The 144,179-nt window shown below is 37.5% G+C and overlaps 3 protein-coding genes across 7 annotated transcripts; 2 read left to right on the top strand and 1 right to left on the bottom strand.

The window, feature by feature from the left end:
• Nucleotides 1–29,303: 29,303 nt before the first annotated feature.
• On the top strand, nucleotides 29,304–51,135 carry RIOK2 (RIO kinase 2). The gene is given in 11 exon segments (XM_006194493.2): nucleotides 29,304–29,478; nucleotides 32,437–32,575; nucleotides 33,292–33,408; nucleotides 35,173–35,348; nucleotides 39,416–39,504; nucleotides 41,454–41,645; nucleotides 43,822–43,914; nucleotides 44,676–45,173; nucleotides 46,604–46,637; nucleotides 46,639–46,701; nucleotides 50,846–51,135. Coding segments are annotated over 11 exon segments (1,740 nt in total). The 5' UTR covers nucleotide 29,304; the 3' UTR covers nucleotides 51,011–51,135.
• Nucleotides 51,136–52,579: 1,444 nt separating this feature from the next.
• On the top strand, nucleotides 52,580–107,056 carry LIX1 (limb and CNS expressed 1). Of its 5 annotated transcripts, none has more exons than XM_032476404.1 (7): nucleotides 58,149–59,015; nucleotides 63,991–64,080; nucleotides 76,360–76,523; nucleotides 92,379–92,519; nucleotides 94,633–94,728; nucleotides 102,195–102,272; nucleotides 104,025–107,056. In XM_032476404.1, the coding sequence occupies exons 3-7, from the start codon at nucleotides 76,374–76,376 to the stop codon at nucleotides 104,310–104,312; spliced, it is 753 nt and encodes a 250-aa protein (XP_032332295.1). In that variant the 5' UTR covers nucleotides 58,149–59,015; nucleotides 63,991–64,080; nucleotides 76,360–76,373; the 3' UTR covers nucleotides 104,313–107,056. The 5 variants fall into 5 exon arrangements, with proteins under 5 accessions (XP_032332298.1, XP_032332295.1, XP_006194556.1 ...); XM_032476406.1 differs by lacking the exon at nucleotides 58,149–59,015 and adding an exon at nucleotides 61,890–63,307; XM_032476407.1 differs by lacking the exons at nucleotides 58,149–59,015; nucleotides 63,991–64,080 and adding an exon at nucleotides 52,580–55,690.
• A 5,013-nt stretch (nucleotides 107,057–112,069) lies between these two features.
• On the bottom strand, nucleotides 112,070–139,001 carry LOC116660005 (2'-5'-oligoadenylate synthase 1A-like). The gene is made up of 9 exons (XM_032468486.1): nucleotides 138,828–139,001; nucleotides 132,823–133,011; nucleotides 131,887–132,073; nucleotides 129,249–129,439; nucleotides 126,382–126,542; nucleotides 121,413–121,537; nucleotides 116,273–116,462; nucleotides 112,948–113,157; nucleotides 112,070–112,446 (listed from the first exon to the last, which is right to left on the bottom strand). The coding sequence occupies exons 1-9, from the start codon at nucleotides 138,999–139,001 to the stop codon at nucleotides 112,290–112,292; spliced, it is 1,584 nt and encodes a 527-aa protein (XP_032324377.1). The 3' UTR covers nucleotides 112,070–112,289.
• Nucleotides 139,002–144,179: the final 5,178 nt, after the last annotated feature.

Raw genomic sequence — 144,179 nt, 5'->3', positions numbered from 1 at the left:
TGTCTTACTCCAATGTGCCATGGTGTATTTACATATTATAAAAGCCTTAAATATTTACAGATCTAGAAATGTGTCACAAAATAGCATAGATTGAGAGGTTTAATAAACTATTAAGGGAAATTGCCAGCAGAAGTTTCTGGTTTGCCTCTGTTGATTTTCCATAAGCAAAAGATTAAACTACTCTTTAGGATAAGATCTGGAAACCAGTCTTTTTGCATCTTGAGATTCAATCATATGGTAAAATTCTCAATCACCTGTTTTCAATGCAAAGATCTCTGACCAGGACATGAGGAATTTTAGGACACAAACACTTAAACTCATGGAATCATGGAATCCAAATTGGAAAGGCTTACCACACAATCCTGGCTTGTTTCCATCTCCTCTCCATCAGACAGTTACCACATATGGTAACTCTTCTTGAATAAATCTTAGAACATTCCTTCCATTTTCTCCTGACATTTTCAGAGGTTGCTTTACTGCTCTCAACTTGTAATCAGCAAATATTTCAGAAGGCCTTCTATTTCCTTGTTCATCTTAGATCAGCCAAATTTCATCATGGATCTACCTCCAGCTTCTCCTATCTTCTCCTCCAAACCCACTTGGTAACTCCTAAATCCCACCTTCCCCTCAATTCAGTCACCTCATCTTTGTGTACTGCCAAATAATTTGTCTTCACATAATAGGGTTTAAAAATAACTCTCACTTAAGAAAATGTCTGCTATAACTAAGCAGAAATACAATTAGAATAGACATAGAATTAGAGAAAAATAAGATTTTACACAAGAAATTTCTGCAAAAAAAGACTTTGGAGCAGAGATGTCTAAAATCAGTCAATGATTAGTGTCACAACCCAGCTCTTAATCCAAATCCTATCTATGATTTTCTTTCATACAAGCTTGGAAGATGTAGTAATGTTAGATTAACTATCTTCAATAAATTATTTTCAAAATGTAATTATGCCTTGCAAAGCCCCTCCTCTAAATATGATCAAATCCTTTATGTTTGTCTGACTGCACAACAGGTTAAACAATGTACACAATGAACATCAACGTTCCAAAAATACCCAAAGCATCCTGAAAATAAAGAAGGCCTGGTACTATCCCCTACTGAGAACCAAAGGTCCCCAAATTATCTATTATTCTTGTACCATTATAGTAATAACTCACATTTATTGTGTACTTATTGTGTGTCACATACTATGAAAGCATTTTTTTTATATATTAACCCACCTTAAGAGTATGATTATTACTGGCATCTTACAGACGAAAAAGAGAAGTATAGACAGGTTAATGATCTGCCTAAATTCACCAGTGGTAGAGCCAGGATTTAAACCCAGGCAGTCTGGCTGCAAGCTCCAACTACCCTGAAAAGCTTCCAGAAACTCGTGAGAAAATGTATGCTCAGATCCTAAGAATACTGCAGAGATTCCATCCTCCTAGCAAGCTGTGCTAAAAATTGTATACCACCAAGATAATGTTCTTTAGAATGACGATACTTTATTTAAAGAAATTAAAAGAGATGTAGGTGAAATGCAATGGTTAGAAGTTCTTCGACTAACAATATAAGGGAAGAACATTTGCAAGTCATACGTTAATTGTCTATGAATATTCTTAATATAAATTTCAAAATAAAGAAAGGATTCTTATATTTTGAACTTGAAGAACTGTCTTTTCACCATGAATCTAATTCCTCTGAATTTTGTGGAAATCTTTTATGCTCCTAAAGTAAGTTTTTCCATTCCTTAAAATTTCTTAAAAATTCAAACAACTAAAAAAGTAAAATAGGGAGCAAAAGAAGGTGAAGAAGTTTAACTTGGAATAAAAACAGAAAATATAACCCTTAATTATCAAAACAAAAATCTTAGTTTTGGAAAAACAAACAATATATCCATACTAGGAAAATAATGTACAAATCTGAAGCTGTAATATGAAATAATTAATTATGTTTACTTTTCTTAAAAAAGTATATGTTTCAAGGTGATTGCAAAGAGTCTGATTTTAAAATGGCACATCTGTCACTACACTGGACAACTAAAATCAACATAAACTATTTAAAAATAGTTCATTCTTTATAAGAATGTGACTTTAGAAATTACATTATTTAAAAATCTATCAATAGCAAAGAGCTTTCTTTAGTCTGAGGGCTTTAGGAGGCCTGAAATTTTATAATATGGGGGCTCCTCTTTAATGAAAAAAGTAACAAATACAGAATTTTTTTAAAGTGAAAATTTGTTTAAAATTAGAAATCACAAGTTATAGATTTTAAAAAGCTGAAATATATAATAAAAACTTCACAAAAATTGAGACAAATATATTTTTATTATCTGTATATTACCATCATACATTTTTCATCTATGTTTTGGCTGTATATGCTTTAACCATTTCTTAAAATATCAATTATTTAAAATATAATTTCCTATGAAGACAGGAAAGCTAATTTAGTCTTTTTTTGAGCATGTCAGCCTTTAAAAATGCTCACTCAAGTAAGAGTCCCTAAAGCTTAAGCTTCATTATTTTAACCATAAGCTCACCTCTGCTTTGGTCATATATTGTCAAATGACTTTGAAATACATTTTATTTGAATATACATTTTATTGAAATATAATAGAAACTGTGCATAGCTTCTTACTATGATTTTGATTTTTAATTGAGATATCCCTTTAATTCTTTTCCAAACAAATTTCTTCTTGCCTTAAAAACTCAATTCCAGATTCATATTTTTCATACTAAATCAATGGAAAATTTTTAAAACATCGTATATTCTGATCATTGACCTCATACTAGGTTAAATTTTCCAATTCTCATCTTGAAAGGAAAAGCAAGGGTGGCACTTTTTACTTCACCCTTTCCTAAAAATATTGCAGATGTTTGAAAAAAAAAGGCCTACTGAACCACAGCTTTTATAATTACTGCAGGAAAAGTACACACCATATACTGTATTACATTCCAATAATAGTTACCAGCAAAAAATAGATAAGGAAATGTGTCTGATTTTAATTTTTCTGCAAGCACCAATTTCTTGATATGTCTTTTAGTTACATGATAAACCTAAAGGAAAGTTCTTCAACTGTGGCTCCTACACAGAGATAAAATATTACATGTAAATTTGTTTACAGGTCTTGAAAATGTTATCATCAACTTAATTTTAGATATATGTTATATCTATATTATATAACTTTACATTATTTTATTTATATTCAGTAACTATAGATATCAATCTTTCCTCCAAATAATTCACCTCTCCATTTTTAATTTTATGTGAAAAAATATACATAAATTTATTTAAGGCAGAAAATATGAAATTTAATTATCATTCAAAATACCACCTGAAATTCTAATTTTTTCAGTTTCAATGGAAGACTAAAAGAACCTATCTATGTCCAGATGTCTATGAAAAGCACATTTCTCATTCCTTTCAATGTGCATCCACCAAAAAGATGTAAAAAACATTTAAAAAAAGAAAAAAGGAAAACAACTCTAAGTGCCACTTGATTGAAGCTCAGGTAATATATTATTTCTGTGTAAAAGTTAAAATTGTGATTTAGCTATTTACCTTCAAATTTGTTATAATATCTAGAATAGTTTTGTGTCAGAAAGAAAATATCTGAAGTCACTGACAGCCAATTAAAAAGCATCTCTCAGTATTTAAAAATGTCTTTATTAACAAAGACAACTAAGCACAAGTTTTGACTTAGAATTAAAGGAATATTAAATAAAAATTAAAGAATAAATCAAAATTATTTTTGAAACCAAAACATTTTATACAATTACATAAGAAATAAAATTAGGATTATTCCATTTAATTTCAAGAAAAATGTAATAGATACAAGAATGTTGTGTTTTTGTGCTTATTCCTCATCACTTTTCCATTTCTAGACATTTATTGCACACTTAATACTTAACTTTTTAGTTGTACTAAGCAAAGTAAATGACTGTGGTATTCATTTATTTACTGTGTGGTTAATGTAATGAATAAAATGTGCTCTGTGTGCACAAAACCAGATTCAAATATTTAATCAGCACTTGCCAAAACTTTCTAAAGTTATTTTTCTCAAAAAATGTACAAGTTGGGGAGAGGACTGTTTTTTTAAAATGGAAATTTTGTGTTCATTAGTTTTCATTACTAATGTAATTTTAAACTGGAAGGCTGAAAAGCATCTGGCAACTGAAGCCAAGTTTCACAACTCACATTTATCAGTGCACAAATATTGACATTGTGGTGTCTATCTGATTTGACTTGTGAAATTCTGCTATTCCTGACTTCCAAGGTACCATGACAGGCATGTAAAAGCTTTCCTAACACTTTTGCGCTTATCATGTAAAATATCAAATGAGAGTCACACTGCTGCCAGATCAACAAAATTACTTAGGATTCTTGGTAAAGATTATGGATACTTTTCCCAGAAAAACTCTAAATACAAAATACACCATTCATATTATCCATAACAGCATCTACTTTTTTATAATTTACTATAAATCAATATACACAAGGTCTACTCTGTAAATGTGATCCTAATGCTGTTTTCTAGTCTCAACATATCCTCATAAAATTCTGTGCTCCTGCAGTTTTTCTGTAACATTAAGTTCTCAATTTCTTATAATACATGAATTTATTATTTCCATTTTTTGTAAATACTCTTTGCAACTTTGCAAAGTACTGCGAATGAATGGGCTCTAGAGAGCACAAATCATAAAACAGAAAATCAGCAATGTAAATATCCTCTTACAAAATGCGGCATAAGAATAAAGTATTTGCTGAGAAAGCACTTTAATATCGCTACTCCCTTCTTCCTTATTTCTCCCTTCTTCGCAGAATGTAACACAGGCAACAAAACAATGACAACCAATATTTCTATCCCACTATATTATCCTTACTCACTCTTAACAGGGTCTGCAGTATAGAGACTATCATTTTACTTTGTAGTGGCTCATAAGGATCTCAAGAAAGAGACCAAAGCGTCAAACTTGTCCTCATATGTTCCTCAATAATATCACATGCCAGAACAGCCCTGCAGTGCCCATAGTTCCTTCAAGTAGAACTGCTATCTTAAAATAGCCCCTGTGCTATACTTTTAGGGGAGAAAATCAACAAATGAATGCTATTAGGATAAAATAAGTTAAAAAAATTTTAGAACCCAGTGAGTTCCAATGGTAACTGGTGATACTTAATGTTTGAAATATTATGAATATACCTAATACTTCATGACATATCATATTTATGTTTATCATTTGCTCTCATTTGTTTATCATGACCAGTCTATGAGACTGGGAGGTCAAAGTTTACCATAGTTTACAAGTAAGAAAACTAAAGATAACAGAATTTAAGCAACTTGCTAAAGGTCACAAGGCTAGTAAGCAACTGAAGAGAGGTTAGAAGACAAACTTGTTAATGATGGTTTCAGGACTATTTCTACCACCAGCAAATCCATACCTTTAGATTTAATTTCACAACATATTTATCACTAAAAAAAGCTCTCAATAAAAGCACCCATTATATGGTTATTCAATGCTGAAGATCATGATCAAATCTTCTTACTGTTTCCTTAAAATAAAGCACCATCTGATTGATTTTCCTAAATTTTTGAAATTCCACTTTTATTACTTCTAACATACCTATTTCTTTTTAACTTTGTTTTATTTTGTATTGAGGAAAGTAATAAATGAATGCTTTGGTCTTCTCTGGCTGTTGTCAAGCTCTATTTTACTGCTAACAGTGAAGACTAATGCTAATATAAAATTCTAACAGTGTGTTATATGGAAAGGAATTGAGGCTACTATTTTGGACCAGAACTAGGAAACTGTACACACAGTAACACCAAATCAGTATCAATAAGAAATTTATTTAGGATTTTCCTCTATAGTTTGAAACTAAAGCTAAAAATATCTATTCTTCCAATCCCTAAAAATAAACTCAATTAAATAAAAGTTGGCAGTTACCAACCAACCTCCTAAAGTAAAGGTATTTTATCCTCTGAATAATATCAGAATTTTAAAAAGTGTATGTTTTTAAAATAGAGTATACATCATAAGGTTGTTAGTCTATTTGTTAAAAGGAATGGAGAAAAATATAAGGAGAAAGAGAATCAGAGAGAAAAGCTGAAGTAGAAGCAGAAGCGGCAAAAGCGGGAGGAGGAGAAGGGAAAGGAAGAGGAAGAGACTGAGAAGTAAAAGAAGAAGCAGGTACTCTCTTCCCCTCTCCATTGCCTCACTTACTTCTCAACCCTTTATAATCTGGCTTCTGCTCACAAGACTATAGAATATTCTCTAGATCAAATAAACCACCTTACTCAGTCAGTAGCTTGTTTCCCATCCTTATCCCACTTGAACTATCAGCAGCATGTGACCTGTTTACTTTCTCTATTTCTCAAAACTATCTTCTTGGCTTTAAGGCAATTCTATTGCCACATATTTATTCCCTGATGTTTCCTTCATTTTCATTTATCACCTTAAATGTTCATGTCACCCAGAAAAGATGAAGCTATTTATAAGACACTTAAAACTGAGTCTCAGAACAAAGCTTAAGACTATTTTAGGTACAGAAATATATAGCTCCCAACAAACTAAAAATCACAAAGTCTGACAGATAATGAAAAATACCAGACAGGTAAAGAAGCAGAAATGTACAAATCATAAAGTAGAGAAAAACTAATCACAAAAAACAACCCCCAAATGACACAAATGATAGGTTTAAGAGACAAGTTACCATCACTATATATTCCATATATAAAGAAACTAGAGGAAAATTAAGTATGTTATGGTTGGATATAAAAGGCATATGAAACCCAAATCAAGCTTCTAGATGTGAAAATTACAAATGTCTGAAATGAAAAATACACTGGATAGGACTAATAGCAGATTAACAAATGCAGAAAACAGCAAAGTAAAAACCTGAAGATATAGCAATAGAAACTATCCAAAATGAAACACAAAATGAAAAAGGAATGAAAAAAAATTAATAGAGTATCAGTAAGCTCTGAGCCAACTTCAAAGAACCCAGTATACGTGTATTAAAGTCGCTAGAGAAGAGAGAAGGCAGAAAAAATATTTGGAGAAATAAATGCTGAAATTTTTCCAAATTTGATGAAAACCATAAACTCATAGCCCTAAGAAGCTCAACAAACCCCAAGCAGAAGAAACATGAAGAAACTACACACAAGCATATTATAATCAAGTTACTTTAAATGGATGACAAAGAGAAAATTGTTAAACCAGCAAGAAGTATAAATTTAAAAAAATAATAATAAAATATCTTTGCTTCTGGCCATGTTTCCCTTAAAACAAAACTAGATTCCTCTTTTTGTAGCATTTCCAATTAGGATCAATATTTTATTTTTAAGCTAGAAGTTTATATATATATATATATATATATATATATATAATGTAATTATAAATTATAAAATTTATAAATTATATATACATATATATATAAATAATTCAGAAGCAGTGCTGGGGGTATGGTGAGACAAGAGATGTTCCTATGGCGTAAAATTTAAGGAGGTACTTTACTGACCCTGAGAAGGATTGCCTCCTTAAACTTTCACCCTAGGAGCCTCTCTTGCCTCTCCCTAGGTCTGGCTTGTTCTGCAACAACCATTAGTGAACCCCTCTTAATGAGTTTTACTGACAAACATTAGAGCCTCATAAGGAACTAACAATTAATAACAATAATTAAAAAAAAAAACCCTAAACCATAAAATCCATACAAAACAGAGTTTTGGTTGTTTTTTGTTCATTCAGGTTATACTTCAAGATTTTTCAAAATTCTTAGTTTGAATGATGATAATAAAACAATACAAATGTCAGTTAGCAGAGACCTAACTTCTAAAATTCCAGATAATAAGATTCTTCTAACGCACTGAAGAACTGTGTACCAGGCATCTGCATGACAAGCATATGAAAGAGACAAAAACTCCTTAAAGAGTTTACATTTGGTGGGGGTTGGGGAAAAGGGGCCAGGATCCAGACAATTAATAATAAACATTATAAATATGCACCATATGGTCTGCCAGCAAGTGATAAGTGCTATTAACACGTTGAAAACCCACTGTGGATCAGGTGCCCCTGAGGAAACACAGCTGTCACCCAGATTTGGGTGATATGGTGATTAACATTTTAAAAGAGAGAGATCAGACTATGGGAAGACTGGAAGTATAGGGTGGGTGAGGATGAGATTATAATTCCAAAGTGGGTGGTGAGAGTAAGTCTCATTGGGAAGGGAATGTTTGGGGAAAGATTTGAAGGAAGGGAGAAACATGGCTATATAAATACCATTCTACAAACAGATGAATAATCAGTAATTTTCCTAATTTATAAATTACTAATTCTCTATTCTAATTAATTTTCTAATTAGTAACCCTCTTTTTAATCATATCATTTTTCTCTTACTCTTTCTTACCTGAAAAGTCTCTTTCAGGTAATTTGTGAGAAATAGCAATCAAAAAGAAAGATCAAAAAGAATACTGCCATTTAGTGAGCACTCAATAAACTTTTAATAAATATCTTTTAAGAAGGAAATTAAATTAGCATGTTTAAACTTCAGAGATGACCCTTTACCTTATTTAAATATTTTTAAATAACATTTAATATCATCTCTCTAAAATCTTAAATAAGTGACCAATATTTTTCAGTGTAACATACAAATATGACTGTCATTCTAAGTAGACCAGCAGATATGTGTTTCTTAAGAAACAAGATAACCATAAACTATACAATTTTCTATATAGGAAAGAATAAAAAGAGATGATAAATAAGATTCTTGGGAATAATAACACAGATTTTTTCAGTCCTCAAATCCCTGTGTGCACTCCCAAAAAGAAGAAATTACACAACCAGACTAACTAAATAAAATCATTTCAAGAAAAATAGAGAACTGATAAAAGCCATACAAGATTAGAAATGTTTAACTGAGAAAAATGAGTCATATAATAGAGCTATGAACTCTTTAACAGTTCTGAAAAATGTTCAACCTGAATTATAAAATAAACATTTGAATATATATTTTAATATCCTCCCTAGCACATTTCAGTATTTCCCTGAACCAATTTTATGTACATGTAATTTATGTTTCTATGTCAAACACCTGCATGTTATAAATATATTAGCACAAAAACCTATTTTGAGGATTTTATTAAATCAGAAGTATGTACTAGTACGCTTCCATTCAGCTGAAGAAGTTAATACAAGAGTTGTTGGCTAGTTATGGTACAAAACTGAGCCAGGAAAAACATTCATTTATTTATATACCGTAGCACCTGAAAATGTTTCATTTACACTGTGCCCAGAACCACAAAATTTATCAAATAAATCTCCAGACTCTCCCATCCAAATAAAGGCTACATTTCCAAAGACACTGTAAAATTCAGATTAATTTTAAAAATAAAAATCAGTATTAAATAATTGTATCTGAAAACCAGAAAAAAAGAAAAACATTCTGTAAATGATGAAAACGATGCATAAAAGATTTTTGTAAAGTATCTTATGCAGAAATTGGGGAAAGAATGATCCTAAGAATATTTTATGCAAAAAATCAAGACTCCTCCACATGATTAAGATGAAAAACAAGGGGAACCTGGGATTAAAACAAGTTTATATTATTATAGAGAGACAAACATGTAGAGAGAGCTGACATTTTCTATTTTCAAATTATTATTTACTTATAGTACTTAAAATTAGCCTTTTAATATACCATGGAAAACTTATGGCATTTAAATACCCAAATCAAGTCAGCCAGCACCCACAAGGATATAGTCTAACTAAAACTTCACATCCCTATATTTCAGTGGTTCACAACCAGGGGTGATTTTGCCTTCCAGGGACATCTGGCAATGTTTGGAGTCACTTTTTGGGTATCACAATTGGGAGGGAGAAAAGGTGATGCTATCAGCATCTAGTGGGTAGTCAGCAATGCTGCTAAACATCCTCAATGTACAGGACAGCACTCCACATAAAATACTATTCAGTCCAAAATGTCTGTAGTGCGAAGGTTGAGACATCCTGCTATACAGATAGATGCCTTTGTTTAAGACTTCCTCCCTGGGTCAGCTATTATAGAATATCAGGGTCCAGTGGAAGAAAGGATAGTGATCTCCATAAAGAATCCCTCAGAAAATGACCATGTATTAGAATACAACCTGGTTGGCCAGTCTAATGTCAAGAAAACAGAGAGTACCTTCTTTTAGCCATCACATAATTGCTCCTCACACTTCTGACCCACCTGTCCAGGACCTCTATTTGGCTGAAAGGCAGTACGTTCGAATCCTCCATGTGTCTTTCTTTTTCACTTTTTATTGGGGAAATTACACACACACACAAAATAGAATAGTATAACGTAGCCATCACCTAGCATTAACAAGTATCAATATTCTTTCAATTTTGGTCTTGTCATTTTCATTTTTGGTTCTACCACTCTTTTGTTTGGTGGTTTTGCTAGGGTATTTAAAAGCAAATCTCAGAAAACATATTATTTCACCAATTAATATTTCAGTTTTTCCTATGTATTTACCCCTAAAAAATTTATTCAGGATGAACTGGATATGATCAACCTGAGAATTGGGCAACAACAGAATAAGATTAGTTACATAAAGTAAGGGAGTAATGTGAAGGACCAGAACATACATCCAAGATCTAGATATGATAAGGCGAGCACCCCATGGCAAGAAGAAGTAGGCCAAGGGCTGCACACCAAAAGATGGTAAAAAACAAAGTCATTTATGGTAGATGTAGTCAGATATACATCTAACAGTTAAAACTTGTATGTAATCTAAGACAGCAGTGAGATGATACCACATAGTTGCCAGTAATAAACCAAGTGTCTGTCTCAGGAATGTTAATAAGTCCTAATGCTCTTGCCAACTCTAGTAATTTGAAAGCTACCTGGAATGCTCTTATAAGGAGTCTGGCACTCCAAGGAGAGAAAAAAATCCAAGATCTGTGGAGAATAGGGAAATAGTAGCACCTATGCCACAGAGTTGCCATTTCTTTTCTGGGAGCTAGAGAAATAAAACCCGGAAAGGAAACTTAGCTTCCATGTAAAAGGAAGGCATTATGTGAGAATCCAGGAGGCCAGAAGAAAGTCAAAAGTAATGTGCATCATACTGCAGAACCACATGAAAGGCTGGTCTGCTCCTTGGCATTCTGCCTGTTCTCTACCAAATGTGGGTGGCCCTACACAGACAAACTTTTTCATAAAATACCAACAACATAGGAACTGCATGATTTGTAAGTGCACTATGACTATGTCAAAATAAAAGAAGCTAAGATTCCTGCCATATACTCATGGGAAGGATTTAAAACCATGGGTTTAAATCAAAGATATTCAACTCACAGACATGTCCAAAGGAAAGAACACGTACCCTAACTCCTCTAGTTTCTAGTCTCCATACAGTGGCCAGTATGTTCTTTTCAAAATGCAAATCTGGTTATGTCACACCCTGCTTAAAACCCTTCAGTGATTCCCACTTTACCCTAGAACAAAGTTCAAAATCCTAACACAGCATGACCTGGCTCTTGCCTACTTTTTCTCCTCAATGACACAGCATTCTGCCTCTCACCATTCACAAATGAAAGAGACCTTTCAGTTTCTCTTCCTGTCTCTGATAAAAATCACTGTGCACTTGTTATGCCTCAGTTAAGTACTTTATATATACATTTCATTTAATCTCCTCAAAAGCTTTTAGGATGATATCTCCACAAAAGAAGTAAGTGCTTTGCCATAGAAGAGCCAAGTGCCTTATAAAAGGCTTCACCACATGCACCTCAACTAAAGCCTTCTATAATAAAGATTTATCAAAAATATAAGAAATTTGTTTTTAGATCGCAAGCAAGAACTAGCCTCAGGGTTTTTGGTCATTTTTTTAAAAATTAGGTTAGCTATAAAAATACAGTAATACTCCCAATAACTCAGGTCAGACCTCTAACAATCTCTAGTCTTGTGCTAGAAGTTGCTTTTAAGAAAAAACAAAAACAAAAAAAGGCTGAAAGACCTATCATGAAATCCATGAACTTTATATTATGACAAGCAGAGTTACATGCAGACACCAACAATTAAGTAAGCTACACCATGATAAATTATATGTGGACACAATAGTCAGTGAGAAGTAAAAGCTAGTAGACAATTGAGAAAGAGTAGACTAATCTTGTCTTCTTTTTGGTTCTTCTATACACTCTTAAGGCCTTCAATTTTAATGAATGATAACATACTCAACAATGTGTCAATGCATCACCATTTAGTTCAATATTTGAGATCCAAATAGGATTTGTTTAAGTCAGTGAATTCAAGCATTGTACAAATATTTTCATTCTAAATAACTAAAACAAAAGAGCCAATATTTACAGATTTAAGCTTCAGTAACTTTCAGAATTCCAAATTATCCATATGATACTGGCTAAATGGAATGTTACTGTACAGTATAATGGTCAGCCAGCCATTAAAAATTTAAAGTACAACTTCTTTAAGAATTGAGGATTCACTGAACTAAATATAGGGCATGAGTCTATTGTGCAAATGGAGACACATATGAGATTTGTATCTGTTTGAACGTGTATGTATAGGTTCCATGGTGTAGGTTCCATTCTGGACTCTGAATGTGCATGTATAAACTAAAACATTAAGCATGAACTGGATGTTTTATAAGCCTCAGGAAGTGAACAAATCTTGTAAATTTTAGATTCATTTATTCAGAAAAAAAAATATTGATTTTTTTTTCCTCTGTGCTATTCCAATTTTTATCCTATTATTTGTATGCATGTATGCTTTTAACATTTATCATGTTTTTCTGATTGCAAAAGTAACGACATACATTGTACTTTTGAAAATGTGGAAAAGAGAAAAGAAAATTTTTAAATACTACAATTCAAGGATATTACTCCTATTAAACTTTTGGTATTTGTTCTCCCAGATTTTTCAAAGCTATGAAAATATTATAAATTGATTTCTGGTCAAGATGGCAGAGTAGCAGGACCTCAAGCTCGCCTCTCCTCTTGACTACAACAAAACCAACAAAAACAAAACTGACTGCTAAACAACCATCAGAAAAAAAAAAAAAAAACACAAAAAAACTGGAACCTAGCAAAAGAGATCTTCTTCAAGTGGAAACATAAAGAAGGAACCACAGAGGGACAGTAGAAGGGGTGTGCTCATGATATAATCAGGCCCCATACCCCTGCCCTGGAGTGGGAGACCCATAAGCTAAAGCATAATTAAGCCACAGAGGCCCTCCCACAGGAGTTAAGAGTTCTGAGCCCCATGTCAGGCTCCCTAGCTCAGGGTTCCAACATTGGAGGAAGAGACCCCAGAACATGTGGTTTTGAAGGCCAGAGGGACCTAATTCCAGGAGCCCTACAGTACTGGGGGAAACAGAGAATTCACTCTCTTGGGAAGCACACACAGAATTGCACAAGCATGGGGTACAAGGGCAGAAGCAGTGATTTCATAGAAATCTGAGATAGACCTGCCTGCTGGTTTTGGAAGGTCTCCTGGAGAGGTAGGGGGTGGCTGTGGCTCACGCTAGGGACATAAAAGCTAGTGGCAGGCATTCGGGGAGTGTTATCTACATGAGCTTTCCTGGAAGCTGACATCTTGCTTGGATCATTAGCACCAAGACCTAGCCCCACCTAACAGTCTGTAGGGAAGCCTCAGGCCAAACAACATACTAGGTGGGTACATAGCCCCACCCATCAGCAAACTTCCTGAGCCACAACCAGCCTCTAGACACACCCCTAGGCACAGCCCTACCCACCAGAGGACCAGGACCAAGCTACACCCAGCAGTGGGCAGGCACCAATTCGTCCTGCCAGGAAACCTGCATAAGCCTCTAGTGCAGCCTCATCCACCACGGGGCAGATACCAGAAACAAGAAAACAACAATCCCAAAGCCTGTGGAAGGAATCCACAAATGCAGGCCAGACTCTACCCTGGGACCAGCTGGACCCTGGCCCTTGGGTGACAAGAGACGAGTGTACTGCTAGGATGTATAGGATGTCTCTCACAGAGGGCCATTTCTCCAAGGTTGAGAAATGTAAATAACCTACCTATAAATACAAATAGAAAGATAGACAATATGGGGTGGCAGAGGAATATCTTCCAGGACAAGGCACAAGATGAAATTCCAGAAGAAGAAATAAGTGATAAGGAGATAGGCAATCTACCTGAGAAGAGTTTAGAATAATGATGGTGAAGATGTTCAGAGAACTTAGAAGGAGGATGGATGCACAGGAGGATGTGTTTAGTAAAGAGTTAGAAAATACAAAGAATAGCCAAACAGAGTTGAAGAATAAAATTACTTAAATGAATAATACACTGTAAGGAACCAAGAACAGACTAAAGGAGACAGAAAAATGGATTAATGAGCTAGACAGCAGATTAGTAGAAATCACTACCGTAGAACAGAAAAAAATTAAAAAAGAGATGAGGATAGTTTAAGAGAACTCTGGGACAACATGAAGCACACTTTATAGGGGTCCCAGAAAGAGAAGAGAGAGAGAAAGGACCTCAGAAAACATTTGAAGAGGTAATAACTGAAAACTTCCCTATCTTGGGAAAGGAAACAGCCATCTAAGTCAAGGAAGCACAGAGAGTTCCACACAGGATCAACCCAAAGAGGAACACACCAAGGCACACAGTAATTAAATTGACAAAAATTAAGGATATAGACTGGTTGAATGGATACAAAAGCAAGATCCACATATATGCTGTCTACAAAAGACCCACTTCAGAGCCAGAGATGCATGCAGGCTGAAAGTGAGGGGATGGAAGGAGAAATTCCATGCAAATAGAAACCAAAAGAAGACTGGAATAGCAATACTTATATCAAATAAAATAGATTTTAAAATAAAGACTGCTACAACAGACAAAGAATGACACTACATAGTGCTCAAGGGATCAATCCAAGAAGATGTAACAATTGTAAATATATATGCACCCAACATAGGAGCACCTCAATATGTAACGCAACTGTTAACAGACATAAAAGGAGAAATCAACAATAATGCAATAATAGTCAAGGACCTTCACATCCCACTTACATCAATGGACAGATCATCAGACAGAAAATCAATAAGGAAATTCAGGCCCTAAATGACATATTAGACCAGATGGACTTAATTGATATCTATAAAGCATTCTATCCGAAAGCAACAGAATACACATTCTTTTCAAGTGCACATGGACCATTCTCCAGAATCGACCACATGCTGGCCCACAAAGCAAGCCTCAGTAAATGTAAGAAAATTGAAATAGTACCAAGCATCTTTTCCAACCACAACACTATGAGATTAGAAATCAACTACAAGAATTGCCCCAGTTTAAGTTTAGAAATTATCAGTTTCAATAATAACTGAACCTGTTCAAAATGTTAGTAAAGGTTTTGTTGCATGGTGGAAAAAAAAGAAAGAAAGAAAAGAAATCAACTACAAGATAAAAACTGCAAAAACTGCAAACACATGGAGGCTAGACAATATGCTACTAAACAACAAATGGATCACTGAAGAAATCAAAGAGGAAATCAAAAAAATACTTTGAGAGAAATGAAAACAAAAACATATGATTTAAAACCTTTGGGACACAGCAAAAGCAGCTCTAAGAGGGAAGGTTATAGCAATATAAGCCTACCTCAGGAAACAAGAAAAATCTCAAATAAACAACCTACCCTTCCACCTAAAGCTGCTAGAGAAAGAACAAAAATCTCCAAAATTAGTAGAAGAAAATACTGTAGAAATTCTATGTAACATTTTTTAGATGTAAAAATTACCTTTCCATGTCCTTAAATATTTTTCTAAAACATGGCTTTTAAATAATTATGTGTACTTTTTTACTATAAACTAACTTAAGAATTTTTTGGAAATTGGTAGAATATAAAATATAAATAAATATTAACCCACATAATATAATATTAGTTTAATCTGATTTTTATCATTATTGAAAGGCAAAATAATCCACATATTATAAATTATGATAAATTGAAATATAACACTTAAATTTAAATATATGTTTAAATTATTTGATGGTTCAAGAATTCTATAACATTCAGATTTTTCAACCAAATAATATAATATTCTGGAATCATGGAAACAAAATTATATTTTTACAGGTTTTAAAATATAATAATTAGATTGATGAAGACTACAAAGGCTTTCTTTTAAATAAGAATAATAAATAGCCCATAGAATTCAGGGCCAATCATGTATTATTTTAAGTGGATTCTTTGTGAGTGAGGAAGATCATAAATTACCCAGCAGGAAAAAAATGGGAAATAACAGATCATGCAAATTATAGTCATATTTTAAATTTTACTTTGAAATAATTTTAGGTTCACAGAAGTGTCATAAAGAAGATACAGCTTCCTTTAATCTCCCAATTTTAACATCTTACATAAACATGGTACACTTATCAAAACTAAGAAATTAAAATTGGTACAACACAATTAACTAAAATTCAGATTTCACCAGTTTTTCTAGTAATTCCCTTTTCTTATCCCATGGTCCAAACCAGTATACCATGTTACACTTAGTCTTGATGTCTACTTAGTCTCCTCCAATATTTGTGAGTTCCTTAATCCTTCCTTGTTTTTCATGATGAAACTTTTGAAGAGTACTTGTGGAACTTTGTAGTATTCCTCAGTTTGGGCTTACTTGATGTATTCTCATGATTATACTAGGGTTAAGAATTTTTCAGAATACTGTAGAGGTAAAGAGCCCTTACCATCACATCATATCACAAGATACATGATATCAACATGACTTACCTAGTGATAGTAACTTAATCATTTGATTAAAATAATGTCAGCCAGATTTCTTACTATAAAATGACTATTTTTCCCTTTCTGTACTTTATTTATTAAAAGTGAGTAACTAAAATCCAGACCACCCTCAAAGGGGAGAATTAAACTCAACCTATTGGAGGAAAGAGTATCAAAGCATTTGTGAACATATGTTAAATCATTATAGAAATTAATAAATATTTGGGGGGAGATACTTACAGGCTATGCAAATATCCTGTTTCTCCTTAAAGTGTTGCCCACTAATTTTAGCATTCATCCGTAGATTTGCTTGCAGCAACTATTACTGAGTTATGCTAATTGTGATTTTCTATTTCCCATATTCCTTTTGCATTTATTATTTGAAATTCTTTTGTAAGGAAGATTTGTCCCTTCTCCTCCATTTATTTATTCGTTCAATCATCTAATTATGTCAGTATGGACTCACAGATACTTATTTTATTCTTTGGGTTATAATCCATTGCTATTTATTTTGTTGCTCAAATTATTCCAACTTTGGCTTCTAGTTCTTTCAGGTTGGCTCCTTCATCCTCAAAGCAGAGTAATTTTTTTTAAACATACAAATCAGGGTCTTTCGGTATAGTCTCAAAGTTGTGCAACATCACCACTATCTAATTCCAGAACACTTCATCATCTCAAAAAGAAATATGTGTGGTTCTTTCTGATACTTCTTCTGACACCAACTACATAGAGTTTTTTTCACACACCAACAACCAATTCTCTGACACCAACTGGGTATTTGACAATTCAATTCAATTCTGATACCAACTCCTGGAGTTACTGCAGATCCCACAGATTATGAGCTCATTCCCACAAGATTGCCCCTACTTCAGATGCTAGCTGCAAATGGGGTGACCAGACTATGAACACTTCTGCCCAGCCAAATACAAATTCAGAGGATCCCACAACCCACATAATGCTCGATAATTCACTAAAATCGCTCACAGGAAGACACTTTACATACGTTTCCTGGATTGTATAAAGAATACAACTCAGAAGCAGCCAAGTGGAAGAGATATATAGAATAAAGTATAGGAGAGAAGGGCTGACATCTCTCTGGGCATGCCACCCTCCCAGCACATCAGTGTGTTTACCAACCCAGAAGCTCTACAAACCTTATCCATTTAGGGGTTTCTATGGAGATTTAATATTGTAGACATCATTGACTGAATTATTGACCATCTTTGAATCCAATCTCTAGCTTCTTCTCCTCCCTAGAAATCAGTGGGTATGACTAAAAGTTCTAATCCCCTGGTAACCAGCTCCCATCCTGAAGCCATCTAGAATTCTCCCATGAGTCTTTTCATTACCACACAAAAGACAGTGTTAAAAATAAAATGGAGACCAGCCTTAAAGATGCCTCAAGCAGATAAAAACCAGTTAAACTATGTAAGCAAAACTTAATCTTTATATTATGAATGTAGGCAAAACTTAATTTAGGTTACTTCTTGAAAATGCCTCTGATAATCATAAAAGAAACTTAAATCATCTTTCTAAAATAATATAAGATAATCACTTTTAACCAATCCTCTGCCATCTGAAAATCTCCATTGTAATAGCCTGTCATTGTAAAGGTTAAACAACGCTTCATTACCACTTCATAATCCATTCTGTAATATCATGCCTCCCATCTTCATACCACTTTTGAATTTGAGTCTCCCTTTTGGCAAATTGTTTCTTGTTCAATATAATATTCATATCAAGCTAAGCTCAATGAATTTTCTTTTAACAACAGTAAATTCCAAGATGTTTAGGAGCTCTATGCTAGATACTAGGGACAAACACCAAGTTATTTATTTTTAATTATACCACAAAATACCATACCACTTACAAGTCATTTCACCTTCCTCCTCCCTTATCCTCTGACAATCACTAATCTACATTTTGCTTCTATTAAGTTACATATTTTGGGCATTTCTCACAAATGGAATTATGCAACATGTGGCCTTTTATGTCTGCTTCTTTCATTTAGTATAATGTTTTCAAGGTTTATCCATCTTATAGCATGTATCAGTACTTCATTTTTATGGCAAAATATTACCATAATATATACCACATTTGTTTATCTAATCATCAATTGATGAATATTTGGAATGTTTCTACCTTTTGGCTATGATGAGAAATGCTACTATGAAGATTAGTGTAAACGTTTTTATGAAAAGTTTTTATGAAATCCAATTTAGGATTAGGTAGTATCTTCACCTTACCCTAAGCCTAGAAAGAGGGACTTGGGGGAGTGGGGGAAACCTGTGAAATTTCTTATGTATTCACTGAAGTTGCATAACAAGGTCATCTATCAAATTACTTGCTCCTGAGAAAACTAAAGCAGATCATGGCAGCAGAATAGACAGGGCTGCACCTGAGAATGACATCAAAATGTATGAATCCTCAAGACAAAATATGGAATTTATGGTAGGTATGTTGCTCTGGGAACATTCAACCAAAGTCCTATCAAAAGGAATACCTGGCTTCCTGTGTCATTCTGTCAATAGGATCACTTAAAGGAAACTAGAGGAAAGGAAGAGGAGAAAAGAACTGGTCCCTTCCCATATGCCTCCTATTTCTGTCAGCATCACTCAGCAATGACACTTAACCCCCAGCAGAAGCAGTTAATCCTAAACCACCAGTGGGTTCAGTGTCACTCCCAAAACCACCTTCCTTGTATCCCTCAGATATACCAGTACCAGGTAGCCAGTGCCCTTTCCCAGCGTTCTCAGCCTGGCACCTATATTCCTAAAGTATGAGTAGTAATGAGGCAATGACTCCTCCTCAGAGGTCTGAATCCCAGCTCAAGATCTCTTCTCCAAACCTCTAAGACTTTAAAATACCAACCTCTTCCCTTTTGTACCCCCAGACTTAAAGGGGTTATCTGTTCTCTAATACCTGGTTAATAATTCTTTATATGAAATTCTTCTTTAAAATAATTAGTATGATTCCTGTTTCCTGAGTAGATGGACTGATTCACCTTATAAGTTTCACTGTCCTCAGTAAAAACCTAATGTATAGCCCATGAATATGACATTGTAGAATTTATCCTAAAGCTCATGCTCAACAGGTAGAACAACAAAGAGACCCACCTGGCATGGTACAAGTGTCCATAAAGGCTTTACACTCAGTGACTTGTTGTAAATGGGCAAAGTTATTTATTTAATCCCTTTGATGGTTGCCCAACCAAACTCTGGAAGCACAGGACAACTTCAACAAAACCTTCTCCTTTTGTTTTTTATGTATACCCCTCCAGCCCAACTTTTGACTTAAGACTATTTGGAATGAGACAGTTGCCAGGCTCCATATCCTCTAAATTTCCAGTGCTAAATGTAAGTTCTCTAAATGGGTCTCTTCAAGGCCCTATCATTAGACTTGAGGTAGAGGTCAGCACCACTCTCCTCTCTGTGGGAAAGGTGGACAAGGAAACATCATAAAATACTGATATCTCTCTCCTAAGAAATACTCAGGACAGGTCTCCATCTTTCAGTCTTCAATATGCCTCAGCCTTTTTTTCTTTAATGTAGCAAGGTGACAGGTTACAAGAGCAGAAATCAGTTTTGAAGCCCCCTTTTCCAACTATGCATAGATGACCTGGTGCTTACATTTAGGATGTAGATACTTAGCATTTATGAGCCTTGATCTCTAGAGCCTCCTTTGAAACTCCAAATCACCAGGAAAATTTTCACTTAAAACCCTATGTGTATTAGTTAGGTTATGAACTAATCGTTTGTAACAAAAGACCCTAAAATACAGCAGCTCAAATAAGGTAGAATTTATTGCTGCCTTACCTGAGAGAGCAATAAAATTCTACCTTATGGAAGAATAAACTTTTACCTCATGGGAAGGCAACCTGCTCCATAGGGTCATCTTGTTTTTCAGACATCACCTCAGAGTATCCCCATCACCTGCACAGCTGAAGCTGGCTCACTACTGTAATAGTCAAGGTCAATCCCACAGGAAAATGGAATGAAGTAGAGGGATCTACCTACTCAATATTTCAAAGGCAAGACTCAAAAAGTACGTTTATAATTTCTACTCACATGCCATAGATAAAAACATGTAACCACATCCAGCTGAATAAGGCTGGGAAATGCAGTGTCTAGCTCATGTGCCCAGCTGGAGATCAGCAGCTTTTATTGTTAAGTGGGAAAAAGAAAGAATGGGTATTGGGAATAATTAGCAGATTCTGCTAATAATCACTTATAAATAAGTTCAAAATTGAAAATTAATATTGAAAGAAATTACTGAAAAATTTTAACATTAATGCTATGTTCAGAATATACTTTTAAAAATATAAAATTTTCTTTTAAAATTCAGTCCTAAAATACCTTAAACATGCATAAATTATTACTTATCTTGATATTTAAGAAACTAATGTTGAGATCACTGAGATTTACTTTCAGTGATCTAAAGAAATAGTGAAAACAACAAAAAAGATCCTTAGGCGAACCAGGACCCTCAGTGTAATTAATGCCTTCACACTCTTCAGAAACACTGCATCAGCTCCAATAAAATTTAAAAAATAATAAAAAATAGCCTAGTTTTCATTTCACCTCACTTTTTTAATCCACTTACCCTGAGTTAAACCAGTAGTAAAATGCCTAGAGCAGGAGCCATAAGGAAAAACACAGGAGAGGGGTTCAGTTTATTCACAAATTAAATAATCAATTCCTCCAGTAACTGTAACTGTAAAGAGGCCACCTATTAAGTACTAGAAGATACCACCTCTAATATTTATAGAAATAGTGAAAGTTCTGAAAATTACCAGCCAACAGGTTATTTTTGGCTAAACTACACTGTTTGAGCTTTATTCCATACAGGCTTAACATATGTTAAGATATGTTCAGAAAACAAATCAGTTCAACATGAACTAATATTCAGGCAGTAACCACAGATCAATTAAAGCCAATTTCTGACTTCCTAGACAAGAACTCCCTAGTTGGTTAATAAATGAGTTTGGAATATCAGAGTATTAGTGACTATGGTAACCCCAGGCATTTTCTAAAAAGCTAATACCAGCATATCCAGGTATCTCCTGACTATAGATGGTGGTTTAACAAAATGGAGAAATTTTAAGATAACTAAACAATCTTGTCCTTGGGCACCTGTAGTAATAAAAGTAGAACCATTTGAACATGTCTCAAGAACCATGGTTTCCCAAAACTAGGATAAAAGAACCCAGTATAAGAACTGCCTGTTCGGGTTGGACTTTGAAAAAGCATGTTGAGGTATTTATAAATTTACCAATGGAAAAGAATTTGCTGCATTTGGGGACCTGGCACAGTTGCTGCCTTTCATTAAGCTTAACTAAAACCTATTTTCACAATTGGTATCTTAAGAATCTGTATTTTTGGACCATCACATTTTATACAGAAAAGAAAAATTTTTTCAAAGATTATTCTTTACAATAAAGTTTTAACTGATAAAAACAAGTGACTAAATAACTACATTTTCATATTTTTAATGTTAGACATTTTTAAGTATTCCTTAGCTAATTAAACCACCACTCCACTTTTAAACGCCTCATTTTTAATATTCTCTATTTGGCCATTTCCTACTGAAAGGTTAATATCACATTTTATATAAAGTCTACTTTCATGAGAACTCCTTGTGAGCAAATAATGTTCTCATGTTAAAGAGTAGCATATTAAGCCATGTTAAAAGGGGAATGGTAAGAATGTTTAACCAAGGCTGAAAGTTGGGCAGTAGCTTAGACTAAAAAAAGGTGTTCTAATAGAGGACCAATTAAATACCCCATAGTCTGAAAAATATTTTTAAAATCCAGATTCATTATTCAAAGAAAAAATAATAAAACTATGTAAAATTTAATATGTGGAAACACTTAAAATTCCAGCACTTGAAAGAGTAACTTGGAATAATATGTCAAGTGTTTTAGTTTGTAACCAAGACAATTATACTTTTTTTAGGTAAACCAAAAGCCCTTATTTAGTAAAAATCTCTATTAGAATAATGGGATTATTTTTAACTCTTGTAAACAAAAGAATACAACAACAACAAAAAAGAACAGGACAAGCGAAATACATTCATTAATTCAAGTAAGAATGAAGCAGAAGATCAAACATTTAAAACAAGTTATTTACTCTCTGACTCAATGTACATAAAAGGAACATATCTCAAAAAAAAGCAAACCATAAAGATTCTTACTTGAGTATTATCCTATGCAGGTCTAAGAGGCAGATAAATAGAATCTTAAATCTCAAAAATATCTCAGAGATTGTGCCAGATATTAACCTAACGTCTCTTAGCTCCAGACCCAGACTTAACACATTCCACTTTTTGATGGGATCTTGTAAAGAATGTTTCTATTTTGCCAGCTAGCTCCATACTGGATTCTGCTCGAAAAGAATCCTAAAAGGAGAAAGCATCAATTTGTTCCTTCTATCTACTTCCTCTTTGCTTCCTCTAGGCTTCTCAGGTATGCCATTCGTTAGCATTGTCCCAACACTTCAGCCCAGCAGCAACACTCTTCCAAAGCAACATACGAATCTGGTTTACAGTTTCACCAATAATTGCTAAACAAATGTGATCATGTCCTCCTGTTCCAGAGCTATTGGCCCCAACATGGCAGTATTCCCTCCTCTGAGGTCTTGATCTCGGGTTTACAGAGCCTCTTTTCTAAGCTTCTAAGTTTATTCATTTCAATCTCTTCTTTTAGTTGCTCCAGCCTTAGTAGTGGTAGTTGTAGTGTCTCAGTATTCTCCTGTCCTCTTTTAAGTTTTCTATTTAGCTTTATATCAAATCCATAATTTTAATATTAAATTCTTTTTAAATAACTAGTATGGTTTCTGTCCTTTGACTGAATCTGGTCTGACTGACCTGTCCACTAGTTCCTAAGGTGAATGGTGCTATCAAAGTCACTAAGGGCTTGGGAAGGTACAGTTTAAAAAGGCATATCTAATATCATATTATATAATATTCTATTTGTAAAATGAAAAAATACTATTTTCATAAGACAAATCTTAACCAAATATCCCTGGTTCCTAAGCACACATAGAACGGAGTGATTCTTAACCAGAACAGAATGGAGATTATGGGGCTGAGATGGGGACTTAAATTAACAAAAAGCTTAGAAACACCAATTCAAACCCCTTTCATAGTATAAAGAATTTAAGATCCATTAGACCTATAAGTTCCCTGATGAAAGGAATTGAGTTTTATTTACCAAAATGTGTTGTATAATAAACATTCAAGATTAAAAATGTGTATGAATGAGAAACAAATTTACCCAAGATCAAAAAACTAGTTAGTCGCAGAATTAAGCCAACCACCTATCTCAGTTGGAGGTCTTATCCTGGCTATCCCATTTTTCTGGCAGGGTCCCATTAACACTAAATTCAGGGCCAAGAAGAACACTGGTGAAGGTTCAGACAGCAGATCCTGTACTGTGTTGGGAAGATAGGGAGCACCCTTACAATCAACCCCTGGAGGAGAGCAGAGAAAGAAACAGGATTAAGCAAAGGAAGGGGTTGAATTGTGATGCAGCACTACAGGAAGCCTCAGTTGACTCTGCAAGGAGTTCTGAAGATAGAATGATCCTTCAGAGTTATGCTGAGCTGGGGCAAAGAGGTTGAGCCTTTAGACACCTATGTCAGTCAGTCACTAGATCCAGACAAACCCAGTGACTTTGGGTGAGGTAGCTCCATTCAGCCTATGCAATCTAAAAAGAGGTTGACAGTTCAGAACTTTCTGCTGGCAGTGCTTCGGTAGCTGTGGGGAGTACGTCCTTCATTCCTGAAGGAGTCTAGCTGGGTGGTATATCACAGTGTCTACCATAGTCCGACCTTTGTGTTGCTTGGATCCACTTTTGTTTAAGTTCTGAAAGATAAGCTTCTTCAGGATTCCAGTTAGCTTTTCTTCCTGGGGGAATCTTAGAAGAGGAAGGTAAATGGGGAAAACTAGAGCCCCCATCATTGCAGCTAGTCTTGAGCTGTAAGTGATAATGATCACTACCTTCACTTACTATCCATTCTAGATTCCTCTCACCATCAACTGGCATACCTGCTAATATCCATGATTTGTCTGGTGGCAAAATCCAGATCCTCATCCCAAGGTCCCTATGCCCTCTCCTGCCATATCTCCTTGAATCAGTAGTCTGAAGAGCAGTAGCAGCCATAATTAATTGATCAATTGAACTTTAGCTGTTTCCCTTGGTAGAAATTTTCCCCTTTGAAAATCAAAACTTTTTAAGCCTCAGAGCCCAGAGTTGCTGAGATGTAAATTCCACAAGTGGATTATTGATAATGACAGGAGACAGAGACAGTATTATTTCCACCCCTTGATTTCTAGATCCATGTATTCTACCTATTGGGAACCATATAAAAGTTGTCGATCTTATAGAGGATGACAACCCAAACTCATAGGGTATTACCTCTGAACTGACACGTTAGCAGCACTTTCAACAAACTGTTCCTTCAATAGACTTTCCAATGATTCTATCATGCCAGTAGCTTCTGAATAGTGTGGTATGTAATATGAACAGGGACCCCATGGTCATATGCATATTGCTGGATCTCCTTTAAAGTGCAGCCCCATGCTGTCACAGCAAACATTCTGTAAGACTCATGATACTGGTGATGGCTGAGGCACACAGGCAGAAGAAGCAACTCCATGCCCATAATCTATATCTATTACTGTCAATAGGAATCTCTGGCTCTGGCCCTTTTATGGTAGAAGGGTCCAATACAATCACTTTGACACCAAGTGACTGACTAGTCTCTTCAAGGGATGGCATCTCAGCATTAGTGTCTGCTGAAAGTGGATTGGATGTTCAGGAGCAGCACTAGCTGTTTTAGCCTTTGTCATTTGGAGCCCATGTTGCCAGACCCATGCAGAGCCTCCTCCATCCCTAGTACCACCACTAATTTACAGTTTTTCTTTCCAGACCTTCAACACACCAGCAAGCTATTTACTCCTGCCTCTGAACACATGTATATTCTAACTTTCAGCCATTTCTGTTGCTACACAAAGTAGAGGACCAGATGCATCTCTCAAGGCTCAGCCCACAAAGAGAATATTCCCTGATTACTTCTCTTTCAAGGCCACCCAAGTGCATTACAGCTCAACCACAATATGAAACTGACTCATCCATGAACCTATAGTAGGCTTATTTTTCCTTCACAAGCTGATCATAAAGGATTGCCCATAGAGGTGTGAACTGAGGGCGAGGTACCTGGCTAACAGTAGTGGATGACATGGGAGTCCATGCTATTGGTTCACGTAGTTTTTTATGCCCTCTGGTCCTGCTTTTGTTCAATCCTCAATGTACCACTTTTTCCTTCTGATGGATTGTTGCTGAGCTTGCCAACCTCATAACATGGCTTACCCAACAAAAATCAGGAAGGACAGTTGTGACCACAATGTCACTTGGTATATCAATGCAGGCACTTCATCTCTCTCAGAGCTCTGTAGCAAACCAGGAGCTGTTTTTCAAAAGGTATATAGTTCTCTGCTGCATATTCTGCCACACTGCAGAATCCTATAAAACTGCACCGTGAGTTTCTCATTGAAACTTCCAATAAATTCCACACATCCATATATTCCATTCTTTGTCTTTTCCTAATATTGATACCTCTAATGCCCAAATGTATAGTGCTATATAGCCTATATGCAGTGAAGTGTATCACAATTTTTCACATTTTTTAGCTAGTATAATAGCTTTAGTAAAAATATATCATTTTTCTTTTCTTTGACTCTAAAGTTTTTATTCATTTTCCTTGTTCAAATTTTTTTATAGTTAATCTAATTTATGGGCTAGCAGTGGAGGTTAAAAGGTAGCCAGAATCATTAAAAATAAAGGACCAGAGAAGAGTAGAGAAGGGAGAGGAAGGGAGAGTTTACTTTTCTTTGGGATTATGATATATTGAATAACGCCCCCCCCCAAGATATCCATGATCTAATCCCTGGAACCTATGAATTTATCCTCTGTGGAAACAAAAGATTGCAGATGTGATTAAGAATCTGAGCGGGTCCTAAATGCAATCACGTGTAAGATACAGACAGAGGGAGACACGTACAGAAGTGAAGAAGTCAATGTGACAACAGAGGAAGAGACTGAAGTGATGCAACCACTAGGTAAGAAATGCCAGCAGTCACAAATGCTGGCAGAAGCTGGAAGAGGCAAGAAAAAGATTCTCCCTTAGAGACTCTGAAAGGAGCATGGTCCAGAATCATAAAAGAATAAATTTCTATTGCTTTAAGCCACCAAGATTGTGGGAATTTGTTAAGGAGCCCTAGGAAACTAATACAGGGATAATAAAAGCTTTATGGGGTGTAGAGCATTTTAATAATAGTAGGTAGGATGCACATATAGAGTGAATGGAAGGAGAAAGAAAAGAAAGAAAAAGGGAAGGGAAGCTGAGCATTACAAATGAAGGAAAAGGCAGTGAGACAGAAAATCAAGAGAGATGTAGAAGGGAAAAACAAAGTAGTTCAATTAGTAGGCAAGAGTATATGCTACTTGAAAGTAAGTAATGATACAGATTATTGAGAATCTTGAATGCCAGCCTAAGAAGTTTGAACTTCAATCTCTAGACAGTGAAGATACTCTGCAGCTTGTAAGAACAAGCTGTGGGAGTGTGTGTGTGTGATACGAGTGGGGATCTGGGAAAAAGTAATAATTACGTGATAAATCCTCTGCATACTGTTCTCTAACTTTTTATTCATCTCCTTCCACCAAAACATTTAAAGGTTGGGAATGAGTTTTCCCAGGACTCAGAAAAAATTCTGGCATATATGTTTGATAAATGGTAAATGAGTGAATGAAGAATAATGTGCATTTTTTGTTTTAGTAATTATTAAGCATGGTATAGAGTAGAACAGAATACTAAATATTACTTGAATCACTTTTACTCTTCAAGGTACTGATTAAGATATATTTATAAAAATATATACATTAATATTGAAGGTACATGAGATTTTGTCTCAGTGTGACTAAGCCCAGGGAATACTCCAGAACCAGGACAGCAATTCTAGCCAAACCCAGTCAATTAGAGGTGGTTGTCTGGGATAGCCTTGAGAAGTTAAGGTTGGTGCCATAATTGATTACTAATGTCTTACAGTGTTGGATTAGGAGTAGACACCCAAATGAGTCGTGTTTCCGATTTTATGCTTGCTCCAGAAGTTAGTCATTTGGTTTCCTTAAATTTTCATTTTTATGTTTTCTTATGTGGATTATAGAAAGAAAATTTTCATTTCAATGAAGGTTTCCATTAGTTGAGCATGGTTGATACAAGTTTACTGCATTAAATAAAAAAGAAGACAGAGGTTCAGAGGTTTAGAGTCAAGAGGATAAAGTGTTGTTCTGCTTTCTGTGTTCTATGATTTCATAATATTAACTATTCTGGCTGGAAAGATAGATTCAACTGCCTGCCTTACAACTCCAGTCCGCGCTTTATGAGAGGGCTAGCTGTGTGTGTGCATCGAACAACATACCCGGTAGGGCCTTGGAGGTGACAAAATCAGCACATGGGTCCGTGAAACCGGGGGGGGGGGGGGGGGGGGGGGCGGTGTTATAATTCTGTAAATACTAAATTCCAGAATTTTCGTCGCAAGTCTCAAGACCAGACCCCGAGAGCAGATAAACAGTAGTGGTTGGAAAGTGTCCCACAATCCTCCGCGACCATATGTAGCACCCGCACCTCACGTGAGGGGCGAACCAAAATAATTGCCTTTAAAAAGTTTAAAATATAGTTCAGGAAACGAGATATAAATGCAGACATTACCATACAAGTTTTGTTATCCTTGCTGTTGTAGGTAAGGTATAGTAGAGTACGCACCCTTTTTGTCAGGGTGCAAGCTGTTTACCATACCGCTCCGGTTACATTTTTGTTGACGTGAGGATGAGCCCCAAAGGCCGTGTGGGTAGCTCTCTTAAAGCCATTAAGTCGGGTCTCCCATATCCAACCCGCATAGGTCCGCTCCGAACCATCAAAATTTCCACTTTTCCTGGAAATGCGCGGGAGAAGCGAAGACTACAGGGCCGTCTTCACACGTCACCCCTAGCCCCACCCCGACTATGCGCATGCGCACTCCAGAGCCTCGCGGACCAACCGAAACTGAGTACTGAGCAGGCGCAGGAGAGTTCCCTTTAACCACGCTTGTCCCTGTCCGGAGAAGGCGCAGATAGAAGAGGGACTACTTGTGTGGTTACGTTATCTTTAAGCGTCTTGTTGGTCTGCAGTCCGGTCAGGTTCATTTTCCCCTCTCTCGATGGAATCACTTAGCCTAAAGCAGGAGTTACTGTTTAGAAAAAAAACTCGCTCCTCCCATTAAATTACCACCCTTCTGTGAGAGCCGGGTCGCGTCCTTTGGGCAGCAGGTCCTGACGGATGAAAAATAAATGGCATAAAGTAGAGACCATTTACTGTCCGCCGGCTCATTCACATGACAGAATAACTTTATTTAAAAAGTGCTATGCTTTGTTCAATACTTTTTCTTACCTAGAAAATACCTAGAAAACGTTTTATTGCCTCATGTCGGTGAATATGGTCCTTTTCAATAGCAAGGACCTGTAGTATAAGCCGCGCATGCGCGAGCCGCCCGGCAGTTGTGAGGCGCGTGAGACGCGGAGCGCCGCTTTCCCTGTGCTGTTCTCGTCTAGTATAGCAGCCTTCAGGCCTGGGTCTGCGTCCGCCATGGGGAAGGTGAATGTGGCCAAGTTGCGTTACATGAGCCGGGATGACTTCAGGGTCCTCACCGCGGTAAGAGGTTCACCATTTCCCCTTGTCCTCTGTCCTTTTCCACCGCGCGTCCTCTTCCTGTTCCTCCGTTTGCTGGGAGCTGAGCGCGCTCCAGGCTTTGGTACGCAGCCGAGGTTGGGAATAAGGGAAAGAGGACCGGAGAGGCGGATTTTTCAAAAGCCTTTGTTCGGAAGCTTTTATCTCCCCACAAATAGAGCAAAAATCTCTAATCATTTCCTTTTTTTCTGCTCCCCTTCTCCGGAGTCACGCTCGAATCTGTGGCCTGGGAAGCTTCTCTGACCCTGGGGTTCGAATCAGCTGAGAAGGGTTTAAGACTCCTGAAGAGAATTGACAGCAGTGAGTTCCCTACTCACTGAGTCAGTCACATAACATTCTTACAGTTTTATTCAGTCAATACATGTATGTCGAGTTTTTAGTAACAGTTTTAAAGAATTTAACGGATACAGGAAAGACGACATCTTGGCAGGCAAATTATCATGAAGTAAACGATAAATAAGAGGGATAATATCAGATAATGTGTTATGAAAATGATAAAGAGAATAACGAAATAGAAACTATGCATCGTTGGGGCAGGTGGTATGAATACCATTTTACAATTGTGTAGTTAGAAAAGACTGAGTGCAAGAATCTTGTCTGTTGATTTTTGTAACCAAAGTTTTAAAGCCTTTTTAAAAAGTTGCTGGCACTTGGTAGGTATTGAATAAATACTTGTTAAGTAAAAGAAAGTATGGAGAGCTGGGTTAATAACTGAATGGGGATTGCCAGCCCAGTTAAATCCTTGGAAAGAATTGGAGGCAGAGGAAAGTGCAGTGGTAAGTGCAAAGGCCCTGAGATAGGAACAGTTTTTGAAGAATGAAAAAGCCATTGGGGCTGGAGCTTAGTGAGCAACAGGCTGAATAGTTGGAGTTGTTACTGGAAAAGGTGAGAACCAGATCATGTGCCATAGATAATAGAACCATGCAGGCTTGGTAAAGAATTTGTAATATATTCTAAGTATACAGGAACCACTGAATGTTCCTAAGCAGGAAAGTGACAAAAACTGTTTTTATGATCTTAGTCTTTTTAAAGCACAAAGATCAACACATAGATTATGCATTTGCAGAATAAAACAAATTTATTTAGGAGTTATTATCTCTTGCTTAAATAGGCTATACTTAAGGACTAAACCATCAGAAGCAAATTCAGTGTAAAATTTGGAAGACACTTTTTTTCCCCATCCTCCTATAGATTCTTAAATTCAGCTGAACTTTCTCTAAATACCAACTGTCACTTCTGAAAGATACATTCCTTCTCTGCTTCCTCAGCACATTCACTCATTCCTTAATGCTCTAACAAATAGGGGAGTCAAGAGAATGTTAGAGACTGGGAGAAACAGAACAAAGCATGGAAGATAAATTAAGTTTAAAGTGTGAGGTTTGGGTTGCAAGATTAAAACGATGCCAGATTTGTCTTCCAAAATTTTATTTCTGCAATACTTAAGTTATTTTTGAAGTTCACCGAGGAATGACCTACTTATTAAATATTTCAGTCTCAGTTGAGTCTCACCAGCTTTGATATCAGTGGCCACCTTTCCTTGACCCTCTTCCCTTTACTTCTCTGGTGCCTACACGTCAGTAATCATAATTTGGCTGCTCTTACCTTTCAGTGTGAACTCCCCTCAAATTCTGTCCCTCATCCCTCCTTTTTCATCCGTTATCTCTCACTTGCTGATCACATCCATTTCACGGCTTTATCTCTTATCTCTATCAAATAATTGACAGTTTTTTCCCTGTAGCTATGGCTGCATTCCTAAGTTATAGATTAGCCTTGCCAGTTTTCCTTAAACATCTTCATTTGATGTACCTTCCATGAAGGACCTTCCAACAACTCACACACAGTGTGCTCAAGTCAAATTTATCAACTTTGTCTACCCACTCACTCCTTTCTCAAACTCCATTAAAATAATGATAATAAATACTATTATTATTTTAAAATATTGTTATTATATCTTCTTGTTATTATTATATCTTATTGTTATCTTAAAACCTATTCTTTCTTTTTACTTGAACTTTGATTCTTCATTCTCTTTACCCTCCTACATCCAACGCCAGTCCCTTCCATACTAATTTCTAAAGATGCTTAATTCTTTCCTTCCATTACCATTACTTCTTCCCTGTTCTGGCCTGGACAGTTGTCTTAGTTCTTCAATACACTACCTCCAGTTTTTGCCTTCTCTAAACCACTTTGCATATTCCTGCTGGATTAATGTCCTTAAAACAGCTCAGTTTATGTATCTCCCTTGCCTAAACATCTTCGTGAGTTTTCCACTCTCCTCAGTATAAAAATCTAAAACTCCTTGGTCTATGTTTCAGGTCCTTCCATCTCTTACTCAGTAGCATTTTCCAAAATTTTTGTCTTTCTCTGGTAGATCTTGTCTGCTTTTTCTATATTCCTGCATTTCTCAAAGTCAATCTGAAGTGCTGCTTCTTCCTTGAAACTGATTCCCTCAGCTAGCAGTGTGGGTTTTCTGCCCCAAGCCACCTCTTTTTAAACACTTAACCATTTCTTACCTTGTAACAGAGTTAGATGTGTATACTTACTCCCACAATTAGATAATACATTCTCCAGAGTATTTTCATTTTTTTTCAATCCTTCACAGTGCCTCCATATGGTACTTTCTCATTAAATACCTTCTTAATAAATATCTGGAATACCTGTAGCTTTTAAGCACTCACAATTCATACTCTTGAAGTGCATATAATATAGTAGTAGAGAGAGAGAGAGAATATGAATATCAGTGATTGTATACCAAATTGTGATTAAAAATATGTCCAGAGAAGGTAATAATTGTGTCTCATAATTGGTTGGGTAACTGCATGGTCACAGAAGTTTGGAGGAGATGTTTAAGTTTTCAACAAGGTTTTGGTAGACAGTGGCTCTGTGTTGATTATGATTATGTGTTGATTTCTTCAATTTCAGGTTGAAATGGGCATGAAGAACCATGAAATCGTTCCCTGCAGTTTGGTTGCTTCTATAGCCAGCCTTAAACATGGTGGTTGTAACAAAGTTTTAAGAGAATTAGTGAAACACAAACTCATAGCTTGGGAGCGAACCAAAAGTAAGTATTTGAGGCACCATTTGTGATTTTCCATGTAACTGGCTTCCCCAGAACAGGTATTCTGAAAGGCAAATAGAAACTGCCAGACTAGGAAAGCACTAGACCTAGAACTGAGAACACTTCTACTATGAGCAGTTACAGGACCCACCCAGATCACAGAGACTAGAAAATAGTTTCTACCTCCTGATAGGGGATTAACAAGAGCAAGTAGATGGAGCCATTGTTACTACTATATTTGGAAAATACAGTCTGCCAAAGGACTCTGGCACATTACCTATCAAACTGTCTGTGGTGAGGGATGAATTTCCCATTTTTCACTTACAACAGATACATACGTTCATAAAATAACAATAAAAATAATTACTAAGAAAGTGACAAAATACAGGCACAAATTCCTCCTTATCAGGATTGAAGGCATAAAATAACTTAGATTGTTATATAAATTTTTGAACTTAACCACTTCATTTCAGTTCATGTATCTTGTCACAGACTAGTAACAAACATTTATAGACTGGTGTTAGTCTATGAGTTACACTTGAAGTAACACTGCTCTAGGAAAGAAATAAAAATAGCAAGAAATGCCAAACTCATAAGACTGGGTAGCCAGTGTCTTTCCAGCTAAGACTGCCCATGTTTAAATTCTTATGACTTGACTTGATATGACTTGATGGTACAGTGTAACTAAAATACGATCTTTCTCATTTGATTTTGTCTAGCTGTCCAGGGCTATCGATTGACAAATGCAGGCTATGATTACCTAGCTTTGAAAACACTTTCTTCTAGACAGGTGGTTGAGTCTGTTGGAAACCAGATGGGTGTTGGCAAAGAATCTGGTAAGTGCTCATAGTACTATTGAATGCATTTTCTTTGCTTTAGTTTATATTTACCCTTGAGAAAGGATTCATCTTTTAATTTTTCTATTTTTCTAACTAAACAGTAAATTGGAAAGTTGGTTGGAAGCAGCACAGGTTATTAAATTACCCTTTATTTAGTAGATTGTTGTTTTTTCATAAGTCTGTCACTAGAAGTTAAGTTATACCAAGAATTAGTTTTTCTCTAGTAAATGAAATCTTTGGCAAATATTTAATTTCTCTTATTTTAATATCTGATAAATCAGACATTTATAATAATTAAAGTAAGTAACACAAGGAAGTACTACAAACCACATTTTTCTATCACAGCAGTATGATCAAAAAGACAAAGCTAGGTATGTGTAGAATACAGGAAAAAAAATTCTAAAATAGCATTAACTTTTGTTTTTGTTTTCTATGTGTGGTAAAAATAAAGGACAGGGAATGATTTTCTTTATGCCATGCCCTCTTACACACTTTTTTATCCTATGTAGTTTATCCTGTATAGTTACATTATTTAAACTGAGAAAGCAAAGTTAAAATTAGAAGTAAAATAAACTATTGGGAAACCTATCCCAAAGGAGGTTGTTGTGGTATTGCACATGGTTTGTATGTCTACTGTATTAACATCCAGATTATGGTATGTATTTGATAAGTAACATTAGAGGCCTAAATACAGGAGTGTGTGTGTATAAAATGTGCAAAAAGGTAATAAAACACCTCTTTTGAGATACACTTCCTCTTAATTTTTTTGTCCAGTTTTTTTTAATTTTAAAAAGTTCCTTTTTTAATTTTTAAGAAGTTCATTACATGCAAAATGATAAAGTAGAAAAGAGGATACAATAAGAAGTGATTCTTAACTCCTAACCCAGGTCTCAGTCTCCTCTTATTATTTTCCAAAGCCATTACTATTTATTCATTTCTTACATATTTTAGAAATAGTCTATGTAATGTACTGAAGGTGTATGTATATACATTCTCATGTCATTTTAATCATAGGTGAAAGCAGACGGTACTTAAAATTCTATACCTTGACTTTTTTCGACTTGATGCATCCCTGACCTTTCATATCAGCAGAGTTGTCTTTCTCATAGTTGCAGAGTGTTACATTCCCAGAAATTAAATTACTAGAGCTAAAGTTATAGACATTTAAAATTTTGATATTACCACATTTCCCTCCAAAAAGTTTGTGCCAAAGCGTAATCCCACCAGTGTGAGAGAGAGGCTGTTTCTCGATAGGAATGTTATTATTGAAATTTCTCTTAAATAATTAGGTCATATTCTAAATGTCACTATTACAAATAACTTGCTTTGATAGTTAGAATATTTATGAGAAAGTCTGCTCTATTCTTATTATAGGATTATATTCTAACACCGAGTATTTTTTCATTGAAGCAGTTTAAGAACTGAACTTCACCTTGTCGAAAAGGAAGACATTAATCACTTCTCAAACATGTAGGACACTAAGCAACAATTAGATGTTTTCCCACTAACTTGAATTGAGTATTGAGAATCTTTGAATGCAATAACCTTAGACACATTGCATCCCTGTTTTCTCTTGTAGTAGACATTAATTTACGTCATCATTTTGGATTGTAATTAAAATAATTATACTGAATTGTAAGTATTCTGATTATTAGGAAAGATAAAATTTGATACAAATAAAATCAAAGTTAGAAAATTAGAATTGTTTCAACTTATTGGAATAAATGTATAATAATGTTCCTTTTAAAATTTTGGCTCTAGATATTTACATTGTTGCAAATGAAGAAGGGCAGCAATTTGCTTTAAAGCTTCACAGACTGGGAAGAACCTCCTTTCGAAATCTGAAAAACAAGCGTGATTACCATAAACACAGGCATAGCATGTCTTGGCTCTATTTATCTCGTCTGTCTGCCATGAAAGAATTTGCTTATATGAAGGTATTTTTTAAATAATTTTACATTCTTTAACCAAATAGTATGTACAGTGAAAAGGCTGTAGTGACCAGCATCAGTCTGTTGCCTCTACATCTCCCTTCCCCCTGTCCCAATCCTTACACAGTCACTTTTAACTGTTGACTATTTCTCTTACTTGTTTTTCTGGTGATTTCCTTCCACTAGAAGGTATTTTTAACACAAATGCATAAAGGACACTTGTATTCTACAATATTAACAAGGTAGAGTAGCCTGAAATAGTTAATGGTATAATTGCCTCACAAGTGTGTATGTGTGAATGTGTACCTATTCAGTGTATATAACTATACATATATCTATCTCTAATTGAAAACAACAGATAATTGCCCTCTGTAGAATCCTTAGTGTCTCAGATAAGTTGACTAGTATTTTTTTTTTCACATAATGGAAGAAATGTCAATTTATGAATTTGTATGTGTGTTAGAAATGGTAAAAATCTTTAACCTCTTACCTTCCAAATTATATTCAGCATAGATACATTAAATAGCTTTAATAGTAACAAATGAAATATCTTCGCTAATAATTTAAACAGAAAATAACATTGCATTTTTATTATTCTCTTCATTAGGATTTGTTATAACTTACCTTTCTAAAAGTTTGAATGATTAAAATCGCTCCATTGCATGACTAGTTGTTTCTTGGGAGTTTCAGTTTGGTGTTCTACCAGTAGGTTATTTTAATTCATATGCTTAGATTTTTAGTAATCATTAGGGAAGACTCCTCAAGGTAGTGGAAATCAGTGTGATATCGATATCATACATGCTATGTGTTTTTTGTCTTATGCCAATGATTTGTTTCCTACAATAGTCAATCAGTAAATAGGCAGTTTGGTAGGGCTTGTTCCACATTTTCCCCAAACTATAATTAGGTGTTTTCTTGGTGTATTTCTATGAAGGTACAGGAATAGAGCCTATTTGTGCATAAATATGCCTGTTAGATTTATTCTCTCTTTTCCTAAGAGAAACTAAGATTGAGCTATATAACTAAGGATTAAGCTACGGCACAAGGGCTAGACCACTATGACAATAGTTAAGGTTGTTATATGCTATTGAGCTGCCACGGTTTTGCCACGTTCAAAACCATGTGGATTTAGGGGCTCTGATTGGTGCGCACAGGCCTGGAACAGAAGCCAGGGGTTCGCAGCCCAGGGCTCCTGTGGCTAGTTGTCCCAGCCTCCTGGGACTTTGGCTTGCCCAGCTCCTGGCAAGGGTTGTCCAGGGATGCCGCTTGGCTGCCTTCTCTTTTTGGGGTGGGGGAGATAATTAGGTTTATTTATTTATTTTAAGAAGAGCTACTGGGGATTGAACCCAGAACCTCCCCAGGGACTTGAGCTATACTCTCCACCCTCAGCTGCTTTCCATGGGGAACTTACCCTGCTGAGCCTGCTGCCTGAATAGAATGGAACAGGACCCCCAGAGTTCTGTGAGAGGCCTGTTGGAGGCAGGGAGGGAAGGCAGGATGGAGCAGGTTGGGGGCACGGTGGGTAGGCAGCCCCAGGCACTAGGGACCTTGGTGCTGTAGCCCTTGAGGAGGCACGTTCCCTGGGGTGCACGGGAAATAGGGTGGTTGGGACATCTGTAAGTTATAGCTCCAGTCGAGCCCGTGTGGACTGAATGTTCCACAAACCGAGACCCTCTCGAATCAGGGCTGGGTAGGCACTGAGCCCAGAATGCTGAGTTGTCTGGATCCCCACAGTCCTTGGAGTGACATTGGGCTGGCTTTCTGTTTCCACTCCTTGGCCACTTGGAGGGGGAAGTAGCCAGGCTGACTCCTCCTTGCTTGGTAATTGAGGCTTTAGGTGCTCTGTCACCAAGTGGAATTAGCTTTTCTCTTTTGCAGTTCTGTCTGATTGTATTCTTGGACTGCATAGAAGTGTCAGAAATGAGTTCTGATGTGTGTAGCTGGAAAATTAAAGCTAACATTTAGCTGTATAAAAGAATTAATCTTTGCCTTCATTTACTGTGCAAGGTATCTGCAGTCAGTCTAGCAATTAGACTTTTATCTACATTATCTGATTTTCTTCAGACATTCCTTGAGTTTTTAAGACATGTTCAGCTAGTCTTCCATAGTCAGGAAAATTGCAATAGTAGGGAATGGATATGATCAGACTAAATAGATGTAGCAGTATAGGTGTTTTGAAACAAGATTACTGTGGGTTGGATGACTGAGAAGGGAGGAAATTGTGGCAACAAACTTACTTCAGTAAGTTTGATGAAGGGAGCATTTAGGTGAGAGTGTATGGTTAATATCTCATAGGTGATGTGCATTATATTTTATATGTATGAAAGAATGTGTATATATGAGGGGAAAAAATGTGCTTCAGTAGAAAACTTCACAGTCTAGATTCCACCTTGACAATACCTCTTGGATTATCTGATTCTAAGGAATGTACACAGCTGTGTAAACTGTAGATGACTAACGTCAATACTGAATAATTTTGTCTATGAACATGAAAACTCTGTCCTCTTAGAGGTTCAGTGGAAATTTTGCCTCATGTCCATTCATTTCAACATTCCTGATCTATTAATGTGTCTGATCTAGGGACTTTACCGTCTGCCTGGTTCCTTTGTGAGTTAAATAAAATCTTAAACCATGAAAAAGTAAATGTGGATTTAAAAATAAAAAATTTACAGCCAAACAAACAAAAATATTTAGGGAGTGGGAAGTAGTTCACCTCCTGTCCAAAGAAGGTAGGAAGTTGAGTAGACAGCCTCCCAAAATTAACCCTGTTAATAAGCATATATTGAGTATCAGCTGTGTGCTTACAACTGTATTTAGTAGGTTAGGGTGAAGGGTGGATACCAAAGGAGTAACAAATGCATTCTGTCCTAAAGTTGGGAAGATAACACGAACAGATAAACAACAGTTTAGAAGTCAAATTATATGTTGAGTTTAGAGAAACTTCTGTAGAGCAGAGTAATTGATGAAGGAGATTTCATAACTGAGTGGGAGTTGATTAGTCATGGAGTTGCATATGATTTGTCTATTAGGAAAAGACAGGAAGACAGTGTAATTAGAAGAGGAGCCAGTATGACAGACATGAATGTCAGTGTGAGCTCTTTGTGTATAGGTGACAGTCATTGTGGTGACTATCTTGATCACACTCCACTGAATGTTTATTATACGGAGTATTGGGTGAACTAGAACTGGGTAAGTGTATTAAAGAGAGTTTTAAAAACTAGGAAAAGTTCAGACTAAAATCAGTATTTACAGCCATTGTAGTTTTTTTTTTTTTTTTAATGGAGCGTTGACTTAAGCATCTTTGTTAGTACTGGTACACAGAATAAAGGTTTGTTGTGGTGGCATGAGCTGGAACCACTGTTGGTATGATCAGATATAAATGACAAAGGCCTGCTTAGAAATGGTGGCTTTCCAAATGGCAGAGGGCATAAATCTAAGATATTTTGAAGGCAGTAATAACAACGGGACTTTGTAAGTAATAGGATAGAAAAAGTTAAGTATAGGGGGAAAAATGGATTTATTGTTGGTAGGTAGTAACATTTGACTCAGACTACTACAGTGTTCCTATTTCTCACATATTTGTGGTCTGGAGAAAAAGATTAGTGTTCTGTAAGCTAAAATGCCTAATCTATCGGAGTACTTCATTTCCTCATACATCAAAAGACAGAATAGTTCCTCAATCATAATTTTGTTTCAATTTGAATTTTTTAAGCAATAAATGGCAGAAACTTACAAAATAGAAGAAGATATACATATCCTGAGATCCTATACTTCTTGAAGGCAGAGACATTTTCACACTCATTTTTGTAACCCTAGTAAATAACCCTAGTTATTTCTTAAGTGCCCAATAAATGAATGTTCTGTGAAGAAATGAGTTAAGTAAACTGATTTACAATTTTATGTATAGCCCATTCTGTGTTGTAAATAAGCCATACATAAATAATCACGTGTTAGCTGTTATTTTGTAAAGGCTTATACATTTTTCTTCTTGTTGTGGACAGATACATTTACTTCTATTGTTACCTAAAAATTAATGACCTCCTCATTTGTTTTTACCTGTTTTCCTGTTTTAGGCATTGTATGAAAGGAAATTTCCAGTTCCAAAGCCAGTTGATTATAATCGCCATGCAGTGGTCATGGAACTCATAAATGGCTATCCTCTGTAAGTAGGTGTTATTCTTGAAACCTCGAGTCCTAAAAAATAATTGTAAGTTTTAGTTTTTTAAAAAGTTTTTTTTCAGTAAGTGGAATATTACTTCTGGGAGGTTGGAAATTAACATGAAGCAGCAAACTTAAAGGCAAATTGAAAATTCAGTTTCATTCTGACAGTATGTTTTTTGTAATCTTTGTGATTAACGGTCTAGTAGTATGTGCCAAGCACTGTTCTAAGCTCCACAGTAAACAAAACGAAGTCCCTGCCCTCATAGAGCTAGCTTTCTGATGGAAGGAGAAGTGCATTAAATAGCTAAACAAGGAAATTTATGATACATCAGATGGTAGTAGATGCTGTGGATGAAAATAAAGCATGGAGCAAGGGTCGCAGGAAGTACTGAGGTAGGTGTAGGAGGCTACTGTTTTACATGGGGTGATCAGGGAAAGTCTCATTGATAAGGGGATTTTTGAGCAGAGTCCTAAGAGAAGTGAGAGAGGGAATCATGCAGATATCTAAGAACATTCCAGACAGGGGCAAGAGCAAGTACGTAAGTCCTGGAATGGGAGCATGCCTTCATGTTCAGGTACAGTGAGGAGGCCATTGTGGCTGGAGCTGAGTGAGTAGGGGAGAAATTGTAAGTAATGACATCAGTGAGGCAGCAGGCAACCAGATCGTGTAGGGTTTGTAGGCCATTGCAAAGGTGTTTTATTTATTTATCTGTTTGTTTGTTTACTTATTTTGTGGAGGGGATATATTTGACAGATAACTGTAAATTTAATGTTACACATTTATGTATGTGTAATGTGATTGCCATTGTAGCAATAGCACAAGGACGTTTATTTTGATTGAGACAGGAAGCCATTGGAAGATTTCAGATTAAAAAGACACATGATTTGACTAATGTTTAATGTTACTCTGGCTGTGGCTGCTGTATTGCAAATAGACTGAAAGACTAGGATAGGATTAAGAAGAAAAATTAGGAGATTGTTATAATAATCCAGACAAGAGGTGATTTTAGATTAGATCAGAATGGTAGGTGTGAAGTTGATGAAAAGTCAGATTCTGGATATGTTTTACAGTTGGGGCGTACATGATTTGTTTGGGATTGGATATTATTATGAAGGAAGGAGCAGAGGAGGATAATACCAAGGTTTGCGGCTTGAATAATGAATTAATTGGAGGGATAAAGTTGCCATTTACAGAAATGGGAAAGACTGCAGGAGGACAGTTTAGAGTTGGAGGGGGAGGCAGAATCAGAGGTTCTATTTGGGACATGGTAAGTTTGAGATGCCTAGAAGTTCAGAGAAGTCTAGATTGAAGTTGGTGTATGAGCCTGGATGAGATCACCAAGGATGGTTAATACAATAGGTTTTAAGATTAACCTTTGAGGAGCCCCAAATTTACAGTTCAGGAAAAAAATTGAAGAACTAGCCAAAAAGACTAGGAAGGAATGATCAGTGCAGAAAGAAGACAGCTTGAAGAGTTGGTGCACCAAGAATCAAGTGAAGAGAGTGTTTCAAGCAGAGGGTGGAGGTTAACTGACAGACCAGATATGATGGAGATTGAGAACTGATCATTGGATTTAGTAACATGGAAGTCATTGGTAGTCTTGACAAGTTATTTCATTGGAACAAGGAGGATGAAAGCCTGTTTGAAATGGGTTCACAAGGGTGAGAGGGAAAAAATGGGAGAAGGAACATGTAGAGGAATTTAAAGAAGATTGAAGAAAGGATATGGTAGTGGAAAGAAGATACAGAATAGAGATGGGCTGTGGCGTTTTGTTTTGTTTTGTTTTGTTTTTTAAGAGCTGTTATATCATATCTGTATGCTGATAGGAATGAAGAGAAAGCTGCTAGGGAGACATGGAATGGAAATAATATTTATATATAAATACACACATACTTGCTTTCATTAAAATGATAAATGAGTGCCCGTTTTCATACTTGAAATACTTTCAGATGTCAGATACATCATATTGAAGATCCTGCATCCGTATATGATGAAGCTATGGAACTAATTGTTAAACTTGCAAATCATGGACTAATTCATGGAGATTTCAATGAATTCAATCTCATTTTGGATAAAGATGACCACATCACCATGATTGATTTTCCACAAATGGTTTCAACATCTCATCCCAATGCTGAGTGGTATATTCGGGATGTGGGTGTGTTTATGTGTGGTGCAGTCATTTTTTTAGTCATAATTTTTCAGCTTTGTAATACTGCCATTTGGGTCAATAACAGGTTTAAAGTGACTGATAAAAATCTAAAAATTGGGGGGTTTATTAAAAGATATCAAACTACTAGGATTTTCTCCCTAAGAAATTTTCTTATTCCTCAGTATTTTAAAGTGGGGAAAAAATGTCCTTTGATCCTGTTTTTAAAACCTATTCACTAAATTTATGCTGTATATTAGGAATCTGAAGAAACTGCCTACTTTTATAAATCATCTAAAGATTTTGAATTACTCTTGTAATCTGACAGACTTTTGAAAGTCAAACTTTCTTAGCAGTGGAGCTCTATTCAAACTAACTTTTAGGTGGAAGCCCAGTTTTTAAAACAAATAAAAGCTTGCTCAGAAGAAGTAGGGACATGAAGGGGGGAGCCCTAGAACCCCATCCTCTCTGCCCTTTTCTCTCTGCTCCCTGGTTGTCTCCAAGAGAGTTCATGAAGCATAATTTAATAATTTCTTATGGCTTTAGTAAAAGTTGTGGTTTTGTACAGACTCAGTTGCCAGAACAATAATATCTCTCATGTCATTTTTAGCTTTTGTTTTAAGAGAAAGGAATTCACATAAAACTTCATCCCTGAGACAGGACTGGATCACTTTATATACTGTGGTAGTCTTATTTCTCACATTTCTTAACCATTTAAACCATCCAGGTTGTGAGATATGATTGGATTATTTTCCTTTATGTGTTTGTATTCTATGATGCAATTGAGCTAAATAATTAAATTAAGGTTGAGAATTGTTTTCTCCTGTTCCAAGTTGATAATATGAAAAAATTTCTCTTTTTCCTCAAAGATAATAACCATTATCACTGATATAATAGATTATATTCATTCTTGCAAAGTTTGAGCTTTCTTGGTGATTTTAATTAGAAGATGTTTATACTTATTCTAGGGGAAAAATGTCTTTTAAAAATGAATTTAAGGAATATTTCCAAACAAACAATACTAGTAAGTTAATGCCTGGCACTTGGGTGGTTAATATATCTTTGGATGATGACTAATTACCTCTTTTATTAATGTGGAGTAATATAGTCATAAAATAAAGGAATATCTAGGAACCACCAGAATTAGAGAAGGAAACAATGGCACAATATGACATTCTAAGTTTAAGCTGCATTATCCTATAGGGAGACATTGTGATTTACCTTGAAATTTTATGGACAAGTACTTGGGTAAAGGAGTTGTACTAAACACTAGAGATTAAAATACAAATAATACCTATCTCTGCTTTTGAAGAAGTTACTATCTAATAGGTGAGACATAAAGATATGTAAAAAGATAATTTTAAAATAATTTGAGGTTTTTCCCAGGGTACCCTAAGAGGAAAGAATAGTGGCATTGTCTTCCTACTTCCAAACTTTATCTTTCTCTAAAATAGTTTCGTTAAAATTCAAGGAGAGAGTCAATTCCATGTCATCCGGTCTGTTAATTCTCCCTCTCTGAAAACCTAGAGAATTCAATCTATTCTTGCTACCTTATCGTAGCTTAAAAAGAAACCTCATATTCAGAGATTCTTCCTCTCCTGGTCCAGATTAACATGTCTTCAGATCACTATAAACCACAGTATTATTTTTCTCTTTTAGATATTTATTGCATATCAGCTGATGGGTATTAAACATAGATAAACATAACATTCATTAGTCCCCATACTTTTTCTAAAGAGTCATTAGTCTATTTTTATCTTAAGCTTTCCCAGTTGACTACAGGTTCTAGTGGACATAGCTGATGAAAAGTATAACCAGATACACTGGAAACTAAACAGGAAAACTGGAAATGTGCCTGCAAACTACAGGCCCTTAGGTCTTTTTTGGGGATTTGTGCTTTTCATTTCTTCCTATGTCTGTCATAGTATGAGAAAATTTGAGTTTTCTAACCATAGGAACTGTATGCTATTGACAGTTTATATTCCTTGTTAGTTCCTCTGCTTTTATTTAGTTTTGGAAACACACTGGCAACTTATTTGTTTTTTTGGAGTTACATTTACTTCTCTTTTGTGTAGGAGTAGGATTGTCATAATAAGGTGTTGTCATTGGCTAATAAAGAAAAAGTTGAGTAACAAAAGCTATATAAAAAATGTTTCTTGCTTTTGCAGGTATTTTGATAGAGATGTTAAATGCATTAGAGATTTCTTCATGAAACGTTTCAGCTATGACAGTGAGCTTTTTCCAACCTTAAGTGATATCAGGTTTGTATACTATATTGCTTAAAATAATAGAGTTCTGTTTAAATGCCAGATTTATTTCATTCTAGAAGTTAACACTTTCATCTAAAAAAATTTCAAGTAGTGACCTTTGACACATAACCATTGTTGAGTATCATTGCTGTATGGTATATAAGTGAACTTAAACACTAGATAATGCCTGCCCATGGTCCATTAACATTACTGAATTTGGTAGAGAAACATGCCTAGTTTCTAATAAATTCAGAAACATTTATTCAATATAGGATGCTGTGTAAATAACCCATTTTTAAGAATCAAATGTTGATCAGAATTAGTGTTTTTTCTTTACTCACTATAGGAGCTGTCTTTAATTGATTCATGGAGCATAATTACACATACATCCTCAAAGCCAAATTTTCTCATTTTATATTCTTAGTTAAGATACTGTTTTCTGATTTGGGACGATTGACTTAACCTAAAGAAAAAAAATGTTTAGCCCTCTTAAAATAAAAGTTAATTTATATCAACTGAAGTTTCTAAAACTGTTTTTACTAATATCTTTTGCTTTTCACAGCTATTTCATTCTTAAGTGACAGCAAGCATATGTGTTTTTCATTTGTATTCTTAAATGATTTAAGTATTACATTTTAGGCAGAGAAAATCCTTTAAAATATATAAACTGTTAAACTCACTTGAGAACCATAATTTATCAGAATAATAACTATTTATCCATGTCAGATGGATTTTTTTTCCTCTCTAAATGCTTGATGTTCTTTTTTTCATAGGAGGGAGGACTCTCTTGATGTAGAGGTTTCTGCCAGTGGCTACACAAAGGAAATGCAGGCAGATGATGAACTGCTTCATCCAGTAGGTCCAGATGATAAAAATATTGAAACTGAGGAGGAATCTGAATTCTCATTTTCTGATGAAGAGGTGTCAGAAAAAGCGAAGGATTGTAGGTCAGAGAATGAAAGTGGACTGAACACTATAGATGATTGCTATTGCGGATCATCTGGAGACCTTGAGCAAATAAAGGAAGACAGTTTGTCAGAGGAGAGTGCTAATCCACACAGTTTTGAAATGACTGAATTCAGTCAAGCTTTAGAAGAAGTAAAAAGGCAGATTGTTGAAAACAATTCTATAACTGAGTTTTCTGGGGAGGCTAAAAATGACACCAGGCAAGATGGTCAAGGAGGAATCCCCATGGGCTCTGAGGAGGATGAAGATGAGTGCCCGCATCTGATTGCCTTGTCATCATTAAACAAAGAATTCCGACCTTTCAGGTAGATTTCTGTTGATTAGTTTTCTACTTTAATTTAAAGACCTATGCTTTTGATTCTGGTAAATGTTGTTTTCATATGGGGTGACAGCTGTATTCTGTACCATTGTATGCAAAACAAAAGCAAATAACTTTTGTTTTTAAAATTTAAGTTACCCTCAGCATTTGACGTGATCCCATATAGCCTACTGATTTAATTTTATGCAGTTCTGCTTTAAAATACAAACTGGTTACTTTCAAATATTTAATACGTATCTCTTGATAAGTTAATCAGATTTTAAATGGGTACATTTTTTGTATATTTTTACAATTATTCATCTTATGTATGTTTGATTAATGTTTAGTTCAATAAACATGTAGTAAATGTTCTCTTAATATATCTGCTTGCAGTGAATTTTCTCTGGTACTTTGTTCCTTATTTGTTTATGTACAGTTAAAATTAATGTATCACTTTTCTTTTAAGAATTTTTTTCAAATATTAATGAATCAGGCTTAGCTTAGACTTGCAAAAGATCTAAAATTCCATTTTTGGATTTAGAATAACTTATCCAGAATCAAACAACTGTAGTTTAATGAAAGATGGTTTGATTTCTTTCAAAGTAGTAATAGGACAAAAATATTCAACAATACTTTTATTAGTCATTTGTCAATGCATATTTTTATATCCTAAGGCAGCCTTTATCTTTATAGCTTTATTGTGAAGCCAAACATGAGAATTTTGTTCCTTTTCCATATAACTGTATCTTGAGACTCAGGGCTATTACCACTTGAATACTAAACATGTAAAATTAAAATTAAGGATGGCAGTGGCTTGTGATGTTGAGTAAGTAATAGAAGAAACTACATAGCTTAAATAATTTTCTCAGCACAAACTAATTCTCAGTCTTGAACGCATGTTGGGCAAAATTTTTTGTTATTCAAAGTGGAAGCAACAGATGGTGCTGAAAAATACTGCCTATAAGGAGTTAATATTGTCTGAATTTCCTATACATTGTATACATTAAAACTTTGAATAATGTGTAGAACAAGTTAGTTTCCATCGTTGCAGTTTTTCTACCCATAGAATACTGTCTCTGTTCTCATTACATCTACTGAAAAGTCAGGGATGTGTTCCAAGGATTTAGATTGTGAGAGGTAGCTTTGTTTCTAGTTCACTGAAAGAAGAGGAGAACATAAGTGGAAAGGAGACAAATGAATTGTGGGAAAGTGATAATAAATTTTGATGGCTGAAGCATTCTACCCTTTTGAAATCTTGATAGTGACTATCAGAAAGCTAAAAATGAAAACTGTTAATATATTGGGCTGAATTGTGGGTAACTTTACTTCTACCCTCATAAATTTTAAACCATCATGTAAGGAATGATGTAGATTAATCGAGCATATTTAACTATTAAAAATTAACTAGGTAAATTTTGATTTCTGTTTTAATTTTAGAGACGAAGAAAATATGGAAGATACTAAACAATACTAGAGCAAGAACTCTGAGTGTTACTTCCGCGAGCAGTATTTTAAGCTGTTCAACAATTCCTCCGGTAACTATTTATTCAATGTTTTCCAAATGTTTATTAGGTCACTACCATAACAGGTTACTGAACTCAGGCACTGTGAGAATTACATGATGTACAAGACCACCTTGGCCATTTAGACTGCACATGTTAACAGTGTGAAATTGTAAGACATACAAATTTAGTAAAAAAGAGGGTTTGTTTTTAGCTGAAATGATCAGAGATTTCAGGGAAAGTGCTGCATGTAAATTAGCTTGAACTTGAAGGATTAAAAAAAATCATAGAAATTTAGGTCCCGGGGGACATTAAAAATTCTCATGTGGTCTCATCCCTACATTTTATCAGTTAGAACATTGAGACCCAGACAAGTTATATGACTTTGCTGAAGGTGCCTCAGCTAGTGACAGCACTGAAACTGGTAAGTGAAGATGCTCATGCTTCACTGGCTAGCTTGTTCTTAAATTTTGAAAGAGAAAAATAGGTAATGTAAAACTTCTGGGATCTCAAGCTTTTGTTGGACATTTAGCAGCAATGTCCAAAAGAAATTGCATAAGGGACATTTTCTGGACAGGATAATGAACACGTAGTCCATTTCCTACTGAGAAGCTTTTCTGCCTACCAGCCTTCTCTAGGGGCTACCCAGGAGGAAGAATCAGTTTGTTTCCTTTGTAGATTTTAAGCAGAGACATAAAATTACATAACTGGTGTATTGTGTGTTTTTCCTTCTGGCTAAAAGTACTAAGTTGAATAATACCATTGAAACTAGTTTTTAGTGATAACTTTACTTAAAATGAGCAAGAGAAGGAAAACAGTTTAGAAGGTAGAAGGGAGGAAATAAAATTATTGGAAAGTGAATTCAAAAGAAAAGAACTTTTTTTCCCTGAACTTCTCATTTTTAAAGTTCATATATATTGTTAATAAGTTAAAAATGTATGCTCTGTGGTGGGTAATAGGGGACATTTGCAAAGTTAAATCAGAACTATCAAATAAGCTAAAAATAACAGTACTGTGTTTTGTAATATAGTGCATTCTTAGTAATTCTGGGGTTTTTACTCAATAATAGAAAGATTAGAACTTGTCAGACAAAGAATAAAATTCTATAAATGCACTGATTTTATATACTCTTTTCTCATGGCCTCATAACTTACCTGATTTTGTGGACATAAAATTTAAATCTGTGAAATCTTTGAAACATCTGTTAATTATGATAAGTGAGATCTCCAATGAAGTATTATCACCCATCTTTATTAAGAATTTCTCACATTTTATGATTGCCTGTCCACTCTTGGCTTTGGTATTTTCTGTACTTACTGAGATTTATTTACCCTCCTTTCTTTGATTTCTCAGATTCAAAACATAAGTGCTTTTATATCTAATTACAGTGGTACAAAATTGGCAGTTACATCTAAAGAAAAGTTGGATTGCTAACTCCTGCTATTTCCTCAAATTCTAGGTGATGCTCTCTATTGTATATAAGGATGGTGACTGTAACATTGTCTTTTGGTTTTGATTTATCCTTTTTAATTTACAGCTAACAGCAGAAACTTTTTAAAATGGAATCAAGCCTATAATGACTTGCATTATAAAATACAAATCTACCTTTAGTCTAAGGGGAAAAAAGATCTTTTTAGCCTAGCTTGATCAAAAAGATTTCCCTCTTATCATTGGAAAGAAATTGACCATATTAACTTCACATTCTTTTGGAAATTTGGTCACATTGTTATTCTTGAGATCATATTCCATTTTGTTAAAAGGTTAGGAGAAAACAAACTGTTTATTACCTTTATTAATTTGATGATTGTTGCTTTTGTGTCTGCAAAAGTGTTCTTTAAAATCAAAATTGTTTTCCTCTTTAAAATACTTCTGTAGATCCCTATTTGTTGGCAAAGTTGCCATTTACAAGCCATATTTTTTTCTAGTATGTAACAATTAAATTATAATTAACCTTTAAGGTATGTTGTTTTTAAATAAATATATACACGGCCACCATCAACAACAACAAAACATCAATAAAGTACATGATTTTTATATGTACTCCCTGAAATAATACACAAGTACAGTTGACCCTTGAACAACCCAGGTTTGAACTATGTGGATTCACTTATATGCAGATTTTTTTCAATAGTAAATGCTACAGTACTACACGATCTGCAGTTGCTTGAGTCCGCAGCTGCAGAGGAACCTCTGATGTGATATATATGGCTGACTGTAAATTATACTCAGATTTTTTATTGCGCAGCCTATTGGTGCCCATAACACCCTCATTGTTCAAGGGTCAGCTGCATTTCCCACTTTATCATTTTTTTAAAAATAGACTAATGTGGATTTTCCCTCCTTTTTCTAACATGAAAATTACGTAGGACTTGTAAATTGTTATGGATTAGGAGGAAGTACATGCATAGTAATCTATTATTTCCTAACTTTCTTTAGATTCTTGATAAGATTATTTTGTGGTCTTATTGAAGTAAAGAACCAAGGGGAAATTCATGTAAAATATTTAGAAAAGAGATTGATTTTTATTTTCTTGGAACTATTCTGGAGGCCTCTGTCGAACTCCTCTAGTTAAATGTGGTGCATGCTCTACTGTTGCCCTAGTCTCCTTTCCTTGTTCCATCTCTTTTTTTTCTTACCTTGTTTACTTCTTTATCTGGTAGTATGGATTTTAATAATTACTTGGGTGAATTTGGTAGGGGACTTTTTATTACAAAAAAGCTCTTTTTATCCTGTCCTCACACTTGATTGTGAATTTAAATATTAGAGTTGTGATTTGGAAATAATTTTCCTTCAGAATTCTGAAGGTATTGCACTGTTGTCTTTGTGGTAGTTAAGGTGATACTGTTATGATTAAAGATTCTGGTCTCTTGCTGGAGTCAGGAGGCTGTAATAGTTGCATGGCTTCCTGAGCTAGAGAAGGTTCCTAGAGGCCAGTCACTCCTATGTTAAACTTTCAATCCTAATGCTTTCAGTTCTGAAACTTCTGGAATACCATCCAGGTCCTTCTAATACTCTGGCCTTCCTGGAACTGGATCTTGTGAGGGTATCAGCCTCTGCAGGAACTTGAATTCTGATTCTTCTGTTTCCCTTTCTTTTCTCTTATATTTCCTCCCATCAAGAATAATTAGACTAAAGTTAAGAGGGATAACTTGTTAAAGCCTGTCCTGTCTTCCTAACTATGTAAAATAATCCAAAGCCTGCATTTAACTCATCTCATCCAGAGTTTTATTTTATACATATACGGTCCAAGAAACTAGTTTTTATAGACCCTTTTTACCTTTCAAATCCATTAATTTTTAATTATTTTTAACTTGACAGATTGTTAATAAATGATTCTTTGTGCCTCGCATAAGGTGGAGCATATTAAGAGACATTCTTGCTTCAGCCTTTTCAGTGTTTTCAGTTTAGTGTTTAACTTCTCTTTTTTCAGGAGACAAGTTGGATGATGCAGGTTATATACAATTGAATAATAGCTGAAGTACTTCAGAGGGAAAAAAAAGTTATTGTGAATGGAATGTGCAGATTTTTTTCCTTACAAGTCATGTGACATTGACAGCCTTAAGTGATAAGAATTTATGATTATTCACCATGTGAAAACAAGCTGTTTCTCCCATGAAGTGTATGAGGACTTTTCCATGGCTAACTGCTGCCATCAGGTCATTTCTACACCTAAAGTTATGAAGGCACTCTTGAATATATTTTGACCAGTAGAAAATGCTTTCAAACATAATTTTCCATTACAAATCCATGCCTACTTTTACCTAGAAAGCAAAGAAATAAGCAGGAGTTTGTTTGTTTGTTTTAAATCTTGCTGGGTTTTGCTTTTGGGGTTTTTTCGCGTTTTGGTTGGTTGGTTGGTTGACTAGTTTTTCCCAGTTTTCCTGATAGACACTAGGTGGTGCTATGATGATTTGTTATTCAGAGAATTGTGGCAGTGTACTCCTTTTGCTATAATCTCTATTTCTATTAGGAATTTAATTCCACATTTTCTATAACAGTTTAGTGTTTTATTTTATTGCTTGTACATTTAGTACTGTCAGTGTTTGGAATCTTTAAAACTCATGCTTTTAACAGAAATTTGAGGAATATTATCACTGTAGATCTTTCTTTCATTGAATATTTACTCCTTATCAGAATGGTTAGTTATCTGTGATACTAATTCATGAAATCTTTCCAGGAATTGGTGAAACAGAAGGTGAAACGTCAATTGACAAAACAGCAAAAATCAGCTGTGAGACGTCGATTGCAGAAAGGAGAAGCAAATATATTTACCAAGCAACGGAGAGAAAACATGCAAAATATTAAATCAAGTTTGGAAGCAGCTAGCTTTTGGGGAGAATAATCTATATAAGATCTTGAAAGTTTTCCAAAAAGTTACTATGTCCATTTTTTAGCCACCTTTAGTATTTTTTTGGACCAAGGCAGATATACATAAATAGATAAAATAAACCCTCTTTCATTGATAAATTTGACTCATTCAATACATGTCTTCTAAAGAATAACTATGGTAATTCTGCTAAAGCAATCCAATTTTCCAAGTAATTTCTATTAGGAATATATGAGGTTTTGTTTTGTTTTTTTTAATCTAAATATCACTGTTTTTGTTGTTTTTGTTCTCTACCAAAAGCAGTTAGATTTATTTGGTTTCATAGTAACAGCTTTTCCACTACTAGTGGAAACAACCTTAGGCAAATCATAGTTTTTCCCTCTATCTCTCCTTCTCTCTGTTAAAATTAGATTTATAACTACTTTGTAGCATTGTTTTGAGCATTACATGAGATAGTGCTCAGAAAGCACTTAGAACAATGCCTAGCACTTTAAGGTATAGCTATTGGAATGATAATTATAATGAAGTTTATCTTTCTGAAAGTCTGCTAACAGCTTGGTTGCATTTTATGTAGCCACTGGAAGAATTTACTGCCATCTGTTTTTTTAGTCTCTATTTTTAAGGATAAGCCAATAATGCCCTAATTTTGTTTTCTGCTACTTTAGTTGGTAATGTGGTCATGGGAACAGAAACTTAAGATAGTCCCACCATGGTTTTTACAGTTCCCAGTTTTTATGCAGCCTGAGCAGAAGTAGAAGAGTTAGGGGTGGAGGGAGGTAGAAGAGATGAGGAGGGAAAAGTTGTTTCCGATTGTTTTAGCTGGGGGAGTCTAGATATTTTTTGCGTCAACATTAGCAAATGTATTTGACCTTTAAACAATATGGGTTTGAACTGAAAGGGTCCACTTATACACAGGTTTTTTTTCAATAAATGCATACTGCAGTACTGCGTGATCTGAGATTGGCTGTATCTGCAGATAAGGGAGGGCTGGCTGTAAAGTTATAGGTAGGTTTTCAACTGGGTGGGGGTCAGCACCTCTAAATCCCACGTTCAAGGATCAACTGTACTCACTGAGTGTAGGAAAGAAAGAAAATACATAAGATATGGCTTCTGCCTCAAAACTGTATAATCCAGTGAGAGGTGAAAGTGTTTGAGTATGTGTCCCTGATGGTAGTGTAGTCTATTGAGTATCAGCATCGCCCAGTAGGCCAGAAGAGAGACATCCCCTGCATTGAAAAATGGCCACTAGATGGCAGTGTCACCCCACAGTCACCAGACAGGAGATCCTTAAATTACTTCCGTTGGTGGTTATGATTGGCCAGGAGAAATCACAGATTGTTTTCCGAGGTTGATAAAAACAGCAGATTCCCTTTCACCTTTGCAAAATTAATTCTACTGGCCATTTGAAATAAATGAATCAAAAAAAAAAAAAAAGAGCTTACTGTAATCTGCTGTTGGTAGAAGAGATCTGGCCTACATTAGGAAGGAAAACGCATGTTCACATCAGTTTTCCAAGTGCTTGGTGTTGTGTAAGGTGATAGCAGGGGAAGAAGTACACAGATTTTTAACAAAACTCTTGTTGACGGAAGGTCTTTTGGAGAGACATGAATAAATACAGCAGTTACATGACAATACAAAGTAGACTATACTAAAGAGCTTGATACCATTGCTCTAGTACTCAGGAAATTCCAAGGACAGGCAGTAGGTAAGTAAAAGGCCAGAGTGATTTGGTAAGTTGTTTAGGGAAGGGGGATTTGGTTGAATAGGTAGACTGAAAAAGAGTTTGCAAGAAGAAATCATGCAGAAAATCCAGAAGACATAAATCAATGTTGCATATTTGTTATGCTGTACTTAGGGAAGGATGTTGTGTGGCAAAGGACCAAATTAAAGATGATTTTGAAATTTTTTTTTAAGTTTAATGTATTAGGAAAAAAAGTGACTAGATTTTAGGCAGTGCGATGATTTGACTTTAAAGGGAGGAGGGGGTAGAACTAAGGGGACTTTGTCCATGTTGGTGGATAGACTGGAGGGAAACTAAAATCTAAAATGTTGTCCAGTCAGCCTAGGTATTCAGGTTAAGAAGTCTCAGATAGAATCCTATTCTGTCATGCTAGAGTTACAGTCTTTATTACCTCATTTTTATTTTAGAGATGAGAAAACATCTTTAAATGTAAAGTTACTTGCCCAAAGTCACATAGATTGAATAGGTTGGGATTGAGAGGAAAAGATGGAATTCATGGTGCCAGAATGGTAGGAAAACCAGTGAACTCGGGTGGTTTAAAGTTTTGTATCCAGCCTAAAGGACTAAATTCTGCAAGTCATTAAGGTCTACAAGCTGTGACTTGTCTTCCTGGTACTGTGGAGATACGAGAAGAGACAGTGCTCACAATCAGGTCCAGGTTTCGAGTCCTATCTTCCACAACAAGTTTCTTCCCTTTTTAGAAAGTTGTGAGTTTGGGGGGTTTTGGGGTTTTTTGTTTTTCATAATAGGCTTATTCATCATCTCACAGGCCCAAGAAAAGCCATCTCAGTAGACCGAAGCCCTTAGTGGAATATTTTTGGGGACATGGAAGGGAAGTAGGGTGGTGCTGTTGGAGTAGTTCTTTTTCCTTGTGCTAAGGCTACTGAGGTACCTTAAGAGGATGAGAAGAATATATTATTCTCTAACTTGGTCTTTCTCCAGTTTTCAATTTGTGGAAAAATAGGCCCCCTTTCTATGCAGTTTCCTATTCCTCCTTCTTTAAACAAATTTTGAAAAGAAATAATGTTTCTTCTGTGTCAGCAGGATGCATGCTAAGTGCAGTGCTCTGGTGGTGACTGCATAGGAAGTGAAATGGAAATTATAGTTTACAGTGTGAAATGGATGGGCACAAGGCTTTTATCGTAATGTAAGCATATCTGTAAGTGTGGCCTGAACTGAATTAAGAGTATACTAATGATGCAGTCTTTACAGGAAACTTCATCTAAAATATACGGAGCTATGAAATTACTGGCTTGCTTGAACCTAACATCACCATCAACTAATCTCAGGTTTGTCATTTATTTACAACCAATAAACATTTTCCCTAGGTTTGTTTTAATCTAATACTAATTCTTTTCATAGTCTAGATTTTCATTTTAATTTGCTCACTGTTGCAAAGATTTAAACACTCCATACAACTCATAGCCCCAGAAACATGATTTTATCTAAAGAAGAAAGAGAGTAGGCTCCAGTTAGCCCATGTAAACTGGGAGTGTGTCTCACCCCGCAGCATGCCCCTTAAAATAAATTTCTGTCCTGGACAGTGGGAAGCAGGGGTGGTAGTCCTGTGAGAAAATGCAAAGAAAGGAAGAGGAACCAATAGTCAGACACACTTTTATGAAAGATAAAATGTTGTAAAAAGCCACTGGCAAAATCCACTCTGAAAAATTTACTATTCTTTTCAAAATATATATTATGCTGGAAATCAGCCAGCCACAGTTAAGGTAATCAGTTCAGTTTTCACAGAACACATATCTAATGGCCCAAGGGCTTAGCATCATTATCTCCAGTCTTGTAAACTTGAACATACAGATTTTTCCACCTTTGAATAACAGTTTACCCTGAAAGTGTTAACCCATGTACTAGCAAAGCCTCTCCCAATGCTATCTTTGGCCTCTAAAGTGTTTCTTGAAGAATCAATTTTACTTCTCTTTGGAGACCAAATACCAAAAGAGGGCTGGATAATTGGTTACACAAAACAATCAAGATGACATGGGCTCATTGATTCAGGATCCCCAAATGTGTGTGTATGTATGTATGTATATGTATGTGTTCATATATATATGAAACAAGGTTCAGGTAAATGAGGGATTTACTTTCATTGTGCTTTTTGGTTAAGAGTGTTGACTCTGACTTTCCTGGCAAAGATAAAGGGTAATTCACTAATGGTTTTACTCGGTGGGGAGGGAAATTATTTCAGGAAAGCATTTTTCCTAATTTTCTATAAAAATGAGAGAATGTACATTCCTTTAATCTGCAGATGGGATACTGATCAATTTTCTAATTATTCATGTAGTTCAACAAATTAATACTGATGATTTCCTGAAAGTAGTGAAATATCAATGAACGTATGTCTGAGATGAAGTTCTTTTATGTTGCCTGTGTTTTGTCTGGTAATCCAAAGTTGCCTTTCCAATTGACTCTCTCATAAGTACCTTGATTCAAACATTTCATTGGTCTCTTCTCAGTTGAGAGTAAACAAAGTTGATGCTAACCAGCCATTCATTCCTCCTACTGGCCTTTTCCTAGTTGAGGCTAAACAAAGCTGACACTGAACAGTCATTAGTCATTACCTCTGCAAAGTTAGTTTCTTCCTGGCCTTGCCCTTCTTCACCATCCCACACACTCCCAGCAACATTCTTGTGCACAGCTCTGACCTTCTTTGGCCAATCCAGCATTTCGGACTTTCCTCTTCCCTCCACACACCTCCCATTGGCATCTGGAAGGAACTGCCATCAGTCATTCCCCCATTTTTTTTGTAAGATATTTGCTCTCTGTGTTAATTTATTTAACTATATTAACTCCACTTCTTTTTCATTTTATTTATTTTATCTTAAATTGTAAATTTGTAAGCATCAAGGCATTAGCATGTGAGTAAAGAAATTATTTCAGGGAAGATAATCTTCCTAAATCTCAATCAGCATCATCTCCCTCCCTCAGTCAACTTCCTAGAGGTAAGTAGTTATAAACTGACTCCAGCTCAGTAACTGCAGGCCTACTCTTTGGAGTTTGCATGCCTTGTACTGAAATCTTTCAGGACCTGAACCCTTACCAGCTTCACTGCAGCCTCTTCTACAGGCCATCTTTTCTGCTTCACCTACCCGAGCTCCCTCCTCCAGGGCCCAGCAGAGTATTAAGTGGGGCAGCAAGGAGGATGGTGGAGATTCTTCCTGTTTTTAACTAAAGATGATGCTTTGCTGCATTTATTGTGTTTTCTAACATTGTGAATGTTATTTCAATTTGTGGCCTATGCCTCCATATCATTTTTATACCTTTAATGAGCTATTTAACAACAAAAATATTACTGATCTGTATTATCTCTGGGAGCTTGGTAAGTGTGCTATTACACTGCCGTTGACTTTCACCATTGGGTGCTAAGTTTTGAACACCAGATATGTCAGTTGGATGCCATTTCTCATACTTCTGAATAGTACTGTAACAGGATTTCTAAAAACATCATTTCGGTTTCCACTGTAGTCACCTACCCTAATTTCAGTACTTTGATTTTGCTTTTGGCTTATGCCTACAGATGGTTGAGGTTGACAGTGAAATGTAACGTGAGCTGTTAAGGATCAAGGCATTAGCAAGTGAGTAAAGAAATTATTTCAGAGAAGATTTTGCACTAAAATGGACACACTGCACAGGGGTTTCTCAGGCTCTTCCATCCTCATCAGGCGTTTTCTACATCAAACACAGAGAGCAGTGGAAAACCACTGAGTTGTTTTTCTAGACTGTCTCACAACAGCACTTTAACATGAGAAGTCTTTAAGGGCAGACAAGGAAGAAATGCATATGCGAAGACTTCATAAAACGTCTGCTGAAGGATTGGGCCTAATAAGAAGGAAGAAACTATACTTTCCAACTGGAATGTTGTATATCCACCTGTCCAGAATTCTTTTTTTATTTATTAAAATATAATACATTAAAGGTCATGATATTTTTATGAAATTATCTTTGCAAAGCTGCTTCAGGGTTCTCCAAGCTGATAATCATAGTTTGCCTTTTTTAGAAAGCTCTTATGGAGGTTGAATATAAGTCTTATTAACAAATTATCACCTTTCCTTTAGTAAGCATTAGCAGTGAGTGTCTTCGAGTTCAGCCTGTTAGTGTGTCCCTCATTATTGACGAATGGATATGAAGTTGGTTATGGGAATAGAAGTGACTTGTTTGAAGGCAAGGCCAGCATTTAGGGAACAAATATATGACTTTCCAGAAGGCTAGAAAATACATGATAATATTTGTGCTCACGTGTCATACAGCTGTAGAATCATAGATGTCAGATCTGAAAGAGAGCATCTGGCTCAAATCCCTAATTTTCTGGATGAGGACTCTTCCGTCCAGAGATGAGTGGCTTCTTCAAAGTTACACAGATAACAAAAATCAAATCCTAGATCTTACTAATGCCAAATTCAGTGTTCCTTCCACCACACTATACAACCAAAATACTTTCATGTACTATTGGAATTAAATTTAATCTCATAAAAAGTCCATTTATTGATCAAAATCCCAGCATCAATTTTTTCTCATTTTTCTACTTTTATATTATCAGTTTCACTGTTTTGAGAATTCCATGTTATGTTTTTCTGTTTCTCTAACAGGAACCTAAAATATCTTAGTTTCCAATTCAATACCACACTGAAAATATCTGCATTTATTTATACTTTTTGTCCAATCAGTGTATACTAATTTCTGTCTACAGACTATCTAATTTCTCTTTAAATTATAAACTGGATGGCAAGGATGTTGATGAGTTCCCATTTGATACAGCACATATAAAATATCCTTTGGGACCCTAAACAAGTGTCTTAACGTGTAGTGCAACTTCTTTCAAGTTCTTTTTTTATAAAAATATCTTTTCACTGTGGGGCAACCCCATGTCTCTGTTGTGTGTGGTATATATGTACTCCCTGTGGGAATTTGCTTAGTGATAGTCATTATAATAGGAAATATTATTACAGCCCCATTCCTTCTGTTGCTTTTATTAAGCCCACTGCTATACCAACTAGCTGAAGAAACTGATCACATGGAAAACATTTTATTTTTACATAGACTTTGAAGGACTGGTTTCAGTTAATCATATAGTGCAACATAATTATTGAATCTGAAAATTGGAAAGAACATTGAAAAGCGGTCTCTTGTGCCCACCCTGAAGAAATATTTTAAATAAAAGTGAAGAAGTAACCAACAAGTCTTCAACAATGAACATGGGTTACAGCCATTAAAATCAATTCTTGTATCTGGTATAAATTCTTATTATGGCAATGTAATTCTGTGACACATATCTCTTATGAAAAGACTTCAACATTATTGTGAGTGGTATAGGACATAGTAAAAGAATTTTTCTTCAAACGTAGAAAAAATTTTTTTCTCAGATCTCTTTATAGCTACCTATATCCTTTTGAAAAATATTTTTTGCTTCTGAAATTTTTAATATGAAAAGTTATCATGAAAGGAAGTGAATAATATCAGAATTCATTAAAGTCAATCTTGGGAATGATTTGCCTTGAAGGATAAAGAGAGAAATGTTCTCAGGGAAGTCAAAAGGCAGTTTAAGAGTCAAAAAGTGACTATAATTTGAGTGGAGTGAAAAAAATTAAAAACTTGGCTTCGAAAAAGTTGCTCCTAAATTTAAATAGTAGGCATAATCTGGTGCCTGGCTACATTCACCATATTTACAGCACTTTTTTACCAAAAAAGAATTTAGATTATAAAGATTTTGAGCTGGAAGTCCTGAGCTGAAAACTCCTTTGCTACTAAGGAAACTATTGAGAAATGACCGTCTTGATTCTATATACCTGGTAACAGCATATTTAAAGATGGGGAACCAAAAGAAATACCAAAGTCAGAAAACTGCACACCATTCAGGCAAAATCTGGTTGGAGAGGAAAACTGTTCCCATGATTAGTGAGCTTCCCCAGCCAGCCTGTAGGTGGGTGTGTTTAACAGAAGGAAGCAATGGGAACCCGCCTGTCAGCCAGCCTTTAGAGCTAATTAGCTCAGCATACAACAAAGATAAGTGAGCCTGGGAGGAGGGCCCCCTGAGGGGTCTTTAGATTCTGGGAAATGTCTGATTGGCAGATGTTAAAAGAGATTCTTTGGTAATCCTGTGCATCAATGAGCTGCACAAATTCAGACCAGGACTGCAAGAATTCAGGCATGAGGACACTGTGCAGCAGGCTTGCACAGGCAGACCCAAGATGGACAGAACCTTGGAATCCCTGAGACACATCATTGCCCAAGTCTTGCCTCACAGAGACCCGGCTCTAGTCTTCAAAGACTGTAAGTACTGAAGGGGAAAGTTTTTTGACTTTTTGAATATAGTCCTAAACGTCTAGTCATATCCTATTTAAGTACGTTTTCTCCTTAATCTCTGTAGTCGTTTGCTGTGGTCTAAGTGATACTTAACTTGTTCCTGACTTTAGTCAGGAGAATGATTTCATTTCACCTACGGGTATCAGTCGCTGGGTTATTTTGTCAGTGATACCTCTTGCTAACCGTTTAGAAGTCTCTCCTAAAATCTACGGCTTGCCTATGTTTTAAAATAAATAAATGCTGATTGGTACTAGGATTAAAACTAAAAATAACTTGAATATGATAAAATATATCTATATTTGTAAACCTGTTTAATCCTCCATACCGTATATTAGTTTAAATTAAGCATTGTGTTTGAAAATTTTTGTTGCAAACAAAAGTTAACAATAAATCACCACTGAGCTCTTAAATTTTGATAACAAATTATAACACTAATTAAAAGGCCAATAAAATTAAATGTCTTTCCATCTCTGCAACAATACCCAGCCCCCCAAAATCTAAATGACTATAGAAAAGTTATTTCAAAATCTTTTTTAATGATTATGAAAATAATTCAATCAAGCTTTCCAATTCTAGCAATACTATTAAACCATTTGTCATATAACTTTGTTTCTGGAACCAATTTGATTTCCTGCTGCTGCAAAACAGACTATCTTTGCCTTGTATCTTATCTACAGTGAGTTTCATATTACAAAGGGCTTCTGAAATAGAACTTTGCTATGGAACTGCCCAAAAGGTAAAATGCATATGGAACTCTATTTTTTTTTTTTTAACTTCAGTAAGTTACAGCTTTCTTCTTTGTGAATCACGTTATGTTTGTCTCCATCAAAACATCAATGGGTTGGATTTTTGCTTTCTGATTGCTGAATAATGTTAGTTTCCAGATGTCCCTTTAGTTTATATTTCTCATATGTGTGTTGAAGAAAAAGAAATGGTAGGCAATTTTGTTCTATAAGATTTTCTTCTTAGAAATTAAATTGTAATCAGTCTGCCCTCTAACACAAAAAGTGAAAGTCCACTCTTTTCTTTCTTCTTTCTCTCCTTTTTCCTCTCTTCCTTGCTTTCTTCCTTTCTGCTTTTTTAAAAAAATATTGCCTTTAAGCAAGTGTCAATAGCTATGTTAGCACTAATAAAAATTACTCCCTCCCCCAGTCTAGCCTGGAGTCTATTCAGGTTTGGCATGTTTTCTTAAGTGAAAAGGGAAGGAAAGAATGTCTCTCTCCTACAATAGCACTGAATTCACTACTGTAGAGTAAAAGGGCTCTTGACCTGCCTAAGGCTTTGGATAAATTGTATAGGACTAGGCGTCTTGTGCTGAGGGTTTGGATAGTGGAAACAGTAAAAAGAAACAGAAGGGAAATTTTTCACTGAGTTCATTGTGAATTTAAGAAGTTTAATCTGAAATTATATGGCCCACTTTTTGAGCTGAACTAAATACCACCAATTGTTTACAGTTTAGCAGAGAGAATAAAATAGAAAAAGGTTAAAATAAAGCATACACTATGTTCTCTTCCAGGCCTTTGTGGGAACTCTTTGATATGGAAAAGCAAAGAAGCATCCTATTTTATATATTTCATTCATTAACATGGAACCTAATTTGATCAGATAGCATTGCCTGCTTACCCTAGAATGGGCTGCCACCCTGCAGCTGTTTGCATGGCTTAATAGGTGTGAATTTTAACTGCTGAGCCTCTCCCTTCAGGTGTTTCTAATCTGAAAAATGACTAAATAAAATTAAGCCAAATGGCAAATTTCTGTGCCAGGGGTTTTTATATCAAAACATCTAAACACTCACCATCCTCACGGAATAAATGGGAACATGTTCACTCACGTTCTGGAGCAGACATCATAAGTCTGCCTGGGGCCCATGCCATGCCTTGGCAACCTATCATACATGTGCCAGGGTTTAGCACCCGGACTCATTTTCTTTGGCACACCCGTAAGTTGCTGCCACTAAACTCCTGCTTTATACAACCTGTAAAAGGCTGCCATCCGCCTTGAATGGCAGGTTCTAAGCAGCTTCCTCTCCTAGTCACTCGTGGCTCCTCTTCCCCACCCCAGGCCAGTCTCTTTTTGCCAGAAGGAAGGAGCTAAGCACTTGAGCACATCACTGCCAGTTCCTTAAGAAAAATTGCTATCTTGCTTTCCTACAAGATGAAAAGCCAATCCATCAATTTTTAAAACCCTACACTGTTGAATAAAGGACCATTAAAAAATAAAAACATTCTAAAAGTGTTTTTCTAAATTTCTCTTCTGTAAATGTAAAGGCAGATTTTTCTCTCTCTGTTCTTCAGAAACACATAATACAAGAAATGTAAATGATCGTTTGATTAATTTGTTGCCCTCACTTGGCTTTTGACTTGTTTGAAAGCAAGCAATAGTAAATTGAATTTTCTCTTCAAGTTGGTCAGGAAAAGTATCCAGAGAGTTTTTTGATCTGAGACTGATGCAAATGGGGATAGTTACATTCATTTAAGGAAATAGAATTTGGATGCTTCTCTCAGCCAAGGAGGCCCTCCAAGTGGCATTTTGCAATGCATAAATTCTCTTATTTGTTTTAGACAAGGTATTCATCTGGCAAAAGTTGTGATTTGTTTTTTATTTTCTTTCCTAAAAGGAAATGAATTTCATTACATTTTTCTCCTTTTCCCTAATTTGCATTTCAAATGAGAAATGATGGAAAGAAATTTTAAATAAGGTGGGCTCTCAATTTGAAGTTTGCTCATCTATGCTGACACTGGACTGTTCTCCACTACCTAAATGTCTCCATTTTGTAACAAGTATCTCTGGGAGTCTCCACCACCAGACAGAATCTCTTTGCAGAGAAATTAAGGCATATCTCCATGTCGCCTTCCATTCTTGGCTTTGTGCAACATCCAAATTTTTTTGATGTGTCATGTGTCACAACCAAAGATGAGCTATCCTGAAAGTAGCTTTGTCAGCTCATTTGAGAGTGTACGTACGAGCTTACTATCTGTTTGCCACTGTTTAACAGTTTCTTACATGTTTTCTCAAAGGAAATCACCATCATGTGATTTCAAGATGGCTACACTTTCAGATCTTACTCTGAGTATCAACTCTTCAAATTACAAGAGCATAATATGCTTATCTTCCATCTCTGGGCTCTTCCTTCATGCATCAATAGTAATGCTAGGATGTCAGGTCCTCATCATGTGATGACAGGCACTATGCTAACAATGTTTATTCTTCACAGCAAGCTGATAATTTAGGTATTGTTGTGATTTATAGGTGAGGGAACTGATGACTTGCCCAAGGTCACATACCTAGTAAAGTGATAGAGCCAGGATTCAAATTCTGTCTTCCAACTTCTCACCTTTAGCCACTGCAAGACATTGCCTCTCAGAGATGTTACATTACCATGCCTTTTGTGTTGTCATGGCAGTATCTGTTAGGAAAACAGGTGGTACTGAAATGGACACTTCTGGGTGTATGGAGGGAACCCATTAGATAGGCACGTGGACACAGGAGTGTAACAGGAGAGTGAGAGGGGTAGGGCACTTTTGAGGAAAGAGAACAGCTTGTCCAAAGGCAGATCAGGCAATACAAGAAAAGTGCATAAGAGGAGGTGGAGACAAAGCTGGGAAGGCAGATGGAGTCACGCTCCAGTGCAGGCAGCAAGGAGCCATTGGAGTTAGATCTTAGATTAGTTCTGGAAGTTTATGGCTTTATGTTGCATTGGAGAAGAGATTGTATTGAGGTACACTTCCTGATACTAAGTTACTAAGTTGGGGAGAATTGCAGTTTTTCCCAGAAAGAATCCTTTTGCCCATTCAGACAAGATGTAGGATTTGTGGAAGTCAACATGTCTATAGGGAGAAATCAGTTTCACTAAATGAAGGCCAAAATCAAGGCAACTGTTCTCAAACAGATTGTTAAAAATTATCTTAGTCATCACTGAAGCCATGAGAATATACTGATTTCTAGCATTGACTTATAAAGTGATATGTTAGATTTCACTAATATGTTTCCCCAAATTTTATAATGAAAAAATAACATGGAACCTTTACTAAACATTGCACAGAAGCAAGTTTCTCACATGTTTGAGGTGCATTAAATCTTCCATTTAGGGAGACATTTTTCTACATGAAAGGTTTTATTTATATCAGATAGGTGAATACTTCAAAAAGCACACAAAAATGTGGAAAAACTGGACCAGACTATAGAGATATTGGAAACATCTTAGTAATCATGAATCTGGCTGTACGGAACTCGAGAGAGCAAAAATTCTCAAGAGTCAGGTATTTTCTTCATTCCATGCTTTTTAGTGTACTTATCTGAAATCTATAAATTCGATGATACAGTTATGGTTTTTGCATTTCACATAAAGGAATGGAGTAGGACATAAGAGTTGAAGGCACTTGTGCAGTAAAATACCTATACATATTGCATTGCATTCTACCACATAAAGTGTGCTGGAAAGAATATGGTTTAAAAAAAAGAAAGAAAGAAAGAAACTCCACTGCTTGCTAGCTCATTTTGGATTAATGATTACATCTTAATTACAATAATTTGAACTGATAATTTTAGCATCTAAACTGTGGATGTCTGTTATACTGAAACCTACTCAAATGCTAATTAATTACAGGATACAACTACTTTTATTTGAATTTATACTAAGAGAAAATGCAGACTTCAGCTCAACTATCAGTAGCATATGCACTCTTCTCTTCTTTTTTCAGTAAAGATATCTTTGGCAGAGTGTAAATACTAAAAGTCTCAGCACCACAGGAAAATTTTTCAAAAAAGAAATGGCTTCTTGATCACTTAATGGCAATAACTTTCTTAATACGCTTATTTCTTACTATATAAATAAGATTTAAAAAATCAAAATAAAATATGATTGACACGTATCCTGTGATCAAATCTGGTACCTCTTCATGGTCTGCTGTCTCGTCTCACCATAGGCTTTTTTTTTTAACAGTTAAGATTTGTTAGTCCTGAACACAACTTTAACAACTTCTGAAACTCATGTGTTAAGTTACAGCCTATAATAGGATACAGCTGCACAAGGGTGAGTTTCTAAGTTACGATTTTTCTGTTTAAATGATACGGTTGTACTGATTATGTGCTACAGATTGATTTAAGAAATGTAAGACAACTTTAGAAGCCTTTCATAAAAGAATCTTCTTTATTTAATACGTTTCATATTGACATTTTAACCCCAAAGACTCTTACTTCTTTTCTTCCGTGTTCAAATTCTTACATAAGTTTATTCTGTCAAGGTAGTTTTTAAAAATCCTATTTTAAAAGAAATAAAAGAATCCTACTGAAAGTTTAATAATGACAAAATAGGCAATTATTACACTCCTGTAGTTCTCTGTATTTTCTCTCTGGTGTCCGTGGAACACTGTTTGAATTATGGTTTTGCTTTTTTTTTTCTGCTGTGATGATAATCAGTTGATCCTTATTTTGATCTCATCCCATTATGCAGCTGTGGGAACCCATCGTTTAGTCACCACTCCTTTGGCACTTATGGCCTGTACAGTGTAGTTTACATTTTTCTCACATGGCTCTGCTCTATGGGTTATAGTTTTACCAGCACATTTTTGGCCACATCTAAGTTGGAAGTCCCAGGAGGGCAAAGCCATACCTTGCACTTCTTTGTAACCCTCAGCTTGCCTCCCACAAGGCTGGGCACCTAGCAGGTGCACAACAGACCTTTTCTTGGTTGCTGATTGGATGGTTTTCTCCTTCACAAAAAGGGGGAAGATTTTTCCCAATGTCAGATGTTCTTCTTTATGATGAAATAAACTGTACTGGGACCTTCTAAGCCATTGACAACTTAATCACAGCCTAATTGTATACAGGGTTAAGTTGACAGCCAGATGAGACAGGAGGGAGCATGGAGGAAGGGGTTCTGAAAGTAAACCCAGCCACTTCCCCGGACCACTGTCTTGGGTTGGTCTTGGTAGAGTAACCTGAATCATCCCATTTACCACACTGGCATAGTGACTTAGATTGCTAATCTTCATACTCATCCTCAGGGTCTACCCTCAACTCTGGGTCACCAAAGGCTGTGCACCAAGCTCTTTACAGCCAAACTGTCTGTGTCTTACACAAAACCCTAGTTTCTTTGGTAGGGTCATGGAGAGCTTTCTTATAATGACCATTCCCAAGCAAGGTATATTATATGCCTCAAGCCACATGTGCACAGATCTGACCATTTTAACTAAACAGAACTGGTCAGCAAAGCAATAGTGTTTGCTCTCTTTTGTTTTTTGTTTTCTTGAATCCTTGGTTGTTATTTGAAGTCAACAGTCCTACAAGATCTCTTAAATATAGTGCACCATCAGTGTCCAGTGAAATATGGGAAAGCTTTACTTCCTGATTGGTTAAATAGATTACATCAGGTTTTTATTTTGTGTAGCTTTTGTGATTGGATGACATCATCTGACCCATGGTGCACGTAAAACCACACTTGGGAGTTCAGACATGCTGTTTCTGCTGCTGTTTAATTGTAGTATATTTAATGACCTTTTATTTTAATTTGTCTTCGTGGTTCCCTCTTGCTTCTGATATTCTCTCCCCTCTGCCTTCTTAAAAAATACCCTGTACTTCCAAAGGTATTTTTTAAATGTTACTTACCTCTCTCCCCAAATGATTTATAGTTCAGCGATTTTAAATTCGGAAGGTGAAAATTAGACCCCCCCCCCCCCAAAAAAGATGGTGTACTTTTTTTGCATATTTTGGAGAATCTCACAAGAGGTTAATTTTGTGAACCACCTCAAAGGATCATTAATTCCCTTAAAGAAGGTGTTCAAGGTAGAGGATAGGGACCAGACTAGAAGAAAAGAAAAAGCAAACAAAAGAAAAAACGCAACCAGCTTCCCAGCTGCTGGAGGAGCTAGGCACTAACTCTGGAACTTTACTAAAAGAAAGTTCCTCTGCTGGGAACAAAGCAAGACTCCAAGCTGTCTCAGCCCTGCTGTGTGGCTGTGGCTACCTTTGAAAGAGTGTCTACACAAAAGAAAAAGGGGCCCAAGATTCCTACGTATTATACCCGACACACAAGCTGTGTCAGCAAGATTCCATTAGTCTGGTCAAAACTTGGCAAAGCCTGAGGATGGTTATAAATGTTTAGACAGCTGGCTCTATTGGTCAGTGTCCTGGAGTTTGCCAAGCCAAGCACATGACCCAAAGGTACACCATTTTGCAGCCTATTTTGCATAAGTGACAAATTGGCATCATGCCTTGTGCTTGCTCCTTAAATTATTTGGGGGTCCTTTTCCTTTTTCTCTTCAACAAAACTAGGAAATCACGTTGGCAAAACAAGTTGCACATAATTGAGTTGCTAGAATAGAAAATACTAATTATTTCAAAATATCACCTGCTAAGGGTAATTTAATTAAATATTATATTAAAATATTACATAACATAAAACCATCTGTTTGGAGGCACAGAATCAATTGGAAAATATGTTAATTTTGAAAGCCTGTTAATGATTTATCCTTAAATGGTAGCCTTTCCAATTTGTCTTTAATTATTTTTGGCAAGAGAACTTTTACTCAGCTAGAATTTTTTCTCATGTAAGGCATAAAGAAATTGATTCTTTTCTTCTGATAGATTGATAATACAGTTTTAAGATCCCTTATTGCTGACAAATGACTGTCTTCCATTCAGGACTTACCTCATATTAGGTAATTGAACTGGGCAGTGAACTATAATGTATCTACTTTCCTGAAGCATAAGCAGTCATTAAACATTAATTTAAAATAAAAGTTAGCTCCTCTCTGTAGTTTTTGCTAAGAGCACATCTATTGCTATTAGAGTTCATTAGAAAGTGAAAATTTAGGACAAATATCCATGTTTCCAGATTTTGAAAAATGTAGCATTTCATCCATTTGTTTTCTGTCTATTCTGAAGCTTTGACTTTACCAGTTAATGATGTTAAAAGAGCTTTTCTTTTCCATCTCTGAACTCTTCACATATTTTGGAAATAAATTAAATAGCACAATGTGTACAATTAGAGAATTTTCAGACTTGCAGATTATTTTTAGAACATTTAATGATATGGTTTCCAGTCCAGGAACAGTTTCAAAGATGCAACATGCAAGCATATAATCATGCCTTTTCTTTTTTTCCTTCACCTTCTCTAACCACAAATAGTAGCTAACACTCTAGCACTTACTGTGTGTGAAGCTCTATTCTGAACATTTTCCATTTTAAGCTTTATAGCACCCTGTGATTTAAGTACTGCATTTTACAGATAGAACAGGAGCACTAGGCAGGTATCTTACAGCTGTAGAGACAGGATTCAAACCCAGCCATTCTGGCTCCAGAGTCCATACTTTTAACTACCTAAGTAAACTGTCTGCCTGTTGATAAAACACGGGGAGACAAAATGCAGTACACATTTTATTGTGTTTGAACCACAGCCTGTACATGAGGACTCTTCTACAACAAACTCTATAATCCATGGAGCTTTTACATCCTCTGCATCTCAAAATTGCCATATGAAAACATAGATCACATGTTCCTATCAGCATCTCCATCGTGTCCAAACTGTGAAAAGACAAGTTCTGAGTTTTTAGGATAAAAAACCTTTCAGTGTCCAGTTACTGACGTCCTTTGCTGAAGGGGCTTCATGCTCCTTTCAGACTGCAGAAAGAGTGCTCTCTTGCTTGCTCCATCTCCTACCCACTTCTCAAAGCTTTTCTGCCCGAGTTCCTCCCAGAGAAGCACTCTCCCTGGTCTCACCCAGATGCACAAGAGCAATCACACATTCTCTCCAAGTGTCTGGGCCCTTCTTCATGGATGGATCCACTACAGACAGCACAGAGCCTCAGGCAAGGACAAAGGACAAAGGACAAAGGACTCTGCTCCTGCCCTTCTCTCCCACTTGAGTAAAGCTGGAGCACTGAAACAATGGGGTTGATTTCCAATTATTGAAAGAAGTGAAGTCCCCTTACCCTGTCTCTTATCAAATTGTAACCCCTTCCTAATGACATCTTTTCCTATCGCTCCCTTGCACAATTCCTCAGCTAAGGCATTACTGTTTTTCTTATTTTTGTCAAATGCAACTATCACTCCTTTGGGAGTACTACTTCTATCCCTTCCCCCATCTTGGTCTGAGTCTCATTTTTCTGAAACAGCTCAGTTTAGGCTCTTCTCTTATGCAGATTTTTTCCTGATCTTTTCAGTCCACATTCATCTACGTTTCCCCTCATATCAATTTAATTATTATGCCTTAAATTATAAAGTTTTAAATACTATTTTAAAATCATTTCTGTTCTACAATGTAGCAGTGTAATATTATTTAACAAATTATATTATGAATATATTATTTCTGCAATCAAATTGTAAATTTTTATGGGCAGAGGACTGTTTTGAACTTTTTTTTACTTCATACCATCAAGGTCAGGGTCACCAAATAGACCAGTGCCACAATGCTGGTTAATTGTGGTATTCTATTCCACTGATCCCAGAGACTACTTTCAAATCCTTTAAACAGAGTGCTCCAGGCAGTCAGCATAAGTGGATTCGAGTTAGCACTCTAAGACAAAAGTACTTACCATCTCTGTTCAGGATTTCTCTAAGCCCTAGTTATTATGGAGGTAAATCTCCAGCTGGCAAGCACCTAGCAATCATGTGTCTACTCTGTCCCTGTGTCTGCTCTATTTGATCTTCCTGCATCTATTCAGCCAGCTGAGGCATGGCTGCCACTGCCACATCCAGGTTGTGTAGGCACCATGGTGGTTCATACAAGAAGCTTCCTATTCCAGAAGGAAGTCTTGACTTCTTCATGAGTAATAGTGTCTGCACTTATCTTCTGTATGTTCATTCAGTTGCACTGTTCAGATATTTAGTTTTCTTAGATTCCAAATGAGTTCAACAACTGCCTCAAGATGAATAGCCCTGTGCTAGATACCAAGGAGGCTACTACAGAGAAGGATGAACCAGCCCCTCCCTGTCCTCTAGAATCACAGTCTGCTGCGAGGTAAATAACATAAAACTGTACTCTATAAGACGAATTGTTATCACAAGGCATTTTTTCCCTCTTGCCAGACATAAGTCCAGCCAAGTCTGACTTGATAAATTTAGCCAGGAGCATCACATCCATTTTTATTAGCGTGGGTTATAGGAGATTAAGTGCTAAGACATCGGGCCACTAATGGAACAGAAGCTCAGAAAAAGACGTTCATGTGGGCTGGAACCAGTGAGTAAGGCATGATGGAAGAGGTGGCATTTCCTCTAAAGCATGAGAGTAAATTGGATGGCTAGAGGGGAAGGACAGAAACAACATTCAGGATAGGAAGGAGAACTTAAACCAAAGCCCAGGGGGAAACAATGCAGTATATGTTCAAGGACAAATAAAGATACTGCTTTTGCTGAACCTAATTGAAGATTTCTGCTAGAAAGGGTCAAGGTTGGATGGTCAAGGTGTTTCATATTGTTGGATTTCTCCATTGGTCAGCTGCCTTCTGTGAAAGTCTCAATGCTGAACTTTATAATCAAAAAGAAAGCTTGAGGAAGGGGAAGATGAAAACCTTGTTTTTGGCAGACTTGCTTGGGAATCTGCATACCACTGAAAACTCTTGTCAAGTTCAAATTTCAAAACACAGTGAAGAGGAGAATATCCACACTAATGTCTATAAGCTGCATAGCAAATTGTCTTCTTGTTAATACACAAAATATTTAAAACCACTGAACAGGTTTGTCTTAGTCAGCTTGGGCTGCTGTAACAAAATACCATAGAGTGGGTGACTTAAATAACAGAAACTTATTTCTCACAGGCCTAGAGACTGGGAACTCCAAGATCAAATTGCTGGCAGATTTGGTTCTTGGTGGAAGCCTTCTTCCTGGCTTCACATGACTGCTTTCTTGCTCTGTCCTCACATGGCTGAGAAGAAGCTCTGGTCTCTTTCTGTTCTTACAAAGGCACTAATCCCATCATGGGACCCCACCCACATAACCTCATCTAAACCTATCTCCCAAAGCCCCTACCTTTTAATACCATTGAATTGGGGATTAGGACTTCAACATATGAATTTGTCAGGGACACAAATATTTGGTCCATAACAAGGTGTATTACATGTGTCTGAGAAAATAATTTGGGGCAATGGAATGGATTAAGAAGTTTGATGTGCAGAGTCAGTTCAGAGGTTAAATTGCTTTCTTTACTCTCAGATGTTGTAAACTGATAGAAGTCACAAAAAGGAACTTAGATTTTATGCTATTATTCTCAGGCTCTCCCCCAAAATTCTCTCTCCTTCTGCTTCCTCCCATACCCCCAGCCTCAGTCACTTGCTTTTCTACTTTGTTATAGTAATTTTACCAGTTAAACATCAGTTACCTTGACAAGGCAAGACCAATAGATGACCTGTGAGTGTTTTCTTTAGTGTCCACTGAGACAAAGTAGAAACTTTTCAAAAAGAATTTCACTGAACTTTAGGAGAAATAATGCATAGCCAAAAATTATGTGTTCCAGATTATTACTTCCTGACCCTGAGGTGAAAGGCATAATCAGGCAGAGATACTTGACCTTGACTGTTGTTCATGACCTTCTTCCCAGGAAGCCTGTTCTAAGGCGCTCCTCAGTCTTTTGTCATTTTCTCTTGTTTCCCTTGTGGTCTCCTTTAACCATTTTTCCTTGAAAGAAGGGACTGGAATGGGAGGCCTAATCACAGTCCCCTCTTAAGCTCACAGTTGGTGGGTATTTATACCATTGCTTTAAACCAAAGCAAATTGTTGGCTCAAGGTTGATCAGGATACCTGTTCATATGGACACAGATTGCTCATTCATCTTGATAGTTACAAGCTGGAAACATCACTTGCATGAAAAAAGTACAAATATTGACCTTTGCTTTGTTTGACTTTTTCAAGAACAAGTATCAGAAAAATGGCCCCTAAGAAAAGTTAGAAGTAATTCTTGTGCAGAGCCTCCTATGCCTTCCCTACCAACAGCCTCACAAAGGCATCACATCTTCCATACCTTTGATGATATTCAAATATTCAACTAACATTTATTATGCATCTTTAACTCCCTCTAGTAGAAGTAGACATGCATGAAAACCACTTAAATTTCATTATAATTAGGAGTATCTCAGGATGAACAAAGAGCATAGGCTACACACCCAGACAGCACTCGGTTAAAAATACCAAGTCTGAGACTCAGTAGCTGTGTGATTGTGCTCTGAGCACCTTTTATTTCCTGTCTTCAAGTTGTGGGTGGTAATACCTATTTCTAGAGGGTAGTGTAAGAATTAAAGTGAGAAAACACATTGTGCCTGGCATATAATGGGTACACGATAAGGGAGATGAGAATAGCAGCTTCTTTCTGCAGCGGTTTCTCAAACTTTAACGTGCATCAGATTGCCTGAGAATCTTGTTAAAACTAGATTCTAGTTCAGTAGACCTTGGGAGGGGGCCGAGATCCCACATTTCTAACAAGTCCTCAAGTGATGTTCATGCTGTCTCTCAAAGTACAGCAGTTTCCACAGGAGGGTTTAGAAATTATTTTGTGTTTGGTTTCATTTTTAAGGAGTTAATGCTGGAGGTAAATCTTAAAATTGAAGGAAAAAAAAAAAGAGAGAGAATGAGTAGGTGCCAGCCAGGAAGACAACAGAGAGTGGAAAGAGCTTTCCAAGAGGAGGAATGGAAGTAGGGGGCTTGTTAGTAGCATAAGAAGTATGGGAGTGTGAGGGACCTGGAGAGTGACTTGAGGAGAGAAGTTTGGAATGAGAAAGAACATCAAGACATAGGGTCTTCTATGACTTGCCAAGGAGTTAGTTCTGTAGGTAATGAAAAACTCACAGAAAGATTTTAAGAAGATGTGAGTGATTTGATCAGCTATAAGATTCAGAAAGATTACCCTGGAAATGATTGAGGATGGGTTGGATGGGAGGAAGATTGGAGTCAGGAGGGTATTGTGGTATATTTGGTGAGAAATGAACCAATGCAGCCACAGTAATATGAACTGAGAGGAAGTGATGATTATCAGAGAGACATCAGGATATGGAATTGACAAAACCTGGGCACTTATTAGATATGAAAATAGGAAATTAAAGTTCCTGCCATGTTTCTGATTTATGTGACTGGTAGATGATAATATCACTAAGTAATTTGGGGAAAGAAAAGAGGTTATGGAAAAGAAAATGAGTTGAGTTTGGGAATATGCTGAATTTCTGCAACATCCAATGGAAGTATCTATTAACAAAGATGGAGTTACAGGAGAATGTTTTGGGAACTATTTGCATGTATTATGGTAGATTGAGTCATGGAGATAGGTTCAAGAAAGGGCAAGACTTTCATACAAATCAACATGAGGGTTAAGCAGAGGAAGAGAAAGCCAGAAAAGAGACTGAGAAGAAGTGATCAGAAATAGAGAAGCAAAATCAGGAGGAATACTGTCAGAAAGGCCTAGGGATATTAGAGTTTCTAAAAGAAACTGATCAGCTGTGTCAAAAAATGCAGTTAGAGGCCAAGTAAATAAGGACTGAAAGTTAGAAATTGGTGGTATTTGCCAGAATAGTGTCAGTGGCATAATACAGAGGAAAGCCAGATTGTGGTGGATTAAAAATGAAAGAAGATAGGGAAGCAGAGATAGTAATATAGAATATTCTTTATAGCAGTTTGGCTATAATTTGGAAAATTTTAATAACTAGTAGCTAAAAAATAGTCCCAAGAGTTTCTTTTAATTAATTGATTCATTCATTCATTTATTTGTCATCTTGAGCATACTTATGGCTACTGAGAAGGAGAGAGTAAAGAGGAAACATTTTAAAATAGGAGATTGACTCCATATTGTTTTCCATAATGACTGCACCAATTTATATTCCCACAAACAGTGTACAAAGGTTCCCTTTTCTCTACATCCTTGCCAACATTTGTTATTTGTGTTCTTTTTGATGATGGCCATTCTGACAGGTGTGAGATCATGTCTCATTGTGATTTTGATTTGCATTTCCATGCTATTAGTGATGTTGAACAACTTTTCATGTTCCTGTTGGCCATCTGTGTTTCCGCTTTTGGAAAAATGTCTGTTCAGTTCTTCTGCCCATATTTTAAATGGATGGGTTGGTTGGTTGGTTGTTTTTTAATTGAAGTACAGTTGATTTTTAAAAAGTAGGTTAAAGTGGGGAGGGTATAGCTCAGTGGTAGAGTACATATTTAGTGTGCACAAGGTCCTGGCTTCAATCCCTAGTACCTCCTCCATTAAAACAAATAAATAAACAAACAGACAAACCTAATCACCTCTCCCCCCCATATAAATAAATAAAGGATTGTTAACCTTAAAAAATAAAATTGAAATAGGAGGTTGAGAGGATGACTAATAACACAACGTCCAGAAGAAGCAAAACAAATTGATTTGAGACTGAAGGAAATAAAATGGAGCTGGACACTTGTGCAGATGGGTCACTAGATATTGGGATGAATATCGCATGCTTGGTGGCCTGAGTTTGTAATATGGAAGGCAGGATCATTGGGCACTGAAGGAGCAACCACAACTAGAAACTAAACTGTCTTGTGAGGCTTTTCCTCACATTTGGGTGGTTTTCTTCAGCAATACTTGACCCTTTGCTCGAATTTTCATTGACATTGTCCATGAACCTTGTTGCTACTTCAAAATTTAAAGGAGCATATGTTTGATAAATAGAGCATCTTCAGATATACCCATCTTTGAAATTCCAAACAGTAAGCTGGCCTCCTTCCCTCTGCACTCCATTCATCTGGTTTTCTAGTCGACAAGAGGAGATAGAGATAGAAAGATGGATTGTGTGTATGCATGAATATATGTTGCACACTTTAGAGGTGATGACATACATAAGACCATCAAAGAAATCCTCCAAGGTTGCAGAATAAAAAAAATTTAAAACTGCTACTTTTATTCATGCAGAAATTTTACTTCTTACTTTTGAACCCTTTAATCCATATAGTTTTACATGCCAAAATTCTTGTGTTCATTTTACCTAGATAAGCATGAGTCTTCATCTGCCAACTCCAGTTCTCAGCTAAACAGCATTCAAAGATGAAGTAACTTAAAATAGCAGACTAATGGCCCTTGTTGACTATCAGAACAATAAGCCGCTGGCTTTGGTTTTAGGCTTCAATCTTTAAGACACCTCTGCTGAATTCTGGAGGTCAACTGCAAGCAGAAACACAAATCGGCCAGTTCAAAAAATACTTGTTTTCCTGGACATGGGAGGGAGGGGAAGATGGGGAACAGATAAACAGTTCGGGAAATAAAAGTTCCAATTCTATTTTGAGTCACATCAACTGGTAGAAAATATTACTTCAGATATTTTTGAAGGAATGAAAAATGTCTGTAATTACCAAGTTCACCGTGACCACTTAAGCATGTATTTTATTGGTTAATTCAACTATCCCCTCTGATAGCTTTACATTTCCCAGTTTCTTTCCCAAAACACATCTTAAATACTAAAAACTACAGTTTTTAAATATACGTAGGTATCCATTTCCTTAGGCATCTTGAGGATTTGCCTGAACAACACCCTGTGAAGCTGGAACCTGATTGGTGACCTAGGGATGAAGTGAAAGAGCCAGGTGCTTTAGTCAGCAGCTCAGAAGGTGGTTGTGCAATATTTTTGCCTCCAGGTTAAACTCTGTGACTTCTGATTCCCAGAAAAACAACAAAGCCCAGCATTTTGAAGCACATGTATTCAGGAGAATGCCAAATGGCATAGATACATGTCACACAAAGAATATTTGGAAGAACAAAAGTTATTTAATCTAGAGCTTGAAGAAACCTGAGCATTGTGAATATTAGTATACTTTCATATTCAAGTAAGTGATAACCAGTTCAAAATGGTTTAAGGAAAAAGCAGATGTTTTTGTTCAGGAGCTCAAACTATGTCATCAGAACTTTTTCTTTCTCCCTCTCTTGGTTCTACCCCTCTCTGTGTTGGCTTTCTTCTCAGCCATGATTCCCCCTTGCTCAGGCAGCACACTTCCATCCTATATCCTCAGCAACTCTAGTGAAAAAGAAGAATCCAGTCTTCCAACATTCCCAACAAAAATCCTGGACTCGACGCTAAATGACTTGGCTTTGGTCAAATCCCCACCGCTCAGCCTTGGAGAAGACATGATTGAAGGAAAGGTGTTTTTTCAAGGAAAACTTTTGTGCTGTTCCTACAAAGAAAGAAAGCAAATGCCCAGGCAGATAAAAACAACAGATGTCCTACACCACCTTCAAATACTTGGTGGGCTCTCTTGTGGATAGTGGGGCTAACTTCTGTGAGGCCCCAGAAATGAGAAATGGCCCACTTGCATGAACCTTATAGGTAAGCAGATTTCAGCTCACTCCCCAAACGGACATTTTTACAGTTAAAAACCATTAGCAGTTGAAGTGGACTACCTCAAGATGTGCCAAGTTCCAGGTCCTTCCACATGTTCAGACTCAGGCCAGATGGGCAGCTGTCAGTAGTGTTGTGCAAGGAATTTCTGCATCAGGCAGAGCTTTGCCTGCATGACCTGTAAGGTCTCTTTTGCCTCTACAATTCTATTATCCTTGTTAATTTCCACAATTCAATTTGCAGTACAGGATAAACAAACCAACCTAATTTGATCTGGAACTTCTGCAGGCTATCACAGGTCATTTAATCTAAAACACATGGCTGTAGCCATTACTATGTTTTCTGAAGTCATCTAACAGACGTGGCCCTTAACAAGGTTTCCATGTTATTAGTTTCACTTATGGGTCTTTTTCCCCAGCCTCCTGCTTATTACACAATTGCTTTTCACTCTCCTTTAGAACGGGGTGAATAGGAACATGAAAGAGTTTTCTTTTTTCTGCCTTTCTCCTCTTAAATTTATTTTTTTATGTATATATCTTTATTGAAGTATAGTCAGTTTACAATGTTGTGTCAATTTCTGGTGTACATTATAATGCTTCATTTCATTGCTTACATCTTTGAATTTAGCTTTCACTTTGCAGATTTAAGAATCTACAGAAACGGGAGTCGGGTCATGGATAATCTTAGCTCTGGACAAATTTTATTATTAAGGAAAATTTTCAAAGAAGAGTGAGATGTTTTAATTTGACATACAAAAGTATAAAGTAAATTTAATACTACAGTGTTGTTAGAATCATGCCGCCAAACTACTTGAGCTCATGAAAAAATAAACACATTTGTGTTAAATAGTATTTGCTTCTTTCAACCGAAAGTACACACACTCCGTCCTCCACCCCACCAACCCTACCAACACTATACGTACTCCATTCTGCTTTAACTGGAAATGACGTGTTACACAATCCAACCCACAAATAAAACGTTGTTTTTGCTGGGTATGTCCATCCTTAATAATTGATTTTATTTCTTGTCTTTTCCAGTGAATGTTGTGTCAATGTTACAGGAATTTTGGGAAAGCAAGCAGCAACAGAGGGCTGCATTCCCAAGTGAAGGTGTGGTGGTCTATGAGTCGCTGCCATCTCCTGGACCACCCTTCGTGAGTTATGTGACCCTCCCAGGGGGAAGCTGTTTTGGCAACTTCCAGGTAAGAGGCAATCATAAATCAGTGAAAATTAACCAGTTAAAATAGAGTAAGCCCTTTTATAAAATGGTAACACTGTAAGTTTTCTTGATTGTAGTGGAAAAACTTGTGCCACATTCCATCATGTAACAGAAAAATTGGTCAGATGTTCCAGGTTTTTCAAATGGAAGTATTTTTTATTAGGGTGTTGTCCCCTGATATTTCTTTATATAAAGTGAATTTTATAGCATTTTATTTACCTGATAGCTGCTGCCTTTCTGTTCAAAATATTTTGGAAAAAATCTGAAAGAACAAAGGAACTTGGGCAAAGCCCTTCCATCAGGGTCCTTCCATGAGTAGAATATCTTGATGTTCATGAAATTTGTAATCAATTACTAATCAATCTACTATATACGAAAGCATGAACCAACTTTGGTTGAGATTCACAACACTGGGTTCAAGAACCTGTGCTAATCCCAAATCCTGCCTCTAAATAACTGCACACCTTGAGAAACTTATTTAACTTTTTGATTTCCCTGACTTTGAGGTGAGGAATAATGCCCACAGGGTTGGTTGGGAGTCATATGAAATATACATGCAATGTATTTATCTGGTTTATATAGTAGGTATTCCAAGTGTTGTTTTGATAATTGTTATAAAGGCTCTTCCAGTTGATTAATTCTTTATTATGTTTATGATGGGTGTAAATGATGATACATTTCTAGTTGTCTTCCTACTCACACAAAAATATTTGTCTGCATAAACAATCAGCATCTGATTATCCTGTGTGTGTAACAAATACTCATTGAGTGACTAGAAAATATCAAGCACTGGTCTGAGTAATGAGGATATGGTCCATACCTTGAGTAACTAAATGTACAAAAAATTACAGTAATTACATAGAGTTATATTTGAGGGTCAATGAAAGCATAAAGGAAGGAACTTAGTTTACCAGTCACCCTTATAAGTACCCCTTTAGTGCAGTGAACTACCTCTCAATTTTCAAAAAGTGGCAAAAATGCCTCATTGATGGTTTATGGACAATGTGAAACTCACAAGCACTCCACTTTCCCCCTTAGCTTTGACAACTAAGGAGCCCAGAGGCAAATTTTCAGTGTATCTCTTTGTAGTTTAAGTCTATAAAACTTAGTGTTAAGTAATTTTTAGGACTAACCTCATACCTGATACTATTTATATTTCTACCTTTACTCTCCCTTTGAACTTAGTGTGCCTCTCATTTATTTTATCCTGTTACCATGTATCTGTTTTATGTTATTCTAAATCCTTTGTGGGGTGAGGGAAGGATGTAGTTTAATAAACAGACCCACAAACCTATGTCTGCCCAGAGAAAGTCAAAAAAGAATTCACCGGATGCAGTCACAAACTAAGGTGCAGTTGAGGGTGTTTTTGCCAATCGCTCAAGGGGAGATGACATTCCCAGCATAGGGGACAGTGTGTGCAGAGGCGTGGAGCAAGAGAAAACCACTTTTGGAATTTGGGAACATAAGTGTGTCTGTGACAGGGAAACGGTGGAAGATGATGGTTAGGCACTCACATCAAACTATAAAGCATGTTTATGCTTTGCAAAGAACAGGCTTTATTCTATATAAAAATCAACACCTCTGAAAGATTCTGAGCAGGACTGTGATATATTCACATGTGTTTCAGAAAGACTTGTCTCGCAGGAGCATGGGGTAATTTTAAAGAACTGTTTTCGAAACTCAAAACTCTTGACACCACCAGCCAGTGAGGTCTTGCCTTCTCCTGTCCTGAACAGTGATCAGCAGTGGATTTTGACCTCTGACTAATGAAAGTGAATTGCCTGATGAGGATGATTTGAAAGTGGGTCTAGAAGCCTTACAACAGAGCTTGGTGTAACCACAGACACTAGAGAGGGGTGAAGAGGCAAGAAAGGGGGGAGAAAGGCAGCGACTGAGGAAGGGGTTCTCTAATCCATGTGAGCCTGCGGGTCTATCATCAAGCATTCTAAGGTGAAGGCTGCCCACTCATTCAGATCTCCCATCATTCTTCCCATTCAGGGGAGGACTCCTAGGAAAACAGACCTACTCAGCCACAGGCAAGTTCCTGCCAGCTGCCCAAATGAATCTGGGTTTTTTTTGTTCATGAATGTCAGTGGTCTAAAGATCACCAAACAAGTGAGGAAAACCGAAAGCAAAAGAAAAAAGGCCAAGGCAAGCAAATAAGAGTTAGAAATAATTCAAGCAGCAGGGTATATAAGAGGAGATTACAGTGATTATCTTCAGAAAATTGTGGGAAAGTAAATATCCCTAAAACAGCTATGAAAAAAGAAGCAAGCAAGGAACAGGAAATTTAAAATGTGATTGCCAAATTAGATAAATAAATAAATAAGTAAAAAGGGCATAAATAGATGAGTAGACATAGATCACAGCCAAATTAGTAAAGAATAAAAAAGCGAAAAGTAAATAGTAAATTTTCTAGAACTTAGAGCAAAAGAGAAAAATAGATGGAAAAAATAGGACAGGAGACATAGGGGATAAATCCTGGAGGTAAACATTAATAAGAGTCCTATAAAGAGACAAAGGAGGTAAAGGGGAGGAAATTAATAACGGAAGCAATTTTCTTTGAGTTTAAGTAAAGTGCAAATTTTCATATTGAAATGGCCTACCATATTCCAAGCAGGACATGACCGAAAAATCACAAAGCTCTGTAGCTATATGGGATTTAGGAACTGCTTAAAAGATGGATCAAAGGACTTTTGTGCATTGATGTCACTGTTTTGGGAGGGGGTTGTTTTGTTTTGTTTTAAGGTAGATTGAATTTATATGTAGGATAGCTTTGAGGGAGCTGATGAAATAGGGCAAAAACTGGCAAACGTGGTCAACAAAACCTGAAACTATTTCCTTAAAAAGATAAGTAAGAAAGACAAATCTTTGGCATCTCTGAGTTAAGGAAAAAAAAAAGACATATACTACACTAAGCATGAGAAAGGTCATAGAAGCGTTAATACAAGAATACTACATGAACTATTAAAAAAAACACGAAAACTTAGACAATATTGACTACTTTCTTGGGACTCTCTATTATTATCTTTGCAACTCTTCTATAAGCCTAAAATTATTTCAAAATAAAAAGTAAAAAAAAAAAAAAAAAAAAAATGGCTGCAGTGGCTCCCTATTACTTTCTTGTTAAAGTTGAAATTCCTTATTCTGGCAATAAAGACTTTACAGCTGGCTCCAGCCTATCCAGCTTTATCTCCCTGAATTCTTCTTCTGACACTCAGTGCTTCAGCCTAACTGCTTCTTACCCATGACTTGACCTCTTCTGGCCACTCCCACACTCACACTGTGGGCTATTCTTCAAGTGCTGTTGCCACCTTTCTTCATGTCTAAACCCTGACCATCTTCTAGGACTTCACTCAAATATCACGTTCTCCATGAATTTTCCCTAAATCTCCCTGCTAGAAATTTCTACCTCCTCTGACTTCCCAAAGCAGTTATCTCTGTTTCTCTTCTAGTATTTAATGTTTTTCTCACCTTATGCTACAGCTACTTGTGTGCATGTTCTGTCTCTATAATAAAATGTAAGTGCCTTGAGGACGGGGACACCAAGCACTGTCCTTTGCATATAGTAAGTTCCTAACAAATGTTGAATGAATAGCTAAATGTAAATGATGAATAACAAATCCTAAGAATCAATGAAGTTTATATTTGTCCATTTTTTAATATAATCACTGTTGACTGATATACAATATAGTATATACTATTATATATAATATAGCAACTAAGATATTTCAGCAAACTGCAAGATGGTGGGCTACAAAGGAAAAATTAGTAACATTAAAATCAGCTGATATTATTATGTTCACATTTGTGGTTCAGGTTTTGAAAGTGAATTAATTTGAAACTATTCATTAAAAAAAACCTTCTAATTCTCTCTGAATTTCATTTATGCATAGTAACTTTTCCTCTACCCTATACTTATGACCTCAAGTAACCAAGATTGGGCCATACTCACACCCAGGTATCCATTATGTTTGTTCATATGTAATAACTACATTCATTATAATGTACCTAGACTATAATGCATTTGACAGATCAGTGAATGGATTCAAAGGATATGAGTCTAAGAAATTCTAATGTTCTTATTTTGTTCTTGCTACCTTGAGAATTATGGATTTCCCAATAGCCTAATAAATTTCTACCCCAAATGATAGGACTTCTCATAGGTGGCATATTCAGCATCCTCCTTGTGGTCTTTAAAAAATAGAAAAAAAAGAAAAAGAAAACACTGAACTCTTCAGCAGGGAGGCCTCTTGGTGATCTCTCTGATCATTTCAGGGTTCCTTTTCCTTATGTTTAAATCATCATATTTTAAGGTTCTCAGGAGGATTGTTAACATCCTTGCTTTAAAAGATTCAGAATTTCCTGAATCAAATATGTTTTGAAAATGTGTTTGGGTGATTGGCTGCCAAATCTGGCCCTTTAACCCATTTGACTCCCCAAAATGTGATTTGAGAAAGGAAAACCAGGAAGGAAAAAAATAAGAAAGAAAGAAAATTTCTCCTTAAGCAGTGTTCTTACACTTTTCTTGGTCAGTTCAGAAACTGTCTTAAATGCTGTTTTCACCATATAACATTTCATCATATTTTTGCCAGCAGTTGGCCTGTAAGAGCCGCCATGCTCATTCCTGCAATGCCTTTCACGTAATCAAATGTCACCCTTGTGCATTGCAAATCATTTCACTATGGATTATTAATGCCAAGACCATGTGCTGGAACATGGAGAAACCATTATGCCAGCAGTAGCCTTCTTACTGAGCCGTGGACGTCACCTCCAGTGGTGCCAAGTAATTCAAAATACTTGAAGTGGAGTATGGGGCTGGATTTCAGGATTAATCCTTCTGGCTTCATGAAAGCTGTAAGAGATTATGCTTATTCATTCCTTAGAAAAGTGGTGTTCAGACTGAGCTTTAGTTTTCTGATTAATCAAAGGAAAGCAGTCAAAAGGATTGGTGGACACAGACCATTGGTTTTATGCAAAGAAACCTCCCACTGAAGTAAATGGGAGGCTTGGGTCCAAGAAGACTAATTAAAGAATTTTCAGTTAGTCTTAACGCCACCACCTGAACAAAACAGAGAGCCAGAGGGAAAGAAAGCAGCCATAAGCCTGCCTTTTAACCATGCCTTCATAAACTTACTCTAGTATAGAAAAAGAGAAGCGAAAACATGATTCATTTTTGAATTTCTAAACAATAAATGAAATGATCTATTGTTACTAAATTATTTTTGTTTTAGAAAGTTATATTGAAAGGCATTAATGCTTATAATATCTTTTATAAAAGAAACCATCTTCTAATATTACAGGCATTAAGTAAGAATTCATGCATTTTTGGACGTATTTTCTCTATGCCATTTTTGTCTAGGCAGTTAATCCTTCCCTAGCCACATATCATGACCATGAAAACTTGCAGTAATTTCCATTTTTTACAATAAGAGCAACACAAGGGCCAACAGATCAATGTCTGGCTCCCCTCTTGATGAACTCAGAAGGAAAGCCTCTCATTGTTTCAGCAGCTGTTTTTGTTTCCAAATCCAAAAGGGGAACTTAACTTAGTGTTTTGTCTTATTTTATATTTTGATTAAAAGGTTTGTGATTTGCTTTTTGTTTTAAAGCCAGTTACATGGTCTTCCATATAGTCTGCTAGAATGATTTGGATTAATGAATTTTATTCTTGTTTGGGATAAAAAGCAAAAATTCCTTTGCGTATAGTACTAGACCATGTGATTATTTATGTGCACAAGTATGATTGAATAAAAAATGTATCCCCTGGCTACAATGTTGATGTGATAACTCGATTTACTTGAAATGTAGAATACTAATTCATTGGGATATTACATCTTTTTCTATATAAATATTTTATTGTTAAAATTGCTTCACATTAAAATAGGTGTTAAACACTGGGGTCGGGTACTTAGGCTGTTTGTATCATGCTAGGCACCATGTGAAATTAAGAGATTTAATATTTCCATAGGCAAACTGTTGATTGATTTTTTTAAATTTTTCAACCAATATTTGGTGTTGTGTAACAGGGCTGCACAGTTGGGAGACATGAGAGGGAACACTGAGAACAGATGAGTTTCTTCCAAAGTTCTGTCTCTGAAAGGCCTTCCAATTTTATGCCACTTGGTTTTCAAACCAAAGCCTTTGCCTATAAAGACACTTGGAAAAACTACTTTTCCAAAGTACATACTGCTTAAAAGAAGGATAGGGGTATTTAACTTTGTTTTGTTTTATTTACTTTTAAGGCAGTAAGCACACATCACCTATATTTTCAGATATAAAACACATATGTTATACTTTCATGCATTAAATGATTCTTCTTTTCAAAGTCCAGGGAATTAGAAGTATATTTAAATCACAATAAACTAAGTTTATAAAATTAAGTTTTTCCCGAGAGAGAAGGACCAAGAGAAAATTTGATTAATTCGTAGACTTGGTTAAATGGAATTGTAATGCTCTCTTTTTACTGACTATTAAATCAGGCCTAGCCTTAATATTCCATGCCCCAAATAGAGATTTAGTTCCTGCCATAAAATTGAGACTACTGCCCTGCACTAATGCTGTTTTAATGCCAACTATTACTGTTTGAAAACAGCCATGACCTCTTCTCTGTCTCTAGAGCTGTATACCTTGATGCAGATGCACACCCTATGCAGTGTAACTTAACTTCTAAAGGAGGTGCTTCCTGGTAGAAAGCACCACAGGAAAGCATCCTGTTTTGCAACTAATGAGATTCAAAGATAGGAAGGTTAGTTATAACCCCTTCCTATTTGAAAGTCATATGTAGGCTAATGATCAGGCTTTAATGGCTTGCCCATGAAACTGGGAGTGCATATTGTTTTAATGAGACCTTTTATTTATTCCCCAGACTCCTTTCCTAACTTTAATTTTTTTTATCAAGCAAAGTGAATAGAGATATTCACATATTGCTGTTCCAAATAGAACAGCAGTGTGTAGTGAAAGGTACACTTGGGAAAAGGCTCCGTGGTAAACAGACTTGGGGTAGTCTCCGGGGGAGTCTCCTAGCCTTAGTTGATAAGCTAGGAAGATGCTCATTGTCTCATGAGCTGCTGAGTGAGGAAGAAAGACTGACTCCCTCTTGCCCTACCCCACCCCCCACCCTTCTAGGTGCAATCAGAGCCAAGTCTTTTTACATCAAAGCAACTATAAAAATAAACCCAAACTTTGAGCCCTGATCAATTCATCTTGTCTTCACCTTAACTTGAAAAAAGAATAAGAAGAAAAGAAAAAAGGGAAAAGAAAAAAAAAAACCTCAAGGAGCAAAACACAACATGGTTTTGTAATAGTTACCAGGGACTTCGGTCTAGGTATGTGTGTAGAATAGCATTTGCGGCAGAGGTAAACGAGGAGGAGGCCAGGTGGTTTATATTATAAAAATAACATTCTGACCCACCATGTGCATGAAACGTTTCTTTCAGTTGACAGGAACTGGTGAGTTTTCTCTGAAAATTGGACTCCCAGACCAGTCCCCTCCCCCATACCTAGCAAAGACACCCCCCCAATTCCCAAATACACAGAGCTCCAAATTGTTCCCAGTGTATTTGCAGCCAGCCTGACCAACACAGAAAGAGACACAATATTAACTTGGGTGACTGAGTTTCAACGGTTGCCCTTTTTCACATCACCATCTGGAAGGGGAAAAAATGCTAATATATCTACAATTAGATAAACTGGAACACATGCAAATGTTCATGCTTAGACCAGGGCAGTCAAGGTCTTAAAGAACTAAAAGGGGGAAAATTAGCAGCAGGGCCTGGTTTGTGGCATTCTTTGTGCTGATGGCTTCCTGTCAGGATGAAACTGAGGTGTTGGTGACACTGACCAGAGCTGGCAGGCTGTACACACAAACTCTGCAAGTCACTTGCTGAGACTTGGACCCTGAGTTACAAAAGCAAAATGTTCCCAACCACCTGAATGACAGACTTGACAGTCTAAAGGATCTGGACAAGAATTCTCACCTCTTACAGAGTCCGTTTATTTGGTTTTGCCACTTGCAAAGTCCCAGCTTAGGACAGCCCCTTGGGTCTGAAGTGCCATTGGGCAAATGCCACCTAAATCACACTGACCTGCCCTTGGCCCCAGGGAGGACAGCATCTTTGAGTTTGCATGTAGGTACAACCTGTCACATGTATGATACATGATGGATCTTATGCAGAAAATCTCTCTCCTTACAAACCACTTTTCAATTCCTTGAATACCATTGGTAGGCACAGAATGAATTGTACCTAATTTGGTTTTATACATTTAGGATCTGCAGACTTTTTTTTCCCTTGATGTCTTTAAAATACAAATATGAAAAATTCTAAGAAGTCTGTTGTTTGTTTAAGATGGAGAGAAGTTACTTATATTGATGTCTTTCCACATGCTTTTCTAAAGAAAAGCTGGGATGTATGGACAGAAAAAGCTTAATGTCCAGAAGCAGCTACTCAACACATGTGTCCTCCCTATTTTCTAACACAAAGCATGGACAAAATTAGTAATAAAATGTGGGTTGCCAGGAAAGTTACTGTCCAGAGTATAAATTGTGTCATCCTGGCTAAAAAATGTTTCTGTAAACAATAACACACTTATCAATAATTTTAAAGTATTTAATAAATAACTAACAATAAAACTAATATCTTATACATCTCTACGTTTATAACATGTCCATGACTACCAACATTTTATTTCAGTTAATTTAAGAACTTCTGTATATCCAAAAAAATTGACTAGTCACTGTTTTATTTCCAAATAGCCTACTGACCCACAAATTCAATCTTGATTTAGTTTTGCCATTGCATAGTGTGACACGTGGAATATTATCACTGAAGAGATAAAAACTGCTGAGTGTTAAAGGAAAACTGAGACCTCAGCTAAGTTGGGAGTGCGGATATACTTCCTAAGGGCCTAATTTTAGAGGAACATTCATAACAGATTTTTTTTTTCAGCATGAATGCTGCTGTCCTTGACTTTTGTTTAGAAGCAATTTCTCTAGTGAGAAATTAGCACATTTGATGTTAGCAGAGGTGGCTATATCTCTGTGATATTGTGATTTATAATAACATACATTTGATCTGGTTCCTGGCAAAGATCCCCTAAAACCCTCGGAATTTCCTAAGTGATAGGAATGATAAATGAATCTTTTATTATTCATAACAAACCCCTTTATACTGTACCTGAGTTTATGTTAATGAGATGGCTTTTGGGGATGCTCCTAGGGATGGGGCAGGGTTGCTAGGAGAACCAGACATGTGATTAGAAGTCTATAATTTTCAGTCCCAACCTCTGACCTACAGGGAAGGGAGAAGAACTGAAGACTGACTTAATCACCAATGGCCAAAGATTTATGTATAACTGAATCACTGTGCTGTACACCAGAAACTAATACAATATTGTAAATCAACTAAACTTCAGTTTTTAAAAAATCATGCTTACATTATGAAGCCCCCATGAAAATCCTAAATGGTAGGATTCAGAAAGCTTCTAGGTTGGTGTACATATAGAGGTGCTGGGACGGTGGTTTGCCTGGAGTGGGCGTGGAAGCTCTAAACCCCTTCACACATACCTTGCCCTAAGTATCTCTTTCTCTAGCTATTCCTGACTTGTATCCTTTTACAATTAGTCAATAATCTATTAAGTAAACTGTTTTCCTGAGTTCTGTAGGCTGTTCTAGCAAATGATGGAAGCAGAAGAGGGAGTCGTGGGACTCTGCCATTTTTAGCTGGTTGGTCAGAAACACAGGTGACAACCTGGACCTGTGATTGTATCTGAAGTGGGGTCAGACTTGTAGGACAGAGTCATTAATCTGTGGAATCTGATGCTATCTCAGATGGACAGTTTCAGAATTGAGTTAAACTGTAGGACACCTAGCTAGTGTCAGAGAATTAGTTGGTGTGGGGGTTGGTGACCAGAGTATAGAAGTGTAGAGTGTTATGGTAGAGGAGAGAGTTCTCCCTTTCAACCATGGAGCCAGTGAAGCTTCTGTGTAGGCTCCTTTCAACTCCTATGCCAATATTTTAAATTTTTGATTCCATACTGCTTTTCTTAAACAAGGTCCCACAAATTGTGTAAGCTTCAGGCCCCACAAAACCTGGTTCTGCCTCTGCCAATTAGAAATGTGTCACAGAAGGGACAGAAGCTAGAGCAACATTCCTCTAAGAATAGTCCTGGATCCACCTGCCTCAGAATCACCTGGAAAACTTGTTAAACTGTAGGGTTCCCCATCACAATCCATCTGAAAAGACTAATTCAGTAGTTCAGACTGGGGTCTGGGAATATGAACTTTGAGCAAATTCCCCAGAGGTTCTTACTATGAACACTAAAGTTTTTGAACTATTGGTTTGGACTCCTGGCCTAGGAGCCGTTGGGCTCCTAGAAGCTTGTTGATGAGCCAACATCCAAAATAAAATGCAAAGCCAGAATGAGCTGGTTTGGAAAGAATTTCTTATCCAGTGGAGCTGGGGACTTTTAATTTGAACGGCTTTTGCTCTTGAAGAGTTACCACATTGTTACCAAACACATTTAAAAATTGTTGAGCAATCTTATGTGGTAAAATCCCTTATTGTCTTGACTCTATACTTAATCAAGTGGTCCTTTCCAGCCAACACAAGAAACTTCCAACAGAGGATGACATTTGATCTTCTCGTCTAGACATAGCTGGCCTTTCTCTCTCCATTTTCTTTCTCCCTATAGTCCAGGTGAGGGAAAGCATCAAAAGGACAATAGGTGGGAAGAGGGTATTAACATAATTGTCAGCACACGCCCCTCATCATTGGGCAGTTTCTTGCTATAGTGTACTGCTTCCTCCTTGGCCTTTTCTTCTAAATGACATTGAGTTCATCATGTGGGGATGGGAGGAGATACTCTTGGAGTCTTATGCCAAACTGACCCATGGAATATCAAAGTGGGAACCTGGGCTAAAGTACTATCTATACTGATTTGGGGAATGCTATGAGACTTTGGCCAAATTATGTATCCTCTCTAGTCTGTGGTGGGTGACCATTTCTGTGACAACTAGAATAGTGTCATGGTTAAAACTCTGAGCTCTCAAGTCAGATCTGGGGTTTAATATTGTTTTGGTCCCTTTTTAGTTGTGTGACCTTGGGATATGTAACATTTGTTTTCTCATGGGCAAAATAAGAATAACAACAAAACCAACTTCATAGGATTGTGGTAATAACTAAATGTGACAGTCAATATAAAGTGCTTAGCTCAGTGCCCAGCACATAGGGTCAGCAATGAGGATTACTGTTAGTGAGCTCTCTCTCAAGGATGGGCTGAGGGAGTTCCTAATTACCTGATGTGAGCAAAACCTTTGTACTGTCTATCTATGACTGGGTAACAAATTGCCTCAAAATTTACTTTCATGGTTTCACATTGTTTCTGAGGATAAGGAATCTGGAAGCAGCTTAGTTGGGTAGTTCTGGCTCAGTGTCTCCCAGGGGTTGCAGTCAAGCCATCAGTTGGAGCTGCAGTCATCTGAAGGCTTAACTGAGTCTGAAAGATCAGCTTCCAATTTCACTCAGAAGGCTGTTGGCAGGAGGCATTAGTGCCTTTCAGTAGGACTACTCACAACACAGCTGACTTTTCCAAGAGAGAAAGCAAATGTGACCAAGATGGAAGCCACAGGGCCTTTTATAACCTAACATCAAAAGTGACATACCGTAGCTTTTGCCATATTCTACTGGTTACACTGACCAACCCTGTACAGTGTCGGGGTTACCGCACAAGTGTGTGAATGCCAGGGGCTGTCTCAGAGGCTGGCGACCACCACCTTTAAATAGTTTTCCTGAGCAATGCCACATGCTCTTTTTTGGGGGGGGGGCTTTAATTTTAGATTAGAGCCAGGAGGCTTTGAAATGATTATAGTGGTTTTTAATCTACCAACAAATGAAAGTCATCTAAACATCAAAATAATTGTCTGAGTGGGGTCTGCTAGCCACTTGAAAAGCATGTGACTCCACATGCCAAAGAAATCCACAGCTGACTTTAGTAAAATCTTGACTATTAAATATTCCAGCTCTGCACTTTCACAGAGTGCAAAGGACAGAAGTTGTCTCTCTATATTAACAAGCAAGAATGGTTAGCGGAAAAGGCATGGTTTACAAATCTGTATTTATGATTGGGGTCTGGCTGAAAAACAGTGAGAATAAACCATACAACCTGGGAAGTCTAATTCCAGCAGGAAGTTGCTTTGAAATAACATCATACTTCATTCACTCCCCAACTGATGTCTTTGATGACCGGTTTGGACACATCAATAAAACGTCCTGTCACTTACCATATTTTATTTTCTTGCAGAGTTTCCCACTGTTTGATGGTAACTCTAACAGTGCCTGTTCTTACAGCAGACTCCACGTGCTGATTTAGATTTGCCAAGTAGATTGCCTTTGGTTAAATTTCTTGCCCAAGCACAGGTCCTTATGGTTTGAGAGGTCCCATTAAAAGATCCCTAAAGGAAAATATGCAGCTTTACTGGCTTGGATTTGTAGCTTCAAAATGTAAAAGCAAGCGGCTGGTTAGTATTATAGACATTTTGAAGTACTTGTCTTTCAGAAATGCAAAGAACAATAGCAAGAAAGCCTTTGATGGCTCAGAATTTATTTTATTTTATGTACTTATTAATTGGTACACTTTCTCCCCAATTTTAACCAAAGATTCTGTACATTGAAACAATAAAATAACTAAAGACATGTGTCTCCTTTAAAATCTTGATATTGGTTAAGTCTCATAGTCCTTTTCCATGCTTTCTGGGTAAAGGCTCTTTCTGTTCTCAGCCCTGCAGCACTTTGATCTCGGAAGCGGTGCCATTTGGTTGTAAATGTATGTGGCGCCTTTGATCTAGTACTTAGCTGGTCTTATTTAAAATAGATAGCTTCTTTTATCTAAGTAGTGTTTACTAGGTCTCTCTCTATGAAAGATGGTTTAAATTGCTATTATTTAGATAGAAAGTTATATAAAGTTTCTTAAGAGTGCTTGTATCTGAATCTAATTCTCTAAATTCTAAACTTCACCAGCTCTATTATAGATTTGATACAGCAAATTCCTATTAAAATGAGCTGTTCCTACAGATGTCAGGTTAATATTTGCAAAAACTTTGTTTGCTTTTTAACAGGGAACTGATTTTCCAAAGAATAATAAACATTTCCTACACTCAGGCAAAAATAGTACTCTCAGAGTGTCTGAACTTAATGGCCAATTTTCCCTCTGAAATTCACATATTACTATATTTTTATATTACTGGTTTATGAATACTATAAAGGGTTTATTGAAATGGGACTTTTTAAAGTAATAAATATATATCTTGAATTCTCTTCTTTAAGAGGTTTTCTTGAATATTTTGTCAGGCACTTTACTGACTTGTGTTTCAATTTCCTAGGCTGCATTCAGTTATTCATCCAACAAACTTTGTTGCAGGTATAGAGACACAGAGATGATTGTCACAGACTCTGCCCTTAGGTTGCCCACAGCCTGGGGTCGGGGCAGAGAGCACTATTAGACAGTTACATGGCAGTATTATATGTGCCTCTCATGAACAGCGGTCCTCACAACCTGCAATTAGGAATGGTCAGGGAAAGCTTCATGGAAGAGTTGGCATACAAGGTTCAGTGAAAGCCTGCTGACTCAGAACTCAATGTCTTGTATATACCCAGCCAAGTCCATAATGCAAAGGCAACCTATCTGCCCAACTTTCCTGACCCGCTCCTGGGTTTATTGCAGGTGGCCTAAATCTTGAGAATGGTCTAAAATTTGAATGGCTTTGCTGCCTGAAGCTACCCCAAAGCCTTCTAGCTTGTCATTCAACACTAAGGAGAAAAACCCCAAACCACTTCTCACATACACATTTAGAACTTTAGCTCCACTCTTCATTTAAAGGAAATATTGGAAATCTCTTTGTGTTGTAAGGTAAAATAGCTGCCTTTAATTGTTCAGTTTTTTAGGCTCCCTGCACGTTTTTTCCCCATCCTCCTAGGTGTCATGTTCCTACCATTTCAGAAGTCTTGTCATTACTCCACCTATATACTAACCATGTGTGAGCACTTCCAAGAGCTGACCCTGGGAGTGGGCACTCTGGAGGATGCCCAAGAAATGTATAAGAGGCCCTTCCCTGGCCTGGAGATTGGGAGAGGGAAAGGAAGAATTAATAGTCAGAACTGTTCCAGAAGGGAGGTCGCAGTGGGAAAATCAGAGGGGGCCAGGGCCTTACCTCGGGGGACTCATACTGGGTTTGTGGAGAAGGGGAGGAGAGGCAGCCTCTGGAGGACACAAGAGCATGAGTTTGGAGTGTTCTTGGGTCAGTCAAGGATGGTCATCGTGGGGCAGATGAGGTAGAGGTGGAACGTGCTAAAAGCAAAAGGAGGGTTTGGCTTTTTCCAAGTGGTGCTACCAAACCCTTGAGGCTGATTAACTGCAAAATGAAGTGGGATCTTTGGTACTTTCCCTCTTCCTCAACATCAGTCACCAAAGAGTACTGATTCTGAGAAACTTGCATTTTAGGTAGTAGGAGGCTTGGAGATTAGAGAGTCTGGCCTTCCCGTTTGTCCAGTGAGGAAATAACCTCCAAAGTTCAGGCATCCCAGGTTCATAGTCACTGAGTGGCAAAGCCAGGGGTGCATGGCCACCTTATGGACCAGGACCTGGGACTAGGCTTCTCTTCTGGGGGTTGTTTTCCACTAGGAGTCCTGGAGTAGTGTGTAGGACCCTAGACAGTTCCCAGGAGCCTGTAGCAGAGAGGCCATCACACCCTGAGGTCCTCCAACAGGTGTGGGTTCAGGGGATAGTACAGTTCTCATAGGGCTTCATCCTCTATCTTGACCCTCCACCCCCAGATCCACGCCAAGCCAGAAACTGAATAAGAGGAGTTGGAAATAAAAGATACAGAGAGGACAAAAAAGACTCAGGATAAACTGAGCAGACCCATGTGAGCCACAGGAAAGCCAGACTAGGAGGATGAAGAGCAATATTACATTTGAGAAAAATGAATTTTTTTGTGAGTTACTAATCATAGACTGCCTATGGCCCTTAACTTTTGGAAGGCCAAACAGAGTATGTCCTACCCAAACTGCATAGACTGAGAGCAAAGTAGAAAAGGTGGTCCTCAGGAAAATCTGGGAACTATTATTAGAAGGAGGGTGAAGAATAAGTGCTAGAAAAGCTAAAATAAGAGATTTTGATGGCAGCCCCCTCCTCCTAACCTGAAGCTAAGAAAGTATAAGCCTGAGATGTTCTCATGGAGTGTTACCATGTGACAGATACTCTCAGTGCTTTGTCTGTATTAACTAATTGAGGCTATCCTCACCCTGTGACATAGGAACTACTATTATTCCCATTTACAGAGGTGGAAACTGAGGCACAGAAAGACTAATTTGCCCAAGGTCTTTCAGCTAGCAAGTTCCAGAGCTGGGATCTGAACCCAAAGAGTCTGACTCCAGAACCTGTGTTCTTAATTACTGTGTTAAAATTTTCTCCCATTTTCCTTCTTTTTTCAGTGAAATAACAATTTGAAGAAGACCCTGATAATGAATGTAATCACCTAGCACATAATAGTAGCCATTATTATTTTTCTTATTATTTATCAAGAGAGTATGCAAAGCCTCTGGTGCACAGTAGACATTCAATGACTGAGAAATAAGACAAAAAGCATTTGAAGACCAAACAAGATATTTGCATGGGCTCTAGGTATTGAAAGAAAATCTTCATGGTCTTCAGGGAATTAGCAATGGGTATGAAAGAGTAAGTACAGACAGCAAATGTATAAATAGAAATGTCCAGAGACGCAGGGTAAAATGGTGAGATGCTGAATCCTTTAATGACTCCCTTTTCTCCTTCCCTTCTTAAGTGCTGCTTAAGTAGAGCTGAAGCCAGACGGGATGCAGCTAAAGTGGCCCTAATCAACTCCCTCTTCAATGAGCTGCCGTCCCGGAGGATCACCAAGGAATTCATAATGGAGAGTGTGCAGGAAGCAGTTGCCTCCACCAGTGTGAGTACCAACTAGGGAAGGGAGGAGTGGGCTGTGCTGAGAATACTGAGGCATTTGAATCTTGGGAGATACTAATGTGAACAAGTTCTTTAAGAATTCTTCAGGTTTAATTTTTAACCCATTAAATCAATAATTTCAGCAAAAAGAACTCTTAGGTTGGAAATCTTGAATTTGGAGCTGGTTCCCTATTCCATGTCTCAGTAATATTCTTTAGCCTCCTTGGATCATGGTTAATCAAGCTTCAAATCAAGGTAGATAATCTGATCCACCTTGATTTGTTTATTTGAATATTTGCTGTTTAGGGAGCATTGATTCTTTTAGGGCCTGAGAATGCATGCAGTGGAATAGTGCTTTAATCTAGAGATAAGGAAGCTCAATTTTCCCCAAACTTGACTAATCATAAAAATCACCTGAAGTCCTTATTAAAAGGGCTGATTCCCTAGCCAGCATGAGGAAACACTGACTGCCTAGATTTGGGAAAAGTCATGTGTCCAATATTTGTTAGCTGTTAGAATTATCATGCTTAATACCAATTTTTTTTTCAGAGAGCTTTGGAAATTTCTGTAATGGACATAATTAAATGCAAAATGCTTTAAGAGCCAAAAACTCTGTCTTAGACATTTAGATGATACATTTTCTCCACAACCCAGGAGTCGATGATTTGCCCCATGAATTATTTGGAGCTCCTAATCCTTATACCTCCAAACTATAAGCCATGGAGGAAGCCTTGGGTCTTCACTGGGACAGGTGTCACCCTGGTGTCCTCCAAGTGCAGGAACTTGGCATTACCAAAGGGATTAGCGACCTCCTGGTTTCTCCTTTAGCATAAGTAAACCCCATCTGAGATTTTCATTCTCTGATTCCCTTAATCTGACTCTAAAGGTTCTGTCATTCTGAAGAAGCTGCTGATAATGGGGGTGATATTATCACACTAGCAGTGATCTTTTTGCTCCTCTTCCCCTTATAAATGCTCTTATCATACAGGGGAGAGATAAGGGAAGAGGCAGAGGACAGAGAGTGGTTTTCCTGGCAGAGAGATGTCAGGGAGCTCTGTTCTATATCTGCCCTGCGGATGAAAGGAAGCCTTTATTTTCCTGCCCTGTAAATTTCAAGTGCCTTTGAGGGAGAGGAGTTAGGAAAATGATGCCTGATTTATATGTGTGGAATTTACTCAGGAGCAGGGAAGGGCCCTCAGTATAAATGTAATTTATCATTTTTTCATGGAAATTTCTAAGGAAAGAGAATATATATGGTTTGCATGCTTCTGGATGGATTTCCTCTGGGATATTTAAAAAGCCAACATAAATATTTCAGCAGTAGTGTGTTAATGTTATTGCATTCAAAAGCTATAAATTTGCTGCTATCTGATGCTGGCAGTTGTTTGTTCAGTCTCACAAAGCCATCGCCCACCTTCCCAGGAATCCAAGGCCGTGGGATATTGAAGGGCAGGCCCCAATGCCATTCCAGTGCTCATGTTAGCTTTTTTAATGCCACTTCCCCTAACCAAACTGAAGAGGAATTTCATTTCTTCCCATCACCCACCCACCTTGTTTCCGAAAGATTAAGTGGTCCAGAAGTGAAAAAATATATAAAAATCTATGTCTCCAGGCCGAACACTGGCATATTATGAACAGCTCCCATTAAGAATCATGGTGGTAAAATACGAATGGTCCATACAACCGGAGAGTTTTTTTCCCTGTCAGCTACATAATTTGCTTGGTGATCATTGGAATCCAAAGGAGCAAGGTCAGCTTTTCAAGATTTCAATAACGGATGGAGGCAGCCTCAGAGGGCAACCGCTCAAACATTAACGCTACCACCAACAAAAACCCTGTGGAGAGATATGGGGATTTCTGCTTTGGGATAATTATTCTTTTAGCGGTTATATAATCAGTTAACGTTCTAATCAAAAGCTAGATTCAAATTGATGACAAAATCATATTTACTCTAAGTCATAATGAGGTAAAGGATTTTATCAGCAATCAACTGGTTGTAGAATGCACACCTGAAGGACAATGAAAGGCTCGCTTTGCGGCCACAGGATTAATTCAAGACCACTCAAAGAAGAGGAGGAAAACTCTGTAATACTTTCCTTTTCTGCTTCCTTCCCAAGGGCACTTTGGATGATGCAGATGACCCCAGCACCAGCATCGGAGCCTATCACTACATGTTGGAGTCAAACATGGGGAAGACCATGCTGGAATTTCAGGTACCTGACTTCCTGCCACATCTTAGTTTTGCTACCCAACCCAGAAGCCTGGGAGGTTGCTACTCTTACCACTAACGTCTCCTGTCCCAATAATCTTCACTTTTTTTGTTTTGGTCATTTTAATTTAACCCTCTTAGGATCCAGCACCGTAGCTCCTTTTTAGCCACACCTCAGTAGGTTAAAACAAACAAGCAAACAACACACAATCTTTGCTTTCTTAAAGGGAAGTAAAAGACTTAAGAAACAGGTGAGGAACATGACTGTCTTACGACTCTGTAACATTTTACCAGCTTTTCGATATAAAACTCTCCCTTAAACCAAGTCAAACAGTTTGAAGTGTTGGTTGTGACTGGTTCTTAATTTTCAGAAGTCATAGATGAAGGTGCCTGCAATGTATATTAAACAATTCCCCCCTCAGTTACGGTTTTCCTGTTAAACAAGATCTGCCACCCTCTATCGTTAACTAAATCAAAAAACGGAGCAAGCTGTAACCATTTTCATTCCTCTGCCAACAAGCAATAATAGAGTTGAGGAAATATACTACCTGTTATTTGCAAATTAAATAATTGTATTAGTAACAATAAGAATAATAGTAGCTAACATTTACTGGATGCTTACTCTGTCTGGCACTATGCTAAGCGTTTAATAAATCTTACCAGAATTTAACCCTCACAATGGACATATGAGTATTTACTATTCCCATGTCATCACTGAAGGAGGTATGCTATATAGCTTGGTAAATGGCACAGCCAGCCTGATTTCTGAGCTCACACTCCTGACTTTTCATCCTATATTGTGCTGTCCAGACGAAAATTCAGTAGTGTTTGAGAATGAACATTGTGCTAAAAAATCTAAACTTGAATGCAGTTAACCATCCATGTGTATCAATACTAGTAGGGATCAATGTGAAATGTTATAATGAGAGCCTTTACCCCCTGAATTTTTTTGGAGGCGGGGGTTAAATTCCAAGAAGCAATCAGACATATAAAGTTTTATGGACAAAAATGTCCATCATGGTATAATTTACAGTGATGTTCCGGCTGAGCCCTGAAGCCACCAACTTTCAAATACCTTCTTTGTTACCTTTCAAACTCTTTTTTCTGATGAAAATGACATAGCCACTTCTCCTGGTGGATATGCCCCCCTGCCTGTTTTTAATAATCAGCCATTTCCTCATCATTCTCTTGTTTGATTAAAGCAAAAATACTCTAAAGCAAAAATGCCCTGTCCTAGGAAGATCTCAGTCACCCAGGTTTCTCCTTAAGTGGCTGTGATCTCACTGACCTTTGATGTTGCTTGTCTTGGTTTGGAAGAGATCTTAAATCTCACCTTCCGGTGTAGATGGGGGCACACATCAGCTCAGTGGTTCTGAGCCCAGGCTTGGGAGTGGGCAGGTCCATTTTAGCCTAGTTCATTTCCTCACCTCTAAATCTGTTTCCTCATTTGTATGTAAATCAGGAAGAATAGTAGTAGCAACAGTAGTAGTGGTGCTACCTCGATGTGCATTGTGAAGATTAAATGGGACCACACAGAGAGTCCAGAACAGCTCCCGGCATATAGTAACTGCTCAGTGAAGGTTAACAACTATTATATTTATTTCTGAAGAAGGACTGCTTTACTCGAAATGCCAGAGGCTCCTGGAAAGATCCCCTTGACAACAGCATCTAGCATAAAGGCTTCAGAGGACATGGTAACTCCCCTGCACTAAATGTCTCAGGGCCCTTGCCATAGAATAAAATAGTAGAATTGTAAGGGGTCTTTTTTTTTTTTTTTTAATTTCCTTAACAGTCTAAAATCAAACAGAAAAAAAATAAAAGGGAGGAGCATGACAGAAGGGAAGGAACACAAACTTTTAAAAATACAGACCTAAGTGTGAAGCCTGCACTACCATTTGGCATTTGTGAACTCAACCATTCCAAGACTCAGTTTTCCCTCCTGTAAAATAAGCATCATGATGCCCATTGTGTAGGATGTTTGTAGGACTTACATAATATGACATCTATAAAGCATCTAGCACAGTGATTTCCCCAAGGAAGAACCTTGTTTATTTCCTCCCCCTTCAATGCTGACGAAAGAATGTTGTACTTCTTTTATTATAGAATGAGCGTTGCCTGGCCCAGTATATGGTAGCTTGTATGGGATTTAGTAGCTATTTTCAGAAAATCAGGCATGTTTTTTTAATGCCACAAGTTAGGCTGCCAAAGATAGGAATGCAAAAAAATTTTTTTATGCTTAAAATTCTGTCCAAGTACTATGAAAGGCTGTACTCAACCACCTTTTGGTAATATTTTAATTGCTTTGCTATGAGCTACATGTTTTTTGTGTGGTCCTTGTAGCAAGGTATTTAAATGTGTGAAATAATAATTTAAATCATACTGTGGAAATGCTTCATAAATTCTCATAAAGGAGGCTGCGTGCTGGATGAGGGACAAAGGAAGAGGAAGATGTGAGGGCAGAAAAAAATCCCCCTTCCCTCCTCCCAGTAGGGATGCTGGCAACCCAGGAGGAGGGCCATGGAGCACATCCCTTTTCTTTCAGCCAGCTCCAGGTCGCCTGCTGGGTTCCTACACATTCCTTGGTGGCCTGGGTTAAATGCATCAGCTTGTTTCTGCACATAATGGGAACTGACCACAGACCTGGGCTGCTTGCAGTCAACACAGCAATTCTGTACCCCTGGTGGGTAATAGATGTGTGTTTGTATCTAGCTATGGATGACTATATCATATTAAAACAAGGCTGGTGTCTCCTAACTGCCCGCAGCCTTCCCAGGGTGGGCCAGCAAGAGGACAGCGCACAAAGGAAATGTGATAGGCTTCTGCTTACCTTCACTTTGTGGGAAGGAAGCTGGGATGCCTGTTAAGGTAGTCTTGCCATAGAGAAAACTGCCTGGTGTTTGAAGGGTGGGATGGCGACAGCCCTAGCCACTGGGTCTTGTCAGGGTCAGAATTGAGGCCGACTTTGACTGAGCTGGTTAATATATTTATTCTGAAGCCTAATGCAATCCAAAGACTCGTTGTTTATTTACATCTTTGCTAAATTCTCCAGGTCGCCTTTTAAAACCTCATTCCATAAACAAATTTCCTCTTAAATCCATTCTCTTGGGTGGGGAGATGGTGCCCACCTGTTTTTCAAGTTCTCCATTTACACTGTTTGTTTTTCTTATTTCTGATGAATCACAGAACCAAGCCAGTCTCCCAGACAGAGTTCTAGAGAGAAGCAGTGTCCGTTTTCCCCCCACGACGTAGCTGAAAGGCCAAACATTGTTTCTCATAGGAGGTAACACCAGGAAACACTGTGAAGACAGAGCCCAGTTGTTGGTTTAAATTGAATGAATGACAAAATGAACCAGGAAAGCTCTAGAATGAGAGCTGAAACTGCAATTTTCCCTGAAGAGAAAGAAAACAGAGGGCTTGATTTACCAATAGATTTTAAATTGACTTAGCTGATGGGGACCGCTATGTAATTTGCGGAGCCCAATACAAAATGAAAATGCAAGGCCTTTTGTTCAACAAGTACTGAGAATTTTTATACAGTGGAACACTAAACCGAGCTGGAACCCTGTATGACTGCACAGATCACAAGCTTGTGAAGCGGCCTTGCTCCCTGAGATGGACCCCAGAAGGGTCCAGACTAGAGTAAAGAGAGTCAGGCATTCAACTCAGGCACAAAAGTTAACGGAGCATCAAAAAATTCAGTAATCAGGATAATATTAAAATAATATTACAATGCGGTATTTTTAAAACTCAAAATAAATGTGCAAAAATTCATGACAAACAAAACATCAACATTTTAAATAAAGGTAGAATTTTAAATAAAAGCCCCTGAACTAGCATGACTCATCTTAAGTCTTGCTTCACTCACCTCACCCGAGTCTCAGCCCCACCTCTAGACCAGCTTCTTGTTTACCTGTCAGCCCACTCAGACTCCCCAGGCTTCTAGATCAGCCCGTGTAACAAATACAGGACAAAGACTATAGTGAGGAAGGGGCAGGACAGACAGCTCGTCGTACAGGCTTCCTTTAGAGTGATAGGGCTTCGACAGATAGAAAGCAGTGCTGTGAAGGCCAGGCAGCAAGGAATCATGGTGAAACTAGGAAGCGAATCCTTACCGAAGTCCCCAGCAGCCCTCTCCTTGCCAGTCTGCCAAAATGCGAGGATTTCCAGTGGAATCAAGGGTTTCCTGGGGTTGAGCCCAGGGCTTACACAGCTTCAGGAAGATCTGAAGATAGTGAACTGGGTCATCCAAGGGAAAAGAAGTGGGACAGGAAGAATGTGGGAATATTTCAATATATTTCACGTAATGATGGTGAGATTTGTATCTCCACGGTGGAGGGTGAGAACTCGACCAGAGCATAATGTAAGAAGGCACAAAGAAGGTCATCTTTCCCGAGGGATTTTTACAAACAAGCAACAATGAGGACGAGGCAGTTGTGTTATGGCAGATGGAAAAACTGCCTGGTGACAGAATAGAAATTTAGACAAACCAGAGTGGGTAAGGAAGATGATCCTCTTCCTGCTTGTAAAACCAGTTCAAGTCTCTGTGGGGAAGTCTTTGAGACATGTAGGTTGCCAAGGGACATGAGAAAGGTTTCTGGTTCTGTTCACAGCAAAACTGTGGGTTCGAAAGTCTTACAAGGATTGTGGGGTGGAATGACTGGAATTTATCTGGAAGAGGGACTCAGTGCATAGATAAGAATGAGAGATTAGAGAACATTGGAGGAAAAATATATTACTAAGGCAACAATCGTTGGAGGATGGAATTAAGAGCCCTGTTAGCAATAGGTTGTTTCTCAAATTGGGCCACAAAGGATGTAGGGACAATGTCAAGAGGGCTATTGGAAGCCACAGAATAAACTTGGTGTATCTTTCTGGGCTGTCAACTTTACATAAAGATTGCAGGGTAAAGGAGTGGAGTGGTATTTATTTTATTTTTTTTTAAATGGACATATATAATTGGATATAAAATTTAAGTAGATAGAACATGTAACAAATGTCTTATTTGTAAACATTGTCCCTCTTGTAACACCTTGGAGACTGTTCTATATCAGGACCTAAAGAGCATTTTTTAATTCTATTTTTCCTATTCATTTTTATGGCTGTGGAGTATTTGGTGAGTAGGTTTGAGGGTACAGTAAAAAGGACAATATAAATTTACCTTCCTTGGTCACTGGGGTTACTTTGATAAGAAGCACAGTTGTGAGAGCCAGACAGATTAGGCAAGATTTGCTTATAGAACAAAGCAAATCACTTTTCCAGATTAACGTAGTGATGTGACAGAGTGGGAATCTGGATGGGGGCAGAGAGAAGTGAAGAGAAGGCATGGGAGGGGTGGCTTCCCTGGGCACTGGATCCAGGACCCTGGGCAGACCAGGAGGTCCATGTTTGGGGCAGGAGGCATAGCTCAGCCAGTATCCATGTCATATTTTAATTAACAGAAACACACAGTTTTGCTTTGACTGGGGTCTCTATGGACTCTTGGAGTGCTTACTGTGCATACACAAAATCCCATACTGGACCCCAAGCTGAAAAGAAGAAAAGCATTACATTCTAATGGCAATGTTAGACAAGACAATAGTGCTGTTTGTTCTTCTGATGGTCTTACGGCTTTAAATTTTGCCTCATCATTTTAAGATGACTGGAATCTCAGAGTCACTTTGTACCTCCTGATTTTCATAATGAAAACATTTTCCAGAGGAAGCAGGCATAAAGACAATAAAAGTGCTTTTTTTTTTCAATGGGCATAGGCCATCTCCTAAATGTTGTTTTCTTAATTAGTTTCATGACCGGAAATTTCCTTGTTATTTTCTGATAATTTTATGGGTTGTAACTTGTATCATTGATCCACAATTGTTGTTTTCTTGATCAAAAATCAAAAAATGTAGATAACATCAATGGAAGACTGCTAATCCTAATCAGATTAGGAAAATAAAACCTTCAGTTATCTTGCCCTTGGTATCGTGCAGGGAACAGATGATGCAGACAGAAAGGCTTAATGCTGTGCTCAGGCCTGAATGCTGAATGTGAAAGCTATGGGTGGGTTTTAATGTCCTTATTGTCCATATTTTAAGGCATTTTCTCAACTGAATTTATCAATTTGGGGGGTATTTTACAGTTTCTGTAGCTAGTCCATTATATACTTTATTTTTATTTCTTGGCCTAAATTTTTAAAGATTTCAATTGTTTTCTTTAACATGTAATATTGTCACATGATTCAAAACTCAAAAGGTGCAAAAGAATGTCAGAGTAAGTTCTCCCTCCCACTCTTCCCCGCCAGGCATTCCTTCTCTTTCCCCAGAGGCAGCTCAGGTTACCAGATTCTTTTGTATCTTGCCAGAACTCTTCTAGGCGTTTACAAGCAAATGTTTATAGGGATCTTCTATTCTTTTTTAATCAAATAATAGCACACAGTATACATGTTGTGTGCCTTGCTTTTATTTTAACACCTCATAGAGATTATATTAGAACTAGAGAGCCTTCTCACCCTTTACAGTTGCAACATATTTGATAGTATAAACGTATTGTAGGGGAGGAAGAATAATGTTCCTTCTACCCTTCTGAGTTCTTAGCTGAGGCCCCTGTAATAAAAGACAGATTGACAAGAGAAAAACAGAAGTACATCTCATGTATACGTGACAGATACACAGGGGAAAATGAGTACTTGCTGAGGTGGCTTAGCATTCAGAGTTAAGTATCTTATTAGGGAAAGGAGAGGGGATGTAGGCCTTTCAGGGGAGAGTAATCTTTAAGAAAGAAGAATGGGCCCTTAGAAGAATAGATGGGAGGTATGATAGTTTGTGACTAAGTTTGCCTGGGTGTGGAGTAGACTTCAGTTTCCACTTCTATGATAAGAGTCAGTCTTCCCTGGTTGACAAAACTCCTGGGGAGGGGATTTGTGACAAGTGGGAGGCTCTGTCTTTTAGGCAGTTAAGGGGAATTCAGAGAAAGCCTCTCCCTGCATTGGCTGTTTTTTAAGTACTTACAGCTCAAAATAATCAATATACCAAAGTGGCATATTTTGGGGTGGCAAATTCTGCTGCACTTCAGTATCATACTTTATTTAACCATTCCTTTAAAAATGAACTTGAAAATATTCCCAGTCTAAGGCAGTTCTTTCAAATGATGAAAAAAATAGCCTTGCCTGTACATTATTCTCAGACATGCCAGTACATTCACATAACTTCTTGAGTGTATAATTGTTAGAGCATATATATTTTTAATATTGAAAGGTATTTGTCAATTATTTAATCGTTTTATTGTGCCAGATATGGATATAGCAGGGGAGGGAAGGAAAAGTGCTCAGAAGCCTGAAACTGTGGAGTTTGAGAAGTCTCAAAGTGTTCTGACAGTACAGTGTATTCTATTTCCCTGATACAGCTGGGGATCAGAGTTGCCCTGCTCAGCAATCACTGAGGCACCTTTTTTCACATTTCTGCCTTGAGATTAATGACAGGTATTTGGGTTTTACAGGAGCTGATGACCATTTTCCAACTTCTGCACTGGAATGGAAGCCTAAAAGCCCTTCGTGAAACAAAGTGTTCCCGACAGGTGAGATTTTCCAATCAAGCACAAGTTTGTGTTGTAAGCACCGAGAAGATGGCTCATCATATTCCAAGGAGGTTCTCTTGTTTGGATTTTTCTGTGTTTAAACTTAGTAATTTATTTATTAAGAGCGGAGGACATACATATGACCAAATATGCTGCATCAGGGACTAACCAGATATGCACACTAAGAAGAATTTTGGCTGGGCACGGGACTGATTTAGATAACTGTACTGAATGCCGGAACGGCGGGATCGTTAAGAGAGACTTAGTTTCTAAGTCGAATACTGAGTCTACTCTATGCACCTGTCCTGCCTGCTTGGAGTGTGTACCTCCTCCACTCTCCAAAGCAGAAAGAAACTGGAGTCTGCACTGCTTCTGAACCTCCTCACTGAGCTCAGGTAGAGTTGGTTGTGGATGGGAGGATTTTTCCTACCCCCACCAAGTGGCCCCAGTGGACAACAGAAACGATTATAAAGGTGGGCAACCAGGCATTTCAATCTCCCAATTTTTCACTTTGAAAGTTTCTTCTTTGTTTTTCAGAGACAGCATCTCACTGTTTCTTTGCTGCCTATGAGAAGCACTCATCCCCTCTTTTTAATGGCAAAGGCAAACCCTTTGCTGTGCACTTAATGGTTCTCACCTATTTTCTCCCTACATTTATTCTTCCTTTACCCACCATTAGACTTTGTAGATGGTAGTTTGTTTTTGAGAATTTTCCAACAGGAATTTGTCTGGGAAACAAAGCCTTTACTAGTCAGCAAGATGAGCGTGGATATAAGAGTTTTCCAAGCATTGCAGCCCCTGGAGTTTTAAGTTGTTCTTTGCTTAGAAAGCCTGGCTTTAAATATGTCTAAGATGGAAAAGAAATGAGTAGCTGACAATGGCTTTGGCTTTTTTTTTCTTTTCTTTGATTTTATAAAAGGCCTTTGAAATATGCTGGGTTGGTTATAAACACTTTTCCATGATCGTTTTTAATTTGTTAAGGTCATATATAAATACCATATGTTTTTGAAAATAAAAATAAGCAATGCATCCACTCCACAAGATCTTCTTAAAGTGCATCCATCAAACTTATACGTAAGGTTACAATGTATTGGCAAATTTTAAACATGAGAATTGACAGGTAATGACTAATTTTTGATTTTTGCAGAAATAAGAGACAATGTACATTAAGTACATATCAATCATGTGTATGTATCTATAATAATGATGCCTATGTTCCATAATACATTTTTAAAGTTCTTTCTGTAGTTCCCATATGCTATTCAGACTGTCATCTTCCTTATGCTAACAACACAGCAGTTAGGAATTTGACTTTCCTGGTGTCTAAGTCTTGTCCTGACTCAAGGTTTCCTGCTTTCTGCAATGGGTATGACCAAACCCAGTTCTGCCTGAATCCTTCCCTATAGCTGTTTCCCTCTGTCTATCTTGCCAAAGGAGATAACACTGAGCAGAAGAGTTCAATGAATAAATGAGGTAATGTTCATACATGTTGTCAGAATGCATTTCAAAGCAAACAAGATTAGGATTCTATTCTGTGAACATTACTGAGTCATTCCTGGTGGTAGTGTTTTGATTCAACCTGGATTTGGCTTCGGGTTATGAACATCAGGGAGGCTTAGTTGTTGGTAGAACACCCATGGATGTGGGGGGGGTGGGGGTGGAGGCGCAGGAAGTGAGATGTTGGCAGGCCATGAGCACAGGTGCCTTTGTTTCTCTTTACTGACGCTCTGGACTTTGTTTCTTGGCTCCCAGGAAGTCATCTCCTACTATTCCCAGTATTCCCTAGATGAAAAGATGCGCAGCCACATGGCCCTGGACTGGATCATGAAGGAGCGGGAGTTGCCAGGAGTTCTCTCCCAAGAGCTGCGAATGGCCCTGAGGGAGTTGGAGGAAGCCAGGAAAGCAGGACAAGAACTACGGTTTTACAAAGAAAAGAAAGAAATCCTGAGTTTAGCCCTGACTCAGATCTACAGTGATCCCGACACTTCCTCACCCAGTGATGATCAGCTGAGCCTCACAGCCCTTTGTGGCTATCACTAGCAAGGCCAGGTCCCAGCTGCCCCCGAGGGGAGCAGAGGCCGGACTCTAATATTAGGAAGCCCGTGGAAGGAGCTCATCAGAGGCTTTAGTACCTATAGCTGCTACCCGAAGGCTGTACTAGTTCTCCCCTCCCATTCCAGCCACAGAATCTCAGAGTAGTAGGACCCTTACAGGACGCAACAGCCCACTCCATGCAGCTTTCCCATCACACTCTCAGTAGTTACACCTCAGACTGAAAAGATGGAGACAGGATTGTCTGAAAAATATTTTCCAGGCCTGGCTCCAACCTGAGGCCTGGTTGACATGTGCCTTGCTGGATTATATATGTTGTGTGAAAGAATGGGCCAATGTAGCATCCCCCAAAAGAACATTAGCCGGAAATGGAAATTAGAATGACAGCAATTTAAAAAAGTATTTGGGATTAAATAACAATATGAATTGTTTTTAAAAATATCCAAAGGTCAGAGTTTCTTCCTAAGCTTTGTAAGCTACAAGTAAGTTAGCTTACACTCTACTAGGTGTAATACAAAACTTCTGTGGGGTTTTATCTGAACATCCCACTGTCAAAGATCTTATAGTGGTAATAGTATGAAAAGACTAGATAAATTTAATGTGGCCTAAAATGTCATTGTAATACTTTTTTTTTTTAATTCACACTCTTCCATACAGGGATAAATGTCACCTAGAGTAGTACCCTCACTTGTATTCCTCAAGAAGAATAATATCTAGTTTTTAATGAGTCCTATGATGTCATGTTCATTTTTAATTTGCAGATAGATGAAATGATTTGTTTCTATTTCTGCCACCTCAGTCATATACCTATAATGGAGAAAGTTACTGGCATTTCAAAGGTTAGAACATTTTGAAAAATCATTAGCATTTAACAGTGCTTACATTTACATTTGATTCATTTCTCATATATTAGAGAAAAGGAATCATTAGCTGTCTTTGTTGTTGTGCAAGAACGTAAGCCACCAGTAGCTCCAATGTAGTGTCATTTTTCAGCTTAAATTCTGGAATCTTCTTTAAAGAAGGGATAAAACATTGCCATCTCACTTTGAAGATGCTTTGAGTCAGTCAACTGATTAGAAAACCAAAAGCAAATGCAAACCAATTTTTAGATGGTTCCTGGTCACTCAGATTTAAGAATGGCAACAGTGTCAATTTCAAACACTTATAGGTGTTTTCCTGTCCGTAACATGGAAAGGAGCATCTTGAATTTACTCCATTAATTCAAATAAGAGAAAACAGTTTTCTCAATTTTAAATAAGGTTTCTTTTTCTTCCTGTTTAGGGAAATGCCCATTAACTCTCATGAAAGCTAAAACATAATTATAATTACATTAAAGTTTACAAAAGCATGATAATTCAGCGTCATAGCTAAATATCTGCAGTGGTAATTGTCACTTCTTGAATCCCCATGAAAACTACTGTATACTGAGCATGTATCTTGGAATTAGCCGTTATAATAAAAAAAATTAACTTTGTACATCATATTTCTCACACCAGTGGAAAATTTAGCTACATATCTGCCCTCCTCAAATGTCTTGAAAAGGTAGTATTATATAATATTAGATAAATTTTATTAAAAAATACTGTTTTAACAAAAGTCATATTCCTCCCCATAATGAGGCTAAATGTCACCTAGAAGAAAACTTGATTCTCTTATATTCCAGAAGAGGAATTAGAATTAATATTTATAATTTGAATACATTTTAAAATGAAATTACTTCCTATTTAAAGTAATTTTTTTATAAAGTCAGTACTCTTTATCATTTCCAAAAAGCCATGTTGGGTGTGATTAAAGGTAGGTACGTCTGTACTACATTTGTAGCCTTTGACAATGACCTCCTCAAGCTGACACCATCTAATTAGCTGCAGGAACAAAAATCAGCTGGAAAAATATTAAATTTACTCTTTGCCCTGCAGTGACAAAACTGTACCCTTTCTGTACACTAAAAGCAGAAGTTCTCCCTTGGCCACCATCAGATTTTCCTGGCTGGTCAAAACTGCACACTGCCTGGAATGATGTGCAAGTTACAGCAAAAGAAGAAAAAGTCAGAATCTTTGCCACGGTAGGTCCCTTTGATGCTCATTTATAGCAAATCAATTTCAGCTAAGACCTAATGACTGTCAGTACATCACATAAACATCTATAATCCTGGCCCTGAGAAGAACAGCATTGAAGAGCAAAGTAGGTTATTATAATTTTTCATTTTCTATATCTTGTTCTTAATAACATACTATGTTGAAGGGGTCTAGAGTGGAGGATTCTCTCTAAATATATGGTGCTCTGAGTCCTAACCTTTTGTGCTTAGAAACCCTTTGATAATCTGACAAAAGCTATGAAACTTCTCTAGGAAAAGAGAACAAAGCATGTACATTCAAAATTACACAGTTTCAGAGAGGATGTGGACCTCCCCTAAACACATGGATTGCTCTAAGGACCCCCAGTTACGAACTCTTAATTTTGAGCATATACTTTATAGTCTTTTAAACTTTTCAGCAGGAATCCAGCCTAGTTCAGACATTGCCCTATTAACCTATCTCTAAGATAAATGTCATCATCCTTAAATACAGAATTGCACTGTATTTTGACAAGAGATAGTTTAATTTTCGCAAAATCCAGATACATTACTAGATTGTTATGAGAAAGCTGCTTAATGCAAATTAGTCACTAAACTTGTGTGAACCTATCAGAATATTACAGATTTAATAAAGTCATTGTTCCTTTTATGATCAGAATTCAGTTGTCTATTTGTTCAAAAGTGATATAATCCACTGATATGTTTGCTGTTAAATTCATTCATCTATTTCTAGAAACAGAAATGAATCAAGCCATATGTAATCCTGAAATACTGTACCTACATCAACTATGAATCTGATAGGCTAGGTCTCAGGAAAAGGAGAAAGAAGACATAAAGTTTTAACACTTTCTGGTTTCTTTAGGGAAAGCTTTTGAAGTCAGGAGTATTGTTGTAGTTGGCTTTATCTCTGAAATGCTTTAAAGAGTTCTCAGTGACATCATGCCATGTCTTTCTTTCTTTCCAAAGGACAAAAGAAGCAAGACTAAGAATATTTTTATTATCCTTGACTATGTTTACAGGTAAACACTATTAAAGACATTATCTCTTATATATTGTTCATATTTTTTGTTTTACCTTAGAGAAATGCAAATATCAATATTTCTTCTATGGTGTCCACCATGTTAAAGAGTAAGTATTAAGATTATTTTTAGCCAGAGCTCCATAAAGATGATTTTTCCTACCACAGTGGTTCTCAATTTTGTACATTAGAATTATCTAAGGAGCTTTAAAAAAAAGCCCTCAATGTTGAGACTGTACCCAGACTAATGAAATCAGACTCCCTGGAAGTGGGGCCCAGGCATCAGTATTTTTTAAAGTTCCCCAGGTAGTTCCAACGTGCAAGAAGGTTGAGAACCATTGTGCACTAACAAGGAAGTTCTGGTCCAGAGGTCTCTGATCTAAATCCCAGGAGCTATTACTCCACTTGGCCTTGGCCCCAAATTCAAAATGTTGAGGTCTTCTGAGTTAGGTAGGAGTAAAACCCTTTGCTCGGGCAAGAGGCTTTCCTGGAGCCTAGAACTAAAGCAGGGCAAGCACGTGCGTGCACACATGCACACACACACACACACACACACTCCCCTTATCTCAGCAGGAGAGCCAGATTCTGCTCCAGGGTCCAGGTTTTCTTTCTCAAATATGATACGCAAACTATCTGCACCAGAATCATCCTTTAAGTATACAAGTTCCTGGGCCACACCCATATGTGCAGACCAAATTCCAGGAAAAGGTCTGGATTATTTACCACTTCACCAGGTGTTTCTGATCACAGTCTAATTTGAGCTGTTTCGGCCTAAAGCTACCGAGCACATTCTTTAGTAGGCAGCACAGCCCTGGCCCTTCTGATGAACCAGCCTCTCAACAGAGAGCCCAGAAAGGCATAAGGAGAGAGGGGGAGGTTGCTTCTCTACCCCTCCTGGAAGCTAGAGAGAAGCAGAAGGGGAAGAGATAATAGCTGCTTTTTCTCTCCCCAGAAAGCATCTCCACTCTTTTTATCACTCTGGCTCCAACATTTGGAATTACTTTTAATCCCGTTACTAGAAACCATGGAAATCCCTACTAGTGCATCTCTATGCTTATAGTCGCTCTTTTAAACCTGACCAAGCTCTAACAGCACTTTCTTCCTTGGAGCAAAGTAGGCTGTGGGAAAGGCAAGCAGAAACTTCTTCCTGAGAACTATTGAATCTCTCGAGATTGTTGATTCCCAAATGAAAGTCCCAAATTGCTATCTATTTATAGGCAGTTCCCAATTTTCGCAGCAGTTATGGTCTACAAGTCCATTTTTAAGTAAGTTATTCAGTCCTGAGGATGTATTTTTCTACAGGAGCAAGGTCTAAATGATGGCAACTTTCCCAGACTAGCCTATATAAACAATAGGGTGCCTAAAATACTGATCTATGGGACTAACATGGCTCTAGGTTGTAAGTGGGCAGGGAGATGGAACAAAGGGCAGCTGTGGGTTTAGAGCACATTACTGAAGACCTCCCTGGGGCATATTTCCCAGTCTCAAGCTGGTTCTCTAGATAGTTCCCTTTATTTTCTCTTTGTACCACCACAGGTTAGCTTGACAATGCCCCAACCACTGCCACTACATCTTATTTCTTCTGATCGTGGTTTCTTCTACTTGCTGACTTATTGAAGAAGAGATGTCTTTTTCCTGCTTTTCCCTACAAGTACTTTGAAAATTTCTAAGAGTTGGTATCACTAGAAACAGGAACATTGCATGACCTAAAAATGGCAGCCACTAAGCCTCTCTGTAGGTCCTGTAGGGAAACACACAGGCATGCAAAGCAGGACTGCACTGGGCAGGCTGATCATGGAATCTGTCCTCCTCACGCAGACCCCTAAGGTTTCCTGCTTTGGTGTTCTCACTGGCTCCATGTGGCATTGCCCTATCCTGATCACAGATACCCCATAGTTAGCCAGTGATTCTGTGCAGTCTGGCTCAAAACTACAAACTGGACTGATTGGTCTGTCCCCCTCAGGCACGTGAACTAAGAAACATGGAAGGAATTTGGCAGTTCGAGTTGGGAGCTGAAGTTGGAAGAGTCATGTCTGTGCAGGCTGAAGTGATGAGAAAGTAGGAATCATGAGTCAGCAGAGGAAGCTGGTCCATAGAAAGAGGAGAAGGTGGTTGGTGTAGACAGCAGATGCACAGAGAGGCAGAAACACAAGTAGAAGGTGAAAGCATGAGGCCCATGAGGAAATGGTGAAAGCTGCTGGCCCAAGTACCCTGCAGTAACTTCACTGTCTTTATCCAAGGGGATCACACACTTTGCAGCCAAAGAAATTCCACCTTACTAATTTCAGAGAGAAATTACTCTAGACTATCCTGGACTCTTCATCCTAAGAACAGACCAAGAAAGCTGCCATGAGGAAAAAACCTCTTCAAGCAATAGAAATGCTGCTAAAAAAGCTAGACTTAGGACTGGTTACTGAATTAATTTCTTTCCCTACTCACTGCTCCTTCTATTCCAGTTTAAGGTCACACACTGGTCAGGAGTCCTTCCCAAATCTGAAATAAATTTATGCATTATGTGCTAACCATCATGTTGTTGCTCCCCTACATAGAAATTCCCGTGTTGTCTGATTCCACAGGAGCTATGAACACAGAGGGAAATAGGATTCCATTTTTAAAGGATAGAATTCATGACCTCAAATTATTGTTGTCTCCTTAAGAAGTGAGTCACCTTGGAAAACTAATGTGCTCTGACACTCTGACAATGCTCAAGAGTGCTGTCTTTGCTAAAGACATTTCTGTCATGAACTCCTTGGGAGTGGTATTCTGAGTTTGTGTGAGCAAAGGGAGAAAAGCAGTCTCTTTTGTCAGCAGAGAGCACCTTACCTTCCTGAACTGACTATTTTATTTCAATCTTTCGACTATTACGCCTAATACTTAGCAGGTGTTCAATGGATATTTTTTTCTTTTTCTTTTTTTTTTTAAATGGAGGTACTGGGGATTGAACCCAGGGCCTTGTGCATGCTAAGCATTCACTCTACCACTGAGCTGTACCCACCCACCTCAATGAATGTTTCTTGAGTAGAAATTTGTCATCAGTGTCTTGGTGCCTTCCTTACTCCTTGCTTGATGAGTTAATTCATTCAGACTTGGCTCTGTTCTACTGGATTAGTCAGGAATCACTCACTAATTAGTCAGGATTAGTAAGACAGAAACTCAAGTCAAACCTACCAGGCAAAGGGGGAGTTCACTGAAACAACAGAGGCCTGGGATAGTTTTTGCTCCAAGTACATCTGGATCCAGGAGCACAAACCAGGACTTGATCTCTCTCATTATATGGATATATTCTATGTGCACATTCATGTGTATCATTGCCTATTTCTCAAATCTTTCCTTCATGTTTGCTCCATTTTTAAGCAGGCTCCCTCTCCTTGGAGCAGCAAGATGGTGGCCAGCAGTTTCATTCTTACATTGGAGTAGAATGGGAAATTCTCTTCCCAGCAGTTCAAATCTAAATTCCAGAACTGACTGTCACAGGGGTGTTTCAGTTGACCCAACTGCTGTTCCAGGCCCAAGTCACATGTCTGCTCCCTTGGAACTAGTGCTGAAGTCATCCCACCTGAATGACTTAGACCTAGGCGGGGAGGAGTAGTCACCTGAGGTAAAAAAGCATCCAGTTACCAAAATGGGGAGAATATGGCCATTTCCCAAGACTTTTTGAAACTATTTCTCTTTGAGAGCCTTCAGAGACAATGAACAATAGTAGAAATGAAGTCTCCCTGGCCATTATTTGGGGAAAAGGATTCCAGGCAGACAAAAAACAACAGATGTTCACTATGAATACATTGTACCATTTCCAAAAATCAAATTCACCCTCAAAGGACAAATTTTGTCACCATTAAGGTTGTTCAAAAGAACATTTTCCCCTAGAGAGGAAATCCAAAAGTGTTTCCAGACCAATCACATCACTGGAATAAGCATACAGGTTCTCTGAGCACTGTCCTGAAGGGGACGGCACTCACTTATATGTAAGAGTTCTGTTGTGTGGAGAAGTCTAATCACTGGCATTACTCTGCAGTCACACTTCATATATCTTCAGTGCTGATGAACTGTTGCAATGCTAGTGAGTCAGGAAATTTCCTCTGGTCTATTTCTGGTGGGCCCTGGCTTTCATTATCAGTGGCTGCTAATGCTTTTAATAGAAAAGAAAACAGTTGATCCCAACAATTGAAAACAGTTGTGGTGAAACCGGACCATTCAATAGCCTGGGTAGTTTGTTCATCCCTATCCATGACTGAGTAACTTGCAAACCTTAAGTATGGCTCCACTCTGACCCATGAATTGTGACACAGGTAGTTATAAAATGATTTTGGAAACAATCTATTCTGAGGCAATCAATTGTGAATCTCCCAGATATTTTCATATTTCCATGTAATGATTTGTTATATGATGTCTGGAAGTAAATAGTACTTAGTGCAAGCAGATTTTCATAGGAAAATTGTGAAAACACAGGTGACCCAGGGAAATATCGGATTGCCAGGAGAGTTGAATCTGGTCAATCTGGTATCAACCTGAAACTTAATAAATTAGAAACAGAAGCTAGGAGCTATTTTACTCTTTCAGTTAATCTTCTCTCAAAGGATCTGGGGGATTATGTTTTGTTTATTTATTTATTGCAGCCACTTGGATTTTTTTTTTATGTTTATTGGTTGCAAGGCCACCAAAGCAAATAAATCCAAAACACAGTGGAGGGGAAGTAAGTTATCTCAAAAGCTGAAGTGATGTTTGTTAAAGATTGAGTTCACTAAAGTCGGGAATTAAGTTAGGACAAGTTTCTTTCACACTGCCTTTTATCCAGAGTGTTCTTACTGGCAATATGTTTTGCATCCTTTTTATTTTCTTCATAGAATGCAAGAATAGTAGCTCCTTGCCCAGTTTACCAGTCATTTGTGAAAAGCCAGGGGGGCTCAGCTCTCACTCTGCTGAAAAGAGGCTTCAGTAGGCTGCGTCTTGCCACGTGGGCAACTTCATCCCAGGCATTGCAGGTGTCACATACGTTGATGGTAGGATTTACAGGGTCTAAAATGAACGGCCTAAAATAAAACAAAACAAACCTAAAATTGTGCATCTCTAAACCTAGTTTCAACTTCAATAGGTAGAAGAGGGGAATGTCTGAGTTAAAGAAGGAATTCTGTTAAGAAAAGGACTCTCTGGGAACCCTGGGAGTGAGTCCACGGAGGACTAACCACACTTGTAAACACACCTGTTAGCAGTCACTTGCTTTTGCCACAGCAACTCTGACTTTCTCCCATTTTCCCTTTTCACCTGAGGAGGCATGTCCTTCCTGGATTCAGCCTCCAGTGTCTTCCTCTTTTGTTGTCTATATCCACATTCGATTCATTTCACTCAAATTACTCTTAATTCACACTTTAGAATTCAAGTTCTGTGAGAAGTAATGGAAGGGAATTGACTTTGGAGTAATTAAGTCCTTCCCATTTGCACTGAATCCCCATAAAGCTACTCTTTGCTTCAGACTTTTTTCCTTGATGGCAGACCTGCTTCTTGTATCCTAAGGGTGTAGAAAAGATAGTTACCTTGTGTGTTTCTGGTAAACCTTTACAAAAATGGGGAACTTGCGATGATAGTGTCTGTGCCAAACCACATCGATTTCTGCATACCGAACCAGAAGTTTGAGGACTGCCCTCATTCCCTGCACCAGGCTGAAGAACAGGGGCTTTTCCGCCCGTTCCCAGATGTAAATGGTGAGGAGCTCCACTGTGTAAGAGGAGGGAAGTCTCCGGAATCTAAAAACACAGAATGAAGGGTTGTGCCTACTTTCACTGACCCAGAAAATGAAGACAGGTTTATTTAGTTACAAGAAAAATCCAAGCTCAAAAGGCTACTTATAGTAGAAGTTCTATTTTCAATTTCACAGCTTACCAAGCAATAATAATATTTCCGCCAATCAGACTGGCAAAAAACAGAATTATAATATTCACCATTAGTGAGTTTGTGAGGAAATGCACTCTCCACTCTATTGATGAGATGCTAAATTAATAGTCTATTTTGGAGGCACCTCTATTAAAATTTGGCATGTTTCATCTCTTTGATCCAGCGTTTTTCCCTCCTGTGAATTCATTCTGTAGAAACATCTACAAGAACTTAAAGATATACACAAAAAGATATTTTTTATCTTATTGCTTGAAATAGCAAATACTAGAATGTTCATCAACAGAGGATTAGTTAGATAGTTTCATGGCACATCTCTAACTTTGCTGTTCAGTTTGGCAGCCACTAGGCACGTGTGGCTATTGCTCACTTGATACATGGCTAGTCTTACTTGAGTATATACTGAATTTTGAAGAGTCATATATAAAAAGTAAAATATCTCATTAATAATTTTATATTGGTTATATGTTGAAATAACATTTTGGATATACTGGGTAAATAAATTATTAAAATTAATCTCACCTATTACTTTTTACCTTTTTAATGTGACTACTAAAATATATAATATTGCATATGTGGCTTGTATTTGAACATCACACTCTTTTTTTTCTACAGCATTGACCTATACTGTTCAGTCATTCCAAGAAGCAAGATCACAATGTACAGATATAAAGATACGATATAGATTAATTGAAAAACAAATTAAAGCAATAAACTGAAAATATATTTTTTAATTAAGTATACATAAAAAAACAAATTTAGAAAATGTGCTCTAAAGATATTGTGGGGAGTTGGGGATAGCGGGTTAAGAAGGAAATTTTTTTTTACCATTAAGTCTGTTAAATTGCTATTTATATACGCCAGGGGAAAAACTAAAGCTGAGGATTAAAAAGAAACTCCAAAGAAAACAGCCAACATGACATTTTCAGGATTACATGGTGGTTGACATCCAAATATGTGTTTGTGCTGCCTTGGCATTCATTAGCCATAAAAATATCTTTTCATGATACATTGCAAAATCATGCAATTTTCCCCCTAATAAAATGGTAACATTTTCTTAGTATGATATTAATCATTTGTTTTTACCTCAACAAGAGAAATAGAAAAAACTGAAAGTGGACAAAACCTCTTGTCCTAGTATTGAACAGCTAACTAGAGTTCAGCTGATCAGTAACTCAGTTCTTGCAATTTTCCCTCAGGGGTTGACAACAATTGACAGAAGACTTAAACCCCATCTCTGCTTTAATTATCTGATGCTCCCAATTGCACAAAGTAAACCATGGTTGAACATTGCTCAAGCAGGAGATACTCTTCAAATTTTATGAAGCAAAATTTAGAGGGGGTAAAAGACTTAATAAGCATTGAACCATTTTACTTAACATTTTTATAGCATGTTTACGTATGTGTTTATTTAGCACTGATATGTGTTCATACTATTTTGTGTCCTATTTTAGTCATTTAAAGTTGTTTCATGTAAATCTATCTATGTATTACTATATTTCCCAAACTTGTCTCAAATAGTATTTCATCATACTTCTATAACAAGTTTATTTGCTTTTCAGGGGAATTTTCATTCCCACTTTTCATTATATTTAGTAGCACTATTCCTAATTTACTTATTCAAATTATTTTTATAAAGGTAGTTCATTGAAGTATTTCTGAGCTCTCTTTTAAAATATTTATTTTGAGTATTCTTTTTTTATGACATATTTTAATATAAATAATGGCCTCACCTGTTTTTTTAAAAATATAATAAATATTTTTTTACTTTTTAATTTTACCTTTTTTTTAAAGAGGGGAATTAACTTGATAAATGGTGTGAATATTTTAAAATCCTTAACACATAATAAATACTTAATACACATTACTAGATTACTTTCCCAAAATAGAAAACCAATTATCAAATTTTGAACATATGTGGTCCAATTTCCCCACAATACCACCTCTTTTAAGCCTTAGAATTATGATTCTGCTACATTAATAGATAAATTTCTTCTTTCAGACTTACAAATGCTCTCCACTACCAAAAAAAGTGTTAGATGCCAAAACCAGGCCAATCATCTGACCAAGGATCTACTCAAGGCAAGAAGCTTTATTTCTTTGTTTTCCTTTTTTCCTATTTTCACTAATAAAATTTTCCTCAACCAAATGAGAAAAAAAACAGAATGGCTAGAGATGCTTAGAGGTAAGGGAAATTATACAGAAGTAATACATGTTTTTACAAAGTGACTAATGCTTTTGTCAATGTTAAAGACAAAAGTACACAAAGAAGTAAACAGAGTGTGTGATTCAGATGAATAAATCAAGAGTACTGCAGCTTCATACAAAGATGAAAACATATTCCTTGTAGAAAGTGACCATATATAAATATGTTTTAATAAATCCTCCATCTCTTCTATTTCTGCCAAATGGAGAATTCATACAAATATATCTTAGTTCCCTGTTTTTCAAAAGTTTATTTTAAAATACTCAAACCGGTATCTGAATCTCCCTCACATCACTTCACCATACACTTGAGCCTGTTGCTACCATAGGAAAGATACGGAAACATGCTCATATCAACTTTTAGGGATCACCTCCTCTGGAGGACAGCTCTGTTCTGTTAGAACAGCAGAAGCTTGAACATTAAACATCTCATTCAAATCATGCTGGTTGTTTCCCTTTTCCATTTCTGTGCCTTCCTTCCTTGTACCAATCCATTTGGTTATGCCACTGAATATTTTGGTTTCTGTTCTTTGGTTCCTACCAAACTCTTCCATTGGAAATAATGTAACACAGATATTCTATACTCTTTAAAAGCCGTCATTCAGTCTCTCTCTCTCTCTCTTTCTCTCTCTCAAGCCCCTCTCTCTCTTTCCATCTCTCTATATATTCCCTCTGCCTACCAAGGAAAGAGGTAGGGTCTGAAAGAATAAAGAAAGGACATGAAAAGAGAAAGGCTCACATGGTGCCCATGTGCTGGTTACATACTTATTTTCCTCGGTGGTGCTGGCAAATGATGTCTTAAACCAATGCATCATTAAACGAATGAGCTCCTTCACCCTCGAGACAGACGCCTTGACAAAATCCACTTGGTATGGCAAGAGGGCCAAGGCACACAGCTGGGCCTCGTCACTGTCGTTACAGAGGTGCAGTTTGCGGTAAAGGTGAAGTTTTAAATCTGTTAACACCAAGGAACAAAGACAACTGTGAGAATTTCCTCCCCCTTCTCCTCTCTGGGTTTCTTGTGGTACAAACAAGCTGTGTTACTCTGATTAATTATAGACCCTGAGCATTTAAAAAACAAAGCAGTTTCTGTATTTAGGAGAGTTATTCCAGTTTACCCAAGTGATTAAAAGAGAAACCTTCAACATTATGATACCAGAGAAGTTCAAATTGAGCAAACCCTGGTACCAGAAAATCTCTCTCATCAGATGAGCGATTTTCTCTCTATTGGCAGAGGAAATTTATTTCTTAGAAGCAAATTTCATTACTTTAAGCAAATACCATCTAGCAATAGAAACCAAATGTCTCTATGCTTTGTGCACAATAACCTATATAATTCCCTCTGTTTATTATCTAAATTGTTGTCATCTGTATATATATTTGCAGAAGAGATTCCACCACCTGGACACTTGAAGGGATTGATTATATTTATAAAGATGGAGATGACTTTGAAAGATGTATTTAGGTCAAATTGAAAACAATCTATGCAGCTAGTGATACATTAATGAGGGAAGAAAACTAGATTTATAGCAAATAAGCAAATAAACATCTATAGCTTAATACTATAGTCTCATAAAACATCATTAACTCAGATTGTGCTCATTCTAGTTGTATGACATATAAGTGTTCAGTATCTTTTATCATAATCTACTTAAAGTTTCCCAATTCAACACAATTAGGAGTTCTAATATGAATCTATTTTGTACACCCCTTATATGTACCTGTCCTTCTGCCCAATTAAATTGTCACACAAAAGCACACTCATTACTTATGGCAAATTTAGCTTCTGCAATACACATTTTAAAGTTAATTTAAAGTTAACAAGCAAGTAACTTTGTAGTAAACTACAAGTTTACTCGTAAATACATTTTACAAAAGACCAAAGACAAAAAAAAAAGCTTTATGCCTTTCTCTTGATACCTAATTTTAAGAGTATCCTTTTATACTGGTCCAGTTGTTGAGAGCCAAGTCAGACTTATAATAGTAGGTTGATTATCAACAGGTTAGAGAATAAAATCAAATCCCTATGATAAATAAAGGTGAACAAATAGAGTTGTCTATGGCAAATATTTTCATAAATGCGGTTACAACAAACATTCTAGTCCTAAATCTACAAGGCAACAGTCATTATAACTATTAAAATACACTTTCAATTTTACTGACAGGCTGTCTACCTTTCTTAGCAAACAAACTTAGTCAAAAACTAAGGTTTATGATGAGGAAAGATGGACAGAACAATAACTTAAATTTTGGTACGCAGTAGGTACGTCAGGTATTTGATGACCTGTTCCTATCATCTGATGAGATGCCATGGCCGACTTAGAGACTATCTACTCAAAGCCGCCTCTGTATCAACATTTCCCCCCTTCAAGGTGCTTTGCCGACAGGGAACCAAGTTGATGGTCTCTAATTTAAATTATTTTTGAGGATTATAATTGTCTGTTTCTACTCTGTGTGACTCAGCTGAGCTTGTTAAGCTTTATTTTCTCATCATCATCGTTTGTAAAACAAGAATTCTTAGCTGTCTTGCTGTGAGTCACCTACTATTCTAAGTGCTTTATATTTATTTAACACATTTACTCTTCAACAACACTTGACATGGAAACTATTATTATCCTCAGTTTACAAATGAGGAAATAGAGTAAGAGAAGTTAAGTAGGTTGCCCAAAGTCACACAGCTAGGACATTCAGCTGCCATCTATTGCCAGTCTACTGAGCCCAAATGCTTCCTAATCAGTGGCTAATTCCATACTTGTCAGACTTTAATGAGCACAAGAGTCACCTGGGGATCTTTTAAAATGCAGTTTCTCACTTAGTAGGTCTGGAGTGAAGCCCAAGAGTCTGTATCTCTAACAAGTTCCTAAGTGATGTTGATACTGCTGATCTGAGAATCATATTTGGATCAGGAATATCGTCAACCATGTCCTCTCAAATCTCATGGCTCTGGGCTGCATTATGACATGTGGGCCAAGCTGTTAGTGGTATAGCACATATGTAAGATGTGCAGGGAATATTACATTAAAATGCCTGTGAAGATTTGATGTGATCATCTGAGTCTTGCTCTGACAATTATTAGCAACATTCAGCTGCCCATTAAAATCCCTTGAAATCCTAGGACTTGTCTGAATTGCTGGTCTCTTTACAAACCCATTCTCCCTCATCAGTGGAGAGAAGTGGGGTTACATAATAATTTCCGTCCCTTTAGAATTCATTTCACACAGCTGTGCTTTGAGAACTTAGGGGACTTAGAAGCAAGAGTAAAAATACACTTTTGCTCCTCTGGGAGACATTTTAGCTTGAAAGCTACTGATAGAACCTCAAATCCTCAAGACAATTACCCGAGGGTTGGCTAACAACTGTGCTTTTGAAGTTTGCACACAAGAGAAAGAAATCATTTTGCACAAATACAAGAGTCTCATGGACCTATGGTGAGACCTAGGGAGATGGAAGTTCTTTCCTTAATAAATATTCATTTCGCTAAGCACATGCTACATAATTTCAAATCAAACTTCATATTTTAATTATTACAACTGCCCTATGAGATAATTTCTCATCTCAGTTTTATAGATGAAAAAAAAAATGAGGCTCCAGTATTTTATATGATTTACCCAAAGTCACATAGATAATATGAAATAGATCTGGGATTTGATTTTAAGCCCAGTGTATCCTCTCCATTATACAACTTTGATGTCAGTCTACATAGGACCTACCCGGTGAGACAGGCCTAGATTTGCATCCTAGCTTTTACACCTACTACCTACATAACCATGGGCAAGTTGCTTAAATTTTCTAAGGCTCAGTTTTTAAATATTCAAATTGGTGTAATATCTTTTTTCAGGTTTGTTGTACAAATCGAAAGGGATTCATTTAATCAGATTAATTTTAGGACAAGAATTATGTATGGCACATAATAGGTGCTGGATAAATCACAGCATTTAAAAATCTCATACTAGGCCCAGCAAGATTATCAGATAAGAAGACTTCCTAAAATCTCAGGTTGGGCTAAGAGTTCATGCTCTCCTTCCCAGTATCCTGTCTTATCTCAGAGCTCCCCATACCTCTGTCCCCATACCATACAATGACCTGTTTGTGTGTCTGTTTTCCCCTCCAGACTATAAACCCCACCATATCTTATTCATATTTGTACTCCTAGTCCTAACACAGTTCCTAGACCATGGTAGGCATGCAGTACATGTATATTGACAAAGTACAGCGCAGCAGAAGAGAACTTTATTTTATACAATATGAGCAGCACTTTGTCCAACAGTGCTGATAAATAAAAAAACCAGTTCAGGGAAGTCTACATGTTCCTCTGGAGTCTCGCTGAGAGAGGGGAGGACCAACATCATGTTCAGTTCATTCCCTTTGTTCAGTACATGTTTATTGAATAATACAGTTCTAGGTTCCAAGATAAACCTTATCCTCAAGGAGCTCCAGATGCAATGGGAAGCCAAAGCTGTGCATGATGACAAGAGGATCATGATCCAACAGTAAACCAGGGAGGGATCTATGGGAAAGTGGGGGAGGCAGGACTAGGAAGGACTGACTAGGGAAGGAAGTTCACTGGAGTTGTGCTGAGTCTTGAAGTGTAAGCAGGAACTTACAAGGCAGAGTGTAGGATGGGCTAGGTTAAGATCAGCATATCAGTGGAAGCACTGTGCAAAGACATAGAGATAGAAGAGAAATATTTTAGGGTTACTGGCTCACGAATCTCTTCTCTACCAAATGTGAGCCCCCAAACAGCAAAAATCTTGAGCTCCTACCGAATTCTTTGGAAGTATTTAATGGTACATGGTCGGTATTCCAGAAATGATGATTGAATGGAATATATAAATGAATAATAGATCAATGAAAATATTTGATACCTGCTGCTAAGCCAGAGCAGGGTCACTGGTCATGTATTGGTTCACAAGTTGCTATGGCATTTTCAGTTCTGTCATTTTGCCACACAGAGAATATATAAATGTTTTAAGTCAAGCAGCAGCTTAGATTCAACCTCCAAGTTCTCTGGAGAATACATTACATCTATATAAGTCACTTAGTCATCTGGGCCTCTGCTTGGGCTATTAAAACAAAATACAATAGACTGGGTGGCATACACAACAGAACTTTATTTTCTCACAGTTCTGGAGTCTGGAAAGCCCATGATCAAGGTGCTGGTAGATTTGGTTCCTGGTAAGAGCCCTCCTCCTGGCTTACGGATGGCCACCTTTTCACGGTACGCTCACTTGGCTGAGAGAGGACATTCTGGTGTCTCTTTTTCTTCTTACAAGGGCATTAATCCTATCACTGGGGCCTTACCTCCATGATGTCATCTAAACCTAATTTCCTCTCAAAGACCTCACCTTCTAATACCATTACATTCGTGGGTAGAGAGCTTCAAAATAGGAATTTTGAGGGGACAAAAATATCCAGTCTATAAGAGGGACTTTATATTTTTGCCTAAAATGGAGATACTCTGTCCCCCCTTTTATGAGTATGATTAGATTTTCTATTTCATAACTCAGTCTAGATACCACAACATCTTAGGAATAAAAATAACATCATAATGGCCACAACAACGTCATTCTATCACTCTGTCTTTATTACTTCCCTCTTCTTTTAGTAGTTCCAACTCTCTCAAATTCCCTCACCTACTCAAGTCCCGAGGGACTATCTCACATGTGCTTGCAGGCTCTTCAGTACCACATGGTCTCTGCTTTATCCTCCTCTGCTCTTTAGTGGCCTTCTGTGGCTGCAGCTATCAAAAGCACTGATCCAGCCAAAGCAGCAATGCCACCAATGCAGCCTGGTTCTGTATGCCTAGCTCGATACTGTGTCTAGATGTGGTCAATCCTCTATAAATACACGTTGAATGAACAGCCATTTTAAAGGCTTCCTGTGAAACAAAACAAATAAATCTTACCTGTGGAGGGTGTAGGTCCCAGGACATCATAGTAGGCCATGATCTCAAAAGAGTGACTGTGAAGACTTTCAGTACACAAAAAATTGAATCTTAAAGACAATGGTGTTCTTTTCCCCATTAGGATCCTTAGAAAAGGAACATGATGTGATATGAGAGGTAATAGAAAGAGAAAAAAGAAAACACTGGATGATTTTCCACCATCCTTCCGCTTACTCCAGTCCTGCTTCTCTCTTGGCTATTTCTCAAACATTCCAGGGATGTTCCCTTCTCAGGACTTTTCAGTTGCTAAGGTTTTTTATTCTTAGCCTATACTTAGATAGTTCACATGGCTGGACTCTGGCTTCATTCAGCTCTCTACTGCACCATTTGGCCTTTCCTGGACACCCTTTAAAACAAGAGCTCCTTCCACATTCCCTGCCCCCTTACCCTGCTTTGTGCTTCTTCGTAGCATTTAATTACTACTTAGAACTATATTATTTATTTCTCTCACGTGTTAGGAGCACAAAAGCAGGAACTGTGTTCGTTTTGTTCACTGTTCTGTCCCTAGTATCTGATATATAATAAATAGATGATTAACAATTTTTAATGACTTATTTTCTGAATATGGATTGGAGCATAAGATACCGTGAATCATGAATATGATTAAGAAAATATTAAGTAAAAAGAACTCAGACATCTATTTCTGGGTATGATGAAGTAGCTAACAACCAATCAGTACTCACTGAGAACTAGAAAATTTGATTAAAAACTACATGTGTAATTTAGAGGCACTGGAGAGTTGCTGTAGCTAGAAAGGTCAAGATATAGTTTTACACTCCCCCCTCCAAAAAAAAAAAAGACATAGTGAGGAGTGGGGCAGCAGATTACGGACAGATGGACTGATACTCTGCTGCCTTTTTTCCCTGAGGACATATGTCAACTTGAGAAATAGACAAGAGGCTGAAAATATGGACTTTTCTTTGGGCAAAGGGAATCTTCTGGGGTTAAAAAAACCCAGCAGAACTTTGTCAAGCATATGGGGCTGAAGCAATGCTAGAGACTTGGAGGCCACAATCCTGATGAAAAAGAGAAAGTGGAGAATTGAGCACAAGATATGCCCTGCTTTTCCCTCCAAACGTTTGCTGAATTCTGAAGATGCCTGAGACAGGTTTGGTTATGAAATGAAGCAGAATGTCTTGGAAAGCTAAGTGGAAGTGTTGGCAATCTCCCCAGGCTGAAGTAACATGGATTAGGTTCAGTTTCAGGAACTGAGGATACAAGGATCAGGGGAAAGTCCTTGGTGAAACTACTGGGCTATGACAATTGTTCCTTAACTTTGCTGCATATTGGAAATCACCTGGGGATCCTTAAAATGTACTGATGCTCTCACCTCCAGGCGTTTTTATTTAATGGGTACAGGGATATGACCTAGGTGATCATTTCTTATCCATTTGGTGAGGAAACCGTACATCCTCTCTGGAAAAGGATAACATCGGATTTTTAATGCACAGTGTCCTGGTTTTAATCTTTAAAAATCACTAGGAATTTCAAGAGATAGGGCTATAAGATTTAAAACTAACAGACAAAAACCAACAGTAGCAACAGACCTCATAGGTGATCCAAATATTGCCATAAGTAGATGAGGATTTTAACTGATTGATATGTTCAAAGAATAGAGAAATCAACAGTAAAAGTAGACATAAAGATGAAAAGTTTAATCAGAGTTGGATTTTATATATATTAAAAAAAGAAATTAAACATCTAGAACTAAAAAATAACAATTAAACTTAAGAGCTTTATTGATTTAACAAAAATTAGATATAGGAGAAGAGAGAATCAGTGAACTGTAAGGTCAATAGGCATCATCCAAAATATATATACAGTCATATATATACACGTATTTATATATAGCCATATATATGCATATATATTCAATCTTTCATTTAAATTGAACAGAGGTTTCTGAAATTTTATGACTCCTCAATACTTCTTTTTTAATGTCAAGGCTGTGAAGTTCTAATTGACTCCATTTACCACGAAAGGAATACATTAAAATCATTATTAAATGTCCTCACCTTTTCTCATGAGTATATCCTTCTCTCTCAGTCAGGGAGAGAGTGAGAAGGAATTAAATAAATCAGTAGCCTAACACTCTGTCACAATTTAGAGGCAGATCTTGCTGTGCTCAATGTGGTAACTATGTTTAGGAGACACAGCCCTAGGTGGGTGAAGTTTACACTTGTGGATACCAGAGGGTTTAGGTGAGGTACTGAATCAATTGGGGAGTTCAGGTCGCTTCTAGAATGGGTCATGAGAATGTCAGCACTATCCTAAAGTAACTTAAATGAACCTTACTGTCCAATGAGTATCCCGAAAGATTTTTGCTATTATTATAAGTGGAAATGGGGCATGGGTCCTAGTAGTGCTTGGTCATGAGTCCTCAGGTGATTCATTTCAGTCCACGGACATGTCCTGTCTTGGCCATGTCTTACCAGAACAACTCCATGTCCTGCAATGAGACTTTAAAAGGGCTATTTATCAGAGAAGAGCCTTAAGACTATCTGACCTCATAGTATAAAGAAAAAGATTCTTGTTTTTAATACCTCTAAATTAAAGTAATTAGAAACAAGAGCTAATGGGAAGAAATCCCAATTATGACTGTCAGAGGCATGACACATATTTTACAGCACTGTCTCCTTAAAAGCTCAGCATATGCTTCCCCAGTGTGGTTTTCAATGATAAACACACTGGTATGTGCAGAGGGGAGCACGGTGCCCCTGGAGTGTAAATGATTTCTAGTACTTGGGTTTTTGGCCAAGTCTCCTGAGGTTTCATTCATAAGCAGGGCTCGGAAAATGACTGACATAGAACAGTTGCTGTTACTGGTAGGTTAAGACATGGACTAGTTCCAGGGGACAAGAAAGGCTTTTCTCACACCCATCTTTCAAAATAAAGTAACTGAATAGCTTTAAAAATAACAGCAACAAACAATATATCACCAAAAACCAGGTATCAACTGGAACAATAAACTTCTTTACTCTCTCAGTGGGTGGGAGTCAAAACCAACTGTCAGACTCGCATATCTGCTTCTTTTCCATTTTTAATTCAATTCTCCCTTCAAATGAATCATGGTATGGTCTTGGTTGCTCTGAGAAGCAGAGAATAAAGCCAGAAAAATACTGCTGCATAAAGACATGAGTACAAAGGAAACCTCGTGGACAATCTGTCTCCTTTTCTGACTTCACAATCCTTCTCCCTCAGTCTGTCTTGAAGTCTCATTCTTCTGCAAATATGCTTCCTTTTTGCCACAGGACTTGTTCAGCAAAATAAAATATGGGATAAAATACCTTCTGGGCTGAATTAAAACCATTACAGTCCCTTGAAAAATCACTCCAAGGAAGGGAAAAGAAACAGGCATTTAAAGGATAGTGGTTATCTGGGAATTCAGGTCAACTTTAAACGTTTTTCAATTAAATTATTTAATGAGTTGAAAGAATAGAAGGAACAGAGCTTAGAAAATGAGTTTGTTTGTTTTCTAGAACAATTAGCGCAAGCAAACAAAGGTTTTCAGAGCTGTTATTTTTCATTGGCTCTACTTTAAAATCTGTTCTGGAACTCTAACAAAATAAAAACTTCAAGCACTGTTTTGTCCAGGAGCAGGGTGCCTGCCTGAGATACAGAGGAGAGGTAAAGGAGCTAGGGAGAGTTCATCTATAAGGGTCTTTGTCATTGGGTGGGCAGGGAGGATAGAAATGGGACATAACAATGAAGGACAAAGATTTTGATCCCAAATAAGGCACCATGGAAAGGGTATACCCTAACTCTTATTTTTAATGTGCCTTTAGAGTACATTAACTGTCCTGTTTTGATAAATAATAATAACAATGATATAATGTACAATATAGTTTACAAATTTAATGGGGAACACTTGGAAGAAGCAATGGGTAAAAATGAAAAACACATTCTCCCATTTCTTCTTTTTTTTTCTTTTTCTTAAAGGTGGTCTTTCCCTGTACAAAGTGTAATCATATGTGAAACTCCATCATTTCCCTTTTTGCCTTTCCAACCCCGACATGCTTCATTATAGTCACCATCATGCCATTCATCTGACGTCTTTTGCTAACTACCACAATTTAGTAGGTGTTTGGTATTCCTGAAGGTAGTGTTTTTCATTAAAAGACACATTCAAGCTAGTTCTCTATGCTCATTTGAAGCAAGGGCTTGGTAATGACTCTATTATTTAAATTAATAAACAGTTCTGGGACATTCTTTTTAAAACATTGATCTTATTTTAGAATTGAAGTGGCACACAGCCTAGTCTGTTTTTCTCAAGAAAAATGTTTTATTCACTTTACAATATAGTTATTTGCATTTTTCTTCATCCACAATTCATTAGACTGCAAAAAAATAGCAGATGTAAAAATAAAATAGAAAAATAAAAAACAATACATCAAGGCTTTTTTCTTTCTTTTTTGCTTTTTGAAACTCACCAAAAAAAAAAAAAAAAAAAAAAAAAAAAGAGTCCTGACTAGTTCAACATTGGAGGCAAAAAGACATTATGTATAATGTCAGTAGAACCACTTCAGCAAAAGACCCCAGGACATCGCTGAAGGGAATGTTTATCAGACAAGTGTGTCTCAAAAGATTCTTCGTTCTTGGAGGCACCATTCTCAGCCCTTCCTGTTTGCATTCCAGAGTCAGGTTTCAGCTAAGGGATGGAAATTAAATAAAGGTGCTTTGGAGAAGACATAATTAGTCCTTAAATCATAGGATCTTAAATTCATGAAATTTCATTGAAAGTTTAGCTAGAAGTCTTTAAAAAAAAAAAAAAAAGCCTCTGGGGCAATCTTTCCAAGTTTTCTTCCAAGAATTTAATGTTAGCATGCACAAGTAATTGTTACTCAATAATGGTCTTCTGTGCCAAGCTAAGTTTCCTTTAGCAGTCTTCTCCACCTTTGTAATAAAAGAATTTGCAGAAACACATTCAGACCTGTTCCCATGTGAAGTTCGCTTTAAGTTTTCTCTCAGAGCCTCCAACCCTTCTCTCAGTTGTTTCTTGCAAGGGTTCACATTGGCAAACAAATCACTGAGCAACACAATGTCAATCTCAGAGCGTCCTTGGGTGTCAGTCCCCTTTACATAGGAGCCACCCTGTGAAGACAACAGATGTGGGGGAAACCTCAACTAACCACAAGGGAAGTGCAGATTTCTAGTCTTAGCATTTTTAGGGTCAATTAACACTGTGAATAGCTTAAATATGTGCCAGTTTATCCCCCCGACCTCACCTGACTCCAAAAAAAAAAAAAAAAAAAAAAAAAAAAAAGACAGGAGTAGAAGGAGAAAGTAATCTATCATAGTCTACTGAGAATTTAGGTTCAGTTATGGAAAGGAAAGCACAATTTGCAGAAAAAGCCTGAAAATCCTCATGAAGAGTTAGTGCTAGAAGTTCTCAGATTTTCCGCTTGAAAGCCACTTGATTGTGATGAATCCATGAAGGCAGGAATTAAATTCACCACTGTACACCCAGAACCCAGCCCAAGACACACATGGCAGCCTTCAGTGAACACCTGGATGGACAACCTGGGACACAGGTGCTCTGAAACAAACCGTACCTGTGAGAGTTAGAACATTAAGTGACTGGTGTTTCTGGAGGGTGTTAGCGTACTATGTTTCTAGATAGATCATAAATGATTTTAATAAATATTCTGTAATTATAATTAATGTCAATTTATTTCAAATCTCCTGCTAAACATAATTCTATAAAAGTCTTTAAGTAGTTAACAGTACATCTTTGCCTTCTTTAGCACTCAAGGAAAACTTTAGGTTGCAAGTTCCCAAAGGAGGCTCTTTAGCAGTAAAAAAAAAACAAAAAAAAAACCTGTTACCTATGATTTGGGAAGCATCATGTCCACAAGGCAAAAGCAATCTTTCAAAAGTAGACTGTGACACATAAAGTGACAACATGATTTCACGTGAAGTTAGAAAACATTCCAAGGCTCTGAACCCTCTGCCATTTATTGTATGTTAATCTCTTACGGATTTCCAACAGCCCATTCAGTCACTGCGTGGCTCGCTGAAGTAAGCAATAATGTGTCATTTTTATTCTTCGCATTGACCTAGCTGCCCTGGAAGGAGACTGAGCTCTTCACAGAGACACAGCAGCTTGTCTAGAGGGGAGAATTAATGGATTACGGAAAGTATTTACTACTAAAGAAAATAGAGGAAAAAATACTGCCTACCAACAAGAGCAGGGTAGATGAAGTGCAAAGCGCTTGTATGTATCTCCCACTTCATGGCTTCACACTTCAGAACAACATTGCCAAAAGAGAGAATCACAGTGTATCAAAAGGGTTCAGATGCAGGCAAGAAAAACCATTCTAGAAAGGTATTTAATTCAGGGAATCATTGGAATAGCTAGAAGAACAGGCTCTAGACTGAACTTTTAGGAGCGACTTTCAGAATAACACAGCAGAGCTCACCTGCTAAGAGACATGTTGACCCAGCTACCATCAGAGAACTGCGAATCTGAGAGCTGTTATGGCAACTGCTGGCTCCAGGACCACACTGCCTTAGTTGACATCGAGGAATCAAGAAGCTGCCTCTGCAATTGTGCACCCCTGGAACCCCCATCCTACTGTAAATCCAGGGACTGAAAGTCATTGCCAGAACTCAGCTTTAAAGCCATCCTGTACCTGTTACAACTGGACTAGCTAAAATGGGTGCCTCATGCCCTTTTGCCTCTCCTGGGACTTAACTCAGTTCTGGACTCAGTCTTGCAGTATCGCAGCCAAATGAAAGCTATTTTGTCATAGTGGCAACAGTGTATGGGAAATGGAGTTTTTCATGCTTGCTTAACCTGAGAGTTCTTAATATGCTAACGTGTACTGTCAGTCTCCAAGAATGGGATATAGGGCATGGAGATTCTGCACCTTAATTGATCATTGATCCTTGTTTTCAGCCAGCACCTGGTGGTACTGAAATAAAACTCTGACTCTCAATTTCAATCTCTGTGATTATGCTTTATGTCTGTAGAAGAAAATATGTTGTTTCATATTCAGGCTTTCCCACAGCTGTATTAACGAGAATGTAATCATACTCATAAATCATATTGGCTATTGTTGCATTAAAAGTTAATTTTTAAATTAACAGGGCTTAAAATACTTTTATAATAATTATGTGTGAATTTTTCAATGAAGGAATGGAAAAATTGTCAGAAAAAATGTCTCCAGAACTATGTCCTGTACTTTTCTTTCCTAAACACTCATTAGATAGTATGTAGTGAAGGTATTAGCATTAAAAATAACAATAATAGAAGGGAAACCACACCATCATTGTTTGGATCCTTTCCCTGTGTTCAGGCCATTTTCCTTCAAGGAAATTTTCACAGAATGACACTGTGCTGTGGACAACCATTTCCTGGACACAGTGAATTGTCTTTAAGTTGACCGTGAGCCCATCAGCACAGCACCTAATTACTTCCACAGGCATGTTGCCCAAGCATGAAACAGCACCCCAGGGGGTAGGCTCACCTCCTATGCCTGAAATTCCCTTAAGCATTTACAAATATTGGTTAAGTGTGAGCCAAGTCCTTGGCCCTGCCAATGTAAAGGCACTTTCACCCCCTGGGCAAAAACTGCCAACCTTAATGGGTTCCAGCTGTCGCATGGTTGAGAGGCTGCGCCGCCAGCCTGCAGCCTGCCCTGGCATTTCAAAGGGCAAGAACATCACCTCATGCAGAAGGTGAAGCTGGCCTCTAAACATGTGGCCCATCCCAGGTTGATGTGCATCACCTCCAAGAGAAAGGAATGGCTTCTTAGGGCTACGTGGCCCAGCCAGAGGACAGGGGGCTCAGATTACCTGGATGACTCGGGAGGCCGGCACCGGAAAGCAACCCTGGATCAGCTGGAGCAGGGCGCCGACTTCAGCCACACAAGCAGCATGCTGGGAGCCCGAGGCAGGGTGGATTTTTTTGTCTGCAAATCTCTGTAGCTCTTGGGGACCTTTACACTCCAACATATTATGAGGTGAAAATCCTGTGGACATTTGGGCTGCATAGAAGAATGATCAACATTGGATAGTCACTGCACAGAAATAGATGTGTGTGTGTGTGTCTAAGGCAAGAATCTAGTTTTGTATGCAAGTTATGTCTAGTTAATTGTCAGGACTGCCTTGTGATAACAGGGAGACTTACTCTCTCTGCTGATAGAGCTTCAGGCGAACCAGCAGACTTTACTCCCTCCAGACTTAGCTGGCATGTTAACCCTATGTCTCAATAAAGAAGTGGCTCAATTTCTCTGAGATAAACTGAGATATTCATTCTTACGTCAGAAAAGTCTTTGCCCCAGTTTATGAATCATTCTAAGTTTCTAGGTGAAAAACATGTATGTTAACAAGTTTCAATAAAATGATCCCAAGGTAAAGAACTCCAAGTTAAGCCATCTATTCTAAATGTCTTACTGTCAGCCCATAAGCCATACTCTACGTGTAGGTTGTTTGGTTTACTCCTGTGCACTGTTTTTAAAAAGACAAAATTGAGCCAACATCTAGAAATCAGGAGATAGTACATTTTTTTAAATGAGGACATTAAAGGGTTGTGTGTATGTGTGTGTGTGTATGTGTATTTTAAGCCAGAAGAGCTGAGAAGACTGATCACACCCTACAGAGAAAGGAACTGAATAACTGAACTTAGGTTCAATGAATGGGGCATGTAAACTAAACTGAAAATAGACATGTTAACAGGAGAAAAGGCATACAAATTTTACTGATGTTATTTTTTTTATGTGCACAGAGTCCTTTACAGAAAAGAAATGTAAGCTTCAAAGAAACAGATGCAAGTACTTATATACCATTGCAACAAAGGACTAGAAATTGTGAAGAAGTGACTAGACAAAGGAAAGGAGATCTGGGACTTCTAAGGCCAGTAAATGGTGGGTAAGTGACTAGGAAATATATACGGGGGAATAATAGAAGATAAAAGATATTTTATTAAGGTTTGTCTATACAGACTCACATGCTGGCTGGAAGTTCCCAGTGAAAAGGGCCACCATCCTCTTCCTGGTACAGGAAGTAGCGGTTGGATAGAATTTACGCTCTACTTTTAGGTAGAAAGGGAGAGATCAAAGAGCTATTCTTGCGTCTACTGTTTCTCAGTTGCCTCTGGATCAAAATAATCAATATGCCAAATTGGCACATTTTTGGGTGGCATATCCTGATCCACTTCAACAGCACAGAAACTTCCATAACTTTTGCACTAGATAGATCACCAAAAAAAAAAAAAAAAAAAAAAAAAAAATCCCAGGAATCTGCAATAATAAAGTGGCCCTCACTTGGGTTTACACAACAAATTTGTATTATCACTGAGAATTAATTTTAGAGTGGCCTCTGACCCAAGTGCCAAGAGGGCCCAAGTGCCTTGAATTCTTCAAGGAATCCTTTCTGGGAATGAATTTGCAACTGGACCTTCCTTTTCAAGCACATATGGAGCATTCAGAGAAACTGAATATATACTCAGTTACAGATAAAATTCAGCACATCAGAGAACTGATATCATATAGATGACATTCTCTGAATACATGTAATTAAATGAGAAGTCAGTAAGAAAATAACTAAAAATATCCCATACATAGAGAAATTTAAAGAAAACTATACTTCAAATAAATCATGGATCACAGAAGAAACCATAATGTAAATCAGAACACAGTACTAAACAGTAACAACAAATTTTATACCAACACTCAGGATATACAGTCTCTTGTTTAAATTTCATCAGTTATGCCAAATTAACAGTTTAGGGTTTTTTTTGTTTTTTTGTTTTTTTGTTTTACACTGATTCTTTTGCTTGAAACAGTAGCCAATTTATATACCACTCTTTTTAGGGACATTTCATCAAAAATTGATCACTTTTCAGTGACTACTTTGCATTCAGAGTCAATTATTGTTTCCTGGGAAAAATTTAAATTTATTAGAAGACTTTCATAGAGTAGCAACCACCAGTCTGTTTAGAGGACAGACCCATAAATTTGAGAGCAAAAGGTATATAGTATATTAGTTTTGTGGTTATTTTTGACAGACCACAATCTGACTCCCACCTGGATCCTGACACTCTGTCCCATTTCTGACTGGAAGCCCCTAGAAAGGTGCGTCTGAGTTGCCTCTTTGCACAATGCCTCAGTTTCCCAGCTTCCTTCTCAAATGTGGCTCTGCAGAGGGGTTGGGAGTATAGCTCAGTGGTAGAGCCTATGAATAGCATGCATGAGATCCTGGATTCAATTCCCAAAGCCTCCACTGAAAAAATAAAATGTGGCTCTGCAGAATTATCCTCTGCCCCTGCCACCCCAAGTATATGTAGTCTCAAGCCACATCCTAGTTCCATCCTCTTTCTTCTCTATCTGCTACTCTTGGAAACCACCTGTAACACCTCAGTGAGGGAGACCACAGTATGGTTTCTATGTTTTGTGAGCATCCACAGAAAGGAAGCACCAGACACCTCGTTTACCTCTTTTACTGGCTGTGAAGTGATGCTCTTGTATTTCGTGGTTCTCCCGGCTAAGGATTGTTCCAAAGTGCCTAGAACACATCCTACAGGTTTGTGATATTTTTGTAGCCATGTTCTTTATATTCCTTTCTTCAAGATTTTCCCAGTTTAGCTTGTGTGTCTCCATGGTTGACCTGTCATGTATGGACTGAAAAAAGTAAATACTTAACACAGGAATTATAAGAGCTATTTGAGGGATCTTCTGGTTTTCATTTGGCTTCTCACTAAATGCTCCCATTCATGGGCACAGCGAATTCTCATTCTGTGTTCTCAAAACATAGCAAAGTCCATTAACTTTTTTTGACACAGATGGAAAACTGCTGCAGATTAATAAAGCAATGAACCATGAGAACCACAGCACTGAAAAAAAGATACATTTTTTAATGCACTATGTTTTGTTTTTATAAAATCAGAAGAATGAGATCCTAGTTCTTTTTCTGACATCCACTTTTGCAGGCCTTGGGCAACTCATTCAACCTAACTGGGTCTTTGATCCCTCATTTGTAAAATGGGAAGGAGGAAGGAGGGAAATACATTAATGTACCTCTAAGGTCACATTGAAAGTAAAAAATTCTAGGGCTGCAAGAATCCTATCCCCACGTAGGCACTTTGGCATAATAATTACAATAATAGCAGCTCCCTGGCTGTAGTTTGTGTCCAGGGAATTCTGCAGGGTGTCCTTCGCAGCAGCCCTGAGAGATGGGCCCCTTATAGCTGAGAAGACTGAGACACACAGCTTTAACCACAGCATCCCATCTGTGGCCTATGGCCAGGAATTCTGTGTAACTTCTAGTTTTCTGTTCATGATTCTCCACAAGATAATTAAAAAACAAAACCAACAAAAGGTATGAGTATTTTAGAAAAAGTGGAGGGTTTCCCCACTTTCTCCCACTATACCTTACTGTGATCTTGGAGCTTCTCCCTCAGGACTTCTTGGCCACATTTTTCACAGTGAACTTTTCCAAGATGCTTCTGCTGAAAGTGATGCTTCAGAGCCGTGCAGCTGACAAAATCACTCCCGCAGCGCTCACAGTTGTAGGGCTTACGGGCCCACATCCTTTCCCAATGCAGAACTGGATTTAGATCCTGTGGATGACAAAAACAAAAAGATAAGCCCTTGGAAGAAAATCTAGTTCCTCACAGCTAACTCGAATAAAGATAATATTATTTCTAGTGTGCTAATTTGTGCTCTGTTACATGAATGTTTGCCAAGAAATTTATTCCTCACTGAAATCAAATATGTCGTGAAAATAGCCATTTAAATCAGCTGCTTGAACTTGAGTTTATAATCATGACGAAGGCTGTAAAACCAATAAAAACAAATGCAAAATTTTGTGTGTAGGTATATATGTATATTTTTCTAAAATGAGTTTCAAATGGATCTGTGGCCCAAGAGACGTTAACTGCTGATTTAGATATTATCTTTACCCAGGGACTCTGAGAGGCATTGTTTCTACCATTTTTACCAGCCAATAAATTCCCATATTTAAGAAGATTATCATGAATGATGATTTATACATATCTTTTGAATTAACTCTCTGGATTTTTTTTTAAGTAGTTAAAAAAAAGTTTGTACCAAGAGACGCAGTCTGGAAGAAGATGTTGGTGAGTCTAATCTTCAGCTGGCTGCTTCTGAAACTGTTTATTTTCTGGTTGCTAAGTAACTCTACTTGCATTTGTAATACCTTGTCTGCAGCTTTGAGCTCCTTCCTCAGAGGTAAGGATTATGGGAACTGTAGTTACCAGTTTCTTGGCAAATTGTTAGATTAAAATTTTCTAAATGTATTCACAGATTATTTTGCATCTGCTGTTGTAACAAACTTTAGTGGCTTAAACATACACAGTTATTATCTTATAGTTTTGTAGGTCAGAAGTCTGACGTGGGTCACACTGGGCTAAAATCGAAGCGTTAGCCAGGCTTGATTCCTTGCTGGAGGCTCTGGGTAAGATCCACTTCCTGTTTTTTCCAGCTTCTAGAGTTGCCCCACATTCATTGGCTGGTGGCCCCCTTCCTGTATCTCCATAGCTAGCAAAAGCCAGTGGAGTCTCGTTCACATCGTATTGTTCTGACCTCCTCTTCTGTCTACCTCTTCCACTCTTAAGGATGTTTGTCACCCTATGGGGCTCAACTAGAGAGTCCAGGATAATGTCCCCATTTTAAGGGCAGCTATTAACAACTTTAATGCTGTCTGCAATCTTAATTCTCCTTTGCCACTGTAAAGTAACAAATTCAAAGTCTCCGGAGATTGGAATGTGGACATCTTTTGGAGGACCATTTTTACCTACCACACTGTAGTTCTGAACTTCAATCAGAAACAGAAATGAATCCAAAAAGTGTCTGTATAAAATTGAAGAAAAGCAAACTGTTTCCACTCCTGACAAAAACTTTGGTGCTTTAATTGGTTTTGGAGTCTTTGTTAAACAAATTTAGAGCTGCTGGCTGATCTGCTACTGAGCACGTGCACTTTTGAGTGAGGAGTGGTACAGTTCTCCAACTGTAGGTCCTGTCACATTAGGAAGATGAGAAAGCAATTTAGTAGGTTGTGACCAGGACTTAAAAATATCAAATAGCACAGAAACTAGAGAATATGGAACACAGTGAAGGAAAATAATGATTTGTGAAACATTTTTACAGCTGAACATATACACATTTATACTGGGTTGCAAGGTAATAAGCATTTTTAAATTTTCTGTTGAAGTGTTGTTAGTTTACAATATGTTAATTTCTGGTGTACACCATAGTGATTCAGTTATACATATATATATTCCTTTTCATATTCTTTTTTCATTATACGTTACTACAACATATTGTATATAGTTCCCTGTGCTATATGGTAGAAACTTGCTTATCTATTTTATATATAGTAGTTAGTATCTGCAATCTCAAACTCCCAATTTATCCCTTCCCACCCCCTTCCCCATGGTAACCATAAGTTTGTTTTCTATGTCTGTGAGTCTTTATCTGTTTTGTAAATAAGTTCATTTGTGTCATTTTAAGATTCCACATATAAGTGATACCATATGGTATTTTTCTTTCTCTCTGGCTTACTTCACTTAGTATGATGATCTCTAGGTCTGTCTATGTTGCTGCAAATGGCATTATTTTATTCTTTTTTATGATTGAGTAGTATTCCATTGAGTGTGTGTGTGAGTGTGTGAGCGCATGCATGCTTGTGTGTGTATATAGCACAACTTTGATATCCAGTCATCTGTCAGTGGACATTTAGGTTGCTTCCATGCCTTGGCTATTGTATACAGTGCTGCTATGGACATTGGGGTACATGTATCTTTTTGAATTAGAGTTCCCTCTGGATATATGCCCAGGAGTGGGATTGCTGGATCATATAGCAAGTTTATTTTTAGTTTTTTCAAGGAGTCTCCATACTGTTTTCCATAATGCCTGCACCAAACTACATTCCCACCAGCATTGTAGGAGGGTTCCCTTTTCTCCACACCCTCTCCAGTATTTATCGTTTGTGGACTTTTGAATGATGGCCATTCTGACTGGTGTGAGGTGATACCTCATTGTAGTTTTGATTTGCATTTCTCTGATAATTAGCAATATTGAGCGTTTTTTCATGTGTCTGTTGGCCATTTGTATGTCTTCATTGGAGAATTGCTTGTTTAGGTCTTCTGCCCATTTTTGGATTGGGTTGTTTGGTTTTTGTTGTTGAGTTGTATGATCTGTTTGTGTATTCTGGAAATTAAGCCCTTGTCAGTCACATTGTTTGCAAATACTTTCTCACATTTAGTAGATTGTCTTTTCTTTTTGTTTATAGTTTTCTTTGCTGTGCAAAAGCATATAAGTTTAATAAGGTCCCATTTGTTTATTTTTGCTTTTATTTTTATTGCCTGGGTAGACTGCCCTAGAAGATCATAGATTTATCTCAGAAAATGTTTTGCCTATATGTTCTTCTAGGAGGTTTATGGTGTCATGTCTTATGTTTAAGTCTTAAGCCATTTTGAGTTTATTTTTGTGTATAGTGTGAAGGAGTCTTCTAATTTCATTGATTTACATGTGGCTGTCCCAACACTACTTGCTAAAGAAGCTGTCTTTTCACCACTGTATGTAATATGCATTTTTAAAAAACCTCAATTACACTAAATAGTTTAATCCATATCTTCTCATTGGTCAACATAAGTCCTTTCTTTTGTTTTATTTCCCTTTTTCCCCCATCCTCCATTTCCATTCACCTCTCCTTATCCCCCACAGGCAATCATTATAATGTGTTTAATGTATTATCTTTTTTGTTATATGTATATTTTTGCAAAATGTACCTTACTTTGGGTGCATTTTTTTATAATTTATATAAAATTATACAAATTAAAAAGATACTATCTATACTCTCTTCCATTCCTTTTAATTGCTAAAGAGTCGTCTGTGGTGGTATCTACTACAGTTACTGTATGTCTTTCTCTGGGTGGAAGTAAAAAATGTTTGAAAGCCGTTGTTCTAAATATATATCCAGGGTTCACCGGAGAACTCTTAAAACAACACTGGACATTTTCTTCATCCAAAATACATGTCTAAATTGTCTGCTTGAAATTCCTGTTCCTAGCCATTAAGATCATGGATATCACTGTTCCCAACCTTGGCCTCACAGGAAGACACAGGTTGACATATACCATAAACAGGAGAGTCCCTTATGCACTGAATCAAAGAGTTGTGGAATTTTTAAGCTGAAACACCCTCTTCTCTGTCTCCCCACCTCCACCCCATCATTTTAACAGATGAGTATTTCAAGGATGGTTTGTTTGCAAGGAATAGAGGAGCCCCAGTAAACATAAAATGGGATTTATTGGAAAGGTTTCAGGCATCTTAGAAAATCCAAGAGTGGGAAGTATACCCAGACCCCAGGGTTTTCTCTGTCCCTACCAAGCTGTCTGAAACAAAATGAATGCTCAGCAAGCTTTGGTCCAATAAACAGATGAATAGGTGGGTAGACAGAGAAACAGGAAAATCATCAGGAATCAAGGTAGCGCTCTCACTGACTCTAGGTTTGGCCCCATAATCTTGCATCTCCACTTACGTGTCTGCTTCCCTTGTCTATTTCTGCACAAATATGCACACCTGCTCTGCAATGGTGCCTTTTTTGGGTGACCAACCACCATGTTTGCTGGGAGTAAGGGGGTTCCTGTGATGCAGGATTTTCAGTGCTAAAATCAGAAAAGTTTCAGGAAAATCACAATGAGTTGGTCACCCTATCATTACCTCAGAGACCCTCTCATTACCTTAAAAATCAGCTTTATATCCAGCCCTAAAGGCCCTCTGAATGAATGGATTGAGTCCTTCCAAGACTCAGTATTGTTAAGTGGAGAACTTGATTGGATCTGCCCAAATTGTGGGTTCCCCTGCACCAGGGGTTTGGTTTTTATTCCCAGTCCAATCAACCCGGACTGAGATATCGTGGAGGAGGTAGGCAGGCACATCACTCATCTACAACCCTGTGTACTAAGTTCTCTGAGAAAGGGGCACTGAGACAATGTTGGGCATTTATATTTCACGGAAATGACTTAGCACATCATTCAGAGGTTCCCAGCCTGACTTTCTGCCTAAGATCAGAAGGGTGAAGGAATGAGGAAAACAGCAGAATTATTTGGTTTTCTCAATGAGATCTCTCTCCTCTCTTCTTTCACTTAACATAATGTTTTCAGGGTTCATCCATATTGTAGCATGTATCAGTGCTTCATTCCTTTTCACAGCCAGATGCTACTCCATTGTATGGGTATACCATTTTTTTTTTCTTTTAAAATCCATGCATTAGTTAATGGAAATTTGGGTTGTTTCTAGTTTTTAGCTATCATGAATAATGCTGCTATGAACATTCATGCATTTATCTACAAGTTTTTGTGTGAACATACGTTTTGAATTCTGAGAGTGAAATTGCTGGGCCCTATGCTGACTCTATGTTTAACTGTTTGAGGCACAGCCAAACTGTTCTCCATATTTTATATCCCACCAGCCACTGTATGAGAGTTCCAATTTCTCCATTTTTTCCATTATTATTTCACCATTATTTTCCATTTTTTAAATTACAACTATCCTAATGAGTGTGGAGTGGCATTTCATTGAGTTTGATTTGCATTTCCTAATGATAATGATGAGTATCCTTTCATGTACTTATTGACTGTGTATTTTCTTTGGAGAAATGTCTTCAGATCCTTTGCCCATTTTTAAATTGGGTTATTTGTCTTTTTATTGTTGAATTGTATGCATTCTTTATATTTTCTTGATACCACACTCTTATCAGATATATGGTTTGAAAATATTTTGTGCCATTCTGTGGTGTGTCTATTTTCTTGATAGTGTCCTTTGATGCACAAACGTTTTTAATTCTGATGAACTGAAATTTATCTGTTTCCTTTTTGTTGCTTGTGCTTTTGGTTTCTTATCTAAAGAAACAAACCATTGCCTAGTCCAAGTGAAACCATGGGTAATCAGTCAAATCCATTTCACCTGCCTTCACTAATCAAGGTCATCCATGAAAGATATGCATGTGCTTCAAGCAGCACGTAGCCTAAATGATGTTTGCCTGAGTTGTTTCCCAGGAACTTGGAGTCAGCTGTATCTAGTTCAAGCCCCAGCCACTTACTACTGGATAGGACCACCCACCCTGCAACTGCGCATGTGCGAGCGCCTGCGCTCAGCCACTTTTTGATGAGCGTTAGATGGTGCTAAGCACCTCTGGGTTTGAACGTTTGAATGTACAGAAGCCTGCAGCCTAGTTACACCTCCCCAGAATGGTGATGACTGCACCTTTTTCCTATCAACTTTCCCCACATTCCCCTCGCCTCATACTGCCCTGCTGCTTTATTCTTTATCCCGTAAGTGCCCCAGCCCTGTGCCTTTGGGGAGGCAGAGTTGAGATTTGTTCTCCAGGGTCCTTGCTTCACTGTCTTGCGAATAACCCATCTTTTTGCTGCGAATGGCGTCTCAGTGTTTTGGCTTGCTGGTCGTCGGGCAAAACAAACCCAGTTCGGTGACAATCTGATGTGCTAGCCAAGAGGTAAGTCCCAATGGGTCTTTTACCAGTGGTGCGAGTCTGTGGGCGAGTCCAAGCAGCTGCCTGGTCCATTTTTTCCCCAAGGACTGTCCCCAGATTTCTCCAGTGAGGTGCTGCCAGCTTTTGGCACTTAATGTTTTGCAGTGAAGAAACAGTTTTGGGGTTTCAGGTTTGGAAGACGCCTTTTGGGTGAGTAATCTCATTAAAGAAACACACCTGTGCCCATATTGTTTGGCAAGCCTGTCCAGAGCGGGGGTTGGAGGCCCACATGGCGGGACATGTACTTTTTGACTATTTTTGTATCTTCTTTGGAGAAATGTCTCTTAAGATCCTTTGCCCATTTTTTTTTAAATTGGGTTATTTGTCTTTTTATTGTTGAGTTCTATGCATTCTTTATATATTCTGGATATCACACTCATCAGATATATGGTCTGAAAATATTTTGTGCCATTCTATGATGTGTCTCTTTATTTTCTTGATAATGTTCTTTGATGCACATGCGTTATTAATATTGATGAACTGATATTTATCTGTTTTTCCTTTTGTTGCTTGTGCTTTGGGTGTCTTATCTAAAAAAACCATTGCCTGTTGCTGAAGGCAGGATTGTGACAAACAATATAAAAATTCACAGTTGCTGAGGAACTCCATACCTGGGTTAAAGGCCCAGGGCTCTGGTTTTGGTCTTGTGGTGTTTTTATTTTTGTCTGATTGTCTTAATTGTTAAGAACTGGCTATTGGGGATTGAGCTTCTTGGTGAGCATAACAAGGACCCTTAGAAAGATTTTGTTGCTGCAACCATCTGGAAACAAAGCCCTTTCAAAATGAGAAAGGCTTCTTTAATTCCCCCTTGCAGCCCTCTAGGCTACATTCTCCAAAACTGGGTAACTTTAAGTTATGAATCCAGGGAAAAGAAGATGGTATTTTTTTTGTAGCACTGCATGCCCACCATATCCTTTAGACTGTAAACAAAACAGCCTGAAAATGGATCCTTAAATTACAGTACAAATTTGCAACCAGATGAATTTTGTTAAGGTCTTTCACCCCATTTTTCCTATTTTATGTACAGTCTTGTATGTTATCGTATCAGAATAAACCTGTGCAAAGAAGATGTGAAATTATGGTCCAACAGGCAGGGAACCTTGATTCTAATGACAAAGAGGATGATGGCACTGCTGCTCTTTTGTTGCCACTGTCTGAGCCTCCCCCCTCCCCCAGTTTTGAAGGTTGAGAGAAATGGGAATGGTATCTTCCCCTCAAACCCACCAGGCCCCTTGATTTGACCAGGGAGCTACCCAAACTCAGGTGGGGCAGTATCTGTTAAGGAAAGTCCTCATTGCAGCTGTGAACGCTGAGACTAGGCAGCAGTGGGGTTGCTCTGGGCCACTCCCCTTTTTCAACTTTAGATTTATTTAAGTGCAAGAACACTATGCCAATTTTCAGCTTGTAGAGATGACGCATAGAGAACGGAAAACTTTTTTTCATTGAGTTTTACAATCCACAACCCAACCTGAGCAGGTGTTCAAAATTCATTAAACACTCTCCTCATTTCAGAAGAACGGAGAATGGTGCAGGATAGAGCCAGGGATGAGGTAGATCAGCTTCATACAGAAGGCCCCGGATGAGGTTCTGCAAGCATATCTGTAGCAACAGCGCATCCTGACTAGGATGTGAATGCTGGGGATGGGCCAGGACTTGAACATGATCGAGGCTGCATTTTTCGAGGGTTGTGAAGAGGGGTGCTGAAACAAAGAAACCTTAATAAAGTACAGGAAGTAAAACAGAAACCAAGTGAGGATCCTTCAGAATTTCTAGAACGGTCTTTAGAGCTTATAGGCCATACACAAATACAAGCTCTGAGGCCCCAGAGAACTAAAAGATGGTCAGTATCACTTTCATTTGTCAGAGCTCCCCTGAAAGATGGAAGAAACCAGAAAAGTTGGAAAGGGATTTTAGGGGTGCTTATGTCTCTACTTGCTGAAATTCCTTTTAAAGTTTTTAATGGCAGAGACTGGGTTCAGGAGAAAAAGGAACAGTGGAGGATAAAATGGGCTACTCTGCCAGCAGCTGCCTTAATATAGGGAAGAACCAGACCAAATTGAAGACCCCTGTGAGGGACTCAGCAAGTGGTAGGGAGCCCCAAGCTTCTGCTCTAATGGGGAGCTCAATAGCAGGACCCGGCCAATGTGCATGTTACAAACAGGAGGGACACTGGAAAAGAGAGTGTCCCATCCTAGGTAAGATTCTTAAAGGTAAACAAGTGGTACTTCAGATGCTGGAGCTAACTGAGAATGACAATGACCAAGAATGGTGGGGCCTAGAGGCTCCCTTAGATCTGGCCCGTCCATCAGTATCTCCCATTTGGAGTCCAGGCTGACAATGATGGTGGGAAATCAACTTTTGGGCTTTCTAATTGATTCAGGGACTAATTACTTGGTTTTAAATATCTGACTTAATAAACTTTCTGAGACTAAATTGGTAACTGGGGTGTCTGGAGAAACCTTGGAAAAGCCTTTTCTCTCGCTGCTAGATTGTCAGATGGGGAAAATCCATCTGAAGCATAGCTTTCTATACATGCCTGAATGCCTCACTCCCCTTCTGGGATGATATTTACTAAATTAAATACCAGGGTTACTTTTGCATCTTGATGAATGAACATTAAGGTATCACCAGAGCAGGCTTACACATTGCTAGCTCTATTGTTCCAACCCTCCAAAAAATAGCCTGTGACCATTGTGGACGAGATACTGCAGAAAAGTGAGTCCAGAAGTCTGGGCAGATGGGCGACCAGGAAGAGCAAAGACAGCTATACCTTTACAGGTTGGGCTCTGCCCTGGGGCAAAATTCAAAACGTAAAGCATTGCCCATTAAAGGGGCAGGCAAAGCATGGAATTCAACCCCTGCTCATGGCCTTCCTCAAATATGATTTAATACACCCCTAGGGGTTACCTTATAATACTTAAATTTTATGGGTCCAGAAAACAGGCACTGTTGAATATTTTTGTACATGACTTAATAGCAATTAATCAAGTTGTAGAATACACTCATCCAGTGGTGTCTAACCCCTACAGTCTGTTCACTACTTTGGAGATTTTTGTTGATTTACAATATTGGATTTGAAGAATGCCCCCCCCCCCTCTTTTTTAATCCCAAGAGCTGTCTACTTTCTAATGGGAAGATCTTGATACAAGAGTAAAACAATAGTACTGCGGACAGTACTACCTCAGGAATTTAAAAATTCTCCCACAATACCTGGAGAAATCCTGGCAAAAGATTCGAGAGGCCCTAGCTAAACAAGGAACCCTGCTCTGGGATGTGGGTGATACTCTGATGGCCAGTAGAACAAAGGACACTTCAGACCAAAATATGGTTTTGACTTGGAACTTTTTGGTTGCAAGAGGCTTTAAGGTGCCCAAGAAAATGGCACAGATTTCTCAGCCCTCTTTCAGTACTTGGGTTCTGAACTCTCACAAGACAGAGAGACTGGCTGCCTGACAGAAGGGAAGCTGTAGCCAGGGTTGCTGTGCCCACCACAAGAGACATGCAGGGATTGCTGGGAATGACCAGTTTCTGCTGCAATTGGCTCTCCAACTTTGCACTCATAGCAAAACCCCTTTATGAAGCTCTTAAAGGAGCATTGAACCTCTAGACTGAAATCTTGGAAGAATGAGTATCCAGAAGACCAGCTCCATCCTCACTGGACTGGAACTTAGGAGGTGCTGCTTGTAACCTATTTCTCAGTGAAGTGGAAGGGAATTATGTCATGGAGCTGTAACACTTGAGTTAAGCTGGACTCTCAGGGATCACCAGAGCCACCACATCCTGTCTATAGGGACGCAACGAGAAAGGGAAACCACACTGCAGAAAACTGCAATCTAGTATCTAAACCTTGCCTGGGTCCAGACCCCCGGCCACAGACCTCTCTGACTGAGCAAATGAACCCCTAACAGATACTAAGTTGGCTCTTTGGAAGGAAGTTGTGAGAAAGAAATTAAGGTGGATGGGCTGGCTGCAGTGGTGGCTTTGGTAAAGTAAAACTCTTTGGAAGGCAGTCAAAGTAACTTGTTAGGTTACAAGAATTGTTTTCTTTCATTAAGCTTTCTCTTTGTACCTAACCTCCCAGGCTAATTCAGTGATTAGGAGTTCTCAAATTTAGGCAAAAGCAAGTAATCTCTTTAGTTGTTGGACATGTCAGCCAAAACCTTATTCTCTATTTGACATGCTGACTTATTTGTTGTGTTTGTCATCAATTTTTCAACTATTCCTCTGACCTATCATAAAAAGCCCTCAGATGTAACATCCGGTTAGGCTAATCAATAGAATTTCCTGTCCCCTGTTTTTTCTTGACTAAGTCAAATTTGGTCTTCTCATGTTGTATTTTTAAACACACACACACACAAGACCCTGGTATCTACCTGTCAAGGTTCTACTTGGTCAGGATGTTATAGACACTGTAGTTTTTTTGCCCAGCTTTTGACCCTTCTATATTTGATAGCCAAGTGTTTGAGCCAAGCTGATAATGATGGAGACACCCTATGGTGATTAGAGATAAATCCCTAAAATTAAAAGCTTAAATTTTAATATATCTGGCCTTGTGTGTGCCCCCACAGGGTATATGTCATTGTGGGTTAAGTTACCAGTCTTGGACATATGAACAGCTTGAGGGCTGGAGCATAGGTGGCATTTACTGGGATCAATATGTTAACTTGAAACTGGGAACAAGAGAACATTCTCAAATGAGTGCTGAGCAGTTTCACTCCTTAAGCTCTTGTTGGGCCTACGTCCCTTAACAGCAGGAAGTAGCCAGCGTGGTCATTGCCCCTTATCCCTCAAGACTGAGCAATGATCAAAAGATAGGGGTCACTGAAATCATGGGTGATTATTTCACCTGCCTTCACTAATCAAGGTTGTCTACAAAAGACTCACATGTTCTCCAAGCAGCGAGTAGCATAAACAAGAAACTGTCTCCCCAGAGCTGCTTCCCAGGAACTTGGAGTCAGCTATGTCTAGTTCGAGTTGAGCAGATTAAGGCTGGATAGGATCACCTACCCTCCTACTGGGCATGCTCGAATGTCTGCTCAGTGTTCTTTTGGCATCAGAGGGCCAAAAACTCCACCAGCAGATCATGATAAGTACCCCCGTTTTTGTTTTTCTAATAGAAATATAGTTGATTTACAATATTGTATTGTTTCTGGTGTACAACCTAGTGACTCAATATTTTTGTAGATTATACTCCACTTATGGTACTACAGA

Source organism: Camelus ferus, chromosome 3, assembly GCF_009834535.1.
Source record: "Camelus ferus isolate YT-003-E chromosome 3, BCGSAC_Cfer_1.0, whole genome shotgun sequence".
Lineage (NCBI taxonomy): Eukaryota > Metazoa > Chordata > Mammalia > Artiodactyla > Camelidae > Camelus > Camelus ferus.
This window is presented reverse-complemented; position numbering and strand designations above follow the sequence as displayed.

Coding starts and splice junctions, on each gene's coding strand:
- LIX1 (XM_006194494.3), top strand. CDS start 58,934: ATGGACAGAACCTTGGAATCCCTGAGACACATCATTGCCCAAGTCTTG. Junction 76,524..92,378: donor GCTGTTTTGGCAACTTCCAG/GTAAGAGGCAAT, acceptor TCCCTTCTTAAG/TGCTGCTTAAGTAGAGCTGA. Junction 102,273..104,024: donor AAACAAAGTGTTCCCGACAG/GTGAGATTTTCC, acceptor CTTGGCTCCCAG/GAAGTCATCTCCTACTATTC.
- LOC116660005 (XM_032468486.1), bottom strand. CDS start 139,001: ATGGACCAGGCAGCTGCTTGGACTCGCCCACAGACTCGCACCACTGGT. Junction 133,012..138,827: donor AGCAAAAAGATGGGTTATTC/GCAAGACAGTGA, acceptor TGTCATCCACAG/GATCTAAATCCAGTTCTGCA. Junction 132,074..132,822: donor AGCTCCAAGATCACAGTAAG/GTATAGTGGGAG, acceptor TACTTTTTTCAG/TCCATACATGACAGGTCAAC.